This window comes from Struthio camelus, chromosome 19, assembly GCF_040807025.1.
Source record: "Struthio camelus isolate bStrCam1 chromosome 19, bStrCam1.hap1, whole genome shotgun sequence".
Lineage (NCBI taxonomy): Eukaryota > Metazoa > Chordata > Aves > Struthioniformes > Struthionidae > Struthio > Struthio camelus.
This window is the reverse complement of record NC_090960.1, coordinates 5,601,877-5,746,055: the sequence shown is the minus strand read 5'-3', so window position 1 is coordinate 5,746,055 and position 144,179 is coordinate 5,601,877. Positions and strand designations below refer to the sequence as shown.

The 144,179-nt window shown below is 39.2% G+C and overlaps 2 protein-coding genes across 5 annotated transcripts; both read left to right on the top strand.

The window, feature by feature from the left end:
* Positions 1-39,768: 39,768 nt before the first annotated feature.
* Positions 39,769-119,374, top strand: ANKFN1 (ankyrin repeat and fibronectin type III domain containing 1). Its single transcript, XM_068913914.1, has 18 exons — positions 39,769-39,877; positions 45,991-46,191; positions 53,666-53,876; positions 58,440-58,634; positions 60,110-60,223; positions 76,065-76,162; positions 77,692-77,782; positions 81,604-81,711; positions 88,270-88,369; positions 89,559-89,691; positions 90,308-90,424; positions 94,712-94,927; positions 97,081-97,247; positions 98,693-98,843; positions 100,611-100,779; positions 104,257-104,423; positions 107,936-108,155; positions 110,310-119,374. The coding sequence occupies exons 2-18, from the start codon at positions 46,006-46,008 to the stop codon at positions 111,104-111,106; spliced, it is 3,240 nt and encodes a 1,079-aa protein (XP_068770015.1). The 5' UTR covers positions 39,769-39,877; positions 45,991-46,005; the 3' UTR covers positions 111,107-119,374.
* Positions 119,375-122,187: 2,813 nt separating this feature from the next.
* NOG (noggin) lies at positions 122,188-141,826 on the top strand. 4 transcript variants are annotated; one of them, XM_068913934.1, is made up of 2 exons: positions 122,188-122,229; positions 140,106-141,826. In XM_068913934.1, the coding sequence occupies exon 2, from the start codon at positions 140,564-140,566 to the stop codon at positions 141,233-141,235; it is 672 nt and encodes a 223-aa protein (XP_068770035.1). In that variant the 5' UTR covers positions 122,188-122,229; positions 140,106-140,563; the 3' UTR covers positions 141,236-141,826. The 4 variants fall into 4 exon arrangements, with proteins under 4 accessions (XP_068770035.1, XP_068770032.1, XP_068770033.1 ...); XM_068913931.1 differs by lacking the exon at positions 122,188-122,229 and adding an exon at positions 139,413-139,570; XM_068913932.1 differs by lacking the exon at positions 122,188-122,229 and adding an exon at positions 139,422-139,570 and having other exon boundaries at positions 140,103-141,826.
* Positions 141,827-144,179: the final 2,353 nt, after the last annotated feature.

Here is a 144,179-nt window from a genome sequence, read left to right as displayed (position 1 = left end):
AAAATGTGCTATAATCACATTCTGTTAGCTTGATGTATAGACATACTTGATGCAGTGTAAACAGTACTGGATAAACAATTGGAAAAGGTGTTATATCCCGAAGATTTATTTCACTGACAGACAATATGCTGTAGGCAACTCGGATGAACCAATAACTATGTGGTACACTTAAGCATTGCTCACTGCTATTAATATTTTATCTTCAGCAGTGCAAAGGTAGGACATCTGAAAGAATTCAGCAGAGTTTGGATAACATACACCTTGTGGGTCTATCTTTTTTAAAAATCGCGAGCATCATGCATATGAGAAGATTTAGAGTAATGTTTCTTCTCTACTGGAATGTTATCAGTAGTCTTAATGGACAGCCCTATGGGGAACCAGCATTACTTCTTTATTCCCGTATTTGTGATGGCCCGCTTCTGTTAATTCTTTAGTCATGTGGCATGTGGAGATGTTGTCTTCCGTTCAAATGACAAGTTATTACTTCACCAATTTTTCTTTGAGTGCTGCCTTTTTGTACGTACTTTCTGCTATTCAGACAATCAGTGTTATGATAAAAAAGATTATTCTCTTTCTTTACCCTTCTCTCTCGGCTTTTTTCAGCACGATTATGAAAAAGCATGTTAATGGAAGTTTGTAGTTTGCTGTACAGAAGCTATTCCAAATTGTAATAGATGAATCCCAACGCCTGAAGTTTGAATTGCATCTCTGAAACTGTCTGACTTCAGTATAAAGATTCTTTAGGAATAAACCTTGAGAGCTTAGAGAGCATTCTGGAGGAAGGTCTAGAAGTTCAGAATCTGCTTAAAGTTGATGTCTGATCTTCCCCAGAAACATATGAGAAATACATCTCTCTGAGCTGAGGGTTAGATTCCTGCCTTCAGGCAGCTGGTGAGTTGAGAAGGGTAGAAATCTGCAAGGGGATCCTAAAACACCTTTTTCTAAATCTTTTAGGGCTAATGTCTCCTTTCCCTTTGCATCTTGACAGTGTTGAAATTAATGATCTCTGGATTTAAATTTCACATGGATTCAAGCTGAGGAGATGTACCTGCATCCAAATTTCATCTAAATACAAAGTTGCTGCAGCTTTTGTTCAGAGCCAATCCTGTGTGAATCATATGGCAACGCTCAGCATGTCTGGTCTCCTGAAGATGTTCCTTTGAGGTCAGCAATTGTCTCAAGCAAATATTTGCCACTTCATAAATCTTTGCTTGTATAGGCTGCATTCTGTAGCCTCTGCTGGGGCAGTGCAAGATTATACAATAGCTATCACACATCACCATGGGAGTAACAAATTCTTTGGGAAAAGGAGACTGGATATTCAGACTGATACAAAAAGTTTTTTTTTGTAACCAAACTGAGTTTTAGATAAGTCAGATTGCCACTTGAAATGCATAGGGATTTACAGTCTGCCACTGTAATGACTAAAATAATATGTTGTGAAAGTTGATGTATGCAGTCAGTGTGCTTTTGAAAAGCAAGGGAAAGTTGCATGATTATAAAGCTTGAGGAAGTTTCTGTAATAATATTTAAAATTTTGACTGTATTTCAAAAATTATAATAATGACGTATATCAAATTTGTTCAGAAATTAATGTTGAGCTAGAATCGCCATTTAGCTGTTTGTACCTCTTGAAAAGTATATATATATCACTAGGCATGTTATGTATGGAAAAACTGATGTATGGTCATTGCGAAAGGATATGAAAAAGAACTGGCCATTTTTATTGGATTCTGTCTGGTGTGACAATACTTTTTGGCTCACAGGTGAAGGTAATCATTCAATTTTTAGTTAATATATAGCCAGAAAGTTATTCTTTAAAAATAATCAACATAGCATTTTACATTGTTTGAGTTGGAATTTAAGCCAGAGGATTGCATATAAAGGGTTTTTTAAAGGTAAATGGGCTGATAATACTTTTTAGGAAATATTCCATGTCTAATTAGTTAACATTCATTATGTTAAATGTGACCTCCATTGTATGATTCCGCCTGTATAATCCTATTGCTTTTCACAGAGATATCTTATACAAAGAAATTACTTTTAAGTGATATCTCCGTTAGGCAGCTGGCTATCTTCATGTGGCCCATTTAAAGGGTTCTTGAGCTTTCTAAAACAATTTTATAAGGCTTAGACCAATACTATCTGACCTTTGGGGTCAATTTTGGATTAAAAACAAATATTATAGTAGGTACACTCCATTTCAGGATATTCTTAAGTATATATTTTTATATATATAAATGTATATATTTTATATATGTATGTATGTTTATGTTTACGTTTATAAAATTCTTATTATCTGTGTCAATTTTGAATAGTCTTCCAAAGTCACTCGTCTTAGGGACAGAATGTATGCAGTCTGAGTGTTCTTACATGTAAGGACAGAGCCTCAGCTGTATCATGTTCCACACCTAGCAAAGTCAGTCAAACTACTACAGTTTACATTAGCTAAAGAATTGTTCCTTAGGCCATTACATTAAAAAATAATTCAATTTCATTTAGATAATAAATAAGAGGCTGAGAGCTTCAACATTTGATGACTTAGGATGGGGCATATATTTTTATATGGTGTCATACTACAGGTACGATATGTTAGGCATTTTAAAACTCCAGAAGGTGATAGGAAAGTGAAATTTTAGAAAGCACAGCAGATTCTGAGCAACATAAGATGGAAACAAGGTGGACGGAAAGGGGGTTTTGAAGAAGTTGAAATTTCTTTCTTTTTGCCACTACTCGTGTGGCAAAAAGAAGAGTTTGGTCAGTGATAGCTAGTGCTTCAGAGAGCTCCCATCCTCTCTATTGGCCCTACTGAATGACAGTAGTTCTTTACTTTCTATATGAAGGAACAAAACAGAACAACAAAAGAGTTTCTACCAGTGATATCTGGTGTTGCATTCATATAACTATTTATTTACACCCCAGATAAACAATAGTACAGCTGTAAAATTGATATTATTTACAGTGAGCGTTGTCATTCCTTACAATATGGTTATAGTGCCTTAAAAATTAGTTAGGATTGTGTGTAGACTCATCCTTCAGGAAACAAAGAAGGAGGTGGGGTACAAAGAGGAGAGATGCTCTTATAGGAGGATGGTAATGGCAGAAGTGAAAATATTGTAGCCTGTTAAGTTTAGAGGTAATTACAGAATCCACAAGAGACGAATATGATGCATGTGTCATTCTGTATGTTTAGCATATGCTAATGGGTCTGCTTGGTCACAGGGTGGGTACAACAGGCCTTTGTAGGCAGAGGGGAGATAAATGAACGTGGTTCTATCCACCCTTTGTATCTTGCAGCATTAAAAAAACATTATTTATAGAAATCAATTAGTTTTGTCTCTGCTGTTTTATTATGAACCTCTGTCAAGGTTTCTGGCACACTTAAGAATATGATTAATGGTAAACTTTCTGAATAAATTACAAATGAACTCCCCTGCAGGAATCTGTAGAAGGAAGAAAGCTGATAGTAATGCACTGCTTTGAGATACTGAGAACTTTTATGTTGAGAATAAGTGTAGTCATTGTTGCTTGTGATTTCCCCCTCTTCTCCCCCCCCCCAAAGACTTTTGCTGAGCTTAATGTTGCTACTAAAAAGGTAATATTTTAGATCTCCTCTTTAAGTTGTTGGAATATAGTGTTTAGTTGTAAACCCAGCAAACTCTGTAAATTGTATGTCTTAGGCCTTACTCTTGCAAACACTCATGGGTCTTGCCTCATCAGAATCGGTTATTTATACACATGAGTGTGTGCAGTCTTTCTTTAAATCATAATGAGTTTAGGAAGGCTTCTGCTTTCAGAACACTGATTTATGCATGTTAGCAATAAAGTACGTAATATACCAAAGGTCCTGCAGAGAGCCCAAGCAACTTTATTGGGACTTTTACCCTGCTCACAAAGCTGGCTTCCCAGGACCAGGTTTTAACAGTGATAGACTTTCAAAATCCAACAAGTTGCTCGATTGTTTATTTCATGTTAATTAGGACACTAGGTTCCTCAAACAAGGTTTTTTGTCTTATCTCAGAATTTCAAATTAACTATTACACAGGGCTTTGGTGAGAGGAAAAGGGAACATGATCCAAAGTCCCCTCTGAAACTAACGGAAGTTTTTCAGCAGATTTCAGTGTTCTTTGAGTTGAACTCTCAAAAGATGTTTTGGAGAATAAATTAGCTTATGCTTAAATCATCTCATTTATGAATCTGATAATATTTTATCTGCCTTACAATGAAAAGGTATCTTGCTGAAAATCACAGAGTCTTCAGGATCAGAATGCTGAAATTTCTAATACCCAGTGCTGTAGTTGAAACAGTAACTCATGCTGGTGTGTGGGTTCTTTGTTTGTTTTGGTCCTTAAAAAGTGTATATATATATATAAATTACATATGAAACCCAGCAACCAGCTGGTCAGACACTGGAATGGGACAAAGCACGACCAGCTGCTAGTCATGTTTCCGCTAGTGTGTAACTATAATCATACATAACTACAGCTTCTTCACCTGGCTGTTTCTTCTGTATTATTTATTTACATAAAAGGTTGGAGGCGAAAGTACTCTCTCTTACTGTGTGTTTGTAGAACATACAGCCTCAATTGCAGCAGGGGCCTCCTGATACTATAATAAAAATGAATAATTAAAGTCTAGAATAATTGCTTTAATTAGATGCTTTAGAGCTGACCAAGTGCAGATTATGGTAGAAATTTGTCATGTTGGCTGCCGTACTGCATATGGAATACGGGTTTGTGTCCTTAAGCTTGCCAACAGTGTTCTTTTCAACTGGAGTTATAAGCCTGTATTCCCAAGTACTGAAATGTAATAGCAGTATGGTAACAAACAAAATAAAAATGCATGCCATGTTTCCACATATTGCTAAATCATTTTATTTGAAAAAGCTTTATTCTCTAATGCATATGCCCTCTTCTACTCCAAAATATGTAAACTTAGGGATCTCTACAGATCTTTGCTCTCAACACTTTCTCTCTTATTTTCTTCAGACTTCTATATTGCAAGAATAAGTCTAGTTTTTCTTGGATCCAGACTTTTTCTCCTTTCTGGAAGTTCCAATTTCTATTTATAGTTTGCTGTTTACTAGAGTTAATAGTTGGTCGTCTGTAAGGTTCCAGTTTTCATCTGGTGAAAGTTTTTAATTTTACTAAGCTTGAGTTATCAATTTTAAATAATTGAGTGCTCTTACATAAAAAGTACACCATGTTTGATAAGTATGGAAGGCTGGGGAGGGAGAGATGCCTTGGTTTTTGTGCAAGCCCAAAATTCAGGTGCACTTTCACATAATGTTACCCAGTTAGCTGGTTTCCTTACCTTCCCTTAAGGGAATTTTTCAGTGCAGGGAAATTAAAGGACCATCAGCATTGTCAGTGTTGTGATCCTTTCAAAATAAAGTGGGTTTACTAGAGTCCTCAGTTAGTGCTCTCTCTGCTTGCCTCTCAGATGTGACTGAAGAAATTTTTGCAGATAGTAGCAAATTGACTCAGGGTTAGAAGTGTTTGGGAGAGAAAATCAGGTGAATTAGGTCCTTTCCTTAATGAAACCTGAGAAGTTTGTCCTTCATTCTAAAAGTGAAATTAATCATTAGTGGCTTGATGTTCTTCAGTAAAATCTGAAATAGAAATGGATAGCCTTTGAAAGTTCTGTGCTCACTAATAATGGCTTCCATCATATATGTGACAGTGGTCCCTCTGGAGGGCTGAGAGTTCAGTAGACAGATCATAAAACAGGAGCTTGTTCTTCTTTACAATCGGAACCTTGAAATAGTGGCTTTTAGAAATCTGTCCTTACTGGGAGTCACTTCATTGTGTGATATAAAGGTTGAACTCTGAGATCTGTAGAGGAAGAACTCGATGATTAACATGCAAAGTCAGGCACTAGCAGATATACAACCTGTCTCAAGATATTTTTACAATGTCACCCAAAACAGTTAATACCTAATGGAAAAATTGTTGCAAAGTAAGCTAAGGTGTCAGTTTACAGATATTAGCATATACAGTAGCTTTTTGTGTGGTCGCTTTGAATACTCAGCAAGTACTAAAGTTTATTCCACTTTCTAGGGATTTGGGGTGTGGTGAATGGATTAACACAAGGTATTACTGAAAAGTAATTGGTATGCTGTAAATGTACGTCCTGGTGTAATTTGCAGTATTTCCTGTGTAGACAGATGCAACACTTACTGAAATGAAATGGAAATAAATGAACAAGCAGAAGCAGAGCAAATCCCAGTTTGTAATCCAGACTGCAAAACTGAAAAAAGGAGTTTCCATCTGGCTTAGGTATAAAGGAAACCCAGCCCATAAAAGGGGATACTGAGGATCTCCTACAAGTTCAAACAAGGACAGCACTGCATTCTTAGAGAAGGCATGACCACATTTGTATGAATAGGAATATAAAAATAGAATGTCACCAACTTGTGCTTTTGTTTTTATATTCTGTAAGACAATCAGTGGTGGCAGACAGACCTCAGTTTGCATCTGAGTAATCTGTTATTTCATTTCCAAAATCTCATATACTATTTTTACCTTGTTTCTCCTAGACTGTTTGATAGTGTGTGGGAGGAGCTTTATGTGGCATATTTGGTCAGACATGTGAGGAAGAAGTGGTAAAATTAAATTATTTGCTAACCACGGTGAAAATTAACTGGAACCACTGTGCGGGTGAAAGGTGGGGAAGATTTTTTTAAAGTCATTTGTGCCTCAGAAGAGTTCTGTTTATATGAGTGTGGGACCTAAAGGCCCTATAGCCATCTTTTCTGCCCCAGTTAAATATATTCATCATAACTAGAAAAATAGCGATAAAAACTGACTCGCAAAACACCTGAGCATGTCTTCCTTTTAACTATTACATTCTGATATTTTGATAAACAGTGTTACACTTTCCTGTGATAAATTATTTTGCTCTTCCTTTTGAAAAATGAAAAATGTAATGTCTCATTATGATCAAACATAGTGGTCTGAAATTTTTAATGGGAACTTCGAACTAAGTCTGTAAGGCTCCTTTGCAAAATCTTGCCCTTTGAACAGCAGTGAAATATATAGATCACTTCCTGGACTGTCTTTTGCTGCCAGAGGGGCAACAAGTGAGATTTTCCCCCGAATTTGTGCACCTGGCAACAGTGGTCTTCACAGTGATCCTTTCAGGTTGGCAGGAAACACACCCCACACCTCCTTAGTCTCGCAAATGTGTCCTAGTCACAGACATACCAGGGTTTACCTGTGCATACTGCACAGGTTTATTTGGATCGGATTCATTATGTCTGGTGAATAGGAGCAGAAGAGATTGTCCTCTTCACCTGGGCCTGCTTCTGCACCAGACAAGCTTAGTGTTGCAAGGAATAAAAATGTTCTAGCAAGGAAGAATGAAAGTTCTTCATTGCAAAATTTCTTTTGTGTAAACGAATGCTGTGGTTCGCTTTCCAGGAATGATGTGTCTAGATGGGATGCTGAATGGTATCTTTTTAGCTTATGTGAGAATTGCGAAGAAAAAGGCAAAGCAAAAACTCTGTTTTCTTAATTTAGAAGTCACTCCAGGAGGCTGATTTCTCAGAAGCATAAACCTTCACCACATCATTTTATTTTATGCTTTTCACAACTGATTAGAGAAGATAATGCTGAAGAACAGGAAAGAAAAAAAATGAGAAAAACAAAGTTATAATCTGGAATAAGAATGAAAACTTGACTCGTGGAAATCACTTCCCAAAAAGACAGCTTTTCCTATTGGCCTTTTCACTTTCAGAGCAAAAACTAATTAAATATAGGTATTTTGCTAGTTTCTTCCCTTGAGAAGTTGAGCTCTGAATCTAGCTATTTCTACAAGAAGATTTAAAAATTACATTCTTGATATTGTATTTAAAGCTCTTCCTCTTATCAGTTGAACAAGATGTTTGCGCTCATATCTAAATATAAGCAGAGTAATTAATCGTGCTGAAATGACTGTGTGAATTCCCATGGATAAAGATGGGTGCTTTGAAGTGTCTTGTTTAGCTGCATCTAAAATCTTTAGCTGTTATCAAAAAATGTGTATTTCATGAAATGTACTTAAGGATGAAAAGATTGTTCCAAATTTGCTTTCAGACGTACCTATGAATTCACTTTCAGTCCTTAGGACTATAATTGACTTTCGCTGCAGAAGGTATTTGCAGCACTTGGGTGGCAAAATGGGGAGCTTAGCTTCACCTCACTGGAGACAGGTGACATCCAAATTTAACCACTGCCTAGTTTGTCATTTGTCTTTGGAGGTGCTTGCCTCTCTGCTTTGGCTATCAATTTAAGTACCTAAAATTAAGGCAGGATGACAGTCTCTTCCTCACTGTGTTCTACAGTACTAACAGCATGGCCTTTTGATTATGGGATTATCTCCCTTTCGGATAAGTATTTGTTGTAGTTTAAACTTTTGACAACTTTTGCATCTGTTTAAAGTTAAAGGCGTACTTAAGTATTTTATTGCGTGAGAGGAAGAGTCTTTTCATAGTGATTGAATGAATGTTTCAAAAGAGACTAATATATAAGAAGTTCTAATGTTATGTTAATAACTAGTGTAGTGATACTTGCTTACTTTATATATGAACTCAAGATGCGGGCCAAATTTTGTCAGTTTTATAGCCTACATTTTCTTTTGCTTTTCACAGTTTGCAAATGATGAGAATCTGTTGCTTTGAAAGCTCTAGCTTGGTTTTCGGGCTGTCAAAACGAGGAGGTTTGGACAGACCTTTGGCTGAGAACCTCAAAAATTTCAATTTTCACCAAGCTGGCAAATGAGTTTTACTTGTCGCTGTGTATAATGTGGATACTGATGTTTCAACAGAAAATATTCCTTTCTTAGCTAGAATAATGAAGCTTTTAAAATATAGTTCTTCAGCTTATATGTTGTGACATCTGCAAACTTCGGCCAGTTTTTAACAGCAAAATCTTTGGTTCTCTGGAAGTAAATGCATCTTGATACGCTGCTTTAGACTTAAGAATTTCCAGCTTCCTAATTGCAGTCATCAAGGGATTCTTCTACTGGCAGAAGAACTTTCCATTATGCATATGCTTTCTTTACTCACAGATTTTGTTGACATCAGGGGATTCTGTATGTGAAACAGTGCTAAACATACCATGTGTCAAGAACAGCAAGGATAATTTTTCAGTAACTGAGCTTGCATATGGAATACTAGAGAATCTGCATGGTTATAGATGTTGTAGAAAATTAAATAGAAAGCCACAGTTACCTGCAGGAATGAAATCCATCTTGTCAGCTAGTTGGAAGACTCATGAGAAGGAATTTCCTGTTGTGGCCAATTTCATCTCTCTTTCCTCCACCCCCATTACGTCTTTGCTGTGCCTGCTTCTTCAGCTCTATCCGAATATGTTTTCACTACGGCACATTTAGTTATCAATCAACAAGAATCTCAGCTGCTGTTGTGCTTGGTGGACAAACTGTTCTTTCTTTACACTAACAAGGAATGCCTGAAATAGCCAGACACACAGCACTGATTGATGCAGCTACAGTTTGCACACCTAGCTTCAGACAGTCTGAAACTGCCAGAATTAATGGCTTATTATTAGAAAAATGCTTTTGCTAGACTTATAATTTAAAACCATTTAAATGTCTCAGGCATAATCACTGAAGTTAAAGTTTTAGCCTGTGACTTGATGGTATGCATTAGATAGATGTGTCTGTCTGTCTCAGGTGTGTGTTCTGTGAATGTTTTTGCTGTTCTAAGGTTTTCCTGTATTTCTAGGATTAACAAGACTGATGCCTACCTTTATGTAGATCATGTTGTGTCCTTGTCCTATATCTCTGAGCAAAAAAGTGTATTGTCCCAGTTCCATGGAGTCAAACCTAGTCCACACAGGGACTGGATATCCTGTAGAAGATGGCTCCCACTTTTCAGCTCTTGTAGATAGCAATGCCCTGCTGTTAACTTCAGTAGGGCATTGTTCCGGCTGTGGGCAATAATCCTGCTTTCTTTTGGGAGTAGATATGAGCCTATTTGCAGATTGCAGGCTCAGCTTCTTGGCTGACAAAGTGCTTGATCACCAAAATAGAAATCACTTTAACGTCTGCTGTCGTATGCAGTGTAGAAGTTCAGTGTCCAAGCTGCACAGCTTGGACTTATTCTTGTGCAAAAGCCCACCTTAGCTACATTTCATACTCTCTATCTCTTATTCTTTCTCCCTGTTCTGTCTAGCATGGACTGTTCTAACAAGGCTGCTTCACCTAATGAAGATTTCTTTTTAGCCAAAGGCAATACCATCTGCTTCTGGCCTCCACTCCTCCCCACAATGAACTGAGTATAGAATGTCTGTGCCAGTGACAGGACAAAAAGCATCAATAATCTGGAGTATTATTGTGAATGCCAGTTATAGTCTTTCAAACATATTTCACATCCTTTCTTGAAGTGCTTCTAGGAGTGTCGCTTTCATCCTACCATCAAGTGCTCCTATGGTATGGTGAATGCCTAAGGTACATCTTAATGAAGCATGGGAAGGAGCAGAAATAGCTTTGAAAAGGTTCCAGCCTCTTATTGGGTTGAATACATCATGCAATTAATTAGGTTTTTCTTTAAAACATTGTTAATGACTTGCAATCTTTACTATATTCTTGCAGGATAAATGAAGGTTGAACTGACGAAGGAGTCTATAACAAAAGTAGTAATTTGAAATATATTCTGATACAATAATAATTTGGGGAAGAATTATAGGAGAATTTTTTGTGTGATGATTTTCTGTGTGTTTGATAATTCTCCTTCCTCCTCTGAGGCGTTTATCCTGTGAGAAGAACTATCCTGCATATTAAAATGTTGTCATTTCAGAAGAGGTCTGGCTGGACAGTACTAACAGACTGATTTTAGAGAAACTGCAGGAAAGATGAAAGTACCCCAAAAGTTGTGCACTATGTAATGCTACTGCACAAACAGGAAATGACCATACATTTTCACAAACAATCTTGGACTATCTGGTTAGCTCAGCTCACTTCAGTGAGTTCCCACTGCTCAGGTAAAACACCAGGTAACTCCTTCTGAAAAGTGAATCTACGTTTACTCTAGGGCTGGCAAAAGCAAGAACTGCTTTTTCTCCTGGATTTTTTCTATGAAATGTAAGAGTTAGGGCTTCAAAGAGGGCATGCTGCAAGTAAAGGGAAGGTGCAGAATGTAAAATACCACAGTAACAGGGAACAAGGGATACATATTCCCAGTTACCACACAAACTCCTACTGCCTTTGACTGACTCTCAACCTAATGTTTAGGCTTTCTAATTTATATATAAGAGTTTAAGTTTGTGACTGGCTTTGATCCTGAAAATGAACCATGAGTTAAAGGCTCCCTCAGCAGGAAATGCAGTATATTGACCTGAGGAACCTGTCCAAAGGTTATATTAGTGTTGAGTGAACAAGAAGAGGTCATTGGCTGCCCAGTTAGGTGAAGTCTGAAGGCATGAGAAGACCTAAAAGAGGACTGAATGGCGTCAGTGGCTGTAATTGAGATTCAAAGCATAAGGCTGTGTGGTTGTCTAAGCAGCAGTCTGCTCTCAGAAGATGCTATCAGACAGAGACTTCAGTACTCTCATCAGTGAGCGCGTTGTGTATTGTGCGGTGCATAGCACCAGAATGCCTGAGCAAGAGCATCGGTCTTAATTTTCGCTGAACTTTAAAGAGTGATAGCTTTGCCACTTGTGTTAATACAGTACTCTTCTATGTGTAAGAGCAAAGTTATCAATGCGCTTTAGAAACCTTTTAACTGATGGAGTTCTCTGATCTAACTAAAAATCTGTCTGGAAATACTCAGTATTTAAAGTATTTATGAATACTTTGTATGTATTAGTATTTATGAATACTTTGTATTTATTAGTATGAATACTAAGTATTTATTTCTCTCTCCTATGAAGAAAGTCTGAGAGAGCTGGGCCTGTTGAGCCTGGAGAAGAGAAGACTGAGAGGCGATCTCATCAATGTGTACAAGTATCTGAAGGGGGGTTGTTGAGAGGATGAGGCCAGTCTCTTCTCCGGGGTGCCCAGTGACAGGAAAAGAGGCAGCGGTCATAAACTGAACCACAGGCAGTTCCATCTGAACATGAGGCAAAACTTCTTGACTGTGAGGGTGGGTGACTGAGCACTGGAACAGGTTGCCCAGAGAGGTAGTGGAGTCTCCTTCCCTGGAGACATTCAAAACCCGTTTGGACGCGATCCTGGGCAATATGCTCTAGAGGACCCTGCTTGAGCAGGGGGGTTGGACTAGATGATCTCCAGAGGTCCCTTCCAACCTCAACCATTCTGTGATTCTGTGATTGTCTTGCCTACTAAGGAGATACGATGTCAGTCTGCACGTTTGGTTAGAAAACAGATATGTATATTTCTCCTATTCTTGCAGGGGACAACATTTTTTTTCTTTTTTTCTTCAAACTAGACGCCTGATATCTGAACTTGATCCGTTAGTTTATGTACAGCACAACTGCAATCACAGAACATTGGTTGTTATGCTAGACCATTGTTTCTTGATTTGTCAGAGAGCGCTAAGTCACTCTGTAAATACGCATGCTGTGTTAAGTACCTCTCTGTTCTGTTCTTATGAGAGTTGCTTCTGAAAAGGTTTTTTTAGCTTGAGCAGCAGCAGGAAAAATGGTTAGTATTGATTTTCCAGGTTATCTGAGGCAAAGTGTTGTTTTGCTTTCTCTGGATAATTTGAGGCATCTTTTATAACTATGACTTTCGGACATCCCTCAGAAAAAAAAGAATCTTAGAGATTGGGGGCAGGGGGGTGAATTTAAATGCAAGACCTTTATATTTAGCCCTACTTTGTCAATCTTGTTAGACAAGTGCTGTCTATAAATGGAAAAAAGTTACATTTTATTTATTTCCATTGCATTTGTTTCAGGGATAAATTTACAATATGCTCAGTTAGAATGAGTACTTTTTTTAACTGGCTCTAGGCTGGCAACAAGGTTTTATACAATTTACGGCTAAGTTCATTACATGTTTGGGATTCTCATTGCACTAGGAAGTTCATGTAAGGACATAGGTTTTATTTTTGTTTAACATCCCAAATTTTATTGACTCAGAGTCTTAAGGTTAATAGGCATATTTATAAATATACCCACATCAATCTATATTGTGGCTCTCAGTAAGTGCTAGAGAGGAGTTGTTTGCGCAGGAAGTTAAGACAAATTAACTAAAGATATGATTTTTGAAGTATATTAGTTGAAGTGCATTAAAAGTGTGGTGTGAATGTTCTCATTCAGAAGTAAAGTGACTGTAGTTCACTTTAGCTTAATGCACTTTAAATTCACACCTTTCAGCTAATTTAGCTTAACTTCCTGTGTGGACAAGCCTTAAGATTGTTCCCATTAAATGGCTGTGCTGAGCTTTATTTTCTACTTAAATGCAAACATGTAAAATACTCTTATGTTCTAAAGAGACTAGGTTTAAAAAATAATTTTGTTGTGAGATTACCAATCATGCACTTGCTTGAATGTGGTATTTAATGGCAAATTTTAGGATAAAATGTACTTTTCTCAAATTTCAGGTACGAGATTAGTAAGAGATGTTATGTGTTTATCCAAAAGTAAGACATACGACGCTATGGGCAGCATGTGAAACTCTTACTCAATGAATCTGAATAAAGAGGGCTAGAACCACTTTTTTCAGGTTTTCTAAACTTTCAAAGCCCTGGAGAAAAGGTAGCTGTACCTATGCAGGTCAGCCTACCAGCACATACATAGTGACTTGGATGCTTTGAGGATATGGGAAGCTCACTGAGTGGGGAGACCTATGCATTCAGAGTTCTCCCCAGGAAACCCTATTTTTGTGTTGAGCATAATTTCTGCTCCCTTTTTGCATTGTTGATAAAAGTTACAAGTTGTTTGAGAAAATTAAACTCTCGAGAACCAGTTATTCCTGATAGCCTTTTCCATCAAAAGCCTATTTGAAATAAAAGAATAAGACTTACAGTCTATGAAATTGTGGGTGCAAAAATATGCATTTAGAATAGTAGACAGATGTAGTAGTCAGATGCATAGATACAGTAGTCTGCAATCTCAGAGACCAAGCTTTCCACATTCTAATATGATAAAGTATGTTAATTTGTGCTTGATAATATGTTTATCTTAGAAGCTTTACAGAGTATAAAGAAAACAAAAAGCCTTTGGCATCATTAATGATTCACGTGTTTGCAAGAATGTTTTGCCTTGAGGAATTACGAGAGTAACATATTCTCCAGGTTTTATGGTTAAACTGTGCAGCGTCTTGAATCGTAAACAGAGAATGTCATGGAGGGAACATGCCTAAATGAACATAGGCAGGAAGTATCGTACAGGTGTTATTTGTGTTACAAGATCAGCTAGAGGCCCTGTTTTATTAGGTACTGCATGTAAGAAAGAAAACTTGCTGTGCAGACAGATGATGGATAAGGGTGGAAGAGTCAGAAAAACAGGAAGTGACTTGGTCGTGGTCATATAACAGGATTAGAAACAAAGTCTCCTCACTCCCAAACCCAGCATGTTATCCAGTAGTCCACATTGCAGCTCCATTTCCATACTTAAGTACAACCACTACTTGAAATCTGAAATTTGAGCCCATCTATCCTGGATGTGACAATAAGCGCCACCAAAGTTTTAAGTAGGGAAGCTGAATGTTCAGGATTAGCGAATTGCTTAGCAAACTTAGTATCAACTTTTTAATTTTATCTGCAGAGAGCATCATTCCAGCTGGATTTTAACATCAAAATAACGCATTAGGCAAAAAGAATTTGGCCTTTATAGTCTGTTTCCTCTGTAGATGTAATAGGTTCAAATTTTCACCTCTAGTTGCTTCACAGACCAAAGGCTAGAGTGAAGGAAGGACAGTAGACTGTGGTCTCTGCAGCCAAATTTTTAGATTTAGGCATCATTGTCAAAAGAAACCTCTCACTAAGCTGTTTTAGCTTTGAAAAGAATGATGACTTTGTTGTACCAGCTTTCAAGCTTAATCATAACCTCTGTTTTGTATTTGAGGACACTTTTCCCTGGAAGCTCATATTCATCTTCCAATAAGCTCCCTTTTTTTGTTTAAAAAAAAAAAAAGGAGAGTTAGTCATATTGTCCTAAATCAAACGTGCAATGCTAAAGCAAGGCTGAATCCCTTCTGTAATGAAAGGAAGGTGAGTTAGGCTGCTTCATTTACACTGCAGTGCGAGTGTAGCAAAAGACAGGGAGAGAGGTGAAGAGTTCAGCAGTTACAATAAACATTGTCCATGTTGCATACATGTAGATTATTTCACAATTCCAATATGTGAATGTTGAGCTGGTTGTACTTTGGTCATTGTTAAACTAGATACAGCTGACAAGTTTCAACATTATAGTCATTAGAGTGACTTAACTTCAATCACAGTTCTTCAAACAAGAGCTTACTGAAGAAGAAATATGGGCTACCGTACCTCCAGATTTTCCTTTGGGTATTCTCTTTCTGAATAAAAAAATTTACCTACAAAGATTTTGAGATATTCGGGTACTTCTCCAGAACTTCTGGTAGGACAGCATACCAACTGGAGCATCAATGATTGTGTCTTGTGCTGCACAACAAGCTGTAGGAAACCTGGTTCTTTCAAGAAATTTTTAAGTGTGTATGCACTACACAGTTGCTATCTGCCTGCAATAGATCTGACACTTTCTGGAAGTTTTGGACAGACCTGACCTACCACACATGTGCTTTCAATCCAGGCTGCACTCACTCAGTAAGTCAAGTCTTTCAGGAAGCATCTGGCCTGCTCCACACGCTCTGTATATTTTCTCTTTACATGCACAGAAGATTTGCTCTGTTGATGTGCAGGACAATTGTACCATACATGTACAGTAGGCCTGACATGTTTTCAAGGTGTTAGGCTGGTTGCACAGGTGTTGCAGAGCACATATGTAAATGCTTCAGTTTGGACTTATTATAGGAACCCCAAAATGTCTCGGCTATGTCTTATGTTTAGCCCAAACAACTGCAAACACAAACAGTTGCTCTAGCAGAACACAAGGCACTGTTTCTCTGGTTGGAACTGGAGATGAGGGAGAGCAGAAACACCTTAAGCTCTCTCTGCCATCAGAGAAACTGCTTGTGGTACTTCATCCCTCTAGTGCATGTGCATGAGTAACTTAGCATGCACATTATCCAACACATCTCATCAGACTGGGGAACTTATCATGAACAGACTATCTATGCAGAACGTGCGGTAGGTCTGGTTGATTTCCAGAAGCGTTAAGATTTACTGTATATGTGATGCATAGATCATATGTGCATAGGGCGGCCCTGAGTATACACTTGTCCGTAGGCTGCTGGAGCACAAAACGTAACCATGCTTTCTAGCCACAGCGGCTTTGACAGAAGTAGGAGATGGTAACAACTTGTGCTTCAGTTGCATTTTTATGGCAAACTTATTTTTCTTCTGAGATACAGAATTATTTTGGTCCTGAATTTCCATTAAAGTAGGAAGAAGACCTTTATAATCATAGTAGGTTATTTTAATCATTGATGGAGATAATTTGCATTGTGCAGTCCCTCCTGTGCATAGTTTGTTGATGCTACATGTCTTGCCAACATATCAACTTACTAAATTTTGTTTCCGAAAAGACAGTATGTTGTATGCCCTTTCCAAAAGGCAGTATGTTCAGACGTAGCTATTTTTACCTCATTGTTCAAAATTTCATTGTTTGCTCTTCCAAGAATTCATTTGCATTAGAGATTACACTTTTGTGCAAACAGTTGGCAGATAATAATTACAGCTTAAACTGTTAGCTAAAAATATGCCAAAGCTATGGTTCCCATATCTGCATTCGGTATTCCTTCATTGTCCACTAAAGCAAATTAGAGACACTGTGGTTGTTCTGCAAAACAGCAGGAGGTAAATTGGAACAGTAGAAATGAAAGGGAAGAGCTTAAAAGAAAATTGTCAACCAATTTGTAAAGTTTTCATTTCTCTTTGCTTCATTGTTTTGCAATATCAAAGCCTGAAAATTAAATGCCTGTTGTTGCTTTGGGCATTGTCCTACTGCTGCTAGCATTGGAACTGGTAGTGGTAAGTAAGAATTTCACATGACTTTTTAATGACTATTTGAATGACAGCTAAGGGGCACCATAAGGATTTTTAAAAAGTCTGTTGACATAGTTTCTAATGAGCTTCAGGACTCATTGCGTTTAAGAGGTTTGAATAGCATGGCCTCAATTTACCTGTTTGAGACTTCTGATATCGTGGCCTTTGCATATGGACAAATTCCATTCTAAGTTTTCCTGGAGAATAAAATCCTCTTTTGCTTAGTCTGTGCTCCATAGAAATAATCTGGGAGTGCTTCCATTATCTTCACTAGACTTTAGACTAGGGTTTTTATATACCAAAAAAAGTGCAATGTTAAAAGTGCGTATATTGCTCCCACCCTCTATGCCTGTTTTCAGATCAAAGCTCGTTACTGAAGGGTGAGGTTCTAGTACAGTATCTGTATACTGAGACTGATACAACCCCTTATCCACACCCTTCCCTGCAGTCCTTACTTATTACACATGTCTTTGCTCACTTGGTTATGATTTACAGGTTATCAGCAGTGCAGTTGGACTCTTGTAGACAGAATAGCCTATACGTTTGAAAATTAGATGGAAAAATCTTTTTTTGCATTTTCAGCTGATTGTGTAACAGGTGAAAAAGTAAACACTGAATTTTCTTTATAAGAAATTTAACTGAAATTTGAGATTCTAATGGAAAAGGAAGCAATAGTAATCAATACAACTAAACCTTTTTCCATGATCCGGAGTAGCTTCTAAAAGTAACACTGGAAAACAATCATTTTAATGTTGATTTTTCAGATAGTGTGATTTCAGTTTGCTGAGTAGATAGTGTGCGATAATAAAGGAGGAGTGACACGAGGGTTGAAAGTAGGTGCAAATGTTAGAAAAGTTTGTAGGCTTTTTGGAGTGTTTTTTGTTGGTGGTGGTGGTGGTGATAGTGGTTTTCTTTTTTTTAGAGCATGTCTAGGGAGTTCACAAAGGCCAGGTATGCTGGCTGCCTTGTATCTGGGAAATCCAGATCCTTCATTGAAGGGGTTAAAGATCTAACTCTGCTCTGAACCTGCAACACAATTGCAAATTGGAAGATGTAAACATGATCTCACAAGTCTAGACATAACTGTCAGATAACTTTTAGCCATTGTTTTTAGATTGTTAATTTTATTTAATGAACAGGTTATTTTGCCCTTCCTCTGTAGTCCTCAGTTTTTTTCCCCTTCATCTATAGTTCTGATCTTACTCAATGGAATCTCACTTTGCAATTCAACTTTCACTGTGGAAAAAATATCTTCTTAACAGGTTCAGAAAGCAGTTTCCTGTGAATGTTTATGAGGATGTTGTGAAAATTAGGAAAGCATTTTTGACCCCATTTAATCTCCAAGCATCTGGCTTGCACTGTTCTGTTTGGTGATGTTTCTTTCCTCCAACGTGACTTTGATAAATACTTTTGGTAGGCTGCTTACCCTTTGCAATTCAAGGCATTAGAGTTATTTACTGCAGTCCTGCAAACTTTCCTATTGTTTCCACTGTCTTGTGTATCAAATAAGTTGGAGACTAGCACCAGTTTTACAGCAGATTGATTATGTGGCTGCTGACGGCTGCTGCTTTTGGTAGTTTTGAATTTCAGTTCAGAGTAAGAAGAACTGTGCAAGTACTATAAAATTATATCTTTCTTGCTTTTATTTTCCCTTTGCACATGATGCTTTTATTAAGATGATATACTATTTTTATTTGTCGTGAAATCTTAGTTCCACAAAACTAATTCAGTTCAGATGGCAATACCTGACATAAGAATTTTTAAGAACTTTGATGTCCTACAGGACAACATTCTTTTCATGCACCTTTAGTTGATGAGCTGTATTTCTACTGTCAGTAATATTTGCTAAATAGTTTTTTGTAGTATAGTAGTACCCCACTGTGAGCTGATACCCATTGTAGTAGGCACTAAACCAACATTTATTAACAGAATTCTTGCCCTGAAGAATGTATGGTCTTAAACAGACAAGGTGGACATATAGAGGAGAAGAGAGGAAAGGAAGGACTGTTTATTCTTCTTTTACAGATGAAAAACTTAGATGCAGGAAAATGAAGGCTTAGCTCTACAAAGGCGTTTAGCCACTTAACTGCTGCTGAAATTGACTAATGATTGACTGGGGGTTCGTGATTGCTTTCTATAGAAGTATCAGGAAGGAAGACACTAAAGTCGGATATGAGCTTCCAAATAAAAACACTGGCACAAACCCAAAATTATATAAACTAGCCATGAATAGATGCATATGGCAAATCAGGAGGTTTTCATCTATCACTTTGAAAACACTATTCCAGTATGAGTTTTGGCAGCAAAAAAAGCTAACTCTATTCATGGAAATTTATAGCACAGTGCTCTGAAGATCTAAGAAAATTAAAAGATGTCTCAGAAATCTAGTCAAGCAGATCTTGGAGTTTCATCTTTAACCTTGGAACCTTAGCTTAGAGGCTTCGAAGTTTATTTACCCAGCCTCATGATTATAGAGCAAACAAAACCTTCATATAATCAGAGTTATAAATACTGAGTTTATAATGCCTTTGTTTAACATGAGAAATGCCTGTCAGAAGTACAGAAGCCGTATGACCTGTGCTGTGTTTGCTTATAGCAAATGGGCTTTTTGATCTGCTAAGGGTCTTGGGCTTTTGATCTACTCAGTGGATGCCCAGAAACTGGAAGATAACCTGTAGGGGTATAAAAATCGAATTCTGAACTTCATCTAGAGACTCATGCCAAAAGCCCTTTTGATTGACTAATCTTAGAAGACTCATTGAAACTCTTAATGCACTCGAGATGAGAGGAATACTTTGGAGTCTGGTAATGTGTCTGGTTATGCCAGCTGAAAAAACAGATAAAATGTAATGCCTGTAAACTGGAGATTATATATAGACTTTGTTTGCTGTGCTGCTTATTAGCAGCCAATATAAGCCAGCTCATTCTGTGTAAAACCAACGCTAAAATTGAAATAGCATCACTTTGTTGAGACAGTCAAGCCTGTACTGTATTTCAAAGGAAATTAAATGTTTCATAATTTGTGAGAAACTTAACTTTTATTAATCTCTTAATATGGTTTATGGCATAAAATAGATCATTTGAAGATCTATGTACAGTTTTAATATTTTCCTAATAGCAGTTCACTTGAGATCTATCTGTACAGTTACTTTACAGATAGTTCTGTTTTAAAGTTAGGAGAGGAACTGCTTTTACACTACTGGATAACAGAAAATCTCCAATAATTAAGGACAGATCATCAGCTCACATAGCTCCATTGAAACCATTATCTGTGCCAGTTTACGTCAGCTGAAGATCTGACCCATCAGGTATAAAAATGAAAATGGCAAGGCAAAAAAATATAAGTAATTTGTTAATAAAAACATGCATGAGGTCAATGGGGACAGAGCCCTTTCAAGTTTTCCTTTGACTTTTTTACCCTAAAGAACAACTTTTTTTTTATTCAATCATTGAGCAAGGCAATGTAGAGTGAATGATAAATTACAGAAGAAAACAATCTGCTGTAATAAAACCTGGCCAGAGTCCAGGTTTTAGTTGTTCCTAAAATATTTATTTTTCCCCAGTTGTATGTATGCCTGAAAAGTGAGTTTTCTGAAGCAAAAAAAAAAACCTTCTGAGTAAATATTGTTTTTGAAAGTTTTACATGTTTCAATAAATATTTTTCCTTTTTGAAATTCAGACTTTCACTTTTTGAAATCTCTGTGTCAAAATTGGCACATTCCAAGTTTTTTTATTTGAAAATGTTTGCAAAAAGATTTTTTGAATTCAGAAGTCTCAATCTCCTATCAGATTTCTAACATGGAAAGTTACTTAGTTGCCCAGAAAAGAAACTAATAGATCAGGTGACAAGTTGGTCACACACTTTGAATAGTAACTCAGTATGGTAAATACCTCATATTGAATTTGTTGTTACATCATACAAAGTTATGGCTGGAGAAGCTATATTAATTTTTATTTGCTAAATAATTATTAAACCACAGATAAATATAGAATTTGCTGTTAATTCAAAGGGGAGGGTGTATTTTTTATTTCACTGTTTCACTGGTAGAAAACTCCAATTAAAAATAGTTGCAAGGAAAATTACAGTTTAAATAATGAGCCTAGTGCAAAAAAGAAAGCTCGAACTTGAGACCTGAATGTAGAAAATGAAATGTTCAAATTTTATTGAGCCTCAGGGAGACAATATTGTATTAACAGGTTGGGTGTGTAGCCCCACATGTGATTAATTAGCTGCACCCAGGTGGTGAGATAAAAGAACAACAAGCAGCTTAGTTGAGAGCAAGCTGTGGGGAATAGGGGCTTTTGCTGAAGTGCTGGGTCAGGGAAAGGGGCCTTGCTCTACCAGCTAGATAAAAGGCCTTGCTAGGTACACCTGCTGTGTAGACAGCAGCAGAAGCCCTTAGAAACAGAGGTCTTAAGAGAGGCCAGACAGCAGGATTTGGTTTATCTGTTTTCTTTATTGATGACCTGTGTTTGAACAGTAAATATGTTCCTTAGAGGAGGATGCAGTGATACCAAAGAAGATTCATTTAAAAAGTGGGCTGGAGAGATGGTCTCTGGCTTATATCAGAGTGGGGAGACTGAGGCAGAAATGTTGAGAAGTGGGGATGTTGCTTCTATTGCAGGGAAGTATTGTTCAGTTTTCCTAAACCTGTATTTGAATATCCTGTTGAACTTTGCTTTTTGTTTGGTATGTGTTGTGAGCACAGGAGCAACTTGAAATATTCTTCAAATTGCTTGCTAAAGATGAGCTTTACAGATAATGTTGTCCATTGGGGAGCTGTGGAGACAAGCTGCAGTAAAATGTGTGAGTCCTATGGAGAAGTTCTTGTACCGAGTGGTTTGGGTGTATGCTGGGGCCTAGCCTTATTATAAGGAATGGAATATATGGAATCAAAGTGAAATTCTATATGGGACTAGAAATGGGGTGGTCTTTATAGCAGGGTGGTCTTAAACCAGGGTTTAATGTATGTACAATATACAAACATTTTTGACAGACCATTAACACCTATAATCTTGTAAATATTTGCAATTTTCTAGATCATAAATATAGCTGCATAAGCAGTTCTTTCAGGACATCATTTATACTCCATTAAAGGTTAATTTACAAGTTAGTACCTTATAGAAAGAAGATATGTGTACTTTTATGTTAACTTTCTGTAAAGGGAGACTGGTGTCTCCAGCAGCAATTTGTAATTCTCCTGTGACGCTCCCAGTGGCACTATTCAAAGCGCTATTTGAATTCTTTTCATCAGCTCATGTTCACAGCAAACTTAATCTTCTGTTTTGAAGACGGAGGGGGAAAGAAAAAGAAAAAAAGAGCAAGATCTTAGGTCTTCTGTCTGCGCTCCCAAGCATCCAACTGTTTGTTTAAACAGTCTCCCCTGACACACATTCTCATTTGTCACAGTGCTGATGATACCTGCTGCTGTATCTTAGCCCAGCTTAGCTAGCTTGGTTGTGCTAGAGCCTTGGTCTTGAAGGGGGCAGGGAGGAAAGAGGTAAATAGCAGGGGATTGACTCTGTGGGCTATGACTTTATTCACTGTAATGGCCTTTGTGCTTTCTAAAGATCAAAGGCCAAAAAAGGAGAGAAAGAAAATTGTTCGCTGTAGACCTAGGCTGGAGCTTTCAGAAGTGGCTGTGAGAAATTAGGTGCCTCTCTGCACATTTGATCATCTAACTTTGAAATCCTGATGAGAGGGCTTAGAGAAGGACCTGAAGAGAAGGGAGAATAACCACTCGTAAGCTAGGACTAATATGGAAGAATGAATAAGGAAAGTGTCAAATTAAACTAATTTTGATTTTTTTGTTTTTTTCCAAAGGACGACATCCTCTGAGATTGGTAATTAAACAAATGGCTTAAAAAATTGCAGTTAGCAGCAGATCTATGGAAAGAGATCTGTTATAAATATGTACACTTCATTGTGCATTATTGGGATAAAAGAAAGGTTTCCCAAACAGTATGGTATGAATTCCTGCCACTATCTCCTATGGATTTATTCACCTCCTATGAGACTTCCCAAGAAGCGACATGATGGTTGGATGCTTGTTGCTCGCTGTATAGTAGATTTATATCTTTGTTATTCATACCTTGGTAGTGTAAAGATTTTAGCAGCGTTCTTTCTGTTTCACAAATTTCTGGGCACACTGCAGAACATTCTAAGCTTCTGACTGGCATTTACCAAGGTTGTCTGATGGTGTTGTACTCAAAATGGAAGGTGGTCATTTTGGTGAATTCACAGCACTCTGAAAAGAGAAAATCCCTGATTAGATCTTTTTAACTTGAAAATTCTTTGTAAAAACTTAAGGTGTTTTTTTTTTTTCAAAATAGAATGATGTCAACACTTTCATTGCTAATTTTCTCAGGCTCAGGGTGGAATTTCTGACTAAAGAGATGCCAAAATAACCAGAAGCTATGACCACTGCACAATGAATTTGTGATCTTCCAACCCATGTTTACGTTTCTTCTGAAAGAGGCAGATCAGAGTAATTAAAAATCTGCTGGCTGCAGACCGGATGTGCAGAAGGAATGAGCTTCCCTCATACCAGGTTAGTAGTCTAATTGTAATAATATAAAGCCAAGTCAATCTGTTAGAACTGCCCCACTTCATATATACAACTGCGTAATGTATCAGAGAGGGGAAAAAAAACAAGAGGTCTTGGATTTGTTTGTGTTCCAAAGTCATAACTTTTTTTATATAACACCAAATACCAGCAGTCTTTCTGAGGTACTGCTTTTGCCCTCAAATCAATTTTTCTCAAGGCTTTTAAGAACACACTCTTATTAATTCGGTTGTACCTTTGAGGTTGAATGAGGTAACTGCCCTCTCAAGGCCTGAATGAATTGGCATGTACTTTAAATTTGGGATGTGATTAGTAACAAATTCAGTGGAAAGATTTCTGCTGTAAATGTAGATGAAGTTGCACTGGATCTAGGAGAGAGATGCCCAGTATGCCAGCGACAAAGCTCTGAGTCCTAGCGTCATACACATGCTTGGAAGTCATTATGTTCTGCAAGGCCAGGGAGGTATTTGTTACATTTTAAGATGAAAATTGATTTTGATGCCAGAGTGGCTGTATGGCATGATGCTGCTCCTTGATGCTGTATGTCCTGTGGCATAGGAATCCAGACACAGGATTGGAGAGGGCCTATTAAAAAGGCAGAACTGCTCAGGACTGCTACAAGTCCGGTCAATGCCCTTATGAAAGGTATACAAGGTTGCTCTATTGAGTGGAGTACTGGGTTTGTATACACATTTCAAAAAAATGTGGTTTTAATTTATCTTGCAATAGTTACTATAAATAGCCTTATTATGGGGGTGGTTGTAAGTGGGTGGGCAAAACAAGAGTAATAATAAAGAAAAGTCTAAAATATCTAGTTCACTAGGGTACTCATCAAGGAACAATTTCTTCCCGCAATCGCTGGCAAAATGGCCATGGTGAAGTAACATGTGGTTTAACAGCTGTATAACTACTTTAATAAAATTTGGCCTTAAAAGTCAGCGTTTGTCTTGATGTGTGCAAATCCCTTCACTATTTTTTTTTGGTATGGGGCCTGCTTGTAGGCCTCTAGCTCTGTATTGCACACTTGAGGCAGCTTAGAGCAGTATTTAGCTATGGCCCCTCACCTTGCAATCTATGAAAGGATTATCTAAATCATTTGTCTAGTCTTCTTTCATACCTCCTAAGATAACTCCCTTCATATGCTTTAGAAACAGGAAACTCTACAAGAAATGATTTCTTCTACCCTTTTCCCTCTTTTCCTCGCTGCCTCTCAACTCTAGAAATGTGTAGTCCCTACTGTACTGATAACTTTGCTCCTACAGCAGCTCTGTTGACGTGCATAAAGTGAAACATATGCTCATGAGTTTGCAGGGTCAAGCCTAACGCATTTCCTCTTGTCCCTTTTATCCCATATTTTAGATATAAAAATTTCAGTGGAAACTGTTTTACAAAAATATTAAAGAATAAATGTATGATTGCCTCTGTGCAGTTTTCCTGACTTCTTTGGGTTGATTGGAGATTTACACCAATGCAGAGCTGATTGAATGTAGTCTCACCAATTAATGTCTACTTGTTCAGCTCATGAAATGACACTTGCCTCTTTAAATTTCACAATAATTTGTAAAGGATTTAGACTTCTGTATTTAAAAAAAAAAACTAACTAATTTAAACAAAACCTTAAGGTCATGAAACATAGATGGAAGTGGGATTCATTCTATTTTATTTCCTAGAATGGAAGCAATTTCAGCTACATTAGAAGCTTAAAGGCATATCTGTTAATAATTAAATTTGCAGTTTAAAAATCTAGCAAACCTGCTTTGAATTGCATGAAAGCCTGCTTTGTTATGTAAATCGGTGCAAAAATACCTTCAGTTGCCTAACCTTTGAAGCAGAAATAGGCTATACAGCTTTTCAGGAGGCGTTACAGAAGGTTACTTTAGGACACCGTTAATGTGTCTTTCTGCTGATAATTTTGCCTACTTATCATGAATGTGGCTTTTACATCATCAGGTTTTCTGCTTTCCTTTTTTACTTTCATTTAAAGGATGAGGAGTGGATGTGAGAGCAGTTTGTCTTCCTGTTGAGAAAGGAGGGAGGGAAATGCTTGCCAATGTATATGAAACTAATATGGTTTATTTTTATAACATAAGTCAATAAAAATTAATGTTTTCATCTAGACATTGATCAGGACGGGTTTGTTCCTGCAGTAGCAAAGTTAATGAGGTATTAACCACTACCTTAGAGTTTGATCAGAGCTATCATCCCAGAGTATTATTTTGCCAGTCCTTCAAATTATTACTTTTATTGTGGAGTGTTAATGTGAAAGAAGACTTTTTAATGTTTTCCTGTTATTTCTAAAAATGCTTTGACATAATTCCAAATACAAGGAAGAAGTTTTTCATCATTGCAATAAGTTCTTGTGTGTATTAAGATTTCATTGAATAGTTTTGCTTAAACTAGCTGGTTGTAAATTGACAGAAGAATATTTTTATGGGTAACAAGCAGCTCTGGCTTTTGAATAATAATATGCCTGAACTGAAGATATTGACAATGCTTACTGAATGCATCATGCTTCTGCCTTTCAGTACAAAGCATGAATGAGAGGAAGAGCTGCCAGGTTCATTTGTCTTTGATCCCTCTCTGAAGCTTTGTATTTTGTAGAATTATTGTGGTGACCATGTAAGGTGACCATCAAAGCAGTGAGAAAATCAAGATCCTGATCTTCTGAGAGTGACACAGTTGAACAGTTACTTAAATATTTACCTCAAAAAAGAGGAGAGCTATCTTCTATTATCTTACAGTTAGTCAGCACAGTAGCAATAGCTGGAGAATCTTTAGACTATAATAAACAGTTGCTAAACTGCATTGGAAAGCTGCCACTTGAACAGTTGCACAGATTTTTCAATTTGTAATATCCTTCTAGTACTCAAAAGTTATTGAAATACTGTTTGTCCATCTTTTCAATAACCTGATATTACTTATATTCCCTACCATAATACCTCAACCAAATGACAGAGATTCTTGAGGCTTTCCTGAAAGACAAAATGGTCTTACATGTATGTACTCTTAACGGAGATCCTATACTGTCAGGTTATACTTTCATGATTGAGTACATTGGAATGTTGCTTTCATGGTTACATTTAAGTTCATGTCATTGTGCTTCATTTAGCTTTTGGAAAAGCAAATTCCTATTTCTCTTGTCAGAGTTTACCTAGTGGGGGAGCGTGTCCTATTTTTCCAGCTGTTCACAAACTACTACTGTAACTGAAGAAATACAACCAGAAGCTAGTATCAAATTCCTGTGTATTTTTTTTCTTTTCATGTAATAGTGGCTAGCTTTCTTGTACTGATTGAAATCTATCAATTTAAATTGCTGAAAGTTAGTCTAAGACAGACTATTTCATCACTGGAATGACATTTTCATATTCTTTAATCTCACTAAGTGACTATACTTTGGTGCTGAATTAACTTTCAAAATGTGGAAGATTCCTGCCTTGGTCTCTCTATCTTGCAAGAATGCTATAGATGCAATATAAACTTTGTATTTGATGTGTAAGCATTTGCAATTTTAAAAATAAAATGTTTCAAGACTTTAAAAATCCCACTCCAAACCCACGATAGGTGGATGCTGCACATCTTGATTCCATGAGAACTACTTACCTATGCTATGATGATATCAGTGGAGGTTAAAGAAGCTTTCAGCGTTTGATGTTCTGAGTCTATGAAAGATGCCAATGAAAGAACACAGACAGATGAGTTCTAGGAAATAGGAACAAGTCGCAGAATGCTCAGACTGTTGTCAAGAGAAGAATTCCACAAGTTGTCTGTGCAGTCTAGCAAAATAATTAAACTAATCCAAATGTATTATTGGAGCAATTAATAGTTTGGCTCAAATCCCATTGCAGTTAACAGTGGTCAGTAGCTTTGGGTCATGATTTTTGATTTATGCCTGGTCCTCCTCATTTGTCATTTGAGGTTTTTTGAAGATTTTTTTTGCATCAGCTTAATATAGCATTATTTTTCAGAACTGCACAGATAATACAAATGACACTTTCTGACCTTTTCTAATCATGATTGTAAAGAAAGGTGTTTTTTTCCCATTTGTTCCTGGATTAATAACAGTGTGGAGTCCTTTATTTGAATTATGTGAAATTGTATGTCAGTGTGTGCTGCATCTTCTTGGAAGCAGAGGTGAAAATAAATATCTTCTTATATAGAACTAATGGAATAAAATTCCATTGTAATTACTTTCATACTTCACTAACTTTCAGATTTCACTCATAAGCTTTTTCTCACCCATCTGTGTATGCTATTCAGTTATATTAATTATTCCATATTCCAAATACTACTTAATTAGTTGGTTTGTATATTTTGAAGCAAATACTTCAGTGAATTTTGTCCTTATTTTTATTCAGAAATCATCTGCAAGCCATTTTCTCGAAAGTGCTATTAACAAAATTATTTACTTAGTAGATATACTTGGGGAAATACTGTTGGTCTCTGATCAGCCTCAACAGCTCATTCTGTGTATTTTATTTTTTACACTTTAACTCTTGGTTTTTATTAGATGGATGTATATTGATAGAGTAATTTTCAGTACAGTAACGTCTGTTCTCCTGAATTGAAGAACAGAATGTATGAATCACCAACTATTTTGCAGCAATTATTTTCTGCACTTTTCAAGGGAAGAAAAAGTTCATTCGTGATCTCTGTGAAATCATCGAGCTTTCTTGTATTGTTTGCTTGGAAATAGAGTTCAGATTCTTCCTGAGATTGACAGCTAGGTTAAAGAAATCGAAAGAAATTGACTGTCTGCTTTGGTGCCATTCATTCTGGAAAAAACAAAACAACAAACAAGAGTCATGTAGGCAAACAACTTTTACTGCAAATTCAGAACTTATCATCACACTCCTAACCATTTTATTTTCATGTATATTTGTAATCACTCATTACTGCTAGCTTCACATGTCAAATGTATTGCTGGCATGCAGGTGGCATTTAACTCCTGAACTATAATCTGATGCTCACACCATGAGCGCAACTGGAAATACTGTCTGAACTGAGATACAGTTCTCTTTCAACAATGAATTAACAATATAGAACAGCAGTAGCTCAGTGGTTCACCGGTAGTGGTGTTTCTGTTGTGATTATCTGTTATTAATAGTTGGCTCTAGTGTTGAAGAAATATGTTTCTCATACTTGGTGAGGTTTCATAGCTCTAACCTAATGAGAAATTCCACCTATTCAAATCAAAGAGCTAAGGAAGCTTAGAAACCGCTCTGAGATCTTTAGTGGATATGATAAAACCAATTAACTTAGTGTTTGTTATTTCTTCGCAAATAGGTGCTCCCTGCATGGACTGAATATTGTATCACTTGGAGCTGTGAAACTTCACTTAGCGAAGATTCATATCACTTTAGAGCCTGAACTCCCTGATTTCTGTGAGAGCTGTATAAATGTTCCTGGCTATAAGTAACACTGTGTTACTCTCCTCCCTAAAATCTCATTCAGTTGTTCATAGATAAATGCTCTGATAAAAATAGAATTATCACTGGTGTGTAACTGTATGACAGCAAAATAAAAATGCAATGACTAAAATATGTTGATTACCTCTGTAGAAGATTACTTAGTTTCCTACATTTACTAGAGAGATTTTTGATTCCTAGCCTTCAAGAGGGAAGCAACCTCATCTTCTGTAAGTGGCAACTAATACTGAGTTATTTCTTGAAATAACTATTAGATGCATATTAGAACTATATGGAAGTCTATGAAATGTAAGACTCTTTTCTATTACTTTCTTATATTGCAAAGCTAAATTATAGTGTAAATGAAATAGAAGAAAATCTAGACAATCTTTGTGGTCGCTTACCTTCTAGCTTCAATTTACCAGCTTAAAAGTTATTTGCTGGGTGTGCTATCTCTGTGTTCTCCGCTATTAGAACACCTATGCTTTGTTTTTGTTTCACTTGTATTTGTGTTTCCCACAATTTATCATTCTCCCATCAGAGTTTCTAATACATCAGAACTTTCAACTTCTAAATGCTTTGGCATCATTCATCAGCCACTAACTTTTTATCTATTCTGTTCTAATCTATATAATCTAATTATGGTTTTTCTAATAGAAACACCAGTGTAGCCTGTGAGTACTTTTAAAATTCAGTTCACTGGTAGGTCCCCAAGGGAAAAAAAAAAAACCTAGAACATCAAATGAGCCAAGCTTGGACAAAATTCTCAGTTTCTTTTAAGCCCTATGATGAGGTATAAATATTCAAAGGAACAGAATAAATGTTTAGTTCTAGCTCTGTCACAGATATACTGGGCAAACATTGGACAGATCACTCTCACTCTATGTACCTTCCTTTTCCTGTCTTGCCTCATTGCAAAAAGTTGCACTTTCTAGTTTCTTCCAGGGATTATAACTTACCACATTAATTCTGTCCAGTACAAATCACCTGATTATGATTAAATATTTCTAGATTTAAATCTATGTTGTACCTTTAAAACATATGTTTCTTTATTGAAGTGAGTGTGAAAGTGTATCAGAGTTTTCTAATAGAATACTGTGAAAGGGATTACTCTATCATTGGTTTCTCATTTTTTTAATTTAAAATGGAATTTTAACATGTTCTTTTCATGGCTACTCATTATCTGTGATTCAGGGTTGAAATAGTTCTATGAGCTTGATTCTTTTTTTTGGTTCAATGTTTGTTTCAAGGAAATTCATCCGATTTGTATCGAGCAGTAGGCAATGGAGCCGACTGTACCAGGAATTCTGAGAAAGAATCTTACATAATTTTATTTTCTAATGCTCCCCCTTACTAAGAGCAGCTATAAGAATTAATTTGAACTTTTATTTTTCAACAAAGTTTGGTTTTTCTGAGGGAGGAGACCGCTTCCTAGACAGAGGCTGTGCCTACTGAGATGCAGGCATGTTATATAACAGTGTGAGGGCTTTCAAGATCTGAGGGTTTAAAATTGACTGGTTTTAATCCTCCTTTATTTCATCTTTAAGAAAGAATTACTGGAAGAAGATCCCAGAGTTCATCCTGTGTAGTGTTAGTGGATATCTCTGAAGTTCCCATTGGGGTCTTCATTAAAAAAAATAGTTGTATTGTAAAGCACAAACAATAGAAAACATCAGGTGTTTCCAGTGTATTAGAGCACAAAATTTTGTGTTAGAGGACTGTATATAATAAAACTACATTCCATCTGAGAATCTCTTAATACTTTACAGCTATTAATTATTTACACCTGGTGGGTAATTGTGAAGCTTATACTTTATAGATCAGAAGTTGAAGAAAGAAAATTATAATATGCACACATCAAAATGATGTGTCCATGGTCATACTAAAACCCGTACTGCCCTGTGGGTTTCTTGAAATTTCAAACTTGTTCATTAGTCTCCATGGCTTCCCTTTCCTCTTCTTAAAGAAATAGGTTATGCATAAAAAACTGTTGCTATTAACTTTTAAATTAGCAGGCAGTCATCATTTTAGAAGTGTTTTTGGTTAATAGCTTGGTAATACGTGATTTTTAGAAGGAGATAAACATATTATCACTGAAGGATAGAAAAAATAAGTACTCATTTTCCAGACCAGATATGTGTATTTCCTGATATTGCTTGAATCTTTTAGTGCAAAGACAAAACCTGATCTTAACACAAATTTCTCAGAGCAAATACATGACTTTAATGCTAGGTGAGCAGCAACACCTTATGCTGTATGGATCCTGTTGTATCAGTACTTATTTGGAAATGTGGTTGGAAAGCTGGGGTCCAGAGGTTAGAGTTGGCCCAAAATGGTATCTGCAAAGAAACAAATTATATTCTCAGTTGCGGTCATTCAGAAGATCTGCAGTGAGTGAAACACTGCAGCATTTGATCTAAAGTATTTTATTTAACAACAAAAAAAAATCACAACAATTTGAAATCTATTCATTACTGTGGTAAAACTACAGATTTTTAAAAATCTTAAAGGGCAGAAGAGCACATGAATTAAAATCTTTGGGTATTTTGTGTGTCCGAGGACTCACATGTCATACTAGTCAGGGGTGTTTGAAAGGGTGATTCTCTTGTGTAGTGTTTAATATCCACAAGAGTTCAATTTCACTCAGGTGTGCACCTGCAGAAGACACTACCTATGTTATCATGTAAGACACTAGTTCTGTGCAGGTTTGTAGGTTACTCATGTTTTCTGTGAAATACATGTACATAGAACATGGCACTGGTTTTATAAAAAAATAATATAGGGAAAAGGTACTTTAGTGAGAGTTTTTGTATTGTGTGAATTCAGTTAATTTTTCCTTTATAGCACCTCATAATTTTTCTGAACAGAGGTCATTAATCATTCCAAATTGTGTAGAAGTTTGTGCGATAGCTGTAAGACCACCAAACTCTGACCCTGGAGGAAATGAATTCCTAAAGGTGAAAAGCAAGCATTTTCTTAATTAAGCCACCTAAGCTGCCTGCTTTTACAAACATTTATTAACTCAATTCAGATGAAGTCAGATTAGCACTTGAAGCTGCAGTGAATGTTTGTTTCACTGAACTACAAGTCCTTGTTTTCAAATCAATATTCAGTCTTTTAACACAACAGCAAATTATTCTGCCCATCTGTCTATTAGGGCAACCACAACTGAAGTGAAGTTCAGACCCTTTCGAAGTACTTCATTTCTTAAATTTTAGTTGGTAGTTATTTATAATAGCTTATTAATTTTTTTTACACTTTTGAAGCTAATTCTTAAAGTTCTTTTTAATTTGCTGCATGTAACTGAAACGTAAGTGGATACGTAGAAAACAATATTCTTGATGCTGTAACTTTATAGGGTAAGTGAGCTTGGTGCCGTAAAGGCTGTCCCAGCCAAAGCCTAGGTACTCTGGGACCAACAAATGTCTTGAAGACATTTGTCTTCTTGACTTGAAGAACAAAAGGTACTTGGAACCTCAGTCCAGCTAGAGACTGAACCAGCTCAGGGTGTGACTTCACGGCAGGCCATGCCTATTGTCCTATCTACAGTGGATCCCTGCACTTGTCAGAGTGATGCTGTCTGTTGCAACCATGTTCTCCCTGTTCTTCCCCCCGGATTAACCAGCATTGTCCTTTCTGATTTAAGGATGAGTGCACATGAGTAAATCCCAGGTGCAAGATGGAATTTTGGCGGAAACTTTTGCTAACATATCAAGATTTGGCCTGTGAGGAGGTTACCATTTGTTTTTCGGTTCTGGAAGAAATGTTAACTTGCTTACAGGTCGATATATGTACCTTACTAGATTGGGATTTGAATGCAGGAGATAAAACCGAGACCCTCGTGGTCTGAGTCAAATTCTCTTTGACCGGCTATAAAACAGAGTGTTGACTTGCTGCAACCTGCCATGAAAGGTGAGAAGTAGGAATTTATTTCAGATTCATTTCTCACATTTGGTGTTGATTGATGCATTAGTTAGGACACGATGAAGATGCGGGAGTGGAAGGAGAAGCTATGAACCAGATCTATCCAAATATATATATATGTGCTCATTAAAGAGCAATGATCGCTTTCTGTTCTGTTCTGGTTTGTGGTGGTAGAGTTGTGATTCGTGTGGCAACAAAGTGAGTGCTGGTAATAATGTTGATTCTTACTGAGTGGCTGACGTAACTAATTGAAAGGAAATAGATTCATCAGTTTTAGGGCTTAAGGAAAGTGATGAGAGGATCTTTTCGTGAACTGCTGTTTTAACTGCTACATATTTTTAAAGCCTCTACTGCAATAAAAAGTAATGATTTTTGGCATAATACGTTACAGATCTAAATTCTGCACAGGAAAGATTTGGTTGCATTTCCTGCCTTTTAATTTTCCTTTTACTGAAGTGTTGGACTTCAGGAAAGAATGATCATATACTTTCAGTTTTGCCACTGTTTTTCCTGTACCTTATACCCCCTTGTAAAAGGGACATAATCATGTCTTTGTCTTTGCGAATTATAAAAAAAATCTTTAACAAAAACTCTCCCTTCTTATGTACATTGCCTCTATAGTAACCTAGGATCTTTGTGTTTTGAAAGCTATCATAATTGAAAGCTAAATAATCACTTTGCTCAGCAAAGTGAATGTTAGAATGGGCTCTTTAACGCATCGTGAAATAGAATTGCACTGGAAAGCCTGGAGTTACTTCACAGCAATCATTTCTGTTCTCTTTAGGTTTTTGTGTTGCTCCTATGAGAGGGTGGTTTGGAACTCCTCAGAGTTTTCATTCTAACTGGTAGATGAACAGTCACATCAGAGCAAGTGATTGCAGTATGAATTCCAGTCTGTGCAAAACTAGCATAGCCTGCAAGTGTTATATTTCTTTATTATAAAAATGACCCATGGGGCTATTCAAAAAAGCTGGTCCAGTGAGACAGATCTCCTTGCTGTTCTTTCTGTGATAATGCAGAGAAATAGGCTCCCGTTTTGAATACGTGTTGTCTAGAATAGACTGCCTCTATCAGGATCTGGGGAGATTATTCTCCCCAGGTTAACGTTAGTCTTTGTAAATAATTCCCCTCCTCCTATTACTTGTCCTCAGTATCACATTTTTTCTAAAATGGTTCTGGCGCTTCATTGCTGTTTATTGAAATGCCTGATTTTATCATTGTAAAATTTGTTAGAGAGAGATCATTACCCTTAAACAGATTTGAGCTTTTTATCAGCACAATCAAGCTGCTCTTTCTGGAATATCTGCTTAGTGTAATAAACGTTGTTTGGAGTTTAGAGAATAGTACGTTGTTCTTTTGTTATCAAAGTTATTTCTTTGCTCATTGTGAAAAACAATGACGCTTGTTCAGTGCTTTATAATGATGCTTTTGTACATCAAATCTTGAAGAAAAAATAGGTTGACTTTCAGAAGGAGGCCTTATATTAGTAATTACGTTGCTAATTATGGTAATCATACGTAGGTTACCATGACACCTGTCTACATACATTTAAGTACCTTTTGGTCTTTTTAGTGACTATTTCACAATCCTAAAATTATTCTGATCTTGGAGGACAGCATCAGTTTATACCTCAAATCATTCAGATTTCAGAAAACAAAAAACAGAACCAAAAAAACTTTCTCTAGAGACATGTGGCTCTGCCTCTATTCAGCTTTTTTCTATGGTCAGTTTTCGTAAAAGCTGTCTTTTCCTTTATTCTTTCCTAATCTGGAAATTGCCTGCTATGAAAAGCTTGTTAATTTCTGTTTGTAGAACGTTCTTCTCTAACTTGGATTAGATGCTGTTGCAGTGCAGCTGGGAGTAGTTACAGCCAAACAATACACTGCATGAATTATCTCTGGACGGAGTGTCTGTCTAGATAGCATAATCAACATAAGACTGAGAAAACATCACGGTTGTGCTGTTGTTGCTGACAATTTCATTATTTCTGTGATAATCAGCTGAGTAATTTATTTCTGAGGAACCACAATATCTTCAGATTTGTCTAAATGTCTGCAAAAAATTTTATAAACTTTCTGAAGATGGATGTATTCCTTCACATTTAATTTTTTCCTTATATGGAGAACAATTGCAGTAACCATTAGCAAACAGCATTCAGGTCTTTGCTGTTTTTGTAATAGGGTAGCATCTCCATCAGGCCATCTTTGAGAAGCTCTGCTCAAAAGCAGCTGCTTTTTGATTCCTGGTTTCAAATGGTGATGTCGTTAAAGATCTGATGAACCCTTTATGCTAAGGTATCGTTATTGACCTTAGCTTATAATCCAAATGATCCAAAATGACTTAGTGTTTTGTGGCTCAAAAACTCCATTCCAGTGGAGCCAGAAATTAGAATTTGTCAGGAATTTTACAATTGAAGAAACTGACAAAGCGGCATCTTCTTTTTCTAACAAACTGTACAGAAACATACCATCTTTTAATGGTTTCCTGCTAGTTCATCTAAAAGGGTACTCTGAAGTATAAGTAACCAGGATCCCTGGCTCCAAGGCACCGCTGCCATATAGACTGCCCCAGAGTTGGAGAACTCCTGGCCTCTGCATTACTCCCTGCGGTACTGGGAGTCTGCAAGCCTCGGATGTGAGTGTATCTGCTAGTGTCAGCTCTGCAGCAGTGCTTGGATACCGTTGAAATCCAATTGAGCTGGGAGGATTTTAGATTAGGAATCATGGCTAAGTCAGGAAGCTTAGAGCTTGGGCTGTCAGGCTGAGTTTAATCTAATCACTTAGATCACAGATGTCTCAAACATTTCAAAACATTTGGGAAAATTATTTCTTTGGGAAATTTTCTAAACTTTGTCCCAACACAATTATACTTTCTTCATTCAGAGAATTTCAGAATTTCTCGAGTTTGATCACTTCTGTGACAGGTGAGCTGGGAAATGTGTCTTTTTTAATGAATGTATTGAATATTTTTGTGTCTCTGTAGATAATAGGTTTTTTGCTGTGGATTTGGATCAAGAATGCTGGTTAAAGGAACTGGTAAAACAGTAAGAATCGTATCAATGTCCTTGAGGAAACGCAAGGAACTGAGACACACAGTTGAAGATGATAGGTAAACAAGGAGCGAGAGAGGCAGAAATTGCCAAAACCAGAGTTGCAATTTACTGTGATAGCTTGTATGTGTAACAGCTTTTAAGAAAGGCGTGTTTGTAGGCCATTTTTTCCCTCTTCCCACTGTATGCCTTTGAGTCTAAACCCAAAACCCCAGAAGAACAAAATCCAGCATCTTGTTTCAAGGAGCTGAGTCACTTTGACTGCCTTTCTAGTCATAGAGTTCCAAAATTAGACAGCATACAGATGCCAGATGGAGTTGGACTGACTATGCTACTTTGAGAGGAAGGTTGGGTCCCTCTTCCAGGTATCTAATCTGCCTGCGACACTGCCTGATCCCAGCTACAAAGGTGCGCAGGATGTCAAGACATGACGCCTGAGGAGTGCTCTTCACGATGGATTCTAAGCAGCCTAGAATACAGCTCTCCCTCTAATCATAATGACAGCTTTGCCATTGATTGATTAAGAAGTAAAGTCAAGCTTTAAATGTGAAGCAAGCCATGTGAAGCTTTAAAATTCCTTATGTTTGAGTGTATTTCTTAGCCCCAAACTACGCACCCGTTTCTAAACTCTACTGCTCTACTGAGCGTGTTTCACAAATTCAGTATCTACATAGAGCCAGAACACAAGGTGATTAAAAAACAGAGGAACGTTAGTTTCAGTTTACTGAGGAAGTGCTTGCTACTGAAATATCATGCGCAATTAAGTGCTGGATGTTGTGGAGTTGGGACAACGTAATACATGTGTGTGGCTGCTGTTCCATGCACCACATCATGCGTTTGAAGAACTGGGTGAATACTGCCACCTATTGATTGACGAAATAAAAATAAATGTCTCCCAGCTGCCTTGGGATTTTACACTGAACGTGTCATCCTCAGCATGACAATTCCTTCGCTTACTGCAGAAATGTTACCTGTGGCTAGAAGAAACAAACAGGGTTTGATAAATTGAATTGGTGGCCAACAAAATGTGCTGCTTGGCTGCTGAAAATATTGTGTATAAAACTGAGATTACTACAGGATAAATATTTTGTTAAATGTGTCAGTTGAGCAGCTAATTTGGGTGGCCTCTTTAAATGAAATGTATTGCTAAACTCACATCTTCATACAAATATGCAGCTTTAGCAATAATAGTAGTAGCTTCTGGAATCAGCTCATGATGTATGTTGCCTGTAGGTAAACGTGTAGCGTGATCAAACATGGAATGAAAGTCTCTCTGTTGCAGTAGGTTGTTTAACTAATTAGGTAGTAAAATATAGAGCAAAAGAAATCTGTGGCTCAACTATTGAGTATGAACTATATTGGCAAATGAAAGAATAAACAGCTGATATCTATGAGTCATCTAATGGAATCATCAAGGCCTAAGAACATACAGGTTCCTGTCCAAGATGAGACTAACAGGTCTGCTTACATGTGTTTTATCATAAATCTATATTTTTGTTTTCTGTAGAGCTTTCATTTTCTCCATTTCCAGAACTAGATATAGGTGTATCTTGCACTTATTTACACACATTCAGTCATGATTTATACTAATTTTATGTTTTTTATATTTTGGTAAATTTATGATTATCTCTCTTATCTTAGTGTTACTTTATGTTTTCTGATTTTGAGCAGTTTATTGTTAAACTTAAATCCACATGACAGGAGGAATTAGCAATATATTCACTCATTATCTGTCAAAGAACTGGCTTGGGCGACAAATCATCTTGCGTTTTACTCTTCTACCCAATGATATTTGGGTAGCAATGGAGAAGTGCTAAGCATCCTAGAAATGGAAATGGCAACTAAAAACTAAATAACTGCTTTTCACTAAGCTGAGGGGAGAAAGCAGAGGAGAGAGAAGAGGAACATTGATCCACCATGAGAAATTGCTAGAAAATGTTTAAGAATAAACTAGTTATAATAAATTCACTTTAGCATTTTCTCCTGGAAGCAGCTAGAAAGAAGGAACTCCCTCACAAGTGAATTCCCCAAGGAGTCTGTAGATACCAAAAAACTTGGAAGAAAGCATCCCTATTTGGGACAGCACTGAAAATGGAATTTTAAAGTTTGCATTTAATTTTAACCTATTTTACTTAGTGCTTAGACATTTCAGGTTTTCAATATGTTATTTTTCCAGATACTATCCAGTATTAAAGAGATATTCAGCTGTTTTGAAAAGATTTCCAATCTTCCTCCTGTTGCCAAGGAGCAGGGCCTTCAGTCAGCTGTCCTGCAGCCTGCTGACTAACGATCCTCAGAAGCAGCAGGACAAAGGAGGGAATCTTATACAGATTTAACCTGTAATTGTGACAATGTAGGAGAAGAAATATTTGGCATAGTGTATTGTCATAGCACTTAGTAAGTCTAGTCTCCCTCTCCCTCTCTATACACACACACGCACCTGTTATCTCTTAAAAATGGTTTGGTCCATATCCAGATTGATAAAAATTGTATAGAATAAATTCAAGTCCTATGACACATACAAATGTCAGGCCCAGGACCAGATTTTGGTTTCAGCAGCCAAACTCTGGCAAAAGGATGCTATTTGGTATGAAGTTGAGTACCCTTATCTTAAGTTTTGAAGGGTGGGAGAATCAGACTGGTCACCAGCTTTTGGGAGGTTTCCAATATTTTCCATAATCAAGTATCATATCTGAATACAGCCAGTGAAATTTTTGCAGATCATAACACTAGCTTTGGTATCTCATTTAAAAACAACAAAAAATACATTTACTGTAGGTATTAAAAATCGTTGGCTTTAGCAGACCCAGGAAAGAATATGTCTCCGTTTTTTTTTTTCTGTTACCACGCATTAAGCAGGAGTATTCCAGTTACGTGAATTTAACTCAGTAGACTGTCTAGGAAGGCTAGCGCTCCTCTAAATTGTTGCTTATCTTTGTTCATCACCTATACTCTTTTTAGAATTCTAAGGCTGTGCATGGTTATTCCGTATTCTGACTCTGTAACATCTTTATAGGTTTCTTTGGGATCCAGAGTTTTCATTTTCTGCCTATTGTAAGCAATTTTTATTTTGAAACATCACTATTCTAATATTTTGAAAGGTATTAATGCTATAGGATCCATTTTAGCTGAAATGTAGACATCAGTAAAGTATATTTTTCTTACTTATTTAATAACCTTTTTAGAGGTAACCTGTTCAGGCTGGGAGCTTTCAAATGATCATGCAAATGTCCCATAGCTATGGATATGGTTGCTGCTTTTGTTGCTATGATTGCAGACAGCTGTAGTATAGCTTGCTTGAAGAAAGAAGAAACAATACATCACATGCAACATGCATTACTGGGCAGAGTGCAGGATTGTGATTTTTTTTTCCTTTTATTGGTTTAACATAAAACTAACTGCTTTAAGATGACTGCATTAATGTCTTTTTGCTCATACTTCATGACAAATTAATTGCAATTGCAATTTTGTTTACTCCGGCAGCAATTATTTGTTCTACTTGCACGCTGAGCTGCTGATCAGTTTTAAGGGATAAAACAAGCTAAAAGCATGCAGAAGTCATGGTATCTTTGACTACAGAGGCAAGAGGTTTCGATACTAGACATTCTTACCGCTGTAGTGATAACTAGTAGAATTAAGGCATCAAATTTTTTCCCTGTGATATGGCATTATTTGCTTCAAAAATTAGTTTGCTCTCAGATCTAATCAGTAATCTCGGACTTCAGTAATTGCTAGTAATAAGCTTTTTCATTTCTAATCATTCATGCAGTATAAGGAAGAGGTTTACTCATTCTGCCCAGAGGCTGAGCCCGAAGAGACAGCAAAGCCAATGTGATTCATTGAATGAAGACAGTGGACAATTGCCACCAACTTGTTCACATTTTGCCTCGGATAGCCTGAGCTGGTAAGTCAACTTTAATTTTTAAAACATATATTGTTTAATTATTAGTTCAGGTATAAAATTGTTTTAATGTGCATATTTAAGTCCATGTATAGTGTGAGTGTTTTTGTGGCTGTTATGTGCATTTTCTAAAATCTGAAGTTAACACAGCTATGCTGTGTCCTTTTGGTATACCTGTCTGTACAGTATAGCATGTATGTGCTACACAAAACAGATACTGATCTATAATTTAGAATTTTCCTCTCTCTGCAATATGATTTAAAAGCTGTGCATGAATAATAGATCAATATTTACCAATCCAAAAAATGCTTTTAAAGGGGTAACTTATTTGTATTTGTATTTGAAATTGACTTTTAAAGCACACTGCTGTTGGGGAATAAAAAGGTTACTTTAGTGCTTAGAAGTGCAAAAAGAAATCTGATCACAAAGATAAGCTACACTGAGTGCAGCATGAAACGTGTGTTAGAAGTCTTCTATCACTGGTTTGGTACATAGTATAGCAGGGTGATAATGACAAGAATGAGACTATGTTTAGGTGGTTATTTCCAGTGTAGTGCAGTGACTGTTTCCCCAGAGATTCAGGTTTCTTGTTATTGGAGCCACTGCCAGAAGCCCTTCTTTTTTAATTCTTAGAAAAGCAAGCTACTGTTAACTGTTAATGTTACAAGGGAAGCCCCTGTTGTTACTCTATGCAGTTCTGCCCTTTATTGACAAACCTTGTAAAATATTTGTTATTGCAGTACTTGACCTGCTATGAGAACGCTAGTTAGTTGTACCATGCAGAACTACTCTGAACCATATTGAGATCTTCTTACTGATTTCATGTTGACCTATGCCAGATACATACAGAGGTTTCCAAGGTGAAAATCTCAGTAGGGTTGATTGTGCACATCACCTGTACCTAAACTGTTAGTCTTTAATACATTGTATCAATTTAAATAGCAGCAATGGCATGTCCTGAGGTTAGCGTATTTCAGGCTTGCCTATGGTAGCTGCAGGATTTGCTATTTCACTCAAGACAATGCATATTTTTCTGTTTCACCTGACTGTTGAAGTGAGAACATGGGATGGGGGTGGGGGGAGGAAGGGGACTTAAAGGAGTCTAAACCTGTTCATATAAATGGTTTGGATCTGTAAAAATAAGGAAATGCCAGCATCCAATAAAAAGCAATAAGTTTTGGATCACAGAATTATGTATTATGTGAGTTGTCCTGTCTTTGTTTTCCTTACTATACATTTCACTCATGATTTTACCTGGTCTCATTTCCATTGCTCCTCTTGGGAGTCATTTCTACAGCTTGATAAGAGAGATCACATTTCCAGAAAGTTTTCCAGAATACGTAGCTTACATTTACCTTTCCTTTTTTCATTTCATAGCTTGTATGTGACTAGAAAATATCTGTAGTACAATAATCTTCAGCAGTGCTTTGCATCTTGTTTCAGTGCAATGATGGAAAATACAGTTCATTTTCATTCTATCATTCCAGCTATTGCTTTGCTGTTCTGTGTTTACTCCATGCACTATTCCATGATTCTGATGGTTAGCATATAGGATAAAATGTACCTGATGTTTTTCAACTCATTTGTAATGCACTGATTCTGTGTGGATAGCAAAGATGCCATCTGTTTTATCACTGAATAGTTGCAATTTTTATACAAAAGCTACATAAGTACTATAGACTTGCCTGCTCTTGACTGGAGAGTAGCTTTCATGTGATTATATAAGATTCTGTGCTCTTTTCACATTCGTATTGGTCTTAGAGATTTGCTTTGGCTATATACTCAGAAAGCTTCCATGGATAATATGGACGATCTGTTGTTACAGTCCTTGGAAATTGTTTAGATGGTTAGTAACACACTGCTTCTTCTCCTTTGGATATCTAAGTCCTTTTTCCTTGACCTGATGAGAATGGTAAAGACTCCAGGATCCCCTAGGGAGTCAAACTAAGGGTTGGATACAGTGAATGGGAACAGTAACCTATGCTGTGGGGAATGGGCCTGAACAGATTTGTTATCAAGTTGCTGCTTGGCTTTTCTGATTTGGAGACATAGGCCAGCAGCCAAATGATACCTGAATTTGCTTTGGTTCTGAAGCTACATCAAGCTCCTGAAGTAATGAGGGCCTTTCTTCTGTTTACAATGTACATAACTGAAATAGAGAGAATCAACCTGCAAACTGTCTGAAATTTGAATGTATGCTGGGAGATGTGTAACTAGAACTAATGCCTCTACCAAACGCTCAGATTTCTGGGAAGACTGTTCAAAGACTGAGAGGTGCTTCTTGTTTACTTGCTCAGGTTAAATTCCCCTTATGAAAGAAAATGTTGCTTAAAGGTATTCTCAGTAAAAATAAATAAGTAAAATTAATTATTCTTGAAAACCACTTCTCTACCCACTCCACAATAGTTCAAAATTGACTTTCCAGACATTTCCACAGACTCCATGGAAGACTTTTGGTCAACTGTGTTTGAGGAGAAGGATATGAATATGCTTCCTGCAATAGTGAAGGATGGAGAAGAGATTCTTTTTTTTGTAGGTGTCAGGCTGGCAAAATTCCTTTTTTAATTATTATTTTAATCCCTAAGAGTATTGCCACAATACTAATTCAGTGAACTTTGGTCGTTTGGGCACTATAGCTTTGTATAAGCATGACTTTAGATATGAGTAAATGCCTCTTGACATCAGCCCTAGTAATCTCTATCCAAGATCTGCTCCTCTTCATCTGTCCTCTCTAGAGAGAGCTTAGTCACTTATAGTCAATAAGCAGGTAGTTTGGTATAGCAAAAAGTGACAGCCTAGGGAGGACTGATAAGGGCCTAAGCCATGTTAGCTTTAATAACAGATATTCTTGATTGGTTTTAATAGTATCACAACAATTTTCATAAGTATGAGCAGTCCTACTAAGTAGGTATGCCTAACTTATTTAATGTGACCTTACTAAATGTCTGCACAGCTTCTCGGTAAGTCTCCATATTGGCATGCAAGCTTAAGGAAGCTTGGTACCTTTCCAGGAGATAGCATTGCGCCCCACGGAGGTACTGAACGGGCCTGCTTTTTGTCCACAACTTGAGACTGATTCTTGACCCAGGCTTTTTAGATGTAAGGAAGAGATTTTTCGTTGATGTTAGTAGTTTGACCCAGGTGAAAATTGAGGTAGGAGGAGAAACTTCTGTGTGATAATTTGCAGCTCTGTATAGTAAACACTGTGGAAGCATTACTCTAGGTAACTGAGGTTTTTTGGTGAAATGGTGAGTTCCATTAAAGAACTAACAGCATGATATAGTGGAAGATAAAGATCCCTTGGGCTAATCCACTACTTCTTAAACTTATTCTTAATAAAAATCTGAAAATAATTTTTACAATTGAAGCCACTCTAAATGGAGACAGATGAGAAGGCAATCTTATGACCATCTTAAAAAATACATTTTATTTCATGTGTATATCCCCTACTGCTCTCATGGATGCACCAGTAAAACAAAAGGCTGTCTTCATAGTGTGTTCAGTATTGAAACTCAACACTGAACAGCAACTTCCACACAGCATTGCCTAACCTATATTGATTCTTTCACATGGTTCCAAATAATTCCAGTGTTCCTGGCACCTTTGAGAGGTAATATTGGGGATCATAGCTTTAGTATTTGCTCCAGTTTAACACTAAGTACCACCTTCTCATCTGTGAAGCTTCAGTTCTTTTCCTGCCTCTGCCAGTATCTGTTGACTCTTGAAACATTTTTCCCTGTGTTCCTTGGGTTCCCCTGTAAGCCTTTCTCTCTAGACTGTGCAGGCTTGCTCTTTGGGGCACAGAATCAAATGCTTCATTTGAAGAGAGAGTGATTTCAGATAGTGCTTGTAGGCACTGCTGAAATGCATGTAATAATTAAAAAACAGGATTAATTGAGTTGTTTGTGTGAGCCTCACTTCAGCTTTTGTCCATATGCTCAGAGAAAGGCAATCCAAAATCATCCATAGTACTGCAGCTCCCCAAGTCCCAGAGAGCTTATTTCTTATCATACCGCTCTTACTCATTACTTTGAGGAAGCAGCTCACACAGGATTCTAGTCTTGTGTTTGTACACACTGTCATGCTAATTTAACAAAGTCTTCTCGTCACACATGGCAATTATCTTGACTCTGCTGCTTCATTCAGAGACTCGGCCTCTCTTCAATACCTCATGAGTTTAGGGAATGTGTGAGATTATTTGTAATCAGATCCTTGTGTGCTCAGGATGTCTGCTTCACCACCATTTACGAATGAGAAAGGAAGATGTAGAGGGCTTATGAGACTTGGGTATTGTCTTTAATCTTAGGGACCAATTAATGTTGAAGAACAGTCTCAGTATCAGGGCAAGTGTTTAGTGAAGAGGGCTTTTATGATTGTAAATAATTGTCAAGAGTCCAGTCCTGCAATGTGATTTGCTCAGATGCAGGCTGAGACCCTAAAACGAGAAAGTTACAGGACTTGTATCATAGTACAAAGAATCTAAAAATTATTTCCAGGAAGAGGTAGCCTAAAAGGCAGCTAGGTTAACTATTGCAACTGTGAGATCTTCTAGATAGATGTTCCCTTCTAAATGCATACACATTCTTGGCAGGGAATGATGTAGAGAATGTGCATTTTCCTCCTCTTTGCCCTTACAGAGATCCGTGAAGATAGCGTCCTGTGTTTGTAGTTGGGTCAAATCTGATTCTCGATTGCCCTTCAGAAAGGTAAAAGTATTTCCACATAAAAGTGTTTCCAGAAAACTAAACGTTAATTCAATACGGCTGTATTGAAAAATGGCTGTAACCATAGAGCATAGAGAGCATTATGATTTACTTAATGCTGAGATAGTATGGAAACCTAGTGGGCTAGGCAATCTTAAAGACGGGAGGCAGTTCCTCATTGGAAGAGTTTATAGTCTAAATGGACATGGTAAACACAGAGCAGGATAAAGTTATATAATATACAGATAAAACCAGTGCCTCTTCACTAACTGAAGGAAGAAACCACTCAGTATAAAACTGTAAACAGCAACATTTAGATTCACAGATTATTTTAACTGTAAAACATGCAATGTAAAGCTTTTGTTTGCAGTAACCTAGGCACTAGTTGGCCATAAGTAATTTAAAATAAAAGTGCCCTTAAGCTTCATGTTGCAAACACTTCTACCTACAACAGAGCCTGAATGACTTTTTTGTGTGTTTCATTTTTTATTTGTTTGTAACATCGTGCTTTAGGAGTCTTAGTTGCAGAGCAAGTGCCCCCACCCCCCAAACCCCTGCCAAATGCTACTCAAAATTCTGAGAAAAATCTCAGCTTCTGCTACAGAGGGCTTTCAGTTGGAGGATAACATGTCAGCATTTAATGAATATTCACTTAAATGTAAGCTCACGCATTATTTCCACAGTAGTTTGTGATGCTTTCATGGATGGAAAAATATTTTGAATCAAGCCATACTTTCTGAGTGAAAAATACTGCTTTGGAGTCTCTGGAGGAAGTAAATCCACCCAGGAGACTGAAAATGTATTTGCATGATTTGGGGTCATGCAATTCGCTAGCAGATACTAATGTGTGAAATAAAGCATCTGCCTTATCTCTGCTTGAGCTTGTATCAAATTGAACTCCCTTGACCATTTCAAAGAATTCAGTCATGCAATGTTCTGTAGTCCCTGTTAGGTATCTCATCTCTGAGTGTCTTCAGTTTTGTTTTAAGAAACCAGCGTCTGGCAAAATTCAGATTCAAATTATATACATGCTATCCAAAGTTTATAGAAATATTTGCAAAGATTTTTTTTGAAACCCATGTTACCAGAGCTTGCTCCGTCAGAAGTTTCTCTCACTAAACCCTCTCACTAACCCCTTCTCCTTACACCAATTGGCAATTATTTCTAAAGGGGTCCCTCATATTTTTTCCATCCTTAATCTTCGCTGACCATAGATACCAATGGATTAATCCCATAAATAGCAATTTGCCATTGAGGAGGCTTCAGAATGTGCTTTTAAGTGTTCTTAATATTCAGAACAAAACCTGTTTGTGAAAGTGAGTTTTGCCATAACAGTCGTGCAATGCATGTTTCAATGACACACTTGGCTGTTTAACAGACTTTTGTTACTCTGACATGTTGTTTTTCTTCTAGAAACACTAGGTGAAAATGACACAGCAAATGCATAACTTAAGTCTCCTCCAGACTAAAAAGAACAGTGGGCCGTCTTCTCCAAATGCTGCAAAGCGGTTATATCGGAACCTGTCAGAGAAGCTGAAGGGGAGTCATACATCCTTTGATGAAGCATATTTCAGAGCTCGATCAGACCGGCTCAGTCTCCGTAAGACTTCAATGGTAATTACTTAATATTTATCAAATTGCCAGTTTACTATCTTACTAATTTTGCCCTGTATCCTTAATCTGTACTTTTAATCTGTATTTTTCATCATCTCACTTTGCCTGTTCCCTGACCAATCATGTACACTCTTACTGTGGTGGTCCTGTGTCAAGGCACAGAGTATTTAACGTTATGTTTAGTAATGTCTGACCTTCTTGAAGGTTGAATAAAAGCTACCTTACAGTGATGATGCTTTATTTTGGGAGTAAGGTATTAACTTGGCATAAATGTAATGAAATCTGAATTTAAAAAATATAAAGATGCTTATCTCCCATAAGATATGAAGAAAAAAACACTTGGAGAAAACTGAAGGACATATGTAATATAAGTTCCAGTTTTTCTGAACAGTGGAGCAATTGGAACTCATGTGATGTGAGACACAAATGCAAGGTTGATCACGTACTGTGGTGATGGACACTAGATAAAACAATGGAAAAGGGGATGATACATGAAGCAGTTTGGTGCGGGTTACTCCACCCTAGTTGCAGAACATGTCATTACGGCCAAGCATTCTAGTGCCGGTATAGGAAAGTGTGTAAGTACCTGCTGGACTTAACACTCACGAGTGCTCCTATTTATGCCTGTGCTGGTAAAGTTACACAACCTCCAGCACATAAATTTTGAAGAATGAGCTGTGTCCCTGAAATAATAGCATAATATAAGCTCAGTGCACAATAAAATCCTGTCTGCTGGAGAAGGATTAACCTGCTTCTGATACTGTCATAACAAAACCAATCCTCCATTTCCATGCCTTTCCATGAAGGCATATCCTTCAACTTCTCCTCTGAATTATTTTGAGGGAAAGAGTTCCTCTCCACTTACAGAGAGCAATGACTTATGACAGCATCTGCGAACCTGTCTCCTCCATGCCAGGAGACACTTCTTGAAACCATTACTCTGCTGTACTAAAGCAGATGCTCAGCACAGTGCAGGACTAAGCTGAACCTGGTTGGGTCAGATGATGAAAATACTACATTATGCCAGAAGAAGCAGCACAGTCTAGTTTTCTTTAATACTCACAAATCTGTATGAGGTATGAAACATTATATGCAGGAACTGAAACTAATTTAAAAATCAATTCAAAATGATCCTGTCCCACAGATAGGATCACGCCTATCATGAATTTAGAGGACGCAGCCATGGCTCATGGAATTGATAAGCTGAAATGTGACTCTAATACATTGCAAAGTCAAAAGGCTGTTCTCTCTCTCCTGTGAAGAAGCAGCTCTGTGATCCAAAGGAAACATGGGATCATGGCTCCCTCCTGTCACCTCTGCTGGAGCCAAGAGAGCTTGTTTTACTGAAGGAGAAGCCTGAAACTCATGTCAGGCTTGGTAGTTGAAGAACAGCCTTTGTGTAGCAGGCAACAGCTGTGCTTTAGAGGCAGTGAGTTTCCAGGTGCTTTCAGTTGGGAAATCATTTGAATTTGGGCTTCTATTTAAGGGTGGACTGTGAAAAAAGATACTTTGGGCCAGTGTTTTTTCAGCTACCATCTTTTCTTGTCTTTTTCCTTTTGATTGCAAGTTTCTGTGTGACTGTGCAAGTGGAAAAAAAGGTGGATAAACCAGTCCTGGAGACTGTATGACAGCAGACTGACACGTAGACTGGGTGAATGCCACTATGAACCTATGTTCTGACCAGTATTTCTCAGATACTCCTTCGAATATGGAATCTCGTGTCATACTTTACTGATGAGAAGAGAAACTGCAAATGATCGTACCCCAAAGGCTGAGCAGCAGTTTGCTGCTCTTGAGGCTCCACTCCTCTGCTATCTGCAGGGCTAATTACTTGCAGTTTCACTTCTCTCCCTTTTCGGCTCAGATCTGCCAGAATCTGCTAGAGGTATGGGAGCATTTGTGACCTATTCAACCAGCAGGCATAAAGAGGAGAATCAGTTGTACACTGTCATGTGGATAGTGGTTTAATGGAATATAGACTTCTGTAAATTTCATTTCCCCTCAATGTGCTACACAGTCATGAGAGTGATACAGCTTGTGTCACTCCTGACCTACTGTGAGTGTCAGTACCTCTGAGCGTTACCAGTCTGGGGCCTGAGCCAGTGTCCGCAGCAGTCAATGAAAAGACTCCCGTTGAACTCAGCAGGCGTTGGATCATGTTCTGTCCAATCTTCTAGTTACCTGTTGTTTTCACAGTTTTCCCTGGAAATAAATAGCATGGAAACAATCAGTGAAGGGGCAGAAATATGACAGGTCAAGTTGGTAGCTGATGTATTTTATAATCATTGAGTTTCTGAGGTACTGAGCTAATTCGGTGACTAAAATCAAGACTCCAGACAAGTGAACAACATTTGTTAGAATTTATTTTCTTTCAGCTTTGGCTAGTGAAGAGTTTTCTTTCCATTCTCTCTTGCTGTGCAACACTTTCCATTCAGTAAATTGTTGTCTTGCTGCAGACATAGCAATATCCCAAAATAGCTTTATTCTTGAACTCATGTTTATCAAAACAAGTCTTTGCAGAAACTGCCTTAACATTTTTTTCCAACTCCAGTAGCACATAGTAGACTTTTTCAGGCTAACCTAGAGCAAATATCTTGAAAGGGGTACTTCATTTTAATTAAGCTACATAAGATTGCATTTCTAAACACTCCAGCACTGAATCACTTACTGGAACACGGTTATTACTTACAGCAAAGCAATACTGTAGTCCTTTTCAGTATATAAATTTGTGCACCAGTGTAACACCTAAATAAATTAATCACATAGCACAGCTGTCTAAAGCTAATGATTAGAGGCTGCAGAACTGAATCAAGGAAAAAGAAATGTAAAAATTGTCCCTAAACTTTGCCTGATCACTTGTAAATGTGATTCAGTTTCTGTTTGAATTCGGTGGGTTTTTTTCTTTTCATAGCAGAAGAAAATTGTCTAGTAGGTGTAAATGAAGACAGAAATCAGGAGGCTCTTGTTAGTATTTGTAACAATACCCGCTGGATCAAAATTGAACATGTAGGTCTACTGATATTACATCGTCATGTAATATCACTAGCTTGATATTACAGTTTTGATATTACAGCACAGTTTGAATTTCATACCCCTGGGCTGGAAATGTCTGAATAATACTGAAATATTAAAGACTCTCTTAAGTAGCGTATGATCAGCTTTTTGCAGAAAACAATATAGTCTTCAAAGATGTTCCTGTTTTTTGTGTGAAAGCAAATAGTTGGGGAAAAGTTGATCTGGACTATAGCATGTTTTCTGGGCCTGAAGAGCTGGTCTCAATGCAGACTTCCAGTGCAAATTGGGGAAACTTACTGGCATGGTTGAAAATGTGGTAAATACTTTGCTGTCTCATCAGGATGTTGTTTGAAATATATCTATTATGGTTAGATGCACACTACTATGTGGATGAGGGATTACGTACATGCCTGGCTAGAGAGGCCGTATCACAATTCTTACGTTGTTTCTCTCTTTGAAGTTACTAGACATGCCAGCATATTTCAGGCTATTGGTTGTGTCTGAATTGTTCATTTGGAAAACCTGCTATTTGCGATTTGGTCTCAGAACTGTTTGGATTGGATGAAGTAAGTTATAAACTTCATGCTCTGTTTCTTGTTTAAATGAGTGCAGCTTTTTCAATCAGATTTCTAATGAAATGAAGAAATAAAAATTTGCTTTTATTTTTGCATTTTTTTGGTGAAACATTCCTGCCAATAGATCTGCTGGCAAGAGCATTTATGAGGAACTAACTTAAGCATGCGCTTAGATTCTGTTCAGCAAATTACTGAGGGCCAAAATGTCAGAAATACTTTAGATATTTAGTTTGGCAAACAAAAATCCAAAGATCCATTTTTAAAGGCATCTAAGCAGATCTAAATCTTGATAATTTAATCCAAAAATAACAATTCAAATAAAGTTTTGAAAATATTTTTACGATAATCATTCAAGTGGGTAAAATCTATTGTTAAAGTGTATGTATATATTTGAAAAGTGCCAAATGCTTTTGTCAGCCATATAACCGAGTTATTTTCAGCTGTAATACTGATTCTGCAAAATTTAGCCCTTCTTTTTTCATTATGTTCTAGTTTTTCTTTTTTTACACTACATCTCAGGAGTTTCTTGCATTATATAAGATTTGATACCAAATTATGTTATCTAGCACATAGGTAGCACTCTACAAATATTAGTTCGTTTAAACCTTATGCACATACCATGAAGTCAATTAAAAGGGAATGACTACTCTGATTCCAGAAGGGCAAAAACTACATATGTACCCAGTGCCACAGAAGAAGAGGAAATTCAAACCGAGAAAAACTTAGTCCTCTGTCTTGAGTCTGTACTACAAACCTGTCGCTGATTAATGTCATCAGCTCTACCTTTTTGTTCTGCACTCAGACTGTTAGCCAGTGTTTCCTCAAAAGAACTTAACTAATAACTGAATGACTACATTAGTTTCAGTTTTTAACTTTATGAATTTATGAATTCATTGATAAAGTAGATTTTTACTAGCTGTAATCAGTTACAAGAGTAATATGATTTTGCTTGTTCTGTCATTTGATAAAGGTAGAGGTGCTTCTGAATCAAAAATGTTGTTTATTTGAGAAAATTAACAACATAGTGGAAGTTCCAAAATTGATAGAGAAATAGTTTGAAATGGCTGTAAACTGGGATTAAATTAATGCTTTTTAGATTATAAATAAATATTTTTGGAGAATTAGTGAGCATATTTTGTTTTTCTAATCATTCATGTGAAAAAATAGTGCATCACTTCACAGTTCTGCACCCATAATAATAACATTTCAAAGCACAAAGGACCATAGCTTTTTTCCTCTTTAGCTGGAATATCAATGATCTATTTATGTTAATTTTGAGAACATGGTACAGTGACATACAGCTGTTAAATGTGTTGTTGATTTGAGTGGGATTGAAGACAGTTAATATGTATCAGAATCATACTGTTAAAATACTTTATAATTAATAAAAAATTGATTTCTAGAGCATTTCAGAGCACTTCATTACTTAAGGGTTAGGGGAGAATCCCCAGAATGAAAGTAAGACCTCTGATTTCAGGATAAGGTATTCTATAAGCGAGACAGCAGATGTGTGGAGCTACTGGAATGAAAGGAAATAATGGTGCATTGCAGTAAAATTTTCAGTCATTTTAAGCTTTACCTTAAAATTAGAGGAATATGTGACAATCTCTTTTCTAAAATTTACTGTAAATGCACCCTCCCTAATGACAGTGTTTGTCCTTAAAGAAAATCTTTTGCCTTGAACAGAGGGAATGGATGGAGAATGATAAGCCTAACTGCTTACCATTCTGCTGTCTCTTACTTCAGTATTTCTTGCACCTAACACTAAAATATGATTTAAGTATTTGATAGTGAAATGAAATCTTGATCTTACAGTGCAAAAAAGAATTTGACAGAGACCTGTTGTCATGAGACACTTGCTTAAGTGGTGTCTCTTATTTTGCATGGAAATCTACAGGAAAAAAAACTTCCTCAGTGAGTTGTCTTTCCTAACTTGGCTGTCTAAATTAGATTTCTAAGTCTGCATGAGTCTTCTAGATTCACTTCACTGTTGCATAGTTTATTTCATTTAACAAGTGTCTTGTGTCTGTGCCTTTTAAATTTGGGGGAAAAGATCATCTTATATACATCTGACTTGTTCTGGTGATCCCTAATATTCAGCTTAGTTGGTGCCTGTATTAAAGCTTTAAGATAATACTATCTTTGCAACTTCTTAGTGGTGCCAATACTTTACACACAAAACAGTAGCTATATTCTCCCTTCCTACAAGGTGCTTGGAGCAGCTTGGTTGGTTGTATCTATTTCATTTATTTTATCTGTAATAAAACAGTTTTCAAAAACCACAGTTCCCAGATTTTTTGGCCCCAAAGATCTCTGTTAGATCCTAGAATTTCTGAAGACTCTTTTACCTTCAAGCACAGCTGAAAAGGCCCCTGCAGAGCTGATGGAATTTCCAGGCGTAGCTATGGACTCCACCATGGGCTGCTGCTGTAGTTTTCAGAACTGCTTGCAAATCGCTAGTCTATACATTTTTAAAGGAGATGAAAAGTGTTCCAGCAGATCAGTACTCTATCAGAAAGTATTGTTTCACTGAGAGCAAAACTTGTGCAAGAGTATGCCCAATATAATTACATCTATTTAAAAAGGAAAAATGAAGTGTTTTGATGTGGTTGAAATGTTAACTTCTGATCACAGTAGAAGAGAATGTTTCAGGGTTTCAATTCAGTATTTGTTTCATATCATAAATGATATCCTGTTGCATAAAAATTGCCTCTGTGTTTTTTCCACCGTGAGTTTCAGGACACAGGAAGCTAGTTTATATCATGCATCTGTATTGCTTGCTGTCTTGTATATGCATTTCTTTAGTATGCCCATTGGCGCAATATGTCTACATAGATCTCTGCTCCATTATGTGACCTCACGCTGAGCTCTCCTTGCTTTGCTGAGCCTCTGACTTCTACTAATTCATTATTAAAAGAAACAAAAATCTATTGGGTAATTATGGCAATGGGACACTGAGAGAGAATTTAAGGAAACTTGGCAAGTAGTGTGTCATTACTGTAGGCTCCAGAAGGATGTTTTCATAACAGAAACCTGCAGGCCACGCTAGCATCCTGCACCTGCTTCTCCCTCGCTCAATTAAAAAATGATAGGTTTCTTTGTATCATACAGTTCTTTGTTTATCCCCTTGTCATTGGTGGGGAAAAGGCCCTCAGTGGTTCTTTCTGCTTGAGAGTCAAGTGCAATGTATGTTCTCAGCTTTCCTTGTTGGCTTATCTGTTTATGTTCCTTGGCGTTCAGGTGCATCTGTTTCTAGATGCACAGACTGGACAGTCAGTTTATTCAGTCTCATTTCTACTTTTTTATTTAAGGACTGTGCATTTCCAAGCTTCTAATTACAAGTTGAATGCAAAAATATGAGCAGCTAGAAATGACTTAAGTATTTGGAGCGATTTGGTATTTCTAGCTCATGCTGGAGCTGTAAAAGTTTTTCTCCAGAATGGCTTCCTTGATTTGGATTTTGATCACCTGAGTTTGTATAACCCAGATTTTTACTTCGAATTTTGGGTCTGAAAAACTCAGTAGTCCAGGACTCTGCCAAAATTGTAGTCTTTCATCCAGTTTCACGCTGAAAATACGCAATATTGTTCACGTAGCTTGAATTCAGGACAGATCTTCAGATAAGTATAGGTTTGTTTTGGGTGGTTTTGAATCTCATTTCAGTCTTCCCACAAGCCTAAACAAATTGGTTCAAGCACACAAGACAGGAACCAGAGCAAGTACAGTTTTGCTGCAAATAATTTGTATGTTTCTATTTAAACCTAAGCTGAGTCTGAAGGATCAATATTTTATAGCAGTCTCAAAAATTACAATTTTTTCAGTTTATCTTTAAAACGCTGATATTTGAAAAGTTGTACTGAATTTCTGTTTTTATTAATATATAGAATTTCCAGTGCAATGAAGCTATGTTTGAGGCCGTGGAACAGCAAGATCTGGATGCTGTTCAAATTCTTCTCTATCAGTACACGCCGGAGGAACTGGACCTAAACACCCCAAACAGTGAGGGACTAACTCCTTTGGATATTGCCATTTTGACAAACAACATCCCTATTGCTAGGACCCTTCTACAGGTTGGGGCAAAGGAAGGCCCGCACTGTAAGTAAAGAACACTAATTGAATTGACTTAGATAATTCCCAGCAGGAGATTAGGTTTGCATACTGTTTTGGGAAATTAGTTATGTTATGCACAAAGTTTGACTGGTTTTATCATTAAGATGATTATACCAGCAACAGTACCACAGTGCTGGAGGGCATTTGAAGGACCGTCTGCTTGTTGGGTGCGTGTTCAGCAGATCTGTTTTGTTCCCTAATCTAACATACCAGCTGATGAATCAGGTGGAGCTCCTAACCTAATTAACGCTGGGGGAGTTGAGTTAGTACTGAGAAGAAATCTTTAAAAATATGTAAACAGGACCTTAAGTGAGTAATCCAAAGATCATAGGTTGGAATATGGAGTTTGTTATCAAGGGAATATGGATTATCTTGACTATGGTTTATGTTGATTATCCTTTTGATCTTGGCCACGATGCCGTCAGGAGACAGATTGTGTTGAAATCTATCATTTCCATTACCTCAGGCTCCTGCTCATGACTCTTCAGTCCTAGTCTTCATATGACCCAAAATCCTACTCAAACGAGAATTTCAAAATCCTACAGAACCAGTGAAAACCTTAGCATGAGATAGGCCTTCTCACTTTAATGGAACACCAGTATTGCTTATAACTACTTATTGTAGTTATAAAACTGTCCTTTGTATTCCTTCTCGGGCATTTTTATGCACAATTTGTGGGTTGGACGGTGACTTACCAACCCAATTAATCAACCGTAAACCATGACACAAACTCTGACGCCTGACTTGTGTCTAAAAATACACCAATGTATGCGAATTTGTTTTAAACTGTCAATGCCTATATTTAGGACATTCCCAGCAAGGCTATAATGAGACTGTGTTTGAGGGGTTCGGCCACTGCAGACTCTGCCATTAATTTCAAGTTAGTTAAATTAACAACATTTAGTGCTGGCATGTCAATCTCAGTGCTCCAGGAAATTGCACCTTGAGGCTACTAACATTGCCAGTTTTTTCACTGGAGAGCGTGTGTGCATGTGCATGTGTGTGTGTGTTGAGTTTTTTTGCCAGACCCTCAGTGTTGGTACACCTTTATTGCTTTTCTATGTCCACAGCACTTATATTATCATTTATTCTGGCCTCCTTTAACCTTCCCAGGAGATTTTTGCATAGTGTAGCTGCTCAGTGAAAAGAGTTTTTTAGCTTTATATTTATTTGTTTATTTTTCTGTCATGGTTCATGACTGAGGCTTTAAAAAAAAGTGTGACAGCATTTAGAGTACATGATTGACTGCTGAAGCAACATTCATTAACCATGACAAATCTAGAGGAAAACACAGTCTTGAGTGTTCTAAACAGCAGTAAAAAAGACTAAACTAATTTTTCATTGACCTCATCTGTAAATAAATGCAGTCTGATGTCGAGCAGGGGCAATCATAAATTAGTATTCATTTCCTGTAATTAATGCAAACATGCCTATGAACACAGAGAATATGAATATATAACCACCTCATTTCCATTTCAAAATATACCCACCAAATTTCTACTTCACTTATCTTGATTTTTCTGATTGAAATAATGGATAAAGCTTTCTCGATAAAAGGCAAATGATTAGTTTTTTCCTTAAGGACCTAAAGTTACTACTTGAAAGCAAAATGCAAAAAAATTGTTTTCAGCACTCAAAGGTTTGCTGCATATTTGTATTTGGCTTCATTCTTGTGGAACTGACAGCAGTCGCTTTCTATTTTCTCCAGTCTTTCTGCTTTGCCTCTTGTACTTAACCAACCCTGTTAGAATGAAATCCGTTCTGTTTGTACGATCTCAGGGCTGTAAGAGCATGATCCAGCACGCAGCAGGAGCATGTCTGTTGGGCAGCTGAGCAAAACTTCTCCAGGCTGTGTGGGAGGGTTGGGGGTTTCAAGGGAAAATTCTGACTCACCACAATTTTGGGACAGGACACAAGCATCACTTAATCTGATTGTAAGTGACTGTTTAAGACAGATGCACAGATCTGGGAGATTGCAAGGTAAAGGCGTTCCTCTTTCCAAGTGCACACAGAAGTCTTCCTACAGGGAAGGCTCTTGCTTTTCTGCTATCTTAGCCATAGTAATCCAGCTGGAATCTCAGTATAGCCCCTAACGTAATGCTATAGAAAAGAGGATCTTGAGGACAGATAGCTTCCAGCTGTATCACCTGGACTGCTGCCTGGAATAGGCAGAACACAAGATAAAACCATAGAAAATAAAACTATGATCTCCATTTCCACATGGAGCTCAGATTGTAAAAATCTTACCAGGAACCTAGCATCTCCTAAACACAAAGTAAGCAGGATCAGAGAGTACAGCATTTAGAACATTAACTTAGTGGGGAGGAGGCAGAACTTTCACTGTTGTCAAAGTCCACTGCGTTACCATCTTTTCAGTTACTGTTTTTCATCACATGTTCTTGGCTTGACTTGTTCATGCAAACCCAAATAAAAATAAGATTAAAATTTCCAGTGGCTGATTTGACATGTTTCCAAGACCTGACAAATACGGATCTTGATTAAAGAGATACAGCCAGATCCTCAATGGGAACTTGAACAAATGCCAATTTGCAATTACCTGAAGTTCTGGCCCATAAAATCTCCTTTCTCAGTCCTGATGTGCTATCAGATGTGTTGCATGCTTCTTGTAGGCATGGATCCAGGAAACCCTGTCACCTTTGGCCTCCCAGTAGACAGCCAGTACTGAGGATACCGGCAGATTCCATTAAGCCTGGCCCATATGTCTCTGTCCGTCTGAAGAATGATCAGACTTCAAGAAGGATGGCGGCAAGCCAGCTTCTGAAAGCAAAGTCTTAGCGACAAACCTGCTTCAAAAAAAACCCTTTGTATGTCAGAAATGTTAAGTAATTCTTTGCTTTCTCCCTGCGGTTTTTACAGATCCAATGGCACTTTTCACAGTAGTATGCAAGGCTATCCTTAGACTCTATAACTGATTGTGATGTTGTCATGAGAGACAATGGGCATAAGTTTTAAAAAAAAAAAAAAAAAAAAGTTCAGACTGACTGGATAAGAGGAAAACTCTTTCACGTAAAGACAATAAAGCAGTGAAACAGGTTGTCCAGAATGGTTATAAAGCCTGGGAAGTTTTCAAGACCAGACTGGATCAAGCTCCAAGTAATCTGGTCTGACCTAATAGCTTACCCTGTTTTGAACAGGAGGTTGGACTAGAGAAGGTCCCTTCCAACCTGAATTACCTTTAATCCTATAATTCCAGGTTAGGAATAACGCATTCTTATGTGCCTGGCAGATATCTTCTCTCGAGGCGTTCTGATGTCAAAAGCCAGTCAGAGTGTTGGTCTCAACACAGTTTGAGACAGCAAACATGTATACAGCAGTTTGATGTTTTCAGAAAATATCTCTCCTTTCTTATACAAGTAAATGATCAGTGCAGCCTGCAGAAGACTCGTGCTGTTCCTATAAAAACCTTAGAGAAATCAGGACCCTGGCTGTCCCTGTGCCCATCATTGTTAAGAGTTGTGGCTTGTGGCAGTGAAGCATTTTAGATAAATAGGGGCCTTTTAAATCAAGACTATCTGAGAACTCTTCTGCAAAATTATGAGATACCAGATAAAATTTATTTTCTGTGATTTCAGAATTCCTTCTCTTGTACGCTATTTCCTGTGTATTGAACTTCAGATCAGTTGTTGCATTCCTTCTCACATTAAGCAGTTTTACAAGTTATATTTTCTAACCTGTACATAGTTTGAACAAGCTCAGGCTAAGAGCAGTTCTAAAAATAGTGATTTATTCAACTCATTTCACTGTATAGGGGCTAGTTTAGGGCAGTCCTGTGGACCTGGGCAGAGATCAAAGCCTATTTTAGCTTGTAACCTATGTTATTGTCATTTTCATCTTTATATAGCACTTTATATAGCAATCTTTATATTCATCTTTATAGTTTGTATGAGCATACTGGAGGGACTGCTAAATGTTGAATAGAAATTGTTCTGTGCAGTGGAGAAAAACAGAATCTCCATGTGTCAAACTGTTCACTATTTGTCAAGACACTCAGAGGACTAAATAGATATGTACGTGGGGGACTGAGGCACAAAGAAAACCTAGGAAGAGATCTATTGAAGCCCAGCCAGGGCCCTTAAGCACAGCACTCATTCTTAGGTTAGATCTCTCTTCGCTTGTAGAGATTTATATATTGTATGCCTTTATCTATAACTAGGATCAGCCTCTTTTCTTTCCACAGAAGCTTATGATATTATGGCTAAGTAGAGGCTGGATAGAAACCAAAGTGTTTTATTGTTTTAGTCATTTTTTAATGTTCCACCAGCTTAAAACAGTCTATTTCAGTCTACTTAGGACATTTTTAAGCATGTGAGAAACACTGGGAGATAAAATTTGCTCAGTTTATTCAAGTGATCAGTTCCTCGAGTGATATAAATTGGCATGGCTCTAATCCACTTGACTATAGGACACCTACCGGAAGACAATGTTGCAAGGATTTTACCTTATATGGGTTATATCAGAAGGCTTAAGGCCACAATTTTGTCGCTTAAGTCCATCAAGCGATTATTTACTTTTCCCTTTTCTTGGTAGTTGTTAACATGGAAAGCAGGTCAGTGCATCTGAGCACGTTGGTCCAGGAAGCACAGCAGAGAGTTACTGAGTTGTCTGCACAAGTGATGAATGAAGGCCTTGGTACGGACAACACAGAAAAAGAGAAGCAACTAAAAGCATGGGAATGGAGATACAGGCTATACAAGCGCATGAAGGCAGGCTACGAGCATGCTAGTAAGTAGAAGAAAGTAATTATGACGTTCAAGACAAGAACTCCGCAACTGAGAATAGTCTGCCTTTGTCGAACAAAGATGTTCTGATACTCACAACACTGCTGTGAAGCAAGCAAGTGTTAGGGTGGGAAAAGTGAGAAATACAACTAAATGGCGTTACCAATAATGAGAAGAGAATTGATGTTAGAACAAAAGAGGACCAAATAAATGAGAGCAGCAAGCACATAGCTTCTTTAGGAGCAGGCTGTGTAAAACTGATAAGAGGAGGCCTACAAACTCTTACTTCACCATCTAATCGTTCTGTCCTGCTTCTTCCTCTTCACGTTTACTTCTGGATTTCATTTAATGTGATCAGAATTTAAAATAGGGCAAATAGGAATATATGACTAGGAGGAAGAGGGGTTAGAACATTGGCCTTTTTTCTATTGTAATTAAAAAAAATTTTAAACATTTCTGTTTAAAAATTTAAATATTTGATCAAACAATGAAATTTAAATTTTCGCATAAAAACTGTGAAAGCATAATCTTATTTTTGGCATCTGCATATGCTCTTTCATGAGAGCGGTCACAGATTGGGCCACTTTAAACAGTTCTACAAATGAGTCTGTTCCCAAAGTAAAAGTTATTTTGGACCCATGGGAAGGAGTAAACAAACAGGGCTGAACTGTTTCACTCTTAGATCTTTTGACTGTATCCTATTCAATGAAATACAATCATTGTCATTAACACTTTTACAGCCACCTTTATATAAATGTACTTACAAATAATTTTTGCAAGGTCACTCACTGTATTCTAAAATTATTTTTTCAAGGCAAATATGGTGCTCCTTGTATTGCATATTAAACACAGCAAATACAGCAGTATTGTAAGTTGTTATAATGAAAAAATTGTTATTTATGCCAGCAGTAAGTCATGACATTTTGTGTTTGATTTCTGAACTGAGTTTGACTGATAGTGTGTGAATTCAGCTTTGTTTTAAAAGACATTAAGCTTCAATGGACAAATGTATTTTGGAACTACTACGCTGAAACATTTGTGGAATTTGCAATTTCGGAATCACAATGATGTAAAAATGGTTTCTGTCATTTGATAAATTTGAGTTTGTTAGTGAAACCATAAAGGTTTAATTAGCTCTTTGTGGTTTTGTCCTTTCTCTCCCCTCTTACCCACCCCAAGAGATTTATAGGGGCTTTTCATTGACATAATTAGCATGAATCTGTTTTATTGGGTTACATATATGCAGGAAGATATTTTTAACCAAAAGGAGCCAAAAACCATGATAGAAACAAATGGTGTCTGGAGGATATTGTTAGCAGGGACACTAATTAAAATGCTCAAAAGGCAGTGAATGCAAACACCTACAACCCAAAGCTCACAATTGCAGGGTGATTTTCAGTAGGTTCTTTGAAGACACAGAAACATTGTTTGAATAGGATTTGTTGTGCTGAAGAGCTGATGTTTTCTCTTCTCTCCCAGGAGCCCCTGAGGCGCCAACCAATGTCTGTCTCATGGTAACAAGCAGTACATCACTCACTGTCACCTTCCAAGAACCTCTGAATGTCAACTCAGCTGTAGTGACCAAATATAGAGGTACTGGTTTTAGACATCTTTCATTTATCTTAACAATGTACAAAAATTTGAGGGCTAAGTGATGAAGGTATCTATCTACAAGAGAGCATATTGCAATGTAATGCATATCTGAATTTAATTATTTTCCCTGTCAATAGCTGTAAAAGGGGTTTTTTCCCCCCAAAGACAGAAATTTTCAAAAAAGAAAAATAAGTTAACCAAAAGCTTTCTTCTTGAGTGCTTTGAACAAGTTTGCTTGATTTGCTGTGGTTGGGACATCAGCTCAGTGACTGAGTTGAGATGAGCCAGCTATAAAACACAAGCTAACTTTTGGTGCCTGTGGGCTTCTGAAACCATGTGTATCTTTGTAAATGCCAAACCCACACCACCATTCCTTAAAGGAATGCCTCTGGAAGCTGAAACTGCTGGCACCGGCATCATACAGCCCAACTAATTAACTATTCCAGGGCTGCCACATCATTCCTGGAAGAGCAATACATTTGGGGTGGCACCAGTTAGTTGCAAAGTGGAATGAATAGGAAAATGCTTCCATCTGAATAGCTCTGTTGAATAGAAATGGTTTCAAAACAGAATTTCTGTTCCACAGGAAATTCCAACTTTAAAAAAAAAGTTTTATTGCAGGTTAGAACAAAAATGAGAAATTTTAAAATTTCCTGTGTAAAGGAACTTCCAGGTTTTCTAAAATGTTTGGAACAGTAAGTTCTTCCAAGCCAAGTGCAGCAATCAGCAGTCTCCATCTTCCAGTGGGACCCTGGGATATATATCAGGATTTTCCTTCCATATCAAAGCACTGCTCTAAAGAACTGAGGCCTTCTCTGCCTGCCCCAGGGGAGGCAAAGAATGGGGACCCTGAATGTCCTCTTAGTTGATTTCCTACCGAATCTATTTCAGTCTTTCCTGTTGTGTCTGTTCCAGTTGGCATTAATAATTAAAAATTTGTTGGGGAGGTATTTGAGCCTTGGATTTTCATACTAGTAGCAAGAACCATAATGGCGGGGTTGTAGGGCAGTCTGTTTCACCTTTCTGTTGTGCATGTGTGTCGCAGTGATTGCTTCATCAGGAGACGTTCAGAGATCCCCAGTCCAGGAGAGTGCCCAGTAGTTCATGGGGCTCCTCTGAGGATGGGAAATGGGGGTGCACAGGCCCCGCTGACGTGTGCACCCAAAAGGACTGCATGAGTTTATTTTGGAATAGGCAGATTCTCTCTTTCTGCCTGCCCCTGCTTCCTATCATAGCTGCCCAAGCTGCCCAGCATGTTTGCCCAGAAGAAATTTTTTAAGTGTTTTTAAAAAAAAAAAAAAAAAAAAGGCACAACCTCCCATCACTAAGACCATCAAACCATCAAAGTGACTCCATTGTTTATAACCTCAGTAGAAGAGTAAATTATTGTATTACACCTAGTCAGCTGTGGAGTGCTGCAGGAAGTGTGATTTTGCAAAGCATCAAAGCCCTTTAGGAGCCTAAATCTAATTTTCAACAATGGGTTGCGTTGCCAGGAAACTAGATTTCATTTAAGGGCTTCCTACTGTCTGATTTACTTGTGCAAATGATACTTGGGCTCCTAAAACATTTAAGTTCTCTTGAAAATACTAGCCTGCTTTTTCTAATAAGCAGATCTTGTACAACCCTGATACATTGTCCACAATATATAATAAATGTTAGTATTTTCACAGTAAAGTGACTACGCAAATACAATTGAATTTTAAAAATTATTTTCTAAAGGTTGTGGTTTTCTCCTCTTGCATATTCATTTGGTTTGAATCTGTTTTGTACCGTGCCAGCTCTATTCTCTTTTTGGTAAGTACAACATTAAGAGAAATTTAATCCAGCTTGACCTAACTTTCTAATCAGACTAGGTAGCAGTGCCATCACATTTTGAATTATCTCACTGCTGATCATTTTATGCTTCATCAAGTTGACGGTTAGTCCTGCCAGAATGTTCTATTAAAATCCTTTATCCCAGGGGACCTGCATATTTGTGTCTGGATAAAAAGAAAGATCATTAATAGCTCCTTTTGGTGACTTTTGGGAATTAATTAAACCCTAGTTGTAGAATTGTTTATTACGTTATGGAGTGAGATTCTTTGTGGTAGTTTGAGGGGTCATAAAATGAACCTTTCAAATGATCACTTGCAAGAATGATTAGAACCAGCTAACAATTACTAGCCGTGAAAAGAGCTTGATAGCACTATCTGAGGATCTTTTTAATCTGACATATAAACGCCCAATCCAGAAAACCATCTAAGCATTTTGCTAATTTAGGGCCAAAAATAAGCTGTTAGGATTTTTTTCCACAATACTTTTTTTAGTGAAGTAAAATTCAGGAGCACTTGCAGCAGTATTTAGGGAATACCTGCTCATTAGCAATTGCTAATAATGTTCTTTCTCTGGACCTCAGTTATAGGAGATAAAAACTGATATCAGCTCTCAGTTCAGTTCAGTTCCTTAAAACCGTTGAGAAACTGCCAATTCCTTTGTTCTGTGTCATCTTTTTTTTTAACATGTTTTTCTGAAGTTTTATTTGCTTAAATGTCATTCAGAAACTGGATTTGGAACATTATCTAACCATTTGCTATTTTCTTGTGTGCGATCCTTTCCCTTGTTAGCTATATAACTTGCAAATAATAATGGAGGAGAATAATACTTTGCACTCACTCTCTAACCACTAAAACCATCTCACTTCATTAGGAGATTTAATTTTAACCACACACGGTGAATGGGTATTGACTTTGGTTTCCCAGCTGGATGGCAGTTCAGTGATTGCATTCTGATGAGCCATTGCTTTAAGGAGCCAGCGTATTCTTTACTTCCTCTCAAGGAACTGTTGTTTAATGTTCCAGGCACCATCCTAATGGTTCCCTTCAGTTTCCTTCCGGAGAAGGCTACAGTGTGGTGGTGGTGGCCAAAGTAAAATTATTCCTATGTATATTGTAACTTAGTAAAGTGTTTTGAGTTTGGAAGCAGACAAGCATGACATAAATTAATAATAATAGTAGTAATCTTTTCTGCACTAGAGAGAGATTTAAAGCCAGAGATACTCTACCCCAGCCAGTTTTAGGAAGGATGTGAAGCATCACTGTAACACTGAGAAGAAAAGCCCCTGTCCTTGGCTAATCATGCCCTGAAGTCAAACTATACACCCCATCACGGAAATACTGAAGACTTGCCTTGGTTTTACATCACTGAAACCACAATCAAAATGTTCTACACTGATATACAAAATAGCTTGCACAGTTTGAAACTAAGGTGAACCTTATTAGACAACATTTTGTACACACTGTCATGTTGTTACTGCATGATATATTCCCCCCCCCCCCCCCCCCCCCGAGAGCTACGCTACTGTAACTGCCTTGATGCAAAAAATCGTAATCCAGCTAAGCACCACTTAACTTCTAGGAGCGGTCCCATTGGAGCTGGGTAGTAGGTGCTTGTAGGGCTTTTAAGCATTGCTGTCTTTCACCAGTTAGCCTTTCTGATGGGGTTCGCATATAGCACACAACTCACACACATATAGAAATCAGTTTAAAAGAAAAAAATTGCACTTATTTTCTGCTCATTTTAAACCTGATTATTGTTTTATTTCTACAGTAAGTATAGTTTAAGCTCCTCTTATTTCATAAAGTTTTTCATCTGTTTCCCATCAGAAATGGTCATAGTAGTGCTCTAATCCCAAAGTATAGGATAAAGAAGAAAAATAGACACTGTGCTGAACACTACCTGCTGAGAAGGACCATCATGCAACGGAAACTCTGCATTTATACTTTATTTATAATTTCCTGAACAAACATCTACATCCCTTTTTGAAGAAAAATTGAGGCAGCTTCTGTAATGAAAGTTGAGCTAATTTATTTAAGAGACTGTAGTTATTTATGTTTGACGAGAGAGAAAGAGAGAAAAAAAACTGAGCCACGTTTGATGTAGCAAACAGAGCTGGTCTACTCTCTGTTTCAATGTAGCTGTGGACTCAGATGCTGTGTTATTTTCCAGATAGCAGTGCTGAGTTGTCTAGGCCACTTTAGTCCTTGTTACCTTTTTTGTTTGTTCATTATTGTAGCAGAATATTTTGTTTGTCAGGATTGCCCAACTGCCTTCTAGGATTTCTGCTGGATGGAGAGAAGATGTTTTTATTTTCTGTGTCAGTGTAGCCCTTAAAAAAAAAAAAAAAAAAAAGTCCGCTAGCTTAGATCAGGAGAGTTATATATTGCTCAATTTTTGACAAAAAATCACTCACTGCCTCCCCTCCTCCTAGCCAATTTGTGGTTCTTTTCAGATTTTTTTGCATTAGAATAATTTACATTGTTTTTAAATCATTGGTTCAGCCCTCGTCAGATGTGCAGTAGCCAAAATATGTTGCTATCTGATGGATGGTTTAGTGGCCTGCATGGAACATGTTGGTTGTAGGCAAGTACGTTTGTCCAGGAGAGCTGGTGCAATTTGGTATTATCATTGGAAGTCTCAACCAAAGGAACAGACTAGGTTTGATGAACTGAGCTGCCTTTTCATTAAAAGTTAGCATCTGAGATCACAGGATGAGGAAGTTTGCCAAGTATGTAATACATGTTCTGTATCTCAAAAAAATCACTGTCTGAGATTCTCAACTGCCATCTCACTATGTCGGTGGAAATCTTTTCATACAAAAAATTTCTGTATGAAAAGCCTCAAGAAATGTATAAAAACTGTCTAGGAATCTTGTGTGATTCTGCATGTTTTACTTGCATGAATAATCCTTCCACAACTAAATAGTCTCACAGATGTGTGGGCTTCTGATTGTCCCTGTATACATGTACACACGCACATATTTTGTAATTGTGTATTTGATTTCTCTATCAGTAGTAGACTTGCCATGTTTGACTGAGTTTGGATTCTTCTGTAGCAGGCTTCCTGCAGTGATCCTTCCAGGGTTACATAGGCAGCACCGGTACTGTGTGGGTTTGGCTCCACACAGATTTGCCTAGTCCATCCGGTAGAGTTTACACAAAGGGCATACTTGTGCATATTTATTTATTTATTTGTATGTAAATATAAGTGTGCATGTGTATAAATATATATAATATCTCTGTCTTTGTTTCTGCTTTGTTGATGACTGTTCACATTGTGGTGTTGCTCAGAGTAGAAAATAGCAAGCCTGAGCTTTGTTTGATTTCTAGAAGAATCCTGGTTATGGAAGTGAATGCTTGTGGAAGTGAATCTTATGTATGAAACTGCTGCTTTAACATTAGTATCTATACATCCTTATACAGTAGGCACTGTGTCACGGCCTGATCCTGTTCCAGTTTGTAGTGGAATTAAGTAGCCTTCTGCATTCAGCTTGGTCTTGAAACCCTTTTCACTTATTAGTCAAAGTTTCTATGTATATTTTGAAACTCTTTCTTTCTTTCCCCAGATCAGTTCTTTACTCCATAAAAAGGAAAGAGAATACATTTCTTTGTAAGACATTTGAATTTATCCTGCTGGATAGGTGTGGTCTGATATTTTTTACAGTCGTTCATTTATGGCATTTTATTAGGTCTCCTGGGCACTTTATTTGCACATTACATTTTGGTAGCTAACAGGACTGTGCAATTTGACTTCTATTTTTATGCATAGCAAGTACAGAAATGTTTAAATGTTAAAACAAACCTTTCTATTTCCAGCTCCTTTCAATGTCTGTAGTATGCATTGGAACTTAAAAAATAGAAGTTCTTAAATTTTTTGTTAAGTCTGCTGTGTATTTAAAGACACCTTTGAGCTTGGATTACATATTAAGTGAGGGTGTAATTAAGTAATGTAGTTGATCAGACACACATTATTCAGGTCAATCATTCTTTCCTCCTGCTTTATGTTTTATAAGAATTTTGAATAGCAGCTCAAGATGAATGGCTATGAGAAAACCCAGACGTCTAGGGTCTGGTTTTGTCTGTCTTTGGTGTATCTAAGAAAAAGGCTCATATCATGATATGGCCTAATTTTAGACATTGCTTTACCTTTTACATTTGCTTTGACTTACCGACATTAATAAGCGTTTTTAAAAATGCTTTTGCATGTGGCTAAGCATAAAGCTTCCAGTTTATAGGCACAAAAACTGACATAGAAGAGGGGAATTTCTTATAGTCAGTGATAGGACTGGAACCCAAGACCCTCTGTTTCTGTCTGGAAAGAGAATCCGTCTTTAGCAGATCTTTTGATCCATGGGTTTAGGAATACTTCCTCACTGCAAACTTAACAATGTTAGCTGTTAATAAGATTAAGTTAGCAGAATCTGTTCAAAGGGAATGAAGCAATGTTTCTCTGCTCACTGCTTTATTTCTAAAGTCTTTTTGGGTCCATCGTGGTCTTTCCTTGTCCACTTACAAATGTAGAGGCTCTAAAACATAGTCAGGTTACCTGTCCAACCAAAACCTGATATTCTTCTGGTGATAAGATCTGATGCACAGGACTGATAAATGAGTGTAAGTTTGAAATCAGGCCCTTAGATCTGCTTCAAGCTCTTATCAGGTATATTGGGCATAAATTGCAGGGTTTAATGCGTTCATGCATGAGTGCCCAATTAGTTCATGCATGAGTACCCAAATAATTTATGCATGAGCACCCAATCAGTGCATGCATGAGCACCCAATTAATTTACTTACGACTGCCCAACTGGTTCACACTTGAGCGCCCTGTTAACTCATGGGTGAGCACCAATTGGTTCATGCATGAGCACCCAATTAGCTCATGCCAGAGTGCTGTGTTGGGCACACATGGCAGGTTTCGGTAGCCCAAGGCTGCAGTGGTGCTTGTGTGGGAGGATGCCAGGAACTGGCAGTTGCTGGTCACAGATAGGCCCAGCCAGCTCTGAAACCAATGAAAACACCCCATCGCACCCTGAAACATCAGCTCATCAGAGGAGCCCACGGCACCCCATTCAGATTTAAGAGCAGGAGCCACTAGGGGAGGAGACGCATGAGAAGGTGCATAAGGAGACACATGGAGAGATGCTTGAGGAGACGTGGGGCTGGAGAAGTGCTCCAGGAGGGAGGAGCTCCAGGCCCAAGGGTGTGCCTTTGAGGGACTGCAGCCTGTGGGCAGCCCACACCAGGGCAGGAGCCCCCAAGGGACCACAACCATGGGCAACCCAGGCCTGAGCAGGGACAGTAAGGAGCAGAGGAAAGCCGACAATAAGCGCGGAGGAGTGGCAGGCGGAAACGGTTACACATGCCACACCAGCCTCCTGTGCTGCCCATCGCCCCCCCAAGGGAACTGGGAAGGACTGAGCATAACCTATGGTGAAAACAGGGGAAGCAGAGACTGTGAAAGGGGGAGGATAGGTGTTTGGCTTAAGATGAGCCTGGGAAGGGGGGGAGGAAAGATGTTTACTTAAGTGTTTGTTTAATTGTTTGTTTGTTTTCTTTCTTCTCAATACCTGAATCGGTGATTAGAAGTTTGTGTTAATTGGCAATAAATTAAATTAAGTAAAAATTCCCCACATCAAGACTGTTTTGTCCATGACAACTGGATGCAGTGTTACGGAGAGGTGAAAGCACTTTAAGTTACTGTAGATATTATTTTAGAAAAGGATAAATGCCTTAATCAGTTAACACCTATTCAGATAAAGCCTTCTTTAAAAAAAGATTAGAGAATAACCAAAGGAAAAGCACTGGAATCCCATTAAGTAGGTTAACTGAACACAGATTTGTGTATTTTCTTTCTTTGAGGACACTGCTGTGCAGTGTTCCACTTCGTGAATATCTTGTACATTTTGATAGATGACTTTTTTTGTTTGCATTTTCCCAACTGCTCATTTTAAATTGTATTTTAGTATATTATATTTTAGGAAGAAGCTGAGCCTAACCCATGCATGCTTCACACAAACGAGTGGTCCTTATTTCCATAAGCTTCCCCACTGGCTTTGGTTACACGAATTACATGAGTACAAACTACCCACTGGGAGTGGAGATTTGCGAAGTTGGAACCTGAGCCTGTTAGAGCTTGCTAGCTTCATTTATTCTGCAGTCCCCTTTCACAGTTCTACCATGTGTTCTCTCCTGCTTTCCTTTTAACGACGAGAGTGGGTTTATGGTACTATAATGTCGAGTTCCACACCAGCTCTTTATCCACTGGCCTACGCTGGAAGGTGTTATGCGCCCCTGCAGCATGTTTTCTTAGTTGTTTATAAATATTAGTGAGAAATTTCATTTGCACTAACAAAAAGGAAAAAATTTCCTTGTTCCACTGCAGTAACTGACCTCACTACCAACAGATAAAGAATTGTTAGCACTTGGGCAACACTAGTTAAATACTTCAGAGAAAACAGTCAATCCTTTTCATATTTTCTGTTGGTGAGAATTTTATTGCAAAGCAGTCAGAAATGATACACGTCATGTATGTAATATATATCTGCCAAAAGATGAACTGGTGAAACCATGATCAAGCAAAGATGTTTCTCTGGCACGAAGCCAGCTGTCGTAATGCCTCCCATAATAATCTATTTTATGCCTTGATTTTTCTGGCCTCAGTCAAAGGAACATCCAGAAACAATATCACAGGAAAGGTGATTTAACTTTATCTGTTATTATTAGGAGGCTTAAAAGGTAAAGGAGTCCACAGCTGTTTGGCTTTACTGCAAATACATCAAGTATTTAAATATTTAAAAAATTCTCAAAAACTAGCTTTATACCCATGGATGTTTCAAATGAAGATATGCTCTCTAGACAGTCTGCCGTACTCTTCTCTTTCACACTAAAACACAATAATGCTTTATTTAGTTCAGGTGGACATAGTTCTGTTCTTCATTCCTCTTCAGCCTTAGTAATGTTTCTACTGTTCCAGTACAAAGAGAGCCTTGAATAAGTTTACAGAAAGAAGTGAAATAATAGATAACAGCAAAATAAAGTGGCTGGTATTGAAGACAGGTAGAAGCTCATTTTTTAGTTTGAGTAGTACCTACAAGTCATTAGTCCCAGGCCATGACTACATTGTTTTAACTTCTGTGTTTGCACAGCAATATGCCTAAATCCCTTAGGCATTGCTGTAAATCCCAGTCTCCAAACAAATGAAAAGTTCACCTGTCCCTTTTGTAAATGTTGTGGCTTGTATCATATTGTCCCTATCTGCACTCTCATCAAGCAAAATGCCACTCACTCTGGACATTCTGAGTTAGCCTGCGTTTATGGGTGGATTACATGCTTCATGGAAAAAAGGGAACACATACAAAACTCCTCAGTGCCAAATCCTTTTTTTTTCCCCCAGTAGAGGCACCATGCTGGGATCTCTGCGAGTACTCCATGCAGCTAGTATGATTTGCCTTTCTGTTATCATTCTTCGGAGAATTTCCAAACAGAAGAGGTGTGAACAGAGCCAGAACCCAAATCTGCAAAACCTGAATGAATAAATGCAAAGCTAGTTTGCAGTATTCAGTCAGCTCTGTTATTCATCTGAGATGATGATGCTGTATACACCAACAAACTGATTTCACCTAGCTGCCTTGAACTGTCCCTTCTAGGCTGAGTTAAGAAAGGACTTAGTAGCCTGCATTACAAAATGTTTCTTTTTGGGGAAACAGTAGTCCATAGACCAAGACTTGGCAACAGTGACCTCAGGGAAACCTGCTTCGCCTTTGTTAATACAGTGATCTAAAACAGGCCATGCAGTGATTTAGTACAGGTGATACTGGGATGAAAGAAAACCTTGATTTTTCTGTTACAGCTGTCTGCTATTTGAGTGCTGCAGAATCAGCTGTTGTTATCTTTGCCACCTGAGACACTGTGCCAATTCCTGTTTATCTTTCTTCTACACGCAGTCTTGCTGACCTCAAGAAATGATGGATACTGTATAAGTAGAATCCAGGACTGACTTGTCACCTAGTTCTTGAACCACTAGATAGCAGTGCCTTGAATGGGAGGTTTACCCATCTAATCATGTGGTAATCCTGAAAACTGTCAGAATGAAATAATAAAGGGAACGGTATAGTAGTTTGAGGAAATGAGGAATTTTCCAAGTTCCTTCTTGTGTGTTATTAATGGTCATAATTTGCACTCTTGATCGTATGCATAAAAGCATCTCTGTGGTGTGTGCACGATGCTCATTGTTGCTACTGCTTCAGGACATAAGGAAAAGTGAGAGGAAGAGCTGTGTTACCAAACTTAAAATATTATTGCCCAGTAGCTGGCGAAGACGGTATGAACCAGGACTACTGCATTCAACTCTTGTTATGTAGAGGTAGCTTGCTGTGAGAACCATGGCAAGTCACTTAACTCCTTAGAGACCACAGTTGTAATAAACAGGATTATAATACCACATAGGGAGCATCTAACGTTCAATTCATTTTGAAACTCTTGTCTGAAATGTATTGTGCCATTGTTTACACAGAGGGAATTACCCAAAATCTTAATACTAGTTTTCATATGAGTTGAACTACTGGAAGAGTAGTTTGTTGGTTCAATTTGTGATAATGAGAGAAATTTCTCCAATGTAAACAAGGTCTGTAAGCCTGTTCTGTCTGGTACTGTTTGCACTAAAGTCTTTTCAAGTCTGAAGTTAGCAGCTTCTACAGTTATATTAATTATTAATATTATATTATGCAGGTGGTCAGCTTTGCGGGACCTGTCTTCACTGCAGTTATACTTCTAAATCTGTATTTAGGAACTTTCATCCTACCTTTATTCACACAAATGACAGTGCTCAATGTCCTTGAATCAAGCTGCTAAGACACTATGAATGTAAATTATTGTAATTACTTTTTAAAGATCAGCAGACAGAAAAATATGTTTTAAAGGGGTTTCTGGTTTTAGGGCTCTCGCTCTTTCAGTTTTATGTTTTAAGGAAGCTATAAAACAATGCAGTTATTATTTGTTTGAAGGTCCTTGGAAACACTAGCTGAGATCAGTGTTCTTGAGCGTAGGCCCTGGACACAGGGAGGAAGGGAAGGAAAGAAAATCCTTGCTCCTGAAGAGTCGCGTTAAAAGCTGTAGTGGCACAATGGTTTGCCCAAGGTCACACGGCAAGTCTGCAGCGAATGTGAGAATCGAATCCAGAACCCCAGCACAGTACATTGTTCAGTAGTGCCCATCAACTTGGCAGCATAAGTCATGTCCCTCCATCTAATTAATCTACATAGCAGTTCAGGGAATAGTAAGTGCAAGTGAAAACAAATGCTAAGAGAAGTGACAAACTCTACTATGGCTTGGGCTATTTACTTAAGAGAAGATGCACGTTTTCTGAATGGATCTAAAATAAGGTAAGGAGATCTTCACTTTGTCTCTCGTCTTGTCTGTCTCTGTGATGAACTGTTGAAGATGTGCTCAATATACCAGAAAGATAGTGAGTGGAAAAGAAACAGGTGAAAAGAAGCTTGTCCCTTTATTTTTAAGTGCACGAATTGAGAATAAAAAAAAAAAAAACTTGGCCAGAAGTAAGTTACATAACTGAAGCCAGTCTAAAATTATGTGCCAGCAATTTACATGGGTTTTATGTAACTGTTTATACTGCTGTTTATTTAAAAATTACTACTTATCTTGGCGACCGCAGCAACACATCGTGCATTTGCTAGCTCTGGAATACAGGGCACCTTCATTAAAACACATAGTCACCAATATATTAAACACAAAAAAAACGCTTGCTCTGACATAACGTGAAGTGTCAGATGGAAACCCGCAACAGCGAAGACATTCAGCGTTCAAGACAAAGCAGGCCTTTTGGATGTTCAGAACAGGACTGGAACATGCTCCATCCTTAATTCACCCAAGAGCTTTCAGGTCCTTTACAGTACAGTTGGTACAGTCTACAAGACCAGCTCTTGTTCCTGGGCTGTTATAAAGGGCCCTCTAAATCTTCAGGTTTTTATGCTTGAACATTTTTATATTCAGCTTCTCAGGTGCTGAGGGTAGCCTGCCTTTTGTTCTTTCTTAAAGTCCCAAGTACTTTAAAACTATACAAACAATTGATATTTTTATTTTACTACAGAGCAGTCTCTCTCAGAGGTCATTCTCTTGAAAAGTGGGCAAAGATTTATCGATGCCTTCATGCTGGATTGCTCATGCACAAACTGACATCATTTTTAGGTCTAAGTTCATTGCAAGGGTAAGACCATGGGTATGTAGTTTTCTATTGGTACCAGAATGAGCTATGTACATCTTACATATCCAGAAATTGTTAGCAACACTGGCCTAATAAGGTCACAGGAGTTTGCCTCTTGTTCTTTTGGGGCCTGTTGAGTGAACAAGATACCGTTTCTCCTTGCCTTCGTTTTCCCATCTGTAAAATAAGGACGCTGGTATTCACATCTTTCTAAAAGGATTAAAACTCAAAAAATGAGTATATTAGAATAGTATTTTAAGACAACCATTATGATAGAAAGCTAAAATCTGGCAGTGTAGGACAGGGAATGTAAATTTAATAATGTAAATGTAATAATCGGTAATTACTTAGGCCAATTTGCATTTGTGTGGGTTTTTTTAAAGCTCTACCACATCATCCACTTCTCAGTGAAAGCAATGAAATGTTAGTTAAAAACAAAAGTAAGCAAAAAAATCCAAAATTATGAGTTAATGAGTGTTAATAATTATGAGTGTTATGAGTTTCTTCAGGAAAGACAGCAGTCAGAGAATGATATTCTACCAAAAAAAACAATGTTTCAGTGCATCTAAAAATTGAAAAATTTCAAGCAAGTAGGTAAAATACTGTTGATATGTTTTCAGAAGTACTTTGAAACAAGGGGGAAAGGCACCATTCTAGCACAGCTGTTCACAATTTTTTTTTTCATTTATGGAAATTTTTATTAAAACTGAGGGGCAGGGTTCTTTCCAGATGTGAGGTTTTTAAAAATATATATTTAAAATTTGAATTTTGAGGAGCTTTATATGCATCATCCTGTAAGGTACATATGCTTTGAAGGGAGGACCCTCAGTCGTAATGAGTATCATACCCAGGTCTACAAGCTACTATCATATTGCTGATATATTTTCAACGTCATCAGGCTCGGCCGCCACAAGGTAAGCTAACAAAAAAAGGGCAAAATCCTGGCATTACTCGGCTCTGTAACGAGAAATACAACTGAGTTTCTGTCTAGCAACCAGTGAAGACTAGGCTGGTTCTGGCGATCAGAGGGTTACACGTCTGTCCTCAGCACCGTTGTGAAAGGGCTGGCAGACCCGGTCACTCTCCTTAGCGAGCAGTCATCCCTCAGGGGCCCGGGAGGTTATTGTGTCACCCAGAAAGTAGATGAGGGCATTTGCCCTGAACCTGGGGTCTTATTAACAACATGAGTCAGGGCAATAGTTTGTCCTAGGACAGGACATCAGAGTAAAACTGTGATTTATTATTTCAAACCCCACCTCCTTAGGTGGTGTTACTGTGACAGCTTTATAGGCAGTGACAGCCTTTTTTTGCCATTATGTATTACTTAGCATGATTTCTCCTTGATCACTCATCTTCTTTCTTTGAACTCAGTGGTCTTTGAATATTTCTGAGAACAACGATTATGCTGTGGTTAGTCATAAGAATAGCATTGTGTTGTTCCTGTTGTAAACACATATGCAAAAATAGGATTAAAATCCCATGTACATTAAGGTATTTGATTTCTCCTCTGGCAGTGTATTAGGGTCTCTGAGTATTCGGAGCAGTTTTTTAAATGCTGGTGTAAAAGTGGAAGGGCTAAGAAGGACAAATGTGCCAAGCATAGGGCTGCAGTGTTCTCTGGTAGGTGCTTAAAGTATAGGATTATCTGTGTAAACTACCATAACTTAAATATGCCTCTTGAACTACCGGTTTATGTCTGGATACTCTGCAGTACCCTCGAACAGCTGAAAATTAGAGAAGCTCAAAGATAGGTTAAAGCTGCCTTTCTTTCTCCCTTGGCTCTTGTTCTGTGTTGCCTGAAGCACAAGCCTACCGCTGCCTCTCATGCTGAGCAGCGCTCTCTGTCAGTCGTGCCTCTGATGTCATTGAAGAAATAGGACTTGCTGGCAGAATCTGTTTTGAGTGACACTGTCTTGCTTTACGTGACTCTTTGAAAAGACAAATGGCATCTGAAGTGACTGCAAGTCTGCTAGTAACATATTCAGCCATTCAAGAAGGGCTTCTCCGGTATATCCTTCTGGAAAATGGAGAACACTTCTAAGTTAGCAGCATGTATACAACGTCCTCAATGATTTAATACACTGGAGTTATAAAATCCTGAAAATCATGGTTTACAATGGAAACTGACAGACCATCGAGTTTAGTAGTACTTTTAGGCACTGCTATAATTAAGTCGTCAATAAAAACTCTACAACATGGTACTGTAGCAGTTTCTACATATTCATATTAGTGCATAGAGATAGCTTCCATTAAAGGTGGCAGTAATTAGGTATTTATAACCTATGAAAAACTACAGAAATATGCACTGAACAAGTTCAAAGACAATAGACAAAACCAGTATCATTTTTCTTTGCAGAAAATAGGAAAATGTCGCAGAAAATAATTGTGCATTTACAAAGTGAAATCACAGAAAGAGAGTGGTAGAGAAAGGAAAAGTGAGTTGTGCTGTTGGTACTTCTGTGCGGCCTTTTAATATGAAAATACCAGTAAGAGACAATGATGTGCTTTCACATGCTAGAATTAAAATGCCTTCTGATGTAGTCTAAAATATTGCCTCCAATGCCAATACATACCTAAATAAAGCATGTATAAGCTCTTTTATGTGTGTTAAAGGAAAAGCTTTGGGCTGAATTCTTCTCCAGTTATTTTGGTGTAAATCCAGAAAATTCATGATATTTTCCCATATCTACAGTAGAATAATTTAGAGGTGAATTTCACTACATTTTTGATAGGTTTGCCTGAAGGTTTGAGTCTGAAGATTTTTTTATATGAACACGTTATTAAATCCTGCAGGTATGACTTGGGATTAACCTGAAATCTGATCACGGTACCTGTACCTGTCCATTGCTAAAATTTTACTTAAGAAAAAGAAGCCATTTTCTTATCTGCAATCATCAGTTCCCCGCTTGCATATATATGTATGTGTTTTTAAATGATCTAGTAGTTCATCGTGGTCTGTTTGATACTATTTTACATTCACATTGATTTTTTAAAGTAATGAAGAGGAATACTTAGAGCAGAGTGCTAATTTCATAACCTCTTAAGGAGGAACATGAGCAGGCTCTACAAATTGATGGGAGCACTTTGGTAAAGGTTCCCTTTGTATTTCAGGCTGCAGGACTGGCCTCAGGACTGGTGAGGAGGGATGTGTCAGCCCAGTGCCAGTTAATTCAATTTGAAAGTGGATAAACTTAATAGGTCCTTGTGGAGCTCTGTAATTTCAGTGACCACAGCAGAACCGGACGTGGACTAGAGAGCCAGAGCCCACTGAAACCAACGAAGAGATTTTAGTGAGTGCCAGATCTGGACCAAAGTGGATATTTCTATATTGAACAGCCAAGGCTATGTAATGAGAGTTTTGCAGCACAGTGGAACCCAAAGGGCTCTCTGCAGGTGCCCAAGCCTTCCTATGCAGATCTGATTGCAGAACAGCACTCTTTGTTGGTTCGGATGTATAAGCTGCCTAATGGCATTAGCAGGTCCAAATCCTCTGTCTTCTGCCACTTCACATTCTTCAAAAGGAAGTTACTTAAATGAGGGCAAACATTGGCCTGAACGTAATTTGTATGCCAGTGCATTTTTAAGCATTCTTTTATTTAAAGCTTTTGAGCGATGTTTTGCTTTTCTCTCTCTCTCTTTCACACACACACAATCATAACTTAATTACTGTGCAAAGTTTTGCTAAACATTATTTTGACTTTAAACATTTTCCCATGGAATGGGAAAATCTGTAAAGTGATTAAAGTACTTTGATGTCTTTGCTTGGACAGATACGTGATTTAATTTTCTCTTTTTATTTGTTTCCTAGTGGAATGGAGCTGTTCAGAAGACTTTTGTCCTTTGGTTGGCGAAATAATTATGGATAATCTTCAGTCTTTGAGGTGTACCATCACGGGTCTCAGAACAGTAAGCATCAAATGTTTCATTTAGATCTTGTTTCCCCGCACCAGTGATACAAAGACAGATATTTGCATCCATGCCTGTTTTTAATAACTGCAGAGTGCCATTCCTCTAACAACAAGTTCCAGTCATTAAGCATAATAAGTCTGCTATCTGTAATCTGAAAGTCGCAAAGGAATAGACAGACAGCATGAACTGTTTTATAAGTTGTCATGTCATGAGGAGATCAGAAAAGACTGGAATGAAAGGTGCTGTATTCTGGATCATAGGATAATCCTAGTGCAGATCAAAGACTCTTGAAAGATCTAGTCCTGACTCTGATGACCGATAGCTAAGATAATAATTATTTCTTTTCTGCTTCTTCCAAGAACATAGACATTGATGGAAGTCAATTTTATTTTTTTTCTTTATTTTTGTATGAACGTTTCATACTGAAAAGAACTGGGTAAGCAATAGAGACAGCTGATGATGATTCTTAAGCAGAATAATTTTGACTATGTGTCTGAAAGCCTTTTCTCTACTGGCTGTTCATGACCATTTGTACAGGCAAATTTTGGTTCACAGAATACTTGAAGAAAATGAATCTTGCTCAAAATATACCCAACTATTTCCACAGGAAACATTAGCAGGGCCCCAGTCCAGCATCCACTGAACTGGAGTCTTTCCTTTGAATTCACTGCACGCTAATTCAGGCCTACAAAGTTACAGTACAAGGAGGCATGTGTGTTCAAAAAGCCCTTGGCCAGTGCCCCAATATATGGGGTTTTACATGGTTGACTCTGCTCTTGAGTTGAAATTCTTAAAATGAGAAGAAGCTAAGTGATGGGCACAATATAAAAACCTCCCTTATAGAACAGAAAATAATTTTTTCTCCAGTCTTTTATCTGGAGAAATCTGTGATTTCAAGCACATCATTGTTTTTTCAGGGAACTGAGCCACAGTATGCATTTCCTTTGTTTTTCGTTTTCTGTCACAAACACAGTAACTTTTCTTAAGTTAAAAGCTAGCAAACTGGCACAGTCACTTTCGCAGGCACATATCAAGAACAGTGCAGTGGAGGGTGTTCGTCTACACTCTCCAAATTACATAACATCTTTAAACGAAAAGCTAGTTTTTTACAAGCACTCTCTATTGGCCTAGATTTACACATCAAAATCGATGGTAAAGATCTGACCAACTTCAGCGGCAGCCAAATGAAGCTTTTTCAGTCTCTGTGCTAGCAGATGAGTTCTGTCAAATGCTACAGGGGAAAGGGGACTTCTTTAGTCTTTTAAGTCTGATTGTAAGAGTTCCCAGTGGTCTGCTTTGGTAGAAGAGATTGCAGTTCCTCAATTGAAATTGGTGTACTCTGTTAAATCTCAGCAAATCACCTGTTCTGAGAGCTTTGAACTATGTTTCAATCCATCATGATGCATCTGTTGACCCAGCTGAAAGCTACTTACAAGTTTTTGAAATAAAACAAATTTGGGAAGGACAGTTATAGCTAAGATTCCTAGTCAAGCACTGTTTTTGACTTCAGTTGTTTCCATTTGCAGGGCCAGAGGTATTATGTCCATGTTTCAGCATACAACATGAGAGGATGGGGACCTCCATGCAAATCTACTCCTGCATATGCTTCTCCTTCAAGTAGGTTGAGTTTGTCTACCCTCCTAGTTTGATTAGTGATTTTGCTTTTTAGAATTTCTTCTTGTTCACAGAGAAGAAAAAGCCAAGTATTCTGGAGTCTCATGAATTCGATTGGCATGTCATTTAGGAAGAATGAAATAAAATCCAGCTTCCCCCCCCCCCACCCGCCCAAATGAGCAAAATAATTATATATGCATGTTTATTTGCCTTACCTTCTATTGTTCTTCAGTCCTTTGATGGAACAATGTCTGTTTAGTCACTAACACAAACTGCATGTCTATTTAGTCACTCACAAACACTTAAGAAAAATTAGAAAGGTTTTGACCTTAATTTATCTGAATAGAGTTCAGCTATTTGGAACTTCATTTGTGACATTACAGATACCATTCACTGGCCAGTTCTCACAGCTGTCAGTTCCTGCTGAAGTTGGGGGATACATCCAGTACGTAAAGTACTCTTTTGCAGGCTTGCATGTTGGTAGGAGCTAGCCCTTAAGCAATAAAATGTTCAAGACATGTTCAAAAGCCTTCTTTCTTTTACAAGCCTGTGATACATTTTCTCAGACTCTGTTAGGACTATGATTTTTCATTTGCAGTTTCTAATCTATGAAATCACATTCTATTGTTAGTCACTCTTCTAGGCTTAGTGTTCACTGAACTAGCTAAGCATGTTACAACATCCCCTGTATTGATCAATGCAGTAAAGTGGATTTTTTCTTTTTATTTTATTCCGTTAGCACTTGTTTTTATTAGGCTAATGTAACAATTTAATAAACTTCAATTGTAATGTGAGAAAATAAAGCTCTGCTGACTCTCAGTGGTGGTAACAAAGAGGGTTGGATAAATGAGGCTGTTGCAGTACTATTGTCCTGTCTTGCTTCAAATTTTGCTCTCATTTACCCCAGAATAAAGCCAGAACTATACTAAAGAAATCTTCTATTTGAGAACAAAAATAAGCCACAGTCCCAGGACAAAATTCTGCTCTTGGTTATGTGAATGACTCACTACCATGAAGTTGTTTTGAATAACTAAGTGACATGTAATTGCCTTGACTTTATGCAAGTGTAACTGCACAGGATTTGGCCCCACAAACTAAAAATTTCCATCAGCTGAGAAACAAGACTGTTTTATAGTAGTTGCCGGTTATTCAGCTAAATATACCAAACAGCACAGGGCATTCCTGGCAAGACGTGGCATTTAAGGCTGTAGCTTTGTATGATATGAAAGTTTACTTTGAACATATTGCATTGTCTTCCCTGCCTATTTCTAGTCCATCCACTGCTTTTAATCTTTTGGAGTCTGACAATATGGGCTAGTTCCAAAGCTTTGGGAAGTAGGGGAAGTTTTCCTTCAGGTTTCGGTGGATCAACACAAGAACTATCTAGAGAGTGAAGTTCATTTTCCCGTGTTTAGTGTATCAGGGATTCTGGGCTCTGGAGTAGCAAAAAGTCCTAGACTTGTCAGAATTAGGGCCACATTGTCACATACAACTGCTCAGAACTCAGCAAAGTCCCTGCCTCTGGGGCTTGTCACATCCATTAGAGTAGCACTGAAGTGCCTTGGACCGTGAGTGTGGTGGTGTTTTCTGAAAGGTAAGCAAGGTAATAAAAGGAGTATTTTGGATTTCCCTGTGGGAGAACAGGAGCATCCGTTCATATGCATGGGAACTTTTGAGAGTTTGTGGCAAAGAGCAGTGTTTCTTCATGGCTATATGTGTATGTGTTCTTTGTTGGTTGAACACTGAAGCATTAGGCAGGCTCAGCTCTCACTGCAATATAGCTGGCAATAATGTGGTGTTTTCATTAAGTATCCGTAGTGACACATGCTTACGCTTAGCAGCAAGCGAGACCCTCAGAGCCTAAATGTAAATTATTAAGTAATACTAATATCACAATTTTAGCTTGAGAGACAAGATGCTATTTACTGTTGCAGTTACTGGGGGCAGAGTTTATCCGCATGGCTGCTTTCACCATTGGTTTTGAAAACTAACAAACAGCCTGTCCTTGGCAAGAAGAAAGCAACCTGAAATTAACACTGGTGTTACGTAACAGAATATGACCCTAAGCTAAAAGTTAAACATAAATACATTAACACTCTACAGAAGTGTTTGTCATGGGAGCTAGAAGAATATGCAAGGGAAATGAAAGCTTCGGGGCTTAAACCTGATCTATTCCGATCCCAGATCCCATCAAAGCTCAGTGACATCCTTGGAGATGCATCCTTGTAGCATGACAGTGAGCACTTGCCCCTGCCTGCCTGTTTCCCACACATGGAGTCTAGCAGCCTGGAAAGCTCTGGCCAGTGTTGTAAAGCTGATCTGGGAAACCATAGTGGATGATAACATTTGTAGGCTTATTGATTAGCATGTGAGTAATGGACGATAAGGGAGCTGGTCTGATTTTCATGTCATTTGGAAGATAGTCAGCAATCTGGAGGTTCAAAAAGTTTGGGAACCACGGGGTTAGAGAAATTGTGGGGTTGTTCTAAACTCTACTGCTCCCTCTCCCCAGACCACTTTGGGCTTGGTGACTTCCAGCTGGTTCTTCTTGGCTGCCCACAGGAGATCTGAGAACTGACCTCCTCACACAGAGCTATAAATGCAGCTGCCTCTTGATCTCTACAGTAGTATCCAACATGCAGGATAGCTACTCTGCAGCTATTACAACTGCCCACAGGCTATCAGGGTAGCCATTGTCTTCTCTTTCCACTCTTTTATGGGGCTTATCATCGTTCTAGCTGCTATAGTAAATGACAGCAAAAATACGTTTATATGCCTGGCATAGTGAGCCCCTTGGAAGGAATGTTTGACTCTGAACTTACACTATAAACTAGAACTGCATATTTATTGAGTGAGCAGTTTGTTGGTGGTGGTGAATACGTACACGGCCTCTATGCCAGCAAGGAAGAAGCAGGTCTCCTTTGCAGGCAGATGGATCTCTTAAAACCCTGATCAGTCACCACTACTTTGAGTCAGGAAATTGTGGTGGGATAATTTTTTCTCATTATAATAAAAATATAAAAACAATCAAAGCTGGAATTAGAAAATTCCTCTCTGATATACACAGTTTCATCCTTCCATCTGTGATAGGGTGGACTGTTTTTTTTTTTTTTTTTAATCAAGACTGAGATTGTAGCTAGCAGCAAATGAGGGTGAAAACAAAGTCTTTTGTGGGTGGAAGGGATGTGGGACAGAAACCGCGGCTTCTTGCCTCACGAGTGCAGTGCTGAGCAGACTGTAGACACGAGGGCGGGAATTGCCAGCGGTCAGTCCTCTTTGCTGGGAGCAGATTTTCAAAAGTGCCTTTATTCAGAGCATGCTTCTGTGGCTACAGAGCTAGGTCTGGATGTAGGAAGATGTTCGTTCTCTGCTTTACAGCGGGTTTCCTGTATAACTGCAGGAGAGTCATTTAGCCTCCTGGTGCCTCAGTGACACACAGAAGAAGCAGTAGTGTTACCTCAGGGAGGTATTGTGAGGGTCAGTACAGTGACGGCTGAGAGCAGCTCTGACACTGCAGTAACAGAGGCCATTTACGTACTGAAGAGAAGTAGACGTTGTCTAGCCAGTCACTACAGGAGCTTCTGGGAGGTGATTGTGAGCTCTTTGTTAGTAATCATTATGATTAATTACCTCTCTGGCATGAGGCAGGGGAAGCTTATTGTAGAAGTAACAACTGCACACTTAAAAACAACTGCCATTTTTTCCTGTGTGCCCAGATATAAGACTCCTGTAAAGCCAAGAAATATCAGAGGCAAGAAAATATTTTTAAAAACCCTCTCCTGCTCCTTTGTGTTTCATTTCTGTTTATTTCCTTTGTTCAATAGACTGGAAAGACTGCAGTGGAAGAGAACCTCGGCACAGGGGACACACTGAGGCCCTGGAACGTCTCCTTCAGCAGGTTCGAGCAGCTCATCAGCATTATAATTGCAGAGGTAAGGATAAATATCTATGTGGTAGGGCACCAGCTGAAGCCTCTGTGGCGCCTGTAATTTTAGCAGTTTTATAACTAGGTCATACCTTCTCATTCATCAGGAAAAGAAAGATATTAATATAGGCCCATCTGGAATCACTTTAGTGCGCTATCTTGCTCTTAACCCTTGAAATTAGTTGGATGAAAACATCTGAAAGCTAGAATGCACGCAAGCACAGACACACCCTCTCTCCCTCTATCCTGTACACACCTATTGATTCGATTTTTCCTACAAATCATTTTCACACAGGATTTCACTAAAATGTTTCGAGGATTTCTCTTTTGCTTTTTCATAAAGAAATACTTTGAAAAGTTAACAACTGTTTTGGATCAAAAGACTTGGCTGCCTCTAAATGGAAGACACTAGGTATTCTAGTGGATATGATGCCAATGTATAATGAAAAATAGTTGCACAGTGTAGTGGGAAGGCAAGATTGCTACATTTGCAGATAGAATGAACCAAAACTGGGAGAGAGTTCGAATATCAGCCAGTTCTTTGCTCTTCATTCATGAGAAACAGACTGTGCCTTTAATAGCTTGAGAGCCAAGGCAACAGCTTGGCATTCTTTCTAAAGCCTATATAAAAACTCCTGTTCTATATGAGTTGTTGAAAAGTTGCTATTTATTTTCTTAAAGTGAACTTCTAACTGGAATAATGCTTTGTGGCAAAGGAACTTTAAACTGAAGAGCTGAGCTACCATGAAGTTTTCTTTTTTCTTCACCTAGTATGACTGTTAATATTCCAAGTTGCATCAATTGATTTAAATTCATAGAAATACTTAGGGCTAAAATCATCTGGCTGAAATGGAAAGATGCAGCCTTTGTTCTTTATGTGCAAATATGTCACGATCATGATGATCCACAGTCTGCCACAACCCATTGTAACCATAGCAACTTAAACTATTCAGCTATGTTGCTTGGAAAGGGCAAGGAGATACTGCAAGAAAATGTTGTTTCTCTAATTAAAATTCGTACAAACGTTATCACTTGCAGGTGGTCTTGGTAGCGCAGATTCAGATGATGTATTTTTTCTCTTATATAGCTTTTTCATACTGTTAAATAAACCATTTTCCATGGTACAGTTTTCCTTTTATGAAGTTAGTACATATCTTGGGTCTTTCAGGCCACCTTGCTGGTCAACTGGGAACAAGTGATGGAACATCTGAGAATATTCTTAGTATAAATTGTTTTACTGACATACCAGGCCTGAACAGAAGCAGTTATAAAAAACATGCAGAAAATCCCTTCTTTTAAGAATTTGACACGAGTGCCTGCTTCTTATAAAATTCCTCTGCTCCAGAAATTAACTCCAGTCTAAAAGCAAGGCACAGACAACTGTTACTGATCTCGTAACTCCTTTTCCTTAAATAATAAATAACAACAATATAGAAGATCTGTTTATCTCAGAGCATTTTCTTACATGTAAGAAACAGGATCTGTGAACTTATATGTGGCAGCACTGCATTGTGGAGTCAGCTTGAGCAGTACCCTTGCGTCCAACCAAATAAGCATCTCATGATTGCTTGTAATGTTATTATGAAGTAGTGTATTTTGGATAAATCAGGATTGTGACATAATAGGGCAGCCTTTGGAACTTACCTTAAGTATATAACTGATGTCAGTCCCTTGTATTTCATTAATTTGCTAAAGAACCAAGACACATGGTTTGCAGAAAAAGTAAGAGTTGTGACATCACTTTGACTCTGAAATTTGATTCAGGAATTTATCAACCTCAGCAAAATCCGAGAAGTTTGATCAAGGATCTGAGATAGGCTATTGTGTATGGCTGACAAGCCCCAATAATGGTTTTCACTTAATATAATGCAGAGGTCAAAGCTAGATTCTTAATGAATGTAAATTAGCCTGATTAGACTGACATGGATAGAGGTCAGCATGGATTTGCTGTTATACATAAGCTGAGGACCTAGTCTGACATTTATCGAGTCTTTACTGTGCTTCTGTTTGATTATAAGTGAATATTTTTTACCTCTGCTTCCCCCATTTGTTTTAGAGATTTCAGTAAATAGCTGGAAGTTGTTTGTAGAATGTCTTTGAACGTGCTGAACAAACAGTAGAATGAAAGCTAGGCGATAGCAGAGACAGGAATCAAACCTGGAGTCTTGACACCTTGGCGTGCCCCTAAATGATTCCCCTGTGGGGATATCACATGCATACTGCTCAGGCTGGCAGAAGGAGGGTGGAGGAGGAGTGCAAAGGAGGTGAAAGAAACTGAGAGGGCAGTAGATCTAAAAGACCTGAGATGATTTGGATAACACAGACAAAAGCCTGAGTATGCGAAGGAGCTACAGGAGCAGTGACTGTGTGCTAGTGCTCCAGTGTGATCTGGGAGGGTTAAATTGCCCAGATTCCACACAGATCTCTTGCTCAAGTCTGTTCATTCAGGCTTTGCGCTGAAGCCTGCTGTTTTTGCCCTATGCTTTGCATTTCAGAGGCTGAAGCAAACAAGCTTACAAAAATACCAGGAAGAATACATTGGAATGTACAGTGAGTTTAAGAGCTTTTGGAATTAGATCAGCTGTTGCTTTTGAACCTGCTCTGTGATATGATGAAATCTCCTAGGGAATTACTTAGGAAGCTTTGCTTTCATATGTTTAATCTTCTGGAAAACCCTGATGATTACAAACAACAGTCATCCATTTGTCTTCATAATACCATGCTACAGACTATCATAACTGAGTTACTGCAGTTGTATGTCCTGGCAACACTTCAGATGTGTTTTAAGTATTTTTTTTCTTATAGATCATTCATTCTACACAATTCTACGTGGATTAAGTAATTGTGTGATGAATCATTAAGAAAGGAACCCAACTCTTCACTAAAATGCTTACCAGATATTTTCTTTTTGAAATTTGGTTGAAATGCATTTTACTAGACAAGTCAGGAATGAAATAAACATGTTGTAATTTGATTTACAAGCAGAGTGCATACTTTAATTACATTTAGCAAAGAGTAGGATCTCTGATTCCACAGGGCATTATAAAGTTTTGATTATGATTATTTGTGAGAGTGTACAAAAACAGCATTGAGAACCAGGCCATAGACTGAGAACTTCAGGTAGGGAATTTAAGAAGTTACAATTCATTTGTTGAGCCTGACTTCACAACCCAAAAAACACCTGCCAGTAACATGATTGTCATGCCTGTAGCTTCTTCAGGAGGTACAGAATTGCTGTTTGAAAGACATCCCATCTTGAGGTGAGGTAATATGGAATCTGTCATCATCTCAAGTCATAACAGTTATTGAGGTGTCTGCCTGCTATTTATGCCCTTAAATTCTGCCCGGTATTATGTCTCCATGTGCATTATCCCAGTGGCAGTTGTCAGCACTGCTAAAAATGTGTAGCTTTAAATTGAGTTTGAATTTTTCTGGAAACTTCAGTTATTTGATCTGTTTTCATAAAGTTATCCAGTCAGTAAAAACTCTGTGCCCCATTTTATGCCCTCCACTAGGATTTCCGTGGGATCTAGCTCATCTTGTGCTGATTTGTTTCATTATTCAGCGTCACTAAATAATATTTAGCTGTTGCACAGACTGTCAGATTTGTGGGGCTAAAATCTCTCCTTGGATAATTTTGCACTGAAGTAATTCCATTTACTTCACATATGCCCCACTTGAGAGGCACCCGCTTGTCTAGTGACAGGACAAAGAATTCCAAATGCTCTTCCTCCCCAGCGGAGCAGCACCGCATAACAGGCATTCCTGCAGAGAGCCCGCGGCGGCACGCTCACAGCCTGAGTGTGCGGCTTCGTTCCTGTTCCTCCGCAACCTACTTATGCTGCTTTGAAGTATCTGTTATATTTAAGCGAACAACAGAAAAACACTTATATATCCCGCCTTAGAAGAGAAAAAAACGCTCATGTTATAAGTGTACCTCAGTAGTTAATTTCCTACTTCAATCCAGATTTGAATATTTCTGATCTAAATCTAATCACTAACAATTCTCCAGTCTCTGCCAGGATATGTTTGTTGCTGAGCTTTTATTAAAAGAGCTCACAGCTCAATTGTTACATCATTTCTTAGTATAAATTTATTTAGTTGTTAATGATGTTTTACTATAAAGGTTACTCTATGTTATTTATTACTTAATTAAATAACAGACTGTTAATGTTCCATTTCCTGTGGATCCAAATTATCCTCTAATCCCGGGTCCATGTGTTTGGCTTCCAAATACACTATACTGTAAAACAAAAACAACAGCAATGGGGGGAAGTTTACAGTTTTCATCTAGCTTCACATTATTTCTTTTGCTGCTGGCTTCTAAGAAGCTGTGGAGCAAACCCAAACCACTGAATAGCCCAGTAACATATATTTCACTTGTAACGCACCCTCTTATTTTAATGCTGCCATCTCTGGGTGTTTTATACAGAGTTATGTTGCTTTGCCTTTAGCAATTTCCTCTTCCGTTCCCTCTGTCTTTAATACAGAAGAAAATAAAAACTGCATAATTAGGATGAACTTAATATTCCTAAATAGCTCTTAACCATGGAAGAAGGAAACAGTAAGACAGGAGTTTTCATGTAGCATTTGGTTTACATTATTGTAATGTGCTGAAAAAAGCTCACAGTAAAATAAAAATGATCTGTGGAAATATGGATAAAAAAACAAATGAAATTTAAAAAAAAAAGAAAACAAAGATCAGTTACATCAAAGGAGCAGTCATGGGTTCAGTTGAGTCTGTTAAAACTAAGCTGAGCAGCGCTTTGGAGAGTATGCCATGGAGAACTAGTTCACACTGGAAAGACAATGGATTTGATGATCTAATATATAACTGAACTGTATGATTTCACCCCCAACAGAATCTTGTTCTCTTTGTACTTGCTGTTCAGCAGAGTGATAATTATGCTAACAATGTGTCTTCTTTCTGTGGTTTTCAATGTGCAAATTATGGTGCAAATGTATTCATCATTTAAAAATATGTTGAGAACTTCCGCAGATGGGGTTTTGACAGGAGCAAATTTAGATGTTCTTTAAATGTTCAAACTTAGAACTCATTAAGGAGACACAGATAGACACCTCCTATTTTGCATTAGAGGTAAGAGGGAAATATCTTAGTCTGAGAACGTGTAAGCAGACTGATTAGCAGCTTTCAGCAAACAGTTTTCTCCTAAGATCTTTCAGTCATCGTGGTTTTTTCCCACTGAAGAGGGCTGACCCTCAAAATATTTGCAGGTTCAGTCTGGATGGGTATCCATACTTCGAATAAAGAGCACGGTCTCACCCTGGAAAACTGAGGTGTAATTTCACGGTTAATTTTTCTTTTTATTTTTTTTTTCCAGTCATAGTAAATATCTTAAGACTTTAAATCTTTGGGATTGTTTGTTGTTGCTGGTTCTCTTGCAACAGCATTAAACAGGAGGGACATCACTAAAAACAGTGCAAGAAAAGAATTTTTAGTGCCCATTCTTCTTAGAAGCCGTATGTGGAAAGACATGTGTGACTTTTCATTTACACTTGAGCAAAAATAGCAGCCATCTCTGACAATACTGAAATCCATACACAAGGCTGCATATTCCTGACTGCCACCCTATTGACATACCCCCTAAAAACTCCTTACAGGTATGCAGGCGGACACAACTGTTTCAGAGAGCTTGAGGGTGTCAGTTCCCAATGGAAGATTTTTCTTTGGCTTAAAGGGAAGTTCAGGCCATACATGAGAAAAGGAAAGACATTCAGTCCTATTCATGAAAATGAAAAATAACCCAATAAATACAAGTTAAAACACATCTTTTAGAATATTGGGCAAATATTTAAATTTTGAGGCTGTTCTTCCATTGTGAGAGCTGGTCCTGAGATCCTTACAGGCATGCAGCAGGCCTCGGCTTTGACGTGAACTGAGTTAAACATCTCTTCCTTCCAGATTCCTAAAGAGCAAATGTAACTGTGAAAGCTCTGAAGCAATTTAGGTGCCAAATGTTGTGACGATTGTTGTGAAAAAAGATACATTCCAAACAAGAGGACATTTAATGAGATACAAAGAAAGATAAGGGACAATATAGTTGTTTTCTTGAAAGTTTTACTTGGGTTAGGTTAGTGATGTTGCTACATTATTTAGTGATTGCCAGGGGACGAATTCTTCTGTTCTTAGAAATTTAACAGTATATATGGGCATATACTGAGGAGTTACAATATCCTAAAATGTTGACTGGTGACACTCTTGTGTTTTTGAGATGACTTGCAAAATTCATACCTATTCCGGACAACCAGATGAGCACTGAGAGTACAGGGTACTGGTTCAGGCTACACTTTTCCTAGGAACAAAACAATATTTTTACCAGGTCTGAGTTTACTGGGATTGTTTTATACCCCATATCACTAAGAGTATGAAAATATAAGCAAAAAGTTGTATTATTAACATGTCTCTAAATGTTGTCTGTTGAAAGCAATAAAGCGGAGCACTCAGTGAAATTTAGTACTGTGATTTAAGAGACAAAGGTTCTTTATGAGATACTAAATGAAATTTAAGTGCTCGGTTTGGTTTGGTTTTTATTTTCCATTTTAGAAAGTTCTAAATTACAGAATGCTGGTCGCAAGCAATCAGTATCTAGAAGCCTGAAGCATCTTTTCCATTCATCAAACAAGTTTGTGAAGACTCTGAAACGGTTTGTCACCCATTTTATCTCCTAATTATAATGAGTTTTAGCTAACAGTTGTGGCTTTTATGTAATAGTGAAAAGCACCTTAAAAATAGATGTCAACAGATTTTGCTCCCAATTAAAAAGCAATCAATCAGAATAAACCTGATAAAGTTGCATACATATGAGATTGATGCACCTATTTGGAAACTAACGTTCCAGTTCCTACTGCAACCAATAGCATTCTTTTCATTGTTATTACTGAAAATGGATTTGAATTGTAACAGAGTGAAATATTTTATGCAGACACAACCATACAGCTACTTTTTAGTATTTTTGAAATACTGCCTCTGTGGCTGCTCAGTAATGAGACTGTGGAATTTATTTCATTCATAACATAAAATGCAGGGATCGAGTAACCTGTTTTAATAGATATTAATATCCCATTGGCCAGAAGCAGCGCATCTAGAATTCCCTAATATTTTTAGCTAGGTTTGCAACCCAGTGTGACACAACAGGCCTCAGCCTTGAAAGCAAACGAAAGTTTCTTAGACTGGATTATTCTTTCATTGCCATGAGTGTTCAGTTTGCTTTTTCTTCTTTGTATTATGATAAGAGTTTGATTCTTTCAGAAGAGCTCTCCAGTGTCTTTAAATTCCCCAAGGCAACTGCTTAATGTATGTAACTAATTGCAAGGGTAAATATTGAAAGGAATGATTTCTATAAACAGTTTTGCAGATATTCTGGCCAAATTACACTCAATTACACTAAAGTAAATCCATAATAACTAATAACCCTCCTGATTTCAATTAAGTTACTCCAGATTTGCTCTGAAGTAAATGAGGGCAGATCTAAGCCCGTTAATGATAAAAAAATTTTGGTAAAATTTCTCATTTCTGCAGGTCACAAAGCCTCCATTGTGTACTCTTTGCTCTGAAAAATTCTTACTAAAACTGATTTCAGTGGGTTGCCCAGATTCATAATTTGTTAGGTTCTTGTAGTCTCGCATCATCTGAAGTGATGAGCTTTCTAAGTATTTTTCAGAATTTACTGGCTGAAGTTGCATGATCTGTATAACACAAAAGTTAAAATCAGATTATTAGACTTGCCTCCTCAACACTTAAAATCTATGATTCTTTGGCTTAGATTTGTATTAGCTAAGATTTGGTGTGGTTTCATGAAAGGTGTTGAACTTAATGTTTCTCTCTTTCTTTAGGGGACTCTACTTATGCGTTATATTTTTTTACAAGGACAACTTACTAGTAACCAATGAAGATCAAATTCCAATTGTGGAAATTGATGACTCTCACAGTAGTTCGGTTACGCAGGATTTCCTATGGTTCACAAAGGTAACAGGAGCCTACTTTCATATATTGCTTCTACAGATTTGGAGCTAGACTTTGCATGGGTGTCTGTTGATCATTCCCTAGTATATGAAATGATGCCATCGAAAAAGCTAAATGACAAAGTGCTTTACCTGTTACTCATGTTAAAACGTAATTTTCACATACCATTTATATGGGTTAAATCCTGACTGGCTCACTGGTAGTGGCACAATTAACTATTTGAAATGTATGATAGTACATAAATGGTGGCTAACTGGGCACATAACAGTTTTATGAACAGTTAGAAGAGCCTAAAAAATAAGCTAGAAGTTTTAAAGGTGATATTATGATTATACTGTCATTCAGACATCTTTGGACTATTTTTGTCCCCCAGAGAGCAGTAGATCAATTTTGCATGATATTCTAAAAAGCAACTTATAAAGGTGCATGATTTTTAGAGAATGACCTCTTGTGTCTATGATTCAATATTTGTTTCTATCCAGGCAACTCATTGCCATCATAGAAACTCAAATTGATGAAAAATAGCTACTGATTTTTAAGTCCAAAATGCTTTTATTTTCACTTCTGCTTTTGTAAATGCTGAGAACAAAGACTGACTCAACTAGACATATTTTTGCAGCTGTCTTGTATGTGGGATGATATCAGATGGCTGAGGCAGAATATGTCTATATCCGTGTCCTCATCAACAGCGCTTCAAGCCAGGCAAAAGATGCTTTCAGCAGCAGCACAGCTACAGGTTGGTTGCTTTGCATATTTTCAGCTATTAACTTCAGTGACTCTCTGGTATCTAAGGGAGAGTACCACCGGCTGTCCTTTGCTTCACCACTCTCCATTATCCTATTCTTTGGAGTAGCAAACATTGTCATCTACAGTGAAGTGAGTTACTGAGCCTGTCTTGCCAGCTGAAAGGAAGGAGTTCTGTTAAAAGTAAATAGTAGGAAAAAGAAGGGAAAGAAACAATAGAGGCAGAAGAGGAAATGAGCAGATATGAAACAGCAAATAATGACCACAGATAATGGGTTGCAGATTGGGAATGCAAGAGTTGTAACCCTAATATTCACTGCTCAAAATCCTTTTAGAAGGCCTATTCATTATTAGTATATTAAAGAAGCATTTAAACTCTCAGTGAGGCTTAGCACTCTCTTGTGCTATCTGGGTACCTATAGCAGTAGGTAGCTTCTGTCCCCAACAGCAAGGACAAGGAGGGTGTTGAGGTTGCCCAAATGGCGTTCTTGATTCTCCTGTGGCTTACAAGGAGGCTTACGGCTTACAATAGGCTTACGGCATCTAGGCCAGAGCTACCCTGTCTGACAAACAAGATGGCTGTGCTGTTCTGGGTTGTGTGAGGCTGATGGATAATCCTTATCCTGGGCTACAGGAGGAGGCAGTGCTGGAAGTGTGTTACACCTAGTGTTTTTGAGTCACCACTGACACACTTAAATTCTACAGAACTATTCCATAAGGGATAGTATATTAAGGTGGGTTACAAAAACAAAATGAACTGAGCAAAGACAGTTGTTCTGAGTGCCCTCCCTCAAAACTAAAATCACATGGGATTGTCAGTGTGGAAATAAGAATGAATAAATATGGGATATAAGAATTGGGCTGCCAAATTTTTAGGGTGAAATGTGCAGAGAAGCAGAGATGAAGATCGGTTAAATGGTGCATAGATCTTGTGCTGATTCCTCAGCACAGTGCTATTGATGTCAAATGGTTAAAGCATAGGTAGTGATTTTCAGGGGACCTGGTTCTCTTCCAACCTGTCCTACTGGTATAACTGAGTGCCACTGAACAAGCCACTTAATCCTTCTGTGTCTTGGTCCAGTATTTGTTACACAGACAAGAATTATACTTTATGACACGATTTCTCCAGCAGAATATTTTGAGCTTTATTGTAAAGCTTTTGAAGAATGGGTTTAGTGATAACATGAAATCTCTAGTTGGAAGGCAGACCCTTCCTAAAATATTTACTTTTGTGGAAAAATACATTTGCAAAAAGGTGTGTGTGTCATTCTTACAGAAAAAGGATGCCCAGCCTCGCTTTCTCCTACCTTTTGTTTGTACAGCATAGCTGGCTTCTTATTCTGTGTCTGTATTCTCCCTCAAAACTTTCAGATGCAAATAATTACTGATAATAATAGTATTCTTCTAAAATTCATTGATTTGAGAACACTGCATAATAAAAGAGTACTTAGCTGGCACTAGTTTTTTACGTATTTCTTTGGTTCCTAAAACCAAAGCATCTCAGTGTTTCATATACCGTCACGACTGCTTGCATGCAGCTCTTCCTGTTACACAGACAGAGTAACTGAGGCACAAAAGAATTAAATGAAATCCCCGAAGCTAACCAGAAAAATCTATAGTACAATCAGGGAGTTAATGCAGATCACAGAATCACAGACTGGTTGATCTTCATACTGTTAGACTCATGCTTTAGTCGTACAGCCATCCTTCTTGTTATTGCCAGTCAACGTAATAAGCTAGGTTTTATAGCAGCTATGAGAGCCAGATACTTTGTGGGCATTATTAAGAATATCCTTGTGGGGTTTGTTTTACATCTTTTGGCAAAGAAATCTGTACAGGAGAGTAGCTTTCCTGGGCAGCCACCTGTCTTGATTAATTTCCCCAAAGTATCCCGAAATATATGGAATGCCAGCCTGCTGTACCTTTATTAGGGGACCACCTGTGTTAAGCAACAGCTGCTTGTCAGTCCTCTGAGCTGTCACTAGAGACAGCTTTAACTGTATCTGCTGAATGTTCCCTGCAGGGTGGTTAGCTCGGCTTAGGTAGCCCGTACTCCTTTGGTTAGCTCCGTTTCATTTCTCCTGCACAGATTGTCCTTAACAGAGCATCATTAGTAAGCACAGAGTGCACTTTGAGATACCCACAATTCCTGGTACATTGTGCTATTACTTGCTACCAGAAATGTTAAAAGCAGAGCTTGAAGCACAGAGATATGGCAAATGTGCCCATGTGGGGTATATTGCGCTGCAGAATTTGCGGCAAATTTGTTGCCCTTAACGTTTGTTCTGTTCGTGTGGTCCCCTGATGAACGCATGGATTGTCAATGATCTGCCAGCCTTTAACGGCATGTAGCCTAATGGGATCCACCAATTGAAGGATCTCAGTAAAGTTTATACGGTTGAATACATTTTATTGAGGCAGTTAACAGACTGACTCCACAGGAATTTAGGACAGAATGGAAAAGATCAGTGACAACACAGCTGTTAAGGGACTAGATCAGTGGATCCAGAGACAACAAGGACTGTAATTTTGCTTGCTGTTACCACTAGACTACTAAAGCAAACAAAACACAAGGGATGGGATGTCAAGATGAGCATAGACAAAACTTTTTTACCGTATGAATTAGCTATATATTCCTGTTCATGGTGGGTACTCCCATTCTTCCTGCTGGAATGCCACTCGGAACAGAAAGTTGTCAATGGCAGTATAGATCTGTTTGCTCTTTCATCTAGGCACATTCATATATTTTAGTGATTAAATCAATATGACAGCTAGATGACTAACATCTAGCTGCAATGACTTGTCCCATCTGTGGGCACATGAATTAGTACAAAATATATACCTAAGATACCCAGTGTTAATTACTTATGGAGGCTAACCTCAACAGGCAGAAAAGTTTTCAATAAGAGAACAGCAGATATAGTGTAGCGGGTCTTGAACAGCATGCCCTAGAGAGGGGTGTATAAAGCTTAAAGAGCTAAGTTATGCCACGTATATGGCAGTTACTGTGCTGACTATCTATAGAGTTTATAAACAGTGTAATAATACAGTTTATATATAAATATTGTCTGCTAAATGCAAATAAATAAATTCAGGATAATCTATCAGTTTGCAATGTCATTAAGTTAATGTACAGCTATGCACTTCCCTACACATACAATGTGCTACATTGTGAATTCAAGTTTTCATTTTAAACAACCCCCATCCCTGTCCAGCTTACTGTAGATCTCTTGAAAAGTCCCAAAGTAATGAGCATATTTTAAATGTTAGGCATTTTTCTTTAAGACATCTGGGAATCTCTTCAGTGGCTGGTCACTGGAGTGAGTGTGTTTGCACCTATAAGCAGATGCCTTACTGTGTGTGGAAAGGGATTTTGACCAAAATATGTATTTTATGTGAAGTCTTTTAAAATTACTTTTCTTTAATCCTCACATATTTTCCTGGAGAGCTTTGCTTTGGTAGTTTGTTAGTTTCTGCTGGTTTTGTCTGCACATTCTTGGTATCTGAAGTAAAAGGAAAAGGGTCCATGTCTCTTCAGATTCCTTTGTGTTCCTTAACACGCCGCGTCGTTTTAGCTCCAGAATTATTTACTTTCAGCAAAGATATGAGAGCCTCTTGCTTTTGTTGCTGAAAATAATCTGCATCATTTTAAAACAGGGAACAGAGAAATGAGATTATAGTTAATGGCCCTAACAGAAGGCATTTGAAGTGTCCAATATGAATTATTTGGGGATAGCAGAGGAATTCTGAATCTCTGACATGCACTGAGTCTCTCATTTGGGTATGGAGAGGTTAAGATAAAGCATCTAGCTCTTCAGTGTTCAAACCAGAAGGACTTCATGGATACCAAAGAATCACCACTAGACCAACAGCATGCTTTTGAAAATTGCGTTCCCTGTTTTTACATGGGCACAAATAGGAAGAAGTTCTGCCCAAATTATATCAGTGAATTGCTTTGCAGTGTGTCCTTTTGCAGAGATGTTGGATCGTAGTGGTCATACTGTTCCATTAAATTTTGGGCTAAAATTACTGGACCAAACCCACTGGAGGATCCATAATTTAGTTCACAAACACAACTTGGGGCAAAATTTCTTCTGTTGCCACTGAATGATGTGACTGTAGGGCAAGGGTTTGAGAAATGCTGTGTATTTAGATTTTATTGAAGTCAGCAAGAAAGCTCATTCTGATTTTGGTAAGCACAAAGTTAAGTTTCAAAAAATACCGCCCTCCTGATATGCGATAAATAACATTTTGATTTTATAATTTGTTTATTTTCTAGAATTTGCTGGGAACGCACAATTTAGGCAGAGTTTACTATGAGCCAATCAAGGATCGACATGGCAATATACTGATAGTTACTATAAGAGAAGTGGAGAGTCTTTATTCATATTTTAATGGCAAATGGATGCAGATATCCAAACTACAAAGCCAGAGGAAATCCCTTTCAACTCCAGAGGAGCCAACAGCATTAGACATCTTGCTTATAACTATCCAGGTAGTGCTTTGCTTCTCTTACCCTATGTTGTTTGCTTTTTAAAGCCTGGCCAGAGCACTGATTTTTGGAAGAATCTTGTAGAATTTTAGGCCTTAATCCAGTGCCCAATAAAATCAATGGCAAGGCTCCCATTAAGAGCAAAGACTTATATTACTTCCAGTGGGGCTGGGATCAGAGCCTTAATATGTAAAATAGTCATAAGATTCTAAAGAAGTTGCTTTTAAGTTCTAGTAGAGAACGGTGCAATTTCTATCAGTTTCGGGAAACCATGCAATAGAATTCTTTAGCAAGGGATATAAAACCCTTTAAAATTCTCTAGGATGTTCTTAAGCACCTATACAGATGCTTATAATTTCTAGGCTCTGTAAGATTTTTCCATCCAACCTTGAACACTAAGCCTTGTATGGTTTAAAACCATACAGTTCTACTTCATCAGCTTGTTCTTTGAGGTTAAGAGTTTCTTGGAGCCCAGTTTAGTTGCTAAAGAATTCTTTACTGAGCAATTATCTCCTTTAATTTTTGGCATAACATGCCTCACAGATTTTAGGTTTCAAATGATAATGGATTGGTCCTAGAACATGCTTAGCATAGTCACTTCCTACTTAACATCAGTGAGAGTCACAGGTTTGCAGCACCATCAAGATTCAGGGTATCCATAAACTCATCTTACAACTATGTAGTCCACAGTAAGATTAATAAATGTTTTCTGTAGGTAACAGCAACTTGTTTCTCCTGAAGTGTCATTAGCCAGTCTCTCTTCTCTCTAAAACTAATGAGTTGCATAGTTACTGAAAACAGTACAAGACAAATTGTTGTCTTAGTTTCTTCTTTAGTCACCATAGTTAGATGATGACTGCTGTGGCTAATTTTTGAATTAGAGGCATTTTCCTGCGGAGAGACTGTGCTTTTGATACCGGAAACTGACAGGCAATCAAAATACACATTACCAGGTTTTAGGAACGTTAAAGAATTTCCAAAAGACAATAAAACTTACCTGATCTATGTTAGATTTACTGTATTAAAATGTGTTAAAGGTGTAGAAAAATGTCAATCTGGGCAAAAGTTTTATATGAGGAAACCCAAAATACAGGCCTGATCAGATTTCCACAGAGATCCTGGTGGAAAAAATGTTCCCCTAATGGTTTACACATTCCTATCTAATGCCCACCCTTTCTTGTATTACTTGCTTAATCATCGAATGGGTATTTTGTTCATGAAGTGCTTGTGAAAATGAGGGTCTAATTGCATTGGTCAGAGCCAAGCATAGCATTGGCAGATAATTTGATGGTTCCAAGAGAAAAGGCATAAGGCCAGGTGTCTTAATCCTCACCCATTGCAAAGGCCCACATTTCTCAGGATGGCAGCAGACATCATTTTTTAGGATAGTCTTTGGGGACTGCTGTACGTAGCTTTAAAAATGTCTCTTGGCTTCAGCAAATATGCCATCAGTACTAGTTCTTCCTGGGCTCTTTTTGCTGATGAAGATGTTTGTTTTGAAAACATAGCCATTAATTAAACTTTGCAAACCAGCAGCCCCAGCCCCCATGCTCATCGAGATCTCTCTGCTGATAGCAAATGGTAGAGAAGAGGTTTTTTGAGAAACCTCGGCTGTGACTCTACATGCATTTCTTTGGTGACAGTACTGGCTTATGCAGCCCCTCTCTCCTGCCTTCCCCAGCAGACAGCTTTTTCTCTGTGCTGCTCTACTCCATCTACGTAGCTGTACCCCAAAGTGAATCAGGGAACTGATGTGGCTGAAAAATAACAGCTTCTTTTCCTGAGTTGTTTTCAGCTGAATCAGTTCCCTGATCCAGCTCGCTGCTGAAATGATCAGACAAGAGTGCAGAGATGGGTGTTATTTAAGCTAGTTTAAACAGCACAGTTCACAGAATGTGAAACCTCAGGTTTTTAGGGCCAGTTCCTGCAGAGAACTTTGAGAATCCGTGTATGGCAGTAGAAAGTTGTCCAGGTGCATCCAAACTACCAGAGATTGTTTATACGCTTAAGCATGTGCTTAAATGCTTTGTGAATTGGGAACACTGTTGAAACAAAAAGACGGCTGTAAAAACATTTGCTGCTTTTTGATCCCATACTCTTCCGCTTATGTGGAAAAAAAATGAGATTTTTATGTAGGACTGTTTCTCTTAAAACAGGACATACTTTCCTATCACAAACGAAGTCAGCAACGCCTCCCTCCTGGCTTGTATTTGGGTTACCTTAAACTCTGCAGTTCTGTGGATCAAATCAAAGTTCTTGTACTGCAGAAGTTGCCTAATGTCCTGTGTCATGTCAAAATCCGAGATAACAGCAATGTTTCCAAGTAAGTGAATATATTACGTATTTACACACACATATGTAGAGAGAGAACATTTCTTTTAAGTTTGAAGCAATTTGTCAAATTTAAAAGCAAATGCCAGGTTACCACTGCAAAATTATAGCTTTCAGCAAAGTTTGGCTCAGGTGTGATCTCTATAGAGATCAGTGTTGAACTAAAGAGGTGCACCCACATATTTCCAGCAATTCTGAAGGCCTCAGAACATGTACATACAAACCTCTCGGTTTCTGTGGATAGCATGCTGCGGTTGCTCAAGTGCTGATCCTGGGCTCTGCACAGTGGTAATGATCTTCCATGTGTCTGTTGATAATATCATAACCTGAAGCCTCCAGTGAATTCAGTTTCACCATTTCTGTTGATTTTCTTTCAGCATTCAGTGTGGGTGTTAGTGGTTTTTCCGTGTACTTCCTTGTGTAATACCTGGTTTCTAGCCCTAATCCACAGCAAACATACGGCAATTGAAAACACATAGACAAACGCCATCAGCTATGAAACTGCTTTGTACCAGAAAAGCCATTTTTCCACCAAATCCTTTGTCCGTTCCTCCCTTTGTCTTATTGGGCAAGTGCATTTATTTGCACTGCTGAGTCCTTGCTTAGTGGGCAACACTTTTTTTTTTTTCCCTGGTGCTTTTTAATCCCAAACAGTTTCAGCAACCAGCTGAAATTTTGTACGATTCCAGGAGGAACTCGGTATTTATATGGATAACAAGGATATCCAGAGTGTAGTAGTTAATACTAACAAAAATTTTGGAAGGAACATAAAGCCTAATGCCTCAGAGCTTTTAACAGTCTCTGATTCTTGAGGTTTAAGATCAGATCTTTATTTAGGAGCAGATTGTCCCACATCTATTATTCATCCTGCAGTGGGGTTTCTTGTACTTTCTGTGGAACATTTGGTGCTGGCTGCCTTTCAAGACAGAATAATGGGCAGGGTGAATTAAGAATTTGATCCAGAAAGATGATTCCCATGTTTATCAGATCTAGAATGGATAAATGTCCAGCAAAAGAAAACCAAACCAGGAAGTTCTTTGGCTCCAGTGGGTACCAGAGAGTCTGTCACAGAAAATGAACTTCCCAGTAATTGTCACTGTTGTCATTTCCAATGCATGCTTTTTAAAATATTGTGGTAGATATGGAATAAAATATGTGGAAAAGAAAACCTGGAGTGAGAAACCTTAGTGAAATTTCAAAGGCAGTTGGACCTTTAGATGTTAGCAAGGAACGTTCAGCCTGATGTACATGTGCTAGAAAAATTAAACTTTTCAGAGTTGGATTTTTAGCCACAAACAATCAGGATTGCACAATTTTAGAATGTTTTGCTATATGAGGATTAAACTATCAACAGATCGCAAATGCGCATACACTGAATTCCTCCTTGTGCACTGAACTTTTGTTATATTTCTAATTTTAACTTGACTCAACATACAGAGATGAGTGGGAATGGATCCAAACACTTTCTGGCTCAGAATCTATGGAAAGTATGGATCATACTTCAGACTGCCCTACTCAATTGTTCTTGTATGAGCTCCAGATGGCAGTGAAAGCTCTCCTTAAACAGATCAATCTACCTCTGCATCAGGTATTTTCCTTTGTGGTATTTATCACCTTTTTTAAAGCTAATTCTTAGGAACACAACTAGAAACTGCAAAACGTGTAACTTTCAAGTAGGGATTAAATGTTAAGGCTGCAAGAAAAGGAAAGCAGAGGAATTTTGTATCCAATTACTCAAAGCGTTTGGGGGAAAAACACTTCCAGGAAGAGTTCTTTCCCTGGGTATGCGAACATACAAGGATTAAGAGACAAATTTTCAATTAGCTTCTATTTCTGTGTCTGTCAGCATATCTGTGCAGCTTCAGGCAGGTGCAAACAAGTGCTTTTGCACACATCTCTAGGAGTTGGGAGCACCTTTATACCCAGCTGGCAACGAAAGATAGGTATTTTCCCAGGGAGGCAGGGCAATTGACTGTTCTGTGGAGCTATTAGCAACGGTGTACAAAAGGCCTGCTGAAGACCCAGCATTTTGCAATTCTTTTGTACACAGGTAAGCAAGCAGAGCACTTCTAAAAATACATAGTTCCAGATTGCTGTGTGTGAGGAGAGGTATTTGGCTTCTGGCTCTACATTTAGGTACCAGAAATGCATGCGTGAATAAGTAAAGAAGTCAGTGAGGATAATCAATGATGTGAAAGATGCACGAAGAAATACGCTAAGGAATTTGTTTCTTGTTTACACGAAGTCCATCGTATTTTGGTCTACCACTGTAAGAGGGCTTAAAGGAGAAGTAAATCATCTTTATATTCACTTCAAGGTCTGTTTGTACAGCTAGAAAGATGTGGCCTTAAAATAAATTAATCTGGCCCTACATTTCTTGATTTTGAAAGGCTTAGGCTTTACTTTTAAAAGGAATCCATCAGTGCAGCACCTTCTAGCCTGGGAAGAGCCAAGTAAGACTCAAGTAAATCCAAAATTAAGACAGATGGTGTGCTGCCTTGTGGTCAGTCACTCTAATTCAATAGGACTCTGTACATGTCTCTACGCCAGGGTATTTCCTTGGAGGTCATAGCTTTTGTGCATCCTATTTTTTTAAGCTAGGGACTAAAATATTAAAATCAATGCGCAGTTTGTTTGTCATTAGGCTGCAGTTCAGCCAAGCATTTTAGCCCATCCATTGTGCATGAGGGACAGGCAAAAATTAAGTTAAACACAATTGTGAATGTTTTGATGACTCAGGACCAAACTTCTGGGTTAATGAATTGATTCAGCAGATTTATTTATGCATTATTATTATTACTGTGGTAAATGGAATCATGGACAGTGACACTTGCAAAGGCAGAGTAAAATGCAGTGCTGCACACAGCAGAAATACAGCAGCCTCAGGCCAACTCCTGTGTATGCCATTTTCTCTTGCTGCAGCACTTGTTAAAACTTTTCGGCGCTGTGTTGAGGGAGAGCTGCATATTTCTCTTAACCGACCCTAAATTGAATCTTAAAGGTTTTTAATTGAATCCATTTTCATGTTTTCACATAATTATGCAATCATAATCTTGAAAAGCACATGGCATGTGATCATTTTCTGCCTAATAAGAAACATAAATGTTGTTTTCAGGGGGGTTATGCCTGTGTGTGTTATTTTAATGTGGAACATTGCAGCTTTAAATCTTTATTTTATGTAGTGACATGAACCCACATTTAGGGCCCCCCCCCCAAATATTTATGTTTTATAAAAATTCCGAGCTTGATGTCGTGCAAATTTTCTTTAATGTTTTATATCATTTGGGGTGTTGTTTATATAAGTGCCATGTTGTAATTCTCTCCTATTTCTTCCCCCGCGCGTGTCCCTCTACAGGCTAAGCACTTCCGTCTGTATACACAGGAGGTGTTGGAACTGGGTCACAATGTCTCCTTTCTTCTCCTGCTCCCCGCCTCAGACGACGTCTGCACTGCCCCAGGACAGAATAATCCTTACACCCCACACTCAGGATTTCTTAACCTCCCTCTTCAGATGTTTGAACTCGGTATAGTAGCTTGCTTCACCTAGAAATATTAACCCAGTCTCCTTATAATAAAATCACAAAGTTGTATCTGTTTTCCCCCTTGTCCCAGTGGAGAGTCAATAAATCACATGATGGCTTTGGCAACAACACTACCTATAACTGTGTACAAGTTATAGAGGGAGCAGAGCAGTTAAAGCATATACTGTAGCAATCGTTACTGAAACGCAAAGCATAGAGCCAAGCCCACAGTTACCCAGTATATGTCTACAAGTTTATTTGGAAGATGATGCTCTTTAAAAAACAGAACAAAAAATTACACACAAGATAACAAGGTTGGAGCTGTGAAAGCGAATTCAAAGAAACACCCCTTTAAATTGTCACAGGAACAATTAGCAGTTTGGTAGAGGAGAATTTTTGCAGTTCCTGATCACAGATAGTCCCTACTCATAGTCCAACACCCTTACAACTTCGTGAAAGGTCTGAATGCAGTTTCTGAGGTGCGAGTCATCTCTTTCAAGTCCTGAAAAAAGTTCAGGAGACTCAATCCTATTGTTGTGATGCAGGAAAAGTCTGTTATGGTGAGAAAAGCTAAAACACTGGATTGAGCCTTGAATGCACTTCAATAGGGAGCACGTCCTGCAGAGCAGATTCAGCCCGCTGTTCCACTGCATTGCTGCCTAGGTAGGAATTCCCAAAAGCAGGGTTTTCCAGCTGTTTAACATAAGGCAGAAGAGATGCTTCAGCTCCAGGGTCCTCTACTCTTTTCTTCCTGTTGGGTCCACAGAGCAGAGAAAGGCTCCATATAAAAATAGCACACAAAGACTTCGTAGTTCATTTTAGAAAGAATCTGAGAAGTAAGGGGACTTCTGAGCCTTACACGTTAGTCTGCTGTTTCCTTCTGGCCTGCGCAACTGCGTGTCTTACTATTTTCCTCTGCCTTGGAAAGCAGCCACTACAGTGTAGGTCTCCAGTGCAAGTGGGTCCTCAGTGATACCCCTCTCAGATGTTTTATGTAACACCATTACCATCACCATCGTATTTCCTATATATCATTGCAAAGTGCTATCACAGTCACTGATGTAGGAGAACGATGACTGGATGATAATGGAGGGCCTCACTAAGGCTGTGGTTCTGCAGTCACAGTACTGACCTGCCATCATTCAGCAGCGCTAATTGGATTTGGATCAGGCAGGAATATACAATCGTGTTTATGTCACATCAGCCAGAGCACATAAAGTGGTGCCTATGACAGCTTCAGGCTTTTACGCTAGTACTGGGAGAACAGATGACAGCTGAGTCAGCATAAAATTAAGAGGTACAGACAATGCATGCGTTGGTGTATAGTCTGTCAAGATAAAGTTACCCTTTCAAAAGAAGACTAACATAACTGAAATAGCAGTTAGTTTGGTGCTTTGGGTCACATGTCCTTGGCACTTGGATGTAGCTGTAGTGCCCCAAAGCCAGATTTACCATCTTCTTGATCTGCAGCCTCTCGGTCTACAGTTAGATTCTGTGTATTAAGCATATTATTTCTCCTTAGGAGAGGTGAGTGCTGCATTCACTGTGCAAATTAATGCATGAGGCATATAATCTCCGGTGAAAGTCATCTCTGCACTAGAGGTCTTGCAGACTATTTAGTTGTCATTATGTGGCACACAGGCCCTGGGCAGGAGTCAGTTCTCTTCTCTGGGACACAGTTTGCATTGAGCTGATAAAGGAGTAGGCGCTGAATTGGGATGGTGTGCAGATAAACATTCAAGAGGGTCATCTCTAAAATAGCATCCTGGGTGCGGACCTCTTTGTTTAGCAATGTTGCTGCAGTGGGAAAGCAGTTCATGGAGGAAAGAACAGTAATGAAGGCTGAATTTTAAGTGTTGACCTTTTTTTAAGTAAGCAATCATCTGGCCAAATGCAGATGACATTTTCTATATGACTTATTATATATGTATCCCTGATGTTCTATAAAATGGTTGTGATTCACATCTCAAATATTAGAAGCTTCCATTCCCCATTAGCTAGTGGCTACCAACTATATAATTGCATAACCACAAAAGACTGTGTTGAAGTAACATTTGTTAAAGTAACATTAAAGGGTCTGACTTAAAACCACAAAGGCTAGAAATTTCAGCACTGAAGCTGAAACCGCGGCTGTAATTCACTCAAGAGTCCACCACATATGGCATATATACTGTAAGACCACACACTATTCAGACTAGATCCCTGCAATATCTAGGCATCATTGGGAAACCAGAAGGTAGAATTCTTTCTTTCACTCTCTTTTTTGTGGGATTTCTATGTTCAGATCAGGCCTTTATTGTTATGCTAATAACGTCCCTGTGATTGGATTTCTTACTTTTAGTATCATTTACTTGCAAAGGAGAAACAGATATGATATGTATTTTTATTTGTTTTAAGATTTATGATAAGAACAATTTATGCAATTTACACTTGAAACACCCTGAAAAATACCATCCCACAATCCAGAAGAGAAGCACTATTAAGCCAGCTGCCATTCGCTGCTGTAACGAGATTGTGCTGTAGGCTTATTGAAGTGCCAATGAATGGGGGAGTATTTCTGAAAACCTGTTCTCCCTCAGTAGGTTTTGGTATGTCTGTACTGCAGTTTGCAGGGATAACTGGCAAGCTTTGCGTGAGCAAATGCAGGTTCTGGAAGAATACAGCTTTCAGAGGCTAGCTAAAGCAGCGCTTGGGAAGCTCCATGACATCATAGCTGTTCTGCCTCTGCTGTCTGCGCTAGCTCTTTTAGAGGTAGCTCAGATAGCTCTGTGCTACGCTGAAGTTAAATTACATGAGGCAGGAGGTCAGTTCTGACTTTTCCATGTTTGCCCTTCTGCATAAGAGGTCAGGGGACAGTGTGTGATTACTGACACCTACAAAGTTTTAATTGTTTCGCTTAAATTGTGACATCCGAGAAATGCTTTTACTGCTGAGTCACATTTGAGTTACTGATTTTAAGTTAGTCTAGCCCAAGAGAAAGCTGCTATCCTCCAAAATGATACTTTCTTCCTGAAACACTCAATTAAAATAAAAGATGGGTTCCATTTTCCAGTCATATCACTACTTTCCTGATAAAAGAAATTACCCCCTCCTGAAAACCTTTCCTCTTTTATATTCTTAGACTGTCACTGTTACAGGAACTGTACTATTGCCCAGTGAGCTACAAAAGCCTTAAAATCAGCCTTTCTGATTAAAGCTATCAAAGGTAAAATAGCCTCTGGAGTTGCATACTAAGTACCTGATTATCCCTTCACTTAGATATAAACTAGAAATGATTTGTTTGAGATCAGTGAAGCTACAGAGTAAACCAATATAAATGAGAGAAGAATTAGAGCCTGTATTATTTATTTCTAGCTTAAAGTAAACCCATCTAGAGTGTTAGTAATTATATTGAATAAAATTTGTGTTCTGAAAGCTAAGGATTTCATATTTAATGACCAGAATATAACAGCGTTTCCTTTGCATTTGGTCTTTTTACAGTTCACTTTTGCTGTTACAAGGAAAAATTTATAAGCCTGTATTGCCGCCTTTCTGCTGTCATAGAGCTGGACTCTCTGAAAACCCAGCAGTCCCTAAGGGAAGCAATTTCAGACAGTGAAGTCGCTGCAGCCAAACAAAGACACCAGCAAGTTATAGACTACATACAGGTAATAGTCTGTTTCTGACTACTCCAAGGAGATTTTCAGGTGGCTTTCTTAAAAATTGCATAGGGCTGTAATTTGAAATCTAAATGGAGAATTATTCACAGACATCATAAAAAGAGCAGTTGTATCCAAAGTGCAATTCTGTTTTTATGAAACTCAAACCCAGAACATGATTTCCTTAGTTGTTGCTTTTATACAGGGATTTTTATGGGTAAAATCAAATGACAGTTATACTAGACTGTTACAAAGAAATGTGTCAGTCTGCTTGTAAAACTCTCTCCCATCTATGTGAGGGAAGCTAATGCCATGCTTGGCCCTTCATTTGAGTAATAGGTTTTCTCCATTTTAGTGGATTAAAGATTTCTTTTGCCCTGATAATAGGCCAATTAAAAAAAAAATAAACGAAAATTCAGACTTAAGTCATGGAGGCAATCTTCATCAACAGTATCACAGTGAACAAAGCAGTTTTGTGTTAAAGATAGCAGCTTAGCGCTCAGAGAGCTGGTAGCCTGTTCAGCACCATGAAGAAATACTGCTTCGCTCCCCTGATGCAGTAGAACCACAGATGTTATCACACTTGTCTAGTTTGCTTTTCCTCTGTCTCTCACACTGATCTTCCAGTAGCGTTCCCAGACCAGGACTTAGCCTACTCAACTCATGGCTCTTTGAACTATACCCCATTGTGCAGTGTAGCAAGGCCTGTACTTTGCAAAACATTTTGGTGATTGAATATTTATGGATAAAACTGATGGTCTTTCCGTAGTGTACTGATGGATATGATTGACCTGTCCTTCTACAGGTGAGGTGCAGATCAGTTTACAGCTCTACATTCTTAATACTCAAGCAACGTTCTATTGGAGTAGAGGCCAAGACAACCATGTATCCCATTGATGGCTTTTGTGACCCTCTATAATTATGAACCAGATGATAATATTTCTGTTCCTCCTTGCTCCGAAATTTAGATCCCTTTAGCCTTGTCCACACTGGAGCTGTTGGAAACTCGCAGGGGGCCAGAGGGGAACGTTCCGCTGTACTTCCACCTTTCAACCAGCTTCTCCCTCTTCATCTTCCCGTTCTCACACCCAGAAAAGTTAGTTGTTCCCAGTGTACAGGAGCATTTGGGTAAATGTTATCCTTCACATCAAAAATAAAAACATGTTTTATTAATACACATACACTGCATAGACAGTTCTGTGTTTCTCTTCGCCAAAGTGTTCAAGTCACATATATATGCTGGGAAAATATAGGAGAGTATTTTAAACTTCAGTGTTTTGTGCTGACTTATTGTGACAGTGTATTAGCTTTGTCAGGTTTCCTCTCAAATGAAAACCAGCTGTACTCTACCTATTGGCAAAAATATCTCAGCCCACCACATACCGCAATCTTCAGTGGTGACCACAAAACCGCAAGAGCATTTGTATGATCCTAGATCTAAGACAGTGTTGAAGTCACTACACAAACCAAACATTGTAAAGAGTAAAGGAGTCTATATAAATGCAGTTCTGAAAAAGAGTCAGAGAGCAACTGAAAAGTAAAGATTAAAAAGAACCCAGCAGATAAGGTACTCAGCGTCTTTACCAGAATGTTAGAGAGCAAGACAAGAAATCTACAGACACTGGAGTTAAAATCGCAGTTAAGTTATAACTGATATAGCGTAAAGCTTCAAATGTTTCTGTTCATTAAAAATAACTGGCCAGTTATCCCAGGAGACGCTGCAGAATGGCACCAGGGAGAAAAGCAATAGGATTTGCATTTTAATAAGCCGCATGCAGTTGGATGTTTTTGTCTGGGATTGGGGGAGAATTATAGAAAGGAAATTCAAAGTTTCCAAAACCAAATAGGTGAGAAGTTTGCTAACTGATCGACCCAATGCATTTTCTTTACGGGGATACACTGAAGTCTGGAAATGAAGTAGGGGTAGAAATGAATCCCTGAACCCTTGGCTGTTCTAATTGGTGTAGATTCTTAGCCCAAAATAATTCAATGGCAAGGCCTGCACTGACATCTCTGGAGACTGGATTTTGCTTATACATAAATATGGCCATACTGGGTCAAACTAAAGATCCATCTAGCCAGCTATACTGTCTCCAACTGGGCCCAGCAAGAATTAGCCTAGCTAACTTTCTCACATCTACAGTATCCTTTGGCAGTAAGTTCCACAGCTGGATTATGCATTTTGTGAAAAAGTATTTCCAGCTAAAAGGATGTGCTAGTGAACCAGTCTTAGACTGTATCAATATACAGTCTCCTTTTCACTGATACCTCTGCTATATCACTATTTGATAAAACTCACTGTGCAAAGTACTACTGACTTTTGCCTACTGACCCCCTTCTCCTTCCCCTTTACGTTCTTGCAGATTGTGGCTTGCGTAGCTGAGAAGTAGTTTCCCTTAAACACTGCAATATTAATGTGAAGGCTCAGTCATACTTTAAATGCAGTACCTTCTGCAGGAAGCGAAACACAAGTGAAGTTCTAGAAAGGATACTGCAACAGAAGGATATTGTGCTCACTGCTACATCCCATTCACTGGTCGCAGCAACATTTACTCAGTCATCAAAGATCCTGAATTGCTTGAAGACCTTAAAAGCGTTCCATTATCAAAAGACTCTAAAGGCCCACATTAAACAGCATCTTTCCTCTCTGCCTAGATACTTAAAGCCATATCCTGCTATTGATTTGGGCACCTGTCTCTGGTTGCCATCAACAGGTATGACTTAGAATGGCCCCAGTGCAGATTAATATTAATAAAATGCATGCAGACCAAAAATGATGATATGGGAGAGAACCTGGAGATGTTATAAATATGGACCTGTAGTAATTTTGCTTGGATGCTTTTCCCTATGAGAACTGAATTGTTGCAGTGGAGTTTCAGACAGCTATTTTATTTTGTTTTGGCCAAATAATAAATAAATGCACTCTAATAAGTGCTCAGCGGCGTTGGCAAAATAAGTTGGTGAATTAGCTCCCCATCTCAGCTTTTCACCCCATCTGATAGCCCACTGTCAGGCAACTCATTTAAACAGCCAGGTTTTAATGGGTAAAGTAACTGATATTTCTCAACCAGCCCTGCAGGAGGTTCTACATGGAAGAGTCTTTGTTCTGCCCTATTCTTCTGAGATGAAAAATGCTATTCTGAATCAGGAACTTGAGTTTGGCTCATAGCTTTCCTTCAACCCTCCATGTATATACACATGCACACAGATATTTTGTCTGTTGGAAAACTGGGTTTCATCAGATAGTAGTGCTTTTGAAGATAATCCTAGGCTCAGAAGGATGCGTGAAAGGTCTTGGTTTCATTCCAGTACGGAATGAAATCAGCTTTCACGTGTGCTACAAAAATGATCTTTATCCTCCAGTCAAAAAGCTATTTTTATTTTTCTGTCAATGTCAGAGTTCACGCTTGGATTCATCCCTCCTATCAAGAAAGAACCTCTACAGGTTAGAAAGAATTAATAGAATTAATACGGTCCAGAATTAATTGTAGTTTTTTTACCATTTTTTTTCCCCTCCAAAGCAAATTGATGAGATCTGGCGGGAAATGAGATGGATCACAGAAGCACTGCAGTATGCAAGATACAAACAGCCAGCCCCTGGCCTACCCATAAAGAAGCTTGTCGATCTTTCAGAAGAACAGACTCAAAAGAAAATCAGTTCAACATCTTCACATCTAGACTGTCTTCCTTCACCTCCCCCCTCACCTGAAAGAAGAAGCCAGAGGAGAAAAGCTGTGAGTGGTAAGAGAGTTTTTGTTTGCTTATCAAAGAAAATCTTTAAAATTGCTTTTAATTAAAACAGTTCTTGAATTCCATTTCTTCCCATGCCTGCCAAAGTATTTTAACAATCATTTTACCAGTCATTAGCTACTCTAATAATTAGCTACTCTCTCTTCCTGAGACCCTTCTACAATCCTTACAATCATTTTTTGCTTTCTACAGGGTACTTGCTTATCATCATCCAACTCTGTCTCCTCACTATTCCAGATTATTTAATGAATAGGCTGGATGGGACAGGTGCTATCATGACCTCCAGAATTAGTAAAAACCATCCATAGTGAAAGCTGACTATTACTCTGTTTGTCTTCTGCACCAGCAATCTGTTATTAATCTGTGGAAGGAGCTTTCCTTTTATCTCTATTACAGCTTCCTTTCTTAAGAACTTTTGGTAAAGGATCTTGTCAAAAGCTCTTCAGAAATCCAAATGTGCCTATGTATTACATTGTCCACATGTTCAAAGAGTTTTACTCGACTGGTGATGACTTACCGAACAAAAGCTATTGGCCTTTCCTTACTGCTCATGTGTCTATTAGTTTCTAACATTTTGCCCAGGATGGAAGTCATACTTTTCCACAGTCCCCATTTGTCACCTTCTGTTTCTCTAGTACTGCAGGCATTTTTTTTCCATCCTTTGACCATTCCTCTGCTTTGAAGTAATCCTTTCTCATGCTCCTCTTCCTTTGTTTTAATGGAGGAAATTTCAGTGCCGATAGTCCAGTTTCATTTAACTGTCATTTTCACATACCTCAGCGTCCTCAGCGGTTTAGACAGGCCCTTTAAAACAAAATTACACAAATAAGTACCCTCTTCATTGGCCATTACTGCTTCTCCGAACAGCTGGAAAATTAAAGTGATGAAAGAAATTAGTCACATCAAATAAAGAGGAAGCAAATTAAACAGTAACACCTCATTTGCTAACCGAATAAGAACTTTGGAGAAAAATGTAAACCATCATTCTGCTGGGCTGTCTTTAAGCAGTAAGTAAATGAAATGGCAGAAACCAAAGCAATAGATACTGCGTTAAACAACTGCCATGACCATTTTGGTAACGATAACTTGTTTTTCAAAGTGGCATTTTTTTATAGTTAAGAACAACACATAAATCTACTCTGATATGATTAGATTAGATTAAAAGAAAAAGAAACCCAAAGACTGTGGTGTCACGTGCTTTGATTTGCTCCTTTACACAGTGGTGCTCTCTCTCAGCACCTCTCCCTGAGCTAAATGTTTCCCTGTATTACATACTATGAATGCAGAATAATCCTCTGTGCCTTAGCTCTGGCACCATGTAACCTAGAGCATTATCTTGCCATGCATGGGCTTGATTCATTACTGCCCTGCTATACAGTAATTTACTCTAGGTCAAAGTGAATAGTTTGCACTGCATAAAATGTACTGGTTTTTTTCCCCTTGGATCTAATGTAAACTATCCAGGGCAGCAGTGGAGCATCAGTCTATTCTAATCATATATGACACTATTTATTACGTTATTGATCCTTCTGTACCCAAAGGACAACAGTTATTTCAGTGCCAGTGCAAATTTTGATCATCAAATTTGAATTAAGTGTGTCAGTTTTGGATCTGAACATACATAATGCACCTGGTGGGGAGTTTTTGCTCATCCACCTCCATGCCTTGCCTCAACCCTTTTCCACACACATAACAGTTTCAACCTACTGACAGGTACAGAGGTATAAATCTGGAGTAATTCAGCTGACATCTTTAATGAAAAGAGAATCTGGATTAGAGCTTCTCTGTCTCCCAAATCCCCACCTCTATAAAATTTGGTGAAAACAAGATAAAAGAAAATAGATCCTTTCAAAACTTAATCCCAATTCAAATTCAAATTCTTCCCTGTGCTCATTTCCTTTCAATACATGAATCCTTTTGGGTTTTCCTAATTCTTACCACCACCTCTCTATTACATCTGCAAATCCTCCCTGATTACTGTCTTTGCTACTGTCTCCTAGGCTCATGGACATCTTCACACAAGAAACACACATGTATTTTCAGAATTGTGTATATGATTCTAAGTCATGAAAAAATATATAAATGACATTTAAGCAATTCCTCTAATGTGCTTGTCTTGTTAGTAGCAATCAGTTCTCTTTTCAGATTCCCAGCCCTGCTCAGATGAAGAAGGCTGCTCTGAAGTATTTCTTCCAACTGACAGTGACTACGATTCCAGTGATGCTTTAAGCCCCAAAGAATTAGACTTGATATATTCCTCTTCAAATGACATATCCCAGCAGGCAGTCAGTGGCCTAGGTGGCAGTGCACCTGATGTTCTCCAAGTCCATGACATGAAGCCTTGCCTAACATTGAAAGAAGGCCTGAAAGAGTGTAGTGCCTTTGATACTAATGCTGAATATTGCACAGAGTACCTGAGCAATCTGTCAATGTCAGGGCTTACATCAAAAAGCATAGACAAGTCCTCTAGCTCCAGGCAGCCATTGAGCTTTTTGGGTAAAAAAAAGCTAGGGAAACATCAACGTTACAACTACTTCAGTCGTCATCATCGTTGGCTACGTGTGCACAGCGAGACACAGTCTGGCTCTCTGTCTGAAGGCGTGTATACTCAGCATCTCATGAGATCTACGGATTTATCTCAGGAACCTACCTCCACCAAGCAGATAAAGATTCCTGCTGATGGGACTCGGAGCACTTTCTTACCTCATGCATCCAGCCTTCCAGAAGATGGGAAAGGCAAGTATGAGGAATCAAGGCAGCATGTCCGTAAGATACATGTTGAGCCTTATAAAACAACATTCCTGGAGGAAGAAGGCAAGTCCTTGGCAATGAGCATACCGTCTGTAGAACGTAAGGGCGTGCACAGTGCTATGCAACAGAAAATGAGTCCAGATGACCAGTCAGGTTCTTCTATCTCAGAAGTATTCAGCAGCACACTTTAACCCCAGACCTCTGTGTCGCTTCCCACTGCTCCACAAAGAGATAGTGAGCATTATGCATACAGGAACATATTTTCAAAACCACATTTAAAAATCCAGCTCCTCCAATGGCAACTCTAGCTACTCAAAAGAGTCCTAATCTTTTGACTTCACCACCAGATTTTTGGTCTTACAGGAGTATCCGTCGTGATGGAAGCATTATTATTTGCATCTGCAATTTTGCAGGTAGGGTCATGACATTCACCATGTAACAGAACACTCTGGGGCTGCAAATCTGTTTTTGCAGTTTTCTTAATTCCTACCTATCTCCAGCATGCAGAATTTTACGCACAAGTGGTTCTGCCTACAAGTTAGCAGAAACTGTAACATCCTTGCTGTCATCATGTTAGGACTGTGTCCTAAACTTCGATTAACCTGTTTTCCTCCATATCCTGTGAAGTTTTCTACTTCTCAGCCTGCTTCTTGAATAGCTTTAGTTTGCATACAGTTAAAGTACTAACTGGTCTAGTAACACAGTTATCCCAGTTTCTAGCCATTTAGAGAACTGAAAATTCTTTCAGTATCTAGAACCTGCATTCAGTACCATCTCTGAATGCTGTCAGAGTCTGACACAATTATTATCACTTAAGGTTTTGTTTCAGGAGCTTAGATTTCAAATAATGTAAGTAGCAAGTGATTTTAAAAGCCTAGAAAGAAGGGAGTGAACCTTTAAGATCAAGAGCAGAAAGAGTAAGGCCAAGCTCTGAATGAATAATACGTAGGGTCTAAATGGGATTGAAGTGAAGCGCAGTCTTTTCCTTTGCGCACCACACAAGAGTGCATTTCTTTACATTGCAGGCACCCTCACACACCCGTTGGAAAGAAACACACCAACTTTTGTTCCTGAATACTCACTGTAATCTTCAGGGATATTTGATCACTATGTCTGAATTTGGGATATTCTGTCAATTCAGATTATGAAATTTGGGGTGCAATTTGAATCCAAGATTTTTTATTTGGGTCCACCTCTGATGACTCAGTAAATATTAATATCATTAGGAGGGTGGAAGAAGGTGTTTTAGCCTGCCATAGTCTAAAGGCACGTCCCAGTGAGTCATGATTTTGTCCTCTGGAACTAGAATAAGACGGAGTAAGTACTATAGAAGATGATCTTAAAAATATTAAAGAACCATAACATTTGAGTCACTGAGAAATGAACTAATACGGCGAGAAACCCCAGCTGTTGCACAAGCTTTAATTTTTCTTAAACAGTTCTTGAAGTTTAATTTTATAGGCCACATTCCTGCTGGTTAAATTCCCTCACTCCATGTTTGCGCAGCCTTCTCTTTTTCAATTTTTTAGCCTCCAGGTGGATGCATTCTGAGGCCTCCAATAAAGAGATTTGAGTTAAATAGTCGAGTTTACAAGTCCTTGAGGTGAAGGTAAGGATTTGGGCCCATGATCTGTGGTCCTTATTAAAATAGCACTTCCATAACCCCAGTGCTATTAAAATCCCTGTGCACTCAATCCATAAATTCAAAAATAAATGTTATTCACTATTTTATGCTTGGTCAGTATGCGGAAGCCAAGAAGAGTCTTTGCTGTGATACAAGGGAGAAAACTTTCTATAAGGGGTTTACATTTGTAATTCCTGTTTTTTGGGAGAGGGAAGTTAGCTTTTTGCACCATAAATATTCATTCATTACCTGATCCAAAGCTCAGTGAGGATGGAAAGGCTTCCATTCACTTCCACGGGCTTTGAATGAGACACACACTGAAAATTGCTGTGGGTGCGAAGGTGAGGGGGGGGGAGGAGAAATGTCAGTGCCAACTCGCAGCTAGAAGGACATACATTGTATGTTTTACACCACACGGAATTGCATGGGGAAAACCTGACTCATATACCATAGAACCAAACAGTGATATTTTACTGTCATAGTACCAGCTTTTTTCATTAGATTATTAATTACGTTCAGTAGCAAAATGGTGTTCATCAGTGCGACCCAGAACAATGTAACACTTACTTATTTTCAGAAGTCAAAACAATGTATATTGGTTTTGAGGATAAAGCATCTAGCCCAGGCTCCCCAACCTGTTTAGCCTCTAAGCAAAAACTGTCTCAGAACTGTTTATGAGGGAATAAAAATAACAATATGTTGGGGCCATATATTTTTGCAGAAAGTGATGAGATAAAACAAGACGTTCCCAAAATGAAACGCACCTTGCTTTGCTGTGACTCTTCAGGAACAGTGAGTCTGCTAGAAGTAGCAAAATCCAGAGCAGAAGCATGAGCACACACTACTAGTTAGATAAGGATGTAAAAATGTCTGTTATCTACTCTTGTTGCTGGACTTTTCTAGTAGTCAAGTATCTAATAAAGAGCTGGATTTGCTGCTGGTAGAAAGGGCTTGACTTCGGCCTAACTCCCTACCTGCGCTAAGAGAGAATTTGACCCTGGGAGTGCAGATGCCAGCCACAATCCAATCCATCTTGGTTTTAACCTTGTTATATGGAAGTGGTGTTTATGTGATGCCTAACGGGACATGCTTCCGTGATCCCCTTCTCTCCATACTGAGGTTCTTCCACATACTTTAATACTTAAAGCAGTGAGCGATAGTTCTGACTTTAAATACTTTTGGTTGTAAAGCACTGAGTTCTGTTTTTGTAGAAATATTTGTTCTTTCGTCTAACTTGCTATCCCTACCTATTCAATGAGTCATTGAGTAAGGTAGCTCCCTGAAAGAATAGTAATGAGCACCTAGAGAAAAATAAATAGTAGAAAGAGGTGCCTTTCAAGCATGGTTGTAATACTAATTATACTACTTCTGCAGCTTTCTTAGGAACCTTTTCTCCAGCTTGAGCATAGGTCAAGGAATCTTGCATAGACACAGGAAATACTGAGGGTCAGAGACCACAGCATACTAGAATTTCTTTAGCCAGCAGACAGCTCCACTGAAATGAGTAAGTCTCTGCCCACTTACATCAGCTGAAGCTCTACCCTAAAATGGGTACTTAGGCTTTGCAAATTTCTGGGTATCACTCTTTCTTATTCTTACATCTTGCCACAGAACTTTTATCCAGCATTTTCCAGAGAGTATATTTTCACCTGGGCCAAACCCACTCCCTGCTATTTCTACACATGATTGGACTGGCCAGAAAAAAAGATAAGTGTTTTCATATTATGCCCCCACAAATAAACTGTGGACCTGTATCTCCTGCGTTCTAAAACTTCCTGGTTTCTGTTGGCAGTAAGAATGATATAGGTAAACCGCAGGGTTTACACTCACAGTTCTTTGCATCTGCAAGGCAGCAGTCTGCCCACGGGTAGTTTGCCTCAAGAAACCTGTGGCTGACAGCTCGTATCTCCCATGTTTGTGTGGTGTTTTGCCTTTTTTAGATATTAACTAACAACTGAATTTTCTATATAGTAAGAGCATACACAGAAAAATCTATACATTAATCCTTCACTGCTGAAGCATACATATTTTTAAGTACAGTCATATTCAAATACAGGGGGAGGGAGAGGAGAGACTATTTGATCCTGGACATTTACGTTTAGAATCTTTAAATCCCAGTGTTTTGGAAAGAGATGGTGCATCTTTAAATTCCCTAGGGTATAAAGAAATGCATTAAGTTGCTGGTCAACTCTTTTAAGGTGTTCAAACACATGGCTCATGACTGTTACGTAAAACTTCAATACAGCCTTACAAACAACAAGGGTATAGTGTATTTGAAAATATGGTATACAGCTTGGAAACTTATTCTGAATTTCTCTGAGGTGTTGAACTTTGCCATCAGCAAAAAGTATTTTTAGAAACGGGGCCTTGAATTTTCAGACAACAGAGATTTCATCAGGCTTGGATGTCTGATTTTTCCACTACAGCAAAACTTTAAATAGCTAGAGTTACTTACAAATATTACTTTATTTGTAAGTATAATTTATCTTTTGATTCCATGAAGTAGAATTCATAAGGCTAAATCCTGCCTAGACGTGGGAAGTGGGGCTGTTGGCCCTGCTGAATTCTGTGCAAAAACCAAAGGCAACATTCCCCAAGGCTGGCTGAGAGTTATGCTATGGAAATTGCTCTGGCCAGTAGTTTTGCCCCTCTTCTGTGCAGGCACAAACTACAGCCACCTCTTCTGCTAGCTACTAACTACCACTTGCAGAGTCATGAGGAGTCTTTTTGTTGATTTGACTAGGCTCTGGAGCAGGCCCCACAAGCACGCTGTTGAAATCTATATAGTTACTGCTAACTCAGAGATCATCTCTCATCAGTATGGATGTTTATGAGCTCTGACTCAGCTAGCTGGGGTCTTATACTATACTTTTGGGCTGAAATAAGAGCCAGGCTACAATATCTTCCTCAGCCTTTTTGTATCACAGCATCTTAGGCAAGATTTAGCCTTTAACCCAGTCATCCTATAATAGGGTAACGTGTTATTAAGCTTGTCTGTCACTAGGGCTACAGAAAACCTCCTATTTTGCTGGTCAAATAAGAATAATTTTTAATATTTATTATTTTCTTTTTTTTTGAAAAAGTTACATGAAATTGATCTAAAATAAGAGAAAGTGATTGGTGTAGCACTAATTACCTTCAACTGTGAACTGTAGTAATTTATTAAGCACACTGTAAGCTAAATGGCACAGACTTTTTGTGTTTCACTTTATATAAAGGTCAGTTTGGGCCCAATCCTGCTGTCCTTGGACCTCATTCTAGGTTCTTTTACACCAATGTAAATCAAGAGTAGGTCCGCTGAAGTTGAGTCAGATATTACCTAGTATAAATCAGCATAGCTCCACTCACTCAGGAGGCTGGCTTAATACTAGCTGAGGATCTGGATCGGTGGAGTCATCATGAAACAACAGAGTTATGCTGGTATGAAAAAATGATACATGCAAAGAAGACAAAAGTCTGTTTATCTCATGGAATATTCCCCCAGAGGTCCAAGGGACCATAGTCTGAGGAGGGCGCAGAGAGCCAGCCCACCATGCTGCTGTGTTACAAGTTGTACTGTGATGGAAACGTACTGCATAATACAGTGCTGCATTTTATAATAGGGACCAAATTTCACTCCCACGTTAGGCAAGTGAATCTCCTACTGAATGTAATGGGAGTTCCATGAAGAATTTGTCCCCCAGTTATTTAACTGAAAAAATGAAGACTGCTTAGGGTTGTTGGGGATTTGGGGGAGGGGAAAAGGGGTTGTTTGTTTTTTTTCCCCTCAGAGAAAAAGTAATTTAAGTGAAATGTGCAAGGCAGCGTTTAATTGCTTCCTGCCTTGTTTGTACATAGCAATTTGGCTGTTTATTGGTTGTCTTTGTTCAGATTTTTATTGTAACTTGTTGCTATATATGCAACCAAGTGTATGTTAAAGTTTAAACTTTGGTACATAATAATGCACAATTTTATGTGCTTTAAAACTTTGTAAATATACAGATGAACAATGTACGTTGTGCTAACTACGATCTTGGGACTTGACACAACAATATTTTCATGCATATGTTACCTACAAATGGCTTGAAAATAGCAAAATATATATTGAGAATGGCCATGAGCCAAGAGTAAATGAGTGCCGTATGACTCATGCTTCTTTAATAATTCCTGAAAGAGGCATGTATAGTACGTAACATAGACAATAAAAATAATTTTCAAGACTAAAAATATTTTTTATAACTTCAGATATTAAATACTATTTTAGAAAAAAGATTGGTAGGTAAAAGAAATCTTAGATTTATTCGAGTGAATCGTCATAAGAATGTTCTTAACATAGATTTTTTTTTGTTTGATCTAATATCACAAAAACCTAGCTCTTTAAAGCTTTAAAAGACTTGAAGTGCTCTTGTATTCTTACAAACTCCTATGACCTTCTGAAATCATACACTTCAAGCCTGCTCTGTAATTAACAAAAAAGATGCTCGCATACAGATTCATATAATCCTAAATACCATACATGCACATAATCTTTAAACTGTATTTTTTTCAAATATGTTCAAGCTGGCCATCATCAGATATCCACATACACGAGCTTTACAATCACTGGAAATTTGAATGTAGTTTGTTTTTTTTTTTCTCTGAACTCTTTTATTTTTATTGGAAAGTAAGTGATTTTTTTAAGGCCAAGCTTTCAAACGTAGTCTTCAAATTTTGACATCAGTCTGCATATTCAGAAATCTAATAAAATAGGCATGACTTTCAGAGTTTGTGAGTGAAAAATAATCTTCCATCAAACACAACAGAAACTGAAAATAAGTTTACATAAATGTAAATGCCTTAATACAGGCGTGATATCTTGGTAGTCAGAGTTGAAGAGGCATGTTTCTACTCTGTGTACTATACCTATTGAAGATGTTGCTGACATACAAGCATCTGCATCAAAGCAGTGAACAGTACTAAAGGCTCGCAGGCTGACGGACTGAGCCTTCTTTCTCCAAGCCTGGTGGCTGTCATACAGGCTCTGTAGTTTTCAGCTGTGTATTTCCAATGACAGGCCAGACAGAATCTGCTGTGTATTTCTAGTGTGAATCCGTGCTTTCAAGTCACATTGTAAACATACTGTATTGTGGGTATATATAATCTGATTGTAGTGAAGAAACACCCCAGATATGATTACCTACTGAGAGAATTACCTTATAAAAGTGAAACACACTCCTCTGCTGTGATTCCTCTTGGTCTCTTTTTCACATATTCTTATAGAAGAAACAGGAAAGCACCGCAGCATTACTAGTAGAGTATAAAATTGGGTTCTACTGTATTTAAGTAAGACAAAGAACAATTCCATTTTGAATGCTAAGTGAAATTGGAAGGATTCTCCTTTGGGTAACTGATTGTTTACTTTGTTTCAAAACAAAAATGGATGGATTGCTACATCTATTTTAACTACCATACTGTCTGAGCCTCCCGAGATGTTTCCTGTACTGTTCTCCCCTTTGCACAGATAATGCTGTTAACTAGAATAAGTGATATGCCCAAGGTCACACAGGCAGCTTCTTACAGAGCAGGGAGTTAGACACAATTTTCTGACTAGCATCCCTACAACATCATCTGTCCATTATCAATAGCTTGTGCACAAGTATATATGATAACATAGATGTTGACAAATGTCTGTATTTCAGCCCTGACATGCCAATTCATTGCAAGCTTCACAGTAACAGCATCCTACTAACTATCTGTGCATATTTTCACACATGGAAAATATTTTAATCAAAATGCAGCCAAAGTGGAGTTAAATAACAGAACAAAATAATTCTTAAAATGTAAGATAAAACATGACTGTCTGTCATTTCTGCTTCCTTGATTTTTAATTTCAATATATTAGGATTGTTACCACATTTACTGAGCTAGTAAAAGCAAAAAAAAAAAAAAAAAGGGGGGGGGGGCAAGGAATTAATCATGTATAGTAAATTAAGGAAATTAACAAAGGAAATTAACTAGAAAAAAAACACCACAGGATAAAGAAGGATTTTTGTGTGTGCATGTACTTAAATTACTTTGGTGCATTTTTGCATGTACCATGCGTTTTTAGGGCCTGGTTGGTCGTATGGTTTTGCTTGCCCAGAGCTGAGATTTCTTCTTTATATAAGAAGATAAGTAGGTGAACAGTGCAATTCTTACAAATCTTTAGAGCAAGTTTGCCATAGTTTTTTGAAGAAAGACAGTGCTGTTTTATAATTGCCTCTGTGTTGTATGCTGTTTTACTGAAATGCTTTTAAACCAACTGGAAAGAACTTAACAAACTCTTACAGGCATGTTTTTGACTCAATCTTCTGACAGCAAAAGATAACCCTTTCGTTGTTCCATTCAAATGTATTAACTTATATAAACTGTCATCTTTCTGAGCAAACTAATAACTCGTTTTTTAATTCTATCTTTAAATAAAAAGCTTTGGATTTGGTTTGGGTTTTTTTGTTTGTTTTACAAACATACAAAAAAAAATCTTTCTTAATAAAATCCCCTTCTCTCTTCCCTGGACTGCTGTTTTCAAACTCTCTCTTTAAACAAATATGTGTTCATTTAAAAAAGAAAGGGTTATTAAAAAATGTTTCTGTTTTCTTTGAAGTTTTTTAAATTAATACTTATCACTAGGACTTCTAGTCTTTAACTGTGTGAATAACAGGTCCAATTATTCTGATTTTTTAGTTCACTTTTATTATAGAAAACCTGCACGAAAAAATTCAAGTAGAGTCCTCTGCTCTGCTACTCACATACTCACAAATACACACAATAATGGTAAACTGAGCAGCAGCTTTTAAACTTTATAAACAAATGCTAAAGTCAATTTAAAGACACAACATTCTTTTGTAGCAGCAATTATAAAAGTCTTGTTTTGGAAACATGAAAATAAAATCTTTGAAGTTGGTGATATGGGCATTCTTTTGACTGAAGCAATGTGATATTTTCACAATAAATTATTTTTAAATTTCAGTCAACCAAATTTGACTGGTCAGAAAAAAAGGCAAGGCCAAAATATTTTGTGCACTCCCCCTCATAATTACTTTCTGAAAACCCTGAAGCAAAAGGTTTCAGGTGTGGATGCCTACACTGAATGATGATAAATAAATCCACATTAGATGATTAGGTTGAAATGCCCTTCTGTAAAACATGCTGACATCTGCCACTGCTGTTGATTTCAGTGGTACTTGGGAATGCTCCTCACTTCTGAGAATCAGACCATTTTTTTCAGGGGCATAACACTAGTCAAACATACAAAACGTGGGTCTAGCTCCCCTGAGCTGTGATAATTTCTGGGTCCTAAGTGATTTTGCCACATAGGAGGCTCTTCAAAAGAACCTGCATGGCCTTTACCTTTTCCCATACTGCTTTTTAAACCGTTTGAGAAAGGAAAATGTTGCTTTTTTATGTATGTCTTCCTTTTGGTGATTAAAAGCAGCTAAATCAGAACTCAGGCTTGAATAGTTTAACCCCCCCGATTCTCGTGGCTACTCAGGCTTTGAACCCAGCCCCAGAAGAATAAGAGGTTTTTTTAAGCTTTCTTCAGGGGCACACTTGCTCCTTCCCCCTTCACTGCCGCCTAGTTTCGTTCTGATCCCTTTCTGTCTCATGGCTCCATCCTGATCCCTCTCTTCCCCGAGTCTGAGTCACAAGAGCAACAACCCTGCCTGCTCAGACCTACTCAGTGCCTCAGCTGTTAGGGTAAAGCCCAGGCTCCCGCGGGACTCACGTTCGAGTACAACCCCCGGATTGTCAGGGCTCGGGCTGGCGGTGCTGCCGAGGGGACATTCTAAGGCTCTATTTTAATCTTCTGGAGTCCAGCCAAAGGCTGGAGCGGAGCTGCCAGCACGAGGGGGGCCCTCCCGCTCACTGCGCCTGACCTCCCATCAGGAGAGGTGCTGGTGTGTTCCTTCGTGAACTACTAGGGCTCTTTCATTGCGCCTGACCTCCCATCACGAGTGCTACCAGGGATCCAGCTTCAACTACTGGGAGCTTAACCCTGGCACAGATCCAACATATAGAGTTATACGCTGCTTGTCTCCAGATGTAAGATGCACCAAGTGTAAATTCATGTGCGACAGGCTCAGCTGGAGAGGGCTGTTTCAGGTACTCTTTAAAAGCAGCCACAGCGTGCTGCTGACTTTTCACTGTGTCTTATAAAGGTGGATGTACCCCTGTGCAATTTGCAGCCGTCCCATATCTTTTTATTTGGATAGATGTGTATAACCAACATCTCAATATGTGCTATTGGTGCTAGTCTGAATCCACATTCTGAAACTGCGCTTTTGCATGACTACAGATACATGCTCATGACTTGAGCCATCCCGACTCCAAAGCCTGTTCCCACAGACGGTATTTAGATAAGTAAGACACTGCTGTGCTGTGGGCCTCAGGGAAGTGTGGAGGAAGCATGTAAACAACTGCAAAGCACGGAACATGCCTTACTCTGTCTTATGTTCTCGGAGAAGCTGAATTTTACAAAACACCACTACAGGGGTTGGCAGTTTCACTTCAGTTATGTCAGCTTCTGCTGTTCAGCCTTGAAGAGCTCCACTTCAGCGCAGGTGGCTAACGCAGTAGTGATCTCCTCTTCCCGCCCTGTACTTCTGCGCTGTGCTGTTTTGTTCAAAGTATCAGGAAAGTGAGCCAAAGGCCATCCTCACTGAGGAAAGCCCTTCGTCGATTCCAGCAAGCTCTGAGCTCAAGTCTTATTTACTGACCGCTTCCTACCCTGTTTTTTTTAAATATATATACTGCATATCTTAAATAACCAATTCACCCATCACACCAATCTAATACGCCTGGAGATAACACAAAGGAAGAATCATTTTCTGTGCAAAGAACAATAGGTTATTTTTACCAACTTAAATCAATATATCCTTACCAAGTCCCACAGTTTGCTAATACAAATGCACACTGGGTCAGCTCCACAGCACAGGTTATGCGGATAAATGCCTTAATGGACTGAAGCCTCAGCTGCTGCTGCGACGACAGGAGCACCCACCAGCAGGGGAAAAACCTGTTTTCTCTTGAGGGTCAGGCGGGACCTCCAGATACGAGCCACACGTTCACACACACCAAAAAGGAACACAAAAAATCTGCTGCGTTTCACCTTTACTGCCCAAATGTCGCAGCCGTGCCAAGCTTCCCTTAAAAAAAAAAAAAAAAAAAAAAAGTGGTCTCACCGGCTACAGACGATCGCGTTGTCCCCGGGATCAGAGCCCGGGGGGAGCGCCGCGCCGCGCCGCGCCGCGCCTCAGCCTCGCCGCGCCCGCGCACGACCCTTCCCGCCTCAGCGCGGCCGCGCGTGCTTCCCGCCTCGCCTCAGGCTCAGCCGCGCGCGACGCTTCCCGCCTCGCCTCAGGCTCAGGCCCGCCCAAAATGGCGCCCGCGGCTGCTGCGCGGCGCCCTCTCCTGGGGAGCCTCAGGTAAGGGCGGCTGCCAGCCCGGGAGCCGATGTGCTCCACGGCGTGGCTTCGCCTGGTGGAGGTCCTAATCTGAGGACCTGTAAACGAGTGGAGTGAAAAAAAAAAAAAAAAAAAAAGCCTTCTGGTGTTTTCCAGAGCCTCCGAGCTGCTAGCGGTGATGTTGCCACCGGTGCTGCCCTCAGGAAATGGCGCCTCACTGCCAAAACTCTGTCCGCGTGGATCTCTTCCTCCTCGCTAACCACCGATGGTCATCGCTGCCTCCTGCCAGGTAGTTACCGAGCTTGGGAGGGCTGGGGTGAGCCAGGGCCCCCGAGGGGAAGGGGGACAGAAACGTCGGCTGGGCGGCGCGCCCGGCTCCCCCTCACGGAGCCCTGTCGGGACTGAACCCCCAGCGCGGCTTGCGGCCGGCGCCCCTCGGCCGCTACCCAAAGGAGCTGGGCCCTGCACTCCCCGGCTCCTGCACGCCTAGGGGTTGTGCCCAGGGGGATCTGCGAGAGGTAATACAGAAAAGCACAGCTATCACCTACAGCCTTAAATTCACCACACAAGGGTCTGCATCTCGCCTTGGAAACACTGTAGGGGTCTGCAAATCAAAGGAGATGGAAAACCGGGGTGCTAAGTCATTAGGAAACACCTGATGTGCAAGAACATTGAGGCGTAGGCCCGCCTGGATGGGGTATCTCGACAATCGGGGTAGCTTATGTGTCTTCTGCGTTGAATGGCCCACTGCAGCGTGGTTTGTATACGCGTTCTTGGCACAGTGAAACCCATAACGATTACTCTGATTGCATCACCACAGGTTTCTGAGTGACTCCGAACTTGACATGCATATTTTAAATCTCCCCTGCTGTTGCTGATAATTTATTCCATATTTATCGTATTACTTAGTACTTGCAAATGGATTTTTTTTAAGACTGTAAACATTAATTAAATTAAATAGCCGTAGCCACAGCAGGCCAAACTCATCTCTGACCCTTAATGCTATTGTAGTCCATAGCTTTAATGGTCAGGATGAATTTGGCTATGTTGACTTTCCCCCTACGTTAATCTATTGTACTCGAAAAGAAACGGAGCTTTATCTTCTTCTGTTCAAGTTCAGATGACCTTTCTGTTGTTAAGCCTCATGTTAGCGTTGGGCCCTAGGGATTCTTTGAACAGATACTGCTCTGATTTTCAAAATATGAGGCTACGATAACTGTATTATAGTTTGTATCTTATGTTTATCATCTATTTATATTTTAACAATTCCGGACTTATTCAAAGACCACAGTTGTCACGATATGTGCCAATGTCAAGGGGTTCTCCTTTCTTCCTTTTTATGTAAGAATGTACATAAAAAATAAAAGGCTTGAGGCAACAAGCTCTTCAAGCCACATTTACTCAGCAGGAGTTTGTATGGTAATATTTTTCCCTGAAGTAAATCTTGGCTAACTCCCACAATATCTGAAGTAAAAGGCAACTCAGAAGGAAATTATCTCATGCATCCTCCTCCTGCATTTTGCAGCCGTCATATCCACCTCAGCTGTCTGTCAGTATTGCATCTTTAATATCCATTTGATAAAATGATATTTAAAGTAGAATAGTTATAATTTATGAAAAGAATATCCTTTACTCACCTGCTGATAACTTTCACTTTGGAGCAGGTGCTGTAGGGCCCACTAATGAGCAAGCTGATGAGAGGTCCGTTGTTCTTTGTGACAGGAAACTTTATTATTTCACTTTTGCCGTGTTCCATGTTATTTGCTAAATCAGTTCACAGAAAATCAGTTCAAACAATGAAAAAAAAATTTTGGCTTTGGCAATTTACTTTAAAACAAACTGACGATTCGTTTCAGCATCCCCTGAAGTCATGATAGCTGGAGAGAACTCCCAAGCAGATAATAGTCTAGTTTTCAGTTTCCATGTTAAAAATCTCATTTGAAGTGGCAAACGAGTGTCTTTCACTGGTGTCTTTCTTGCTAAATGTCTCTTCTATTTGTGGTTTAATCAATTATTTTAACTTAGATTCTACACCAAATTATCAGATTTACCACACACATTAATGCATTAGTGATGCAAGTAGTAAAGCGCTTCGTCCAATTCTGATAGTCAGACTGCAGAAAGGTTCAGAAGGGTCAGTAAAGATTTATAATCATCCAGGGATTGAGAAACATACCTTAGAGCAAGATACTTAAGGAACTCTTTCTAGTTCTTTTATCCAAGAGGCAACCAAGAGCTATTAGCTCCTATTCAGTATGTATGTTCATGAGGAGGATGCTTCAGATTATACAGGAGTCTTTAAATTGAAAAGAAACTGCATTGTGATACCCAGTGGCTGGACACTAGAGAAGTTTTGAGTGGGATTAAAGACCAAAATGTATCAGTGAGAACAATTAACCATTGGAGAAACTTGCCTAAAATGGACATGCGTCCTTTGCACTGAACTCCCTCTCTAAATTCACTTTTCTCATCAGATATGAAAAAAAAAGGAAATGCTTCCCCCCCACCACCACTTTTTGGCAGGTAGGGAAAAAGAGAAAATGTAACTTACGATAAACTTTAAAAATAATATTTAACACATATACCATAAGATAAGTATAGCACAGCAAGTATTCCCAAGAACAATTTTATGAGGAGCTGTGTTCTCAAAATAGGTTGTATTTGGCCCTATTCATGCATTATTCATGTGCACATTTATTTCTGTGAAAATAGAGGAAAATGAATAAAGATGAAGTCATTAAAAGAAAAATCAATTCAGGTGGTCACACTTCAGCCCAAGTGTCAGATTTTCTTTTTTTAAAGGTTATATGCAAAGTTACATGAAAAGCTCATGAATGAATTGAACTTTGCCCCATGAAAATGTTTCTTGTATTGGGGTGTACGTTAAATTCAGAATTATCTGTTGAATACTTTTTCTGAACCGGATGGTATAGGATAGCAATTCCCCTCTTTAATGTGAAATTTGTGAAAATGAAAACAATTGTCACCTTTTGCTTGTTAACTCCACCGTTTACATTTGGTATATGTATTTGCAGCATACGTTGGGCTATTCTTGCTGGTGTAAATCTTAACGTCTCGCATGCTTTAATTCACACAGAATTATTTCAGTCAACACTGTTAGCTAGTCTAAATAGCCTGCATGTTAATAGTTGCTGGAATGAAACATAGTTCACACTTCACAGAATGGTGGCACATGAAGGTTGGCAGTTTATTACTAGCTTCGTATTTCGTGAACTTTGGTAAGGCACAGTAACTGCCCTTTTGTAATGCAAATCAACAACTTTGGAAAAAATGGTGCTGTTGGGCTGTGCCCATTCTTCTGTTTCCTTTCTGTCCCTGTCCTAGTCTACTGGCCCTGACACTTTGGAAAATACTGCAAAGAGAACTGAGCAGTAGCGCGCTGACATGTCTGTGCTGCCTCGTTAGTTTGGAGGAGTGGTACGTGGTCTGATTGGTTGGAGTTTCTAAGTCCGGTATGAATGTTCCACAGACTGTGACCTTGCTGGTTTTGCACTTGCCCATCTCTATATGGGAGCATATCCTTCAGTTCTTTGTGCTGGTTCTGTTCCAGTCAACAGCGGGAGAACCTATCCTTCCGCTGAGACTTGTGGGAAGGACATTGAAAAACTATTGGTGGTTTGAGTGATCGTGACTTAAATCTTCCTGCCTGAGCAAATACACAGCTCTGGCTTTATCCCATATCCTCTAGCCTGGCAAGAAGGCACAGGTTGAAAGTGCAAATAAGCATACTGTGATGATGTTTTTGTGTGAATTGATGGGTTCAGGCAAAAACACCTGTAGGAGAACTAAGACTACAAAATAAATAAATTGGGACTTTGTGCATCCAGTTTCACTGGAAACGAAGTTTAGCCAGAACTTCACCTTTTGGAAGAAGTGAAGAATACTGGAATTTGAATTTCCCCAATAGGAGTGTTGGTTCTGGGAAGTGAACACAGATAAGACTTGCTTTTTGGGATTCACTTTGGAGGCAGTAGAGGCTGGAAGAACCAAGCCAATAGTGAGTGCTTTAGCAAATCGCGTCATTGCCCTTTTAGTTCTCTAGGGTAATCCGTTTCCTTAGGCTGTGTGACTGTATATAGCAATACATCTTTAAGTACTTCCCTGATGGTTTTGAATATTGGCTCATTCTCTTCTTAGGATGCTCTTCTTGCCTGTGGGCAGATTTATAAATTAGCTCCTGAGGTTTGTTTTGCCAATGTGATTTCCTGAAACATGCTTAAGCTTAGAAGATATTTAGTCGGTATCTTTGTCTCTTTAAAGACATTCAGCTATGATATGTTGCTCTTATTATTAGCTTTTGGCTTTCATAAAAGCTCATAAAAGCCTGTTGACCAGTAGATTTGCTTCTGCGATAAAGACCCTCTCTGATTGCTATAAAGACTGCCTGCTTGCTAACCACGTACTGTTTGTCAAGGTGTCTCTTCTTCCCTAATTCAAGTTCATCAGCAGCACCCTATTAGCAACAGTAAACAGTTAAATAGCTAAGTGTCTGTTCAATGAGTGGCCTGCCAAGCTACCAGTGCAGCATATTTTTGTAAAGAAATACGCAGTTCAACTTGTGGTGGCCATTGAGAAGCTGAGCTGCAAAAACATCAACACCACAAGGACACAATATTTTTCTCCTGATTACAACATGCTCATTTATTTTGGAATTCTTATGCCAGCTGAGGACTACAGGGCAGTGACAGTAGAAGAGTTGTCCAGGTGCCAAGGAAAAGAGAGAACTGTATATGTGCTCCTGTTCTGAAATGGTGGAGAGTAGCGAGAAAGGCTGGATAGTTATTTGAAAGAATGCATTTCTATAAACACTTTCAAGGCCGTCCACTGATTGCTCCTGCAGAAGATACTAACAATACTTTAAAAATTCATCTGGTTTCTAAATCCTTGGGTCTTGCTGTTCATTTGAAGAGAATGCGGAGATCTGAAGACTCGGAACAACTTTTCTTTTAAAATTAAAATACATGCTTACCTTTCAAATTAGCTGTGAAAGCCATCACATAATAAGGTATTTGTGGTAGGAGCACTCCTTACAGCGTGTATTCATAGTACCTGACAGACAGTGGGCTCTAATATCTGACTAGGTTGCCCCACAAAGAGTGAAAAATAACTAAAATAGAGATGTCATTTTATGTTATATGGAAAACTCAAATCAGCCTATCTTTCTGTAGCATATGTAGGACAGGTTTTTTTTACCTCTTAGTGTGTCATTATTTGTGTTTGAAGGTAACCTCTCCAGCACTCAGCATTATTTAAATCTTTTGGATTCAGTGGTGGTTCGTAGCACTAACTTTTTGAAAATTACTGCGTTCATCAAAACGTATGGAGCATAAACCATATAGCTTAGTGTGTAGGCTGTACAGATTTTTTATGGTGTTCTTATCACAGCATCTAAAGTTTTCACTTTTTATTTATTAAAAAAAAATTGAGCCAAGTATAGGTGTGCTGACGCAAAGGCTGGTACACTGTTTCATTGTCTTTCTTCCATCATATCCATCTGTTACCTCTTGTCCTTAACTTATGCTATAAACTTCTCTGGGGGTAGGGAGTGTCTTTTTCTTTTGTATTTGTACAGCGCCAAGCATAGTGGGTCCATTTCCAAGCTTTTAGATACTATGATAATATAAATAATAAATCTTTAGAAGGATGTATATTTTTGTCTTCACAGTATCATCATGGGTGTGATGTCACTTTATAGCTGGAGAACTCAGACGTAGGTCGTCAACAGTCAAAATTATCGAGTCTCCCCTAATTGTGGGTGCTTACTCATGCCACCTAAGAACTGATATTTCATATCAGTACTTTATATGTTCAAAGCACAGCTCCAGTTGGCTTGAATTGCAGCTGTTGTAAATGCATGCCCTACTATGAATGGAGTCCCAATTGAGGCTGCATAGCTTAACCATCGTAGAAAATGAGGCATATACATTAAGTGGCCACCTGTGGAAAGTTTTCAGTGGCTTATGCACCACTGCTGGGATTCTTGGGCAGAACACACTGAGCAAATTCGTTTTTCTGGGGTGATGTTCAGTTCCCGCAAGTGTTGTCCTTATCTTGCAATCCTCTGCTTCATTCACTACTCGCCATCTAATTGTTGTAACAAATTGAAGAGTCTGATTTCTGTAACAGTCTCCTTCACAGGGTATCCTTTGTCAGGTGCAAGATCAGTGAGCTCCAAAGAGGAAAAAGCAGTTCCACCTGCTGACTAGAGGAAGAAGTCCAAAGAGGAAAAAATGTCATTTGCTTATGTAGTGAAAAGCCGTAGCATCAAGTATGAGAACAACTCTAGCTGGAAGGCTATTTCTCAGACACTAATAGCATGTGATAGAAAATGAATCATTATCAAAAATGTGTTTCCTCTATTCTCACACCAGTGCCCTTCAGCTTTATTCCCTTACGTACCACATTTTTGGCTGAAGGTGGCTGAAGGTACTCTATATCCAGGCATGTTATTTAAGAAATAGTGATTATTCAGATGACATAGTGAGAAGCCCTTCAAAAGCAGCAATTAAGTTAAATTTAGAAGACTGCTTCTAAACTAAATTTTGTCCTTGCTTACTTTGAGAAGTAGTGCAAAGAGCACCTGGATTTCACAGCGTTATGCAGCTATTCTCTTTAGCTAAAGTTCTTATTCGTTCATGTTTGTTTGCCAGTTGATAAGGCCACTAGCATCAGTGTGGAGCTTTGTCATTGCCTTTCATGCAGCTGTGATTTGGCACTCTCTTTCTGATTGGTCACTAACTTCCATTCTAATGAAATTAGAAGATTGTCATGAAATCCGTGAAGCCGTGTGGCCTATCCCTGCCAACATCTTACAGTTCTAAAAGATAGGAACCTGTCCTTAGCAGGGAAAAGTGGAGCCCTCTTCTCAGTTTTGCTGTTTTGTGACCTTGGGCAAGCCAGTTCTGCGCTCTGTCTACTTTTATCTACTCACCTTTTATTTGTGTAGTCTACTGAGATGATACAGAATTCAGAGCTTGAACTGCCCTTAAGCATAGATGTGTAATATCTACTGCAAAGGGATTCTGATTGCAGCGACAATGCTGCACACTGTACTAACACCCACCTAATGCATTTAGCTGTAAAAACAAAGCGAACAACTGACAGAAGAAGCTGACCTCAGCAGAATAATCACTGAGCAAGTGTTGAGTATACATATCAGGATGCAGAAAACAGACATGTCCACCAGTTTGTATGAAATCTGCTGGATTCTCTCCCTGGAATCTCTGATAAATCTCTGTCAAACCACGGTTGTCCTCGTAGACTAATGTATATGCGTTCACAATGTTCTGAAGGTTTTCAGAGCAGCCTTTCAACAAGAGGCCATTATTTTGCTGAGTTCGTACGTCTACAGTACAACACTCTTCCCTCCTTTCAGAGAAGGGCTTATTTCCCCAGTGCCTCATCAATAACATAGTTTGAGCCAATCAAATCAAGTAGGTGTCATCGTAACCAGCATCTTGGGTGTCACAGCAGGGCTTTCAAAGCACTATCTGGACTTGAGAAATCTGAATTCAGTCTCTGATTCTGTCACAGAATAATGGCGCCATCTCAGGTGGTGACTGGCTGCTCCCGTATTGGGAATGAGCCGCTCAGCCCAGCTATCTGGATCCAAGAGGGCTGGGTAAGAGTCAGGACAGCAGCAGTTGGCGTGGGCCTTGGGTGAAGGAATGAAACAGGGCTCTCTAACTAGGCTGCCGTGTTCATTTCCAGCTGTTCCGTATCACAGCTAAGTGCCTGGCTCTTCCCTCTGCACACACTAATTTCACCACTGGTTTGAGCAAGCGTTGTGTCCTGTTCCTACCGACTTAATAAACATGGCCTATGCCAGGATAGCGATGCAGTGACAGGAATCTGGAAGGAAGCTGTTCTCTGGATAGGTTTTTCCTCTTGGAGATGAGATTGGCATTGCTAGTGCTCAGTAGCAGCATCCCTTTTCTGGATATCTGTGCGTGCATGCATGCACATGCGTCTGCTGTCTTTGGGTATGCTTTTTAAGCAACTGAACAAACAAAGAACTAAGGGAATCAAGACGCCTGTTTGCTTGTAGTAGTTGTGGTCTTTTGGAAGGCTCTGTTGCCCATTAAAAGTCATGTGAACTTTTTCTGTCACTTCTCAGGGTTCTGGAATGAAGCCTTTCTCAATGTCAGGATCTGAACTGCAGGATCAGGCTCTTACCTTGAAAATATATGCATTAAATGCCTAATATCTTATCTATATAGCTGTTGAACTAATCAATAAACACTTTACTAGTTATAGTTATCCTTCCAAGCTGAAGGATCAAGCACCACTGGCATTCAAAAGGTTGAATGATTTGCCCCAGCTCATGCTTGTGAATAAAACTGACATCTATGAGATGGAAATTTTCAGCTCTTTTCTTAATTTGCTACAGGAAAGATTTATCAGACGGAGGTGAAGTCTTTGACCCGGTTTTATCCTGCTGGGGTCTTGCTGAACGCCTTTACAAGCTGCAGAGGGAAAGGAGGAGTCCCAAGCGCTGATGTTGTCAGGTATCTCTTACTCTCCCAGTTGCAACCCTGACACCCCAGCAATCTGATGAGGCTTTGGGATATATCACTGGCTCTGCATTTCAGCCTGTGCAGCCACATCTGACACTGCGCTTTTGCAGGACTGGTCGGAGGCTTCTGCAGGCCCGGTCTTGGGGCGTGCCTTCTCCTGCCTGGCAGGTAGCGCTGAGGAGGCTGGGGAGGCTGTTTCTTTGGAAGCCTGCAGCACTGTGTGTTTCAGGAAGGCACCTGGAGGCATGCAAGGAGCTGTCAGGGGTGAGAGGAGCCCTGGGAAGGCTGCTGCCAGCTGTAGCCTGAGCGGCTCTGCCAGCTCCCGGGGCAGCTCCCGGGTACCTGTGCTGAAAGGAAGCGGCAGGACAGGACCGGGGGCCAGCAGCGCCCGGGGGGCTGCTGGGGCCAGTGGGCCCAGCCAGGAGGGCTGAGTTCAGCCCAGCTGAGGGCTCTGCGCTGTGCAGGGTGCCGGCAGTTCGCTGGTCTGGGGGCAGGGCGGCTGTCTATTTTTAGTGAGGGTTTTATAGAGTGGATCCCTGCGGTCTGGCTCCACACTGAAATATTGTCCTAGTCTCAATGACATAAACACAGGGCCAGCCTGTGATCCTGGCGCCAGCTTCAGCTTAGGGAATGTGAATGAAAGTACCAGTGGGGTCCAGGCAAGAAGGAGAAGAAAAAAATCTCGACTGTAATTACAAATAAATCCCAAACCCTTTCGCTCTCATGGCTCACTTAGTACGGCAAATAGCCTCTGATTCTCTACACATAAGTCCCAGCTTAGTTACCGACAGATCTACCAAGAGGCAGTTAATGGAATAATGACTAAGGGAAGCTTAGGGTAATTTACAAACAGTTCCTGGTGCTGGAGGGTGATCGCCCCCACCTTGCCCCCTGCCCCACTCTGTTCAAGTCATGCAGCAGGAAGCCACTGGGCAAGACCTAAGTCTTGATACACAAGGGCTTATTAGGTTGGTAGGGAAAGGCTGTTTGTTTGTTTATTTATTTATTTATTTATTGAAGAGATCTAACACAGAGTGATGACAGGCAGACTTTGATACCTGGAGCTGACATGTCCTCCTGAAGAGAGTGATCTGGGCTAGAGTCTGCAGAGCAAGGTTATTCTTACCTCTCTTTCGATCAGAAAAGTGGGGCAATCTTAACTAAAAGTGGCATAAAAAGCCACCTCTGTTGTGAGACACTTTAAATCAACAGTGTTACTTTTGCTTCTTTTTCTGTCACAAAGGCATATCTCTTCTTTGAATCACTTGTCCAAGTCTGTTTCAATACATAATATTTGAGTTGACGTGCTCAGTTTGTTTACAAGAGTTAGCCCTCTCATTCAAAGTATAAAAATGCTCGTGGAACTTCCAGAGAGGTCACAGCAATTCTCTTTTTTGTTTAGTTTTGATCTTTTTATAAATAAAACACAGTAGTTTTTCCAAAGACACGCTGTCCTACCAAGAATAGGAGTAACAGCAAGGCTATTCCTACCTGGAAAGCAGTTGCACATGCATGCCTGTGCGCACACACATACATACACATATGTGGACAGAGAACAAATCCAAAGAATGGTTAAAAAAAAAAAAAAAGAAAAAAGTCCTTATCAGTGATATCTTATTGGACAGCTGATATGTTTATTGTGAAAACGACTGCTTTAAAAGGTGATATAACTTCAGAAGGCATGCTAAAGAGTGAGAGTATTCAGTTGAAATGTCATTATTTCAGTCTTGCTTGGAAGAAAACAACGTGAAGACCAAGGTGTATGCATGAAAGTCTAGCTGATTGTTAGTCCTATGATGGGTGATTATTCCTACTGTGCCGCCTTAGACTTTCCAAGTGTCTGTGCTAAAAGGAGGACTATTATCCTCTGATAATAGTCACTTGGGAATATTTTTGAATGAAAAAAAAAAAAAACTCCTCACCCAGGTTTATCAAAGGAAATTGATTATGCATAAGAGATGTTTTGCTGTGAGCGTAAGTAGTAATTTGTGACCACTTCCTTCTTTGCTGTGGAGATGTTTGTCTCTCACTCCTACTATACCCTGCGTCAATTCTCTTTTAGAAGTGGTGCTGGTGTGGCTTGTTGCGCTGTACCCAAGAAAAGCTCTAAAAGCTTTTAACTCTATCCTGTAATTGATGTGTTGTGTAAACTGCAATAAAAGAAGGATATTAAATATGTCCCCCCCTCTTTTCTAATGAGGATGAATAAACACACCCAAGATGTAACTGTAGATATAAGAAAAATAAAAGCAGCTGGGGGGCTTCTGAGACATTGTTTGTCTTGAAAGTGATGAGAAGAGGCACCATCAAAAGACTTGTTTTACTACAGTCATGCTTCATTATGGGGAAGGGGAGTGTGGAGAAGGGGAGGGGTGGGGGTTCCCTACGTGACTAGGTTGCCAGAAGAGAGAACCTAACTCGTTTGCATGGCCTAATTAATCCCTGAACCCAGTCAAAGCCTGAGTCAGAGGAAGAGAGCAAATGTCAGACCTGTGTCTGGGAAGCCTAGATTCATTATTTTACTCGCTTGGGTCCCTTTGCCTTCACAGGCAAAGGCTTGAAACTCCCAAGCCAAAGACATGCATCCCAGAGATTCATATTGAACATCAGCAGGTTTGGGATCAGTCTCCTTTGTGTCTGCTCCTGGATTTGAATTAATCATATACCCCCATAAGTATGCCTGTTTCATCATTTGGGAGAGAAAGTAGCAATCATTCCACTCGCTGTTAAAGGTACAAGTTTCTTTGAGAATTATCCTATTGAACACACAGCCTTTCACAGCCAGCCCAGTCATTATGAACTCATGTTTTGTGACATTTTGTGACGGCTGCAAAGATAAGACTGGCTAATGTTATGCGCGCAAGTCTGACTGATCATTGTGATCTACTTCTTTTTGAAGATATCAGGTTCCCTAAAGGGATGAAGCATAAGAAGCAGGAAAGAAGTGATAAATACAAAACACTGAGGCAAGGCATGTAAGATAAACTGATATGCAGTTTAATTTTGTTCTAGTTATTAAAGCTCCTTCATCTTTGCAGATTTTCTAGTCCGAACAGATTTAAACAATGTCTAATAATACAATGATTCCCAGTTTGTGGGGCCTTACTTTACTGTCTTTACTCCTGAAGCAAACTACAGTCAGGAGTTGGTTTATATATTAGGCTAAATCCTGCTTTTTTTTTTTTTTTAACTCTATGGCAAAAATATTTCTTCTGAGCACCAAGTGAAGCCATTCTAGATTTGGCCAGTAGTTTCCGAATTAGGTATATTTGTGATCCTGCTCCTTCTGGCTCTCTGGTCAGGATTAGACCCTGCCTTTGGGATTTTGTGCCTCCACAAAACCTCTCGGAACATTTTGCATCTGAGGCAACGCTTACTGAGTGCAGGGAACCTGAGGGCTCAGGGCTTAGCTGATAGAAGTACTTTTAAAATAAGTTTAATTTGCCTTCATTCATAACCAGAAGACTAAATATGATGTAATCGGATTTATTTTTTCCTCCTCACCCCCACTGGAGCCAGGAAAATTAAGTAGTTGAGAGAAAAGAGGTTGTCATTTTCAGTCAAGCAGCTATTCATCAAGTAGCATTAGACAATTAGCAATAAAACATTTCAAGGGCTCCATTGGTGCTAAAAGGGTGAGAGGGTCTTTTTAAATATCAGAGGTGGGAAATGTTATGTATCAGGGTTATTCAGTAGCTGACATCAATGAATCACTCATATGCACACAGGGCTTGATTGGGGGTGGGGGGTGATTGCTGTATTTTTTGACTTCATTGAATCTCTGTCATTCAGTTGTCTTTAGCATTTTATAAAAAGAGAATAATAAAAACTTAGTTTATCTCAATAGATGTTTATCTTAATAAGCTGGCTGGCAAAAAAAGCATAAATACTTTCCTACTTGTCATGTAGTGTATATGTGTAATATATGCTGCTACGGGGAGTTTGTTTGGATAAACAATGTTGCCTGTGTGGAAATTCAAATCCCCGTCAGGAGCCATTGCTTGTAAATACAAGTGTCGTTTTTTTAACATAAAAAATGCCTTGGTTTCTGTTTCATCTTTGCCGGTTCTCCCACTGGCCTCCCTCTCTGTAGTGAATTGGTCTGCACACTGTGAGACACTCAACCAGCCTTGGTCTCTTCACTTGACTGCTGAGATGTTTATATCTGGCACAAAAAGTAGAATGGTTAGGTGGAGTAAGGGGAGGGGGGAATGTTAGAAGAGCTTTGCCTTTCCTCTCTTGCAAACCTTCTATATAAATAAATAAATAAAACTTCTGTTTAATTGCTCCAAGGGAGGTTGCAGCCAAGAGAACTCCGTTCTGAGATTCAGATTTACGGCAGAAGACACTGCTGAGAGAAAAAACGAGAGACAGAGACGGTAGAGTTCCACCTCCCATGATATATAGAGCCAAAGGGAGGTATAAATACCCACCACTTCCCGGACCCTCTTTTAAAAAAAAAAAAAAAAAAGAAGACAAACACCCAGGATCCTGTCTCTGGCTGGCTTGCAGCAAGGCGCCCTCATAAAAGCTAAGATAAACAGTTTATCAGCAGATGAATGCACAAGCCCTGGTCTAAAGACAAAAGTCTATACCTTAGGAAAAATGCAGGAGCAAGAGGCAAGTGAGCTGAGACTCAGGAAGATACAGTATTTTAAGAGCAGGAATAACATGAAATGAGCAAAATAGAGCAATTCCTTAAGGACCTTGAAAGATTTTTTTCTCTTCTTTTATAACCTTCACTTTTTTTCTTCTTTTTAAGGTAGTGGATACATTTGGCAAGCGTCAAGTCTGTTCTTTAAATACAGTTGTAGTTAGAGAAGACTAAGAAATAACTTCCTTTTTTTATTGGGGGAGGGTCTTCTTCTTTTTGCTTTTTTTATTGCTTTAATGCATCAGTCATCCTAGGATTTACTCTACTGTAAAACATTCATCCCAGAGCTTGGTTTGAAAATATATTATTTATACATCATTTATCAATGCAGATGCAAGTTCTTGGCCAAATGTATCCATCTCTTTCTCCATTCCATTGGGATTTCAAGGTAGAGCTTTCCTCTCTTTCGAATACTATTTTCTTTCCAAAGTACATGATTCATAACTGTTTTCTGTCAGAGTAGCTGATCACCTACTAGCTAATCCATTAAAACACTTATTGTGTGGTCCTTTTTGTGAATCTGGAAAGGGAAAGGGAAATGAGTGAGGTACCTTGAGGCGTGGCACTGGATTTCAAAGGTGCATTTCCCTGAATCTTTCCATTGTAAAGAATCTGGCATGAAAGCAATAAAACAGTGATTTTCTGCCTGTGGTGCATGGAGTCCTAGGGGAGGTGGCCAAGGCCTGCAATAGCAAACCACATGGATTGGGTAGATAGCTACGTGGCTATATGAACTGTATGAAATGTCTGAAAGCTCTGCATCTCCTTTAGAAGTACTTTAGAGATTCACAGTTTAGAAGGTTAAAAATTAATCCTTAAGAAGTTCCTTACAAAATTTATATGGATCTGACCAGGGAACAGGAAAGCTGGTCTAGCAGCTAGCTAAGACGTGACTAAAAGTGAATTTGGTTACCTGCTGCTTCCTATTAGTTGATTTAATGGGGAAAAAGTTATTGTGAATTTCTTCTGTGTATCCTTGCTGCTGTGAACTGAAATCAGTTCCTTTCATAATATTTTCAGAGCTGTGCCTCCAGAGTCATAAGCAAAGTAGTGCCTGCTGCATACCTCTTCTCGCCTCATCAGAGATGTGACCCTGTAGAAATGGCATCTTAGTCTTGCCCACATTGGCTTCCTCTGTGCCTTGAAAGTTGTATTTACTTTGTCTACTGAAAAAAAATCATTTTTACTACTGTCAGCACTCCAGAACCAATAAAGCTGAGGTGAAGGGAGTTGTTTTCTCCTCTGCTTCATGCACCATTGCCAGTAGAGTGACCAGCTCAGGCCTCCACGAGCTGCTGGCCTCTCTCCCTAGCCCAGGAAAGGCTGGCATCATACACAGTGTCTGGATCAGGCCCTTTACCTCTGGATTTCATTTATTGGTTTCATTGACTGTTTTCAGCAAATCCACAAATAAACCAATTTGATGGGAATCCAAATCTCTTTTTCCTCTGACCCAGAGGTTTCTGGCAGAGTTATTCCTGGGACAGCTCTTCCCCAGTCCTGCTATCAGCCATTCCACCAAGAAATTCTAGGACCACAAGTGACTTCTGTCACTTCTGCTTCCCTAGAGTCTTCACGGCCTCGCCAGGAGTTTGGTGCTCTCCGCACAGACGCTTGCGGTTTAGGAATTACTAAACCCCAGTTTGCTCTGCTCAGAATGGAAACTGTGGCCCCTAAAGCTACAGGTCACCTGTAACAGCCTCATTCCTGAAGGCTTTGCATCCAGCATATAACTTGGTTCATGAGAGTAAGGTCTCTGAGTACTTGCAGACTTAGGATCACTGTTTTGAATGTAGAATCCTAAACACACAAGTGGCATGAAGCAGACAGGACATAAGCTTTATTTTTAGACTCAGAGGCTGGTCACTAAAGAATTGTTTTCAAATGCTAGCTGAGTAAAACTGATTTTATTATTAAAAAAGAAATACAGGACATCAGGATGTAACTTCTGAAGTTTTGCTTTCTGTTCAAATACTGTTATTTTAACCTAGTATTGTTATCTGTGTCTCTGTGTTTAAACAAGGTTTAAAAATGAATACAAAAATATTTGCACTGACTTAAAGCGTACTCCCTTTTCCTGGCCTTTTTCCTTGGCCAGCGTTGCCATGTACGCAATGAAGAGGAATTGGCTCATACCAGTGGCAAGTTTTGCCAGTATCTTCATTGGGAAAAGGGGCTGATCTAACCTAATATGTGACTAATGTCATAGAATTCCTTTAGAAAGAAATAGACGTGTAGCATCAAAGATTCCCTGAAAAGAAAGAGAAAGGAGGAGTGTATCCAAGGAGGAGCAGATTCTCCATTCCTCACTCACTCAACACTGCACATGTCCATGTTTTAGTTAGTCAGAACAGCATCCCCTTACTCACAGCCCAAATAAAATCCCCCCTAAACAGTTCCAGTTCCCACAGTGAGATCAGGTTGGCTGGGCATAAGAAGATGGGGAGGGAGAAAGAGAGACGCTTCCAGAAACCATTAACTCCTTGTCAGGATTCATCAACCATCCTCACAAGATCTTCCTCCTGAAATCAGCCACATGAAACTTTTCCAAAATCTGCTCTATCAATACTGCAAAACTGAATGTTGTTGCTACAGTTGTGCGAGTAAGTTCCTAGTTCTTTATTCTTGTTCCTCAACAAAATTCAGTGCTGCCTCCAGTGCTGAGAATGTGGGCATAGGCTTCTATGTGTCAGGACACACATTCCATTGTGTCCTGCAGTGGGCAAAAAAAAGCTGTGTGAAGGAGCAAAGGAGGGATGAATAAACCCTCCCCAGCTCAGCTCAGAGATAAAGCAGCTGCTTCTATAGGCAAATTTCTAGGAGGCGGGAGCGGTGCAGACGCTGGAACAGGCCAAGACGCCCAGTGAGAACCTGAGCCAGAGGTGGCTTGCGTCCGAGTGCACTTGCTTGGTCTGTGCATACCTTTGCATGTCCAGGTCCTGCTTGTGTTCAGTTCAGCTTCAAAGTCCTAAATTCAGTAAAATGTCTGTCTTGAGTTCCTGATATGTTTCTACTCCTTGAAATTTTTTGGATCTTATTTTGAAAGATAAGTGTAGTTTCTCACTTATTTTAAAGGACCATTTGTATGCCACGTTTCAGCAATGAGCAATAGTCTTCATCACATTGTAGATGGAGGTAGAGACCTAAACTTCCAGGTAAAAAAAAAATCTAATAAAACTCCCAACAGATCCTTAAGTGACATTGTAGTAGAGTGACAATGTGTAGAGCTAGGATAAGTTTTCCTTCTTTTTATGTCATTTATTTCAGTTGTTATGTATAATATTATTTATAAAATGCCCTACATGCTCAGGAATAAAGAAAAATAAGATTTAAATTTTTCTAAGTAAAAATTTAAATTTTTACTTAGAAAGTGAAAACAGTTGAAAAAAACATAGCTAATTTTTAGAAAAGCAGCTCAGCATAGGTAATACAATCTGTATGTTACTTTCATAATGAGCCTAAATTTGAAAGGTAACGTTAAAAAAAATGCATAAATAATTTAGGTGAAATGACTAAGCTTCACACCCATTAAACTTAGGCTCCTAAGTGCCTAAATAGCCTGCAGGAATGGGATTCAAGCACTTTGGGAAATTTTACTGAAATCTTAATAGACTGTTCACCTACCCTCATAGTGTGCTGACTGTCATGCCTTCTGAAGTGCTCTTTGTGGGAGAATAATTCTGCAATTGAAGTTGCATTTAGTATCAGTTTTTAAAATTGCTTTGGGTGTTTGCTGTTGAGGTGGACTTTGTCTTTTCTATATGGACTGAGTGCTTAACTCTCAATTGTATTTCTGATAGGAAAGTCCTAGAGAACTTTAATAGCAAAATGCTAAATAAGTTTTCCTAGGAATTCACTGAAGAGTTATGACCTGCCAGAGCAATCTGCAGTCAAAACAAGCCTGCCAGGTTCCTGTGTAGAGGATCTCAGAGTCCTCTGTAGAGGATCTTATTCTCCCGTAGGCTCGGCGGGTCTGCCTGCATTGTCCGTGGAGATCTCCTACCTCCATCCCTACTGCAGTCTGTAGGTGGTGGCGCGTATTACTGTTTCTACCTGTGCTTCCTACCGTGGCCAAGTGAAGTTTATTCCAGAGGCTTTTGCACTTCCCTGAGAAATCAGGACGAAGTGCCGAGAGATGTGTTGGCTGTGCCGCCGCTTGTCGCGCTGCCCTGCCGGGCGGCGGCCCCGGCCCGGCCCGGCCCGGCCCGGCGCGACTGGGCGCGACCCGGCCCGGCCCGGCCCGGCGCGCGGCGCCGCCAGCAGAGGGCTCGCTCGGCCCGGGGAGGCGCCGGCGCTGCGGGCCGCGGCCGGCGCAGCCCCGCGCAGCCAGAGGAGGTGTCTGCCGAGTCCCCGCGGGCGGGGAGCCAGCGCGGGCGCTTAGCGGGAATTACATCACGGGCCCATGTGCGGAGCCGGGCAAACGCGTCCGCGGCAGCCAGGTAGCGCTGAGAGGAGCAGAGAGCCCGGGGGGACCGGAGCGAGGGCAGCGGCGCGGCGCCGCGCTCCTGCGCGGGGCAAGCGAGGGGGGGCGCCCTCTCCGCCGCCGCCGCAGCGCCCATGGGGTGATCGGCGTTACGGGCCGTAGCGGGGAGGCCGAGGAAGGACCCGTCACTTCTGCTCGGGGTAGCCTTGTCCTTGCGGCGGGGCGGGAAGAGCGAGGGAAGGCGCCGCAGCTCCCTCGGAGAGCAGCATCTCCCGAGACGCCGCGGGATCCGCGTGAGCAGCGGCTGCGGAAGGCGGGGGGAGGCAGCGGCGGGTCCTGCCGGCAGCCTTCCCCACCAGAGGGTGTCTGCTGGGGTGGCGAAGGGGGAAGCGAGGCTCTCCTGGAGTTTGTGGGAGTGGGGGTTGCGTTGTGTGTGTGTGTGTGTGTTTTTTTTAAGGGGGGTGGGGTGGGTTAGAAGAGAGTCTGTGGTTTCCATGGAGATGAAGCTGAAAGTGCAGGAAATTTAAAGGCTTTGGGTCCTTGCAAAGCAGACAAACTGGTGCCAACGTGCGTGGCTGCTGTTGCTGCTGAGGAGGCTGCTTTGCAAACGGCAGAGAGGAACGGGGAGGAAGAATCGGCAGCAACTTCTTCCATACGGACGGGCAGACAACGAGGAGCAGAAGCGGCAAACAGAGTTTGCAACAAAAAGAGGCATCTGCCTTTCCTGGGGAAGGTGAAAAGAAGCGGCAGCAGCAGAATTTTGGAGCGGCTCCACCAGGACGAATTTTATAGAGAAGCTTGCAAGAGAGAGCATTTGCAGGGGGCTTGTTCTCCTGGCTTATTAGGGGGCTGTCTTTGCTGGTGGTGCGGGGAGTGGAGGTGATCCCCCTTAAAGACAAGCTATTTTGGATATCCCCGTACAAGTTTTCTGATGTATTTGCTTGCACCTTCTTCCCCTGCTGTTTGGTGAACCCAGCCCCCCTCTCCCCCCCCCACCGATCTCCCAAGGATGGATCATTCCCAGTGCCTTGTGACTATATACGCCGTGGTGGTTCTGCTGGGTCTCCGGCTAGAGCAAGGCGCCTGCCAGCACTATCTGCACATCCGTCCGGCTCCCAGCGACAACTTGCCCTTGGTGGATCTAATCGAGCACCCGGACCCTATCTTTGACCCCAAGGAGAAGGATCTTAACGAGACCTTGCTCAGGAACCTCATGGGCGGACACTTCGACCCTAACTTTATGGCTATTTCCTTGCCCGAGGACCGGCTAGGAGTAGACGATCTGGCCGAGCTGGACTTGCTGCTCAGGCAGAGACCCTCGGGAGCGATGCCCAGCGAAATCAAAGGGCTGGAGTTTTACGACGGGCTGCAGCCGGGCAAGAAGCACAGGCTAAGCAAGAAGCTGCGCAGGAAGCTGCAGATGTGGCTCTGGTCCCAGACCTTCTGCCCGGTCCTATACACGTGGAACGATCTCGGCAGCCGCTTTTGGCCCCGGTATGTCAAAGTGGGCAGCTGCTACAGTAAAAGGTCTTGTTCAGTCCCAGAAGGCATGGTTTGCAAACCTGCCAAGTCCGTGCATTTAACGATCCTGAGGTGGAGGTGCCAGCGCCGGGGAGGGCAGAGGTGCACGTGGATACCCATCCAGTACCCCATCATTTCGGAGTGCAAGTGCTCCTGCTAGGACTTGCACTTACCTTTTCTGCCCCCTCTCTAGCGGACTCACGTGGACCTTTGCTGCAACAAAAATAAAAGACATTTGCTTTCTGGTTAACGTTGTAATGCACTGTAACGTGTAGGAGAATGTATATTGTGTGTATATATGGCACCGTTTTAATATACTATTAAAAGGTCAGTATTATACGTGAAATAATCAGCGTCTACTGTATTTTTAAGACTATTACCCTGATCGTTGCTAATGTATCTTTTTTTTTTTTTTTGGTATTTATATTCCAGAGAGAAGTTGCTTCGCTTTGGCGAAGTTGTTTTTTGTTGTTTTTTTTAATAAAATGATTAAAAAATAAAAACCAAACTTTTTGATAAGAAAACGTTTTAAAGCTTTTTTCCATTCTTCGGAAAGTGTGTGTGTGGGTTTTTTTTCTTATTCCTTATGGACTTTAGATTAAAAAAAACGCCTAGAGCACAATGTTATTGTAAATAGAGAGAACAGTTTGAATGACTTAATCCTATGTAAATGAAGAGTATCTGCTATTTATTCTTTATATCCTTGTAGTAAAAGTGCAGTGCAGAATTAAAGTCAACCACTAAAACACGAGCCGTTTGGATTCTGTTTGGTTTTTGGTTTGGCCACCTTCGGGGGGGCTTTCTTCTCTCTCCTCCTTGTACTCCTTGCTCAGCAGGACGTTTCTTGGTGGCCGGGGGAGGTGGGAACCTGCTCATGACTGTGTTAGAGGGGAATCTTTGGCACCTACACTGCAAAAATGCGTAGGGGATCCGGCTTTGCGTGCGGGGCTCCCCGCTTGCTCAGCCCTATGGGATCCCCCCCCCCTTAGAGCCGCTTACCTACTGCTGCCGCTTTCGCAGGGCGAGCTCGGTGGCAGCTGGTTTGGGATTTTTTTGTAACTGCTTGACATTTCATAAACAACGGGACACGTGTCTTTCACACCTACCATTGTGGTGGGACACTGCTGAAACTTGACCCTTGGGCTTTGGGGGTTTTTAGCGCAGCCACGTTATTAGCCTGATCCTATGACAGCCTCGCACACCCTCCCGGACCGGCTAACAGTTATCCCGGCAGCCCAGTTAACTCTTCGGGCGCCCGCTCGCCGCGCCGGCGCGCCCATCCACCCCCGGCTCCGGCGGTGCCCGACGCGGCCGCGCTCCTCTCCGCGGCGAGCGGGCTCCGCGCTGCGCCCAGGGGGGAGGACGGCAGCCGGATGCGCGGGGGCGCGCAGCGGGGTCTCCGCCGCTGCTTTCCTGCGGCTCCGCGGCCCCGGGGCGCGCCGGCTTTTGCGGAGCCCGCTGGCGCGGCGCCTCGCTGCGCGCCCCGCGGAGGGCAGCGCGCTGCCCTCCGGCGCCGCTTAGACTCGCACGTGCTGGGAAGGGCTGCGAGCGCAGTGCGCGCACCCTCCCGCGCACCCGGCCCGCGCGTCTGGGGTTAGAGCCGCGCGGCAGCCCGCCCGGCGCCGCGCAGCCCGCGCCCCTCCGCGGGAGTGCGGTCCGCCAGCCGCGGCGCCTCGGGGCGCGGCCGCGCAGCGCTCCGCCGCCTCCGCGCGGCCCTAGGCAGACCCGTCCCCATTGACCAAGCGTTTGATTTTTACGTGCTGGACGAGCCGGGCGTCAGTATCTCAGAGATAGCAACTGCAAAAGCACCCCCTCCACGTGTTCTTCAAAGGCTCCGTGACAGTGCAGAAAGCCTTTTCCTTATTTATCTTGGAACCAAAAAACTTTTTTTTTTCTTTTAACTCTCAGAGAATCTATGCTAATTATTCGAACCCGTGGGTCTCCCACTAACACAACCCAGCCCTGCTTTCTGCAACGTTTAGTTCGCATATCTCCGAATGCATATTCATTCCCTCACTCACTCTTTTGGTGTGTTTTACCACCCGTCTCCTTGCTTCTAATTTCAATAGTTTGGAAAAAAAAATCAGATCTTGGGACATTTAGGGTATTCATTAACCTAGTGAAGAGGAACAGAGGCATTATTACTCACATAGAAGGCACCCTGCCCCCATGTCTATCTAAGGGTTCATTGTAAAAGGATTAAAAGTTAAAGACCTTCATCTTATGATTCTTTCATTTAATCTTCGTGGCGCCTGAAAGACATGCTGGATGGATGATCACATTTAAAATATTCCTAATGTCGGCTACCTTAGGACTCCAGGCAGGGCAAACAAACGTAATTTATTTCTAGAAGAAAGGGGATATTGAGATGTTTAAGTTTATGAACCACCATTACCATGTATATTTGTTAGGTTCTGACAAATACCCAAATAACATTAAAATCAGCCATTCATCACATATGAATTTATGCAAAACCTTCTATGCCTGGGGCCAATATTTTTTTAGACAGAGTTTCACTTGCAAAAAAAAAAAAAAGTTTATTTAAAAAAAAAAAAAGCCAAAGCAAGAGTTTTTCATGACTGGTAAACACGAGAATTATGTGAACAGAAACTATTTCATGCTGGGATGGCAGCCAGCGACTCGGGAATGTCAACAAAAGTTCTCCGAAGGTTGAAAATGTCACTGGATTACAATACAAGGTCCTTTGCCCCATTAGCAAGCTTTACTAAAGTAATATTCTCACTACTTAGCTAGAGGACTCACCCAGTGATTTATCTGTCTGTGATCAGAGCAATGGGGCAAACAGAGACTCCATCTGGAAACTACCTCTGACTGCTTGGTTAAAGATTTTAAAATGTTATGCATGCAGGGATGCATGTGTTTGTGTGTGCTATGTGAGTGTAAAGTAAGTGTGTTATTAATATATCATCTAAATATCTGTCTCCATGTCTGTCTTGTCTTGTCATCTGATAGTCATTGTAATCAATAAGATGTAGGTACATACATACTTTCTCTACTAATAACGCCCTGTTCCTAATACATTTCCAAGAATATTTCAGGTTTAAAAAATCAGGTTTCACCATCCACAAGGCTTTTTTTAAAAT

Bases quoted from the DNA above. Each gene is read 5' to 3' on its own strand.
- ANKFN1 (XM_068913914.1), top strand. From the start codon at position 46,006: ATGACACAGCAAATGCATAACTTAAGTCTCCTCCAGACTAAAAAGAAC. The intron at 88,370-89,558 runs GTTTGTCACCCA...CTCTTTCTTTAG, and splicing joins TTTGTGAAGACTCTGAAACG to GGGACTCTACTTATGCGTTA. The intron at 100,780-104,256 runs GTATAGTAGCTT...GTCTTTTTACAG, and splicing joins TCTTCAGATGTTTGAACTCG to TTCACTTTTGCTGTTACAAG.
- NOG (XM_068913934.1), top strand. From the start codon at position 140,564: ATGGATCATTCCCAGTGCCTTGTGACTATATACGCCGTGGTGGTTCTG.